Raw genomic sequence first — 144,179 nt, forward strand, 5'->3', positions numbered from 1 at the left:
ATCATCCATTCATTCAGCTATGCCTTCACAAGAGACACATAGGACACCCAACATAAGAGGTGGCAGAAGAGGGGCAAACATGATGCTGTACAGGTACCCAATACCCTTCATATCAACCGGTGACATCATTGGTTGTTAAGATGACAGTGGCTGACCTATAAAGTGTCCAAGGTTGTAGGATTTTACCATAAAAACCTGTGGATTGGTGTAACAAAAAGCAGTCTTAATCCACCCACTGGCTTGATGAAAATGTTTGGGCAATTTTTAGGCATTTTGCCAAAGCACCTCTGAAGAATTTAGGATGTACCCAAGAGTGCCACGGCACCCTGGTTGAAAAAGGCTGTTCTAGACAATAACGTGAATTTTTCTTGGCAATCTAGTATTTCTTGTATCCTTTCAACCAACTTAATATGCAGCAAGTTTAATCTGTCCCTGTAACGTGTTTGAATCACTTATAATAATGTTACCTAAAAGAAATCGAAGAATGAGAGATAATAGTATCATCTATTACCCTTCACAAACAGAAGGTACTGCATTTTTGTTTTAATGAATGGCCTAGTTCTCAGGGGGATATAGTGAAAGATTTAAAATTTCATCTTACCTGGTTATCAACTACTCATAAGCACTTTTACCAGCCAACAAACTGAACAATTTGTGGGAAATATTAAGAGCATTTGGTAATATCTTTTCCATGTTTTCCATGCATTTGATAATTTTTCTTACATCTCGCTAAACCCTACAATATAACACAAAGTACTGCCTACTACTTATAATTGTTCTTTGAAATTAGGTGCCCAAAAAGGATTTCTGTATGTTTCAGAAATGCTATTGGCAAATGAAAACTGTTGTACGCACCATCACTTAATAGTGGCTTCCATATTGATAAATATGATGCCTTTGAAGAGTGTTGTATAGCATACTAACATTAAAAAGGTAAATCAGCAACAAACTTAACATAATTATTACATGTATAGACAAAATGGTTTTATGGATATAAGCAATAAGCAATCTTTCTTGCTTCTAGGTAACATTGACATTCTTGTATTTAGTTTTGTTTGGATGATAACATTTAATAACTTACGACTGTGTGTGATATACAAAATGTCTAAATGTTTATTGATATGCCTTAAAACCTCGATAAAAATCTTATTGAAAAAAAGCAGCAACAGGATAACAGTTAGTTCACATATGTTGTAGTTGTGACCAGCCACAGCTACATTCTTACAGGTCTATTCCACAGCATGTTGTATGGTGACTATTTAATCAACATTCCTGTCTTGTGTAGTCTGGCCTGCTCAGATCTGAAATACATGATCACTCATTCATTAAACTTTAATTCCTATAAATATTTTTTTCCATTTTCCCATTACAAAATTTGGCAAATTGCTATGTTTCCTAAACCCAAAAATAGCGAAGAAAACATTTTCTCATGTGGATTCATTTGTTTACTGGCTCTCATCCTAAAATAGATTATTATCAAAGATGTTTCAACAACCACCACAGCAAAGCTTTCAAAATGGGAACAAACTGTGAGTAATCCCAATGATTTTATAAGTGGGTTTCTGTTCATAAATGGATTAATTTAGAATTAGTGGCTTTGGGTCTATGGATTTGAATTTTAGATTCATAGCATACTGGTTTGCCAATACTGCCTAACTAGACAATATTTTAGCTGGACTTGTAGTACTGTGTCATCAGTGTCATGCTATTGATACATGTATCTCGTGAGGGTACATAACAATCTCATTGGACGGCAAAGTAAAAACTGATCATGGGGGAGACAGGAAACAAGATAAACAAGGAGTAGGAGGGGGAAGAGGAGGCAGACTGGAGGAGAATGCAGATAAGTATGGGGACTTCTTAGCACTGATCATTGATGATTAGTAGGAGAGGAAGGGTGGGAAAAAACTGTGAGCCATGGGGAGAAAAGAAATGGAAGCAGAATGGTAGCTTATTTTGGACTGTAGGAACGAAAAAGGTGATGGACATACAGTACAGCGAGTATGGAAGGAGTTGGTCATGGACTGGAATGGGGTGAGCAGTAAAAAAGCAAAAGGAGGTGATAATTAAAATGTCCCTAATGAGGTCTCAGACATAAGTATAACCCGGGAGGGTTTTAAGCCTTGCCCAATCTATCCAGAGTTACAAAATATATTTTGGCTGGAGTCATACATGTTCTGTAAGACTGTTTGCCCAAGTGCATGTAATTCTCCAAGTGTTTGCACTTCTCCATAGTCCATTATTTCAATCACTGCCAATGCTCCACTTTCCAAATACAAGGAAGTCAAAAGTAGAGCACTACTCTACAGAGTGAACTGAGACTCACATGTGCTGTGAGCAGCTAGCCACGTCTGATTTCTAAAGTGAAGATTGTGCTAAGCACTAGGACTTCAAAGGAAATATGTTTCAACTTCATATGCCGTTAGAGTCCTCCACTGAAAACAGACATTTTCACACTTAATAATACATTGGAAGTATCATGTGTATACATACTGTCAACAGATAATTGTAGAATTATAAAGTACATATAGTATTACTCCACTAGAGATATCCCAACAGATGGCTGCAACATCACAAAAAGTATAACATAACAATAATTAAAAGTAGAGACTGAATAAAAAAGAAAATATTAAAAAGACAAATAATCCTTGCTTGTTCACCAATCATTTTGGTCTGCTAACATCATTACAGAAGGGCAATCACTCCTCACAGATAGCAGGATTAATTCAAATTTGCATAACACATACAGTAAAGAAAACTGCTATCATCTTACCTTTAGAGTACACAACTTCTTGTGAACTGTATACTCAGATGTGGCCTATTCTTTTGCAAAAAAAGGGACAGGAAATGGAGGACTGCATTTAGCCAAATTAGTTTAAAATAGTCCCAAAGGCATAAGGTTTTTTTACCCTAATGCATTTCTGTATTAGGGTAAAAAACCTTCCATTATCACCCCCCCCCCCTTAAATACTTACATAACTCAATCCAGCGATGTGCCCGTCTGAAGCAGCACTGCTATCTCTTCCTGTATTCACAGGACACAGAGGCAGTCAATCAAATCCTGTGAGGAGGGAGTGGGGTGTGGGGCCAAGCCTTGTTGTTTGTGTGTGTATGGATTCACACAGCTCAGGTCGGGACCATGCCCACACAAGTGCCCCCATAGCAAGTAGCTTGCTATGAAGACGCTCAGAGTAAATAAGGAGTATACAGCGCTGGCAGGGGACTCCAGAACAGGAGGTAAGGAGTTGATCTGTGCAATACCATTGCACAGAGCAGGTATAACAAGTTTATTATTTTAATTAAAAAAAAATGTACCTTTACAACCACTTTATTTAAAAGAAACATGGAGGTTGCCAAAGGTTGAATGTTGTTCCTGTATGTCGTGTTGACTTCAATAATTTGTATATCGCCCTGAACAAATATGTAGGATTCAAGGATTTCTGATTTTTTTTTCTGACTTTCTGATCTGCAAAATAACAGCAAAGTTTTTTTCCAAACTTTGCTATAGAACAACTTGCACATTTTTAGAACCCAATATTAATATAAAATTTGTAGTACATACCTTTCTGGCAATGCCACACAAAAAAGCATTGTAGTCTATTTATTTCCTATGCTCAGGAACAAGGTTGTTGGATCATCTGCTAGTTCTAGAGGGAGATCACTTTTCCTGTCTAAAAAAGCAGAGGATCTTGGGACCTGTAGTCCTGCAACCAGGGCCGGTGCTAGACTAATGTGCACCCTAGGCAAGACCAGTTACTTCGCCCCCCCCCAAAAAAAAAAAATACAACTTTTAGAAAAAAAAGTAGATAATAATAAATCAGCAAAACATGAAACTGCTAAATTTTTTAATTTGCAAAAATAAGTGCCATAAAATGCCACCAGCACCAATATTAAAGACAAAATCAGTGTCATGGACTGTATCTGTGGCTGGCAGTGGCAGTGTGACAGTTGCTGTGAGTGGAGGATGATGGATCCTCACTCTGACAGATCCCCGGCTGGAATTCCCCAGGCAATGGGGGGGGGGAATGCTGTGACAGCAGGCAGCTGAACTGAGAAATCCCACACAGTGACAGATCCGACACAACACACCACCACCAACACTGACACAGATCAGCAGGCACTAGAAGGGCAGGCTGTGGGATTGTGATTATTTTTTAATTTATTTCAGGTACTTATATAGCACCATGAATTTTACGCAGCGCTTTTACATATATATTATACCTTCACATCAGTCCCTAACCCTCAAGGGGCGTACAATCTAAGGTCCCTAACTCACATTCATACATACACATACTAGGGCCAATTTAGACAGGAGCCAATTAACATACCAGCATGTCTTTGGAGTCTGGGAGGAAACCGGATTACCAGGAGGAAACCCACACAGGCACAGAGAGAACATGCAAACTCCAGGCAGGTGGTGCCGTGGTTGGGATTTGAACCAACGGCCCTAGTACTGCGTGATGGAAGTGCTAACCATTTAGCCACTGTGCTGCCACTCATTGACGCATGGCACATGTGATGGATGGCCAGCCGGCTAGCTGGGTCACACTCACAAAGACACAAGACATTACTTTCCTCCACAGGCACAGCTCTGCCTCTGCTGATGAATGGGAAGAGAAGGGCTGAAACTCCACAGTGATCAGCAGCCACCAGCTGGCTTGCAGTAAGGGACTGCGTCTGAGAGGAACACTGGAAGGAGCGGCAGCTCAGCTGCTACACTGGCCCCAGACACCCGCATCTTCCTCTATCCTTTCTTCCTTCTTCCTCCTCTCAGCTGAAGGATCATTCATGATGTGGCAGCATCCCACACAGAAAAAGTGCCGGCCTGTGCTGCGCCCAGGTGCCCCTAGGTGGCAGTATGCCTAGTGGAAGCACTGGCCCTGCCTGCAACTAACATTTATTGAATCCTGAAGCCAATTTGGAACTACAAATCTCAGTGAGAAGTACCAACAAGGGATTCTGAGATAGTCTAAAAATTCCTGGTGGGCTCATTCTCTTGGCTGGGGGACAGCAAAGATGTTGGTCAGGCGTTGTCATGATGCTCATGGCTGCATGAAGATCCAGCAATCCAGCCTCACCTACACTCTTAGGAAGCATCACGGTAACCTATATTTCTTCACCCAGTGGTTCATTTTAATCTGTTATTTTCCTTAATTATTCATTAATATCTATGTTAAATCTACTTCTTAACATCATCTGACTGTCGATTGTTTTCTATACTTGTCTTGAGTTACTTTGAAATATCAATACAACAGTGATTACTAAACTCCATGCTCATTGCCTGTACTTTGTGCTGAATATTGTTAGAGACCAGCTTACTGAACACTGTTTGCCTAATCCATGTTTGAACCTAGAGTGTCAGAAGAGTCGAGGTGCTTTCAAGGTCAGAGCAGTTCCAGGGGACAAGCATCGCTCAACAGTCCTTCTACTGGTAGCACTACAATAATAACAGATAATAAATTGGCACAACACCGCGAAAATGATAAGAGGACTAAGTGTCTCTACACCTGAGCCCTGAAACTAGGAAGGTCTTAAGTAAAGGGTTGGCACTGGAAGCTAAAGGTCTTTCTGTCTTTTGAAATTCCTCCCACTGGCTCATGTAGTATAACGGTTGGGGCCTAAAGTTCCTGTGTTCAAGAGCTCAGGTATGAACAGTTCCCACAGTACAGGGTGTAACTACCCAAATTAAATTTAACTAAGTTACAGTGACATTGTCCCTTTAAAAAGTGGGCAAAAAAGTTTTGTTCCCTAGTGTCCCGGACTGGTGTCAGTGGAGACTCAAGACATACAATGATGATCTCTCTCAGAACTGGTGATGTCAGTTGAGATTCAGGACTTGACAATGAAGATTTTTCACCGAACTGGCAATGTCAGCGGCGATTCAGGACCCAGCAATGATAATCTCTCACAGAACCAGTGATATCAGGGGTGATTCAGGACCAGGGGCGGACTGACAACTCATGGGGCCCCCGGGCAATAAGGGATCATGGGGCCCCTGTGTCCTTGCCCAAACTCAAAAAAGCCTATGAAAAAGGTACCAGGGGGATCTTATGGGGCCCCCTACTGACCCGAGTTTCCAAATAGTCAGTCCGCCACTGTTCAGGACCTAACAATGATGATCTCTTACAAAATTGGTGACATTCTCTAACAGGTGTGACCTATTTTTAGATGTAACAGTCCAATCTCTTTCACTCTCCGACACCACAGTGAACACTACAGCAGGCAGCTCTCCAACACAGCAGCCCACTGATGGTCACCTCTCACTTTCCCATGTGAGACTGCCTTGAGCCCTGGCTTCTTTTTCATTTTCCTCCTCTCTCTAGTGCTTAGCTTCTTGGCCTTGTAGTCCTACACAGGTTTACAATACTGAGCCCAGTTTCTCAGGGGACTACCTCCACAAGTCTTTGCTCCTCCCCACAGTCCTCAGGCATATGGGGAGTTGCTGTTCCTCCCCAGGATGCACCACAGCCAATCACAGTGTCGTCTGTATCCTGGATGATGGGCGGGCTCTTTTCCAGTAGCTGTGGCTACAAATGCAGGCCTGCCAAAGCATCCTGGGTACTCTTTGTTCCCCTCTCTGTCCATTAAGAAGCACCATGGGAACCCGTTCTATGCAGCTGCAGCCCAGGCAGTGCTGCAGCCCAGGGCTACAAACTGAATTAAATTTGGTAGCTGCATTGCATGTTATTTCTTTCCTCTATATATGTACTGTATATGTATAGGTATATTAGTATATTAATAATATGAAGTATGCAATACAGTACATCATGTGTGCTTACTTGATTGAAGTAATTCTTGCTTGAATTTTACCTAACAAATGCAATTGTAGCACCATCCTAGAAAGGTGTTAGAATAAGTAGATTATAGTTGGTTTTCTGCTTAACAGGAGTACTGTTAGGAAAATCTAATTAGGCTTTCTGCTTAACAGATAGCTGCAATTGTTAGTAGTGCTTGCTCAGCATGTTCTAGCGCTGATAGTTCTGCCCCTGACTTCCTCTATATCCAAGTAATCTAGAAAAGTTCTGGATGTATAGGTGGAACTCATGCGAACACAGCATGAATATTAATGCCACTCCAGCCAATCCCTGGGAGTGCAGCTCTGAGGAATGCTGGGAGAAGGCATTTATTCTTTGGGCATACTGAGCCCTGGGTCTTTTCTGGAGAGGATTACACCAGCCTAGGGGGGAAGGCACTCTGCCTCCCCAGGCACCTGCTGCCATGTGGCCTCAGATGGGCTACTTGAGGGCCTGAAGTGAGAAATTGACCCTGTTTTTTCATTAATCTGAATGAGTGGAGCTGTCTGCCAAAGATCTGTCTGGTATTACTTGGAAGATTGGAAGGAGGCTACCATTCTGTCCTTGGGCCTTTTGAGTACAGACACTGAGGGATCTTGGGCACCTGTGTGCTTTAATACCCCTCTGGTGCTCTATAGTTAGTGTGGGTCTGGAACAAGGGAATGCTGGCTAGTATCCTGAAGAACACTGTCCATTTAACCCCTTCCTAACAATGGGACTTTGCTCAAGGCTTCTACTTAACCACTTGCTAGCCGCCCTATAGCAGAAATATTGCTACAAAGCAGCATCATATACATGATTTGCATTTCTGGGTAGGGGACGGATGTCAATCACTGGGTTCCGTGCAACGATTCCACTCAGCGATCGTCGGGGAAAGCTGACAGGGGAGAGACCTGTGTGTCTCTCCTGTCAGCATGGACATGCTGTTTTGTATCTCTGCACAGCAGAGAGATACAAAACAGCATGTCTCCCTAGTAAAATGCAGCACACAGTAAAACAGACACAGCACACAGTTAGCCCTTTAATCGCCCCAGATGTTAACCCCTTCCTGCCCAGTGTAATTAGTAAAGTGTCAGTGCTTTTTATTAGCACTGATCACTGTATTATTGTCACTGGGGATGTCAGTGGCAGTTAGTCAGTTCCCACCCAGTGTCAAAACGCCCGCCTTAGTCCTACAATCCCACTATAAGTCGCTGATCGCCGCCTTTACTAGTATAAAAAATAAATACATAAAAATTCCAGAATATATACCGCTATTTGTAGACTATAACTTTCATGTAAACCATTTTGCAAAGCACTGTGCAAACTGTTGGCGCTATATAAATCCTGTATAATAATAATAATAATAATAAACCAATTAATTTACACGTATTGGGATATTTTTTTTAGCAATGACATGTAGCAGAATACATTTTGGCATACATTTATGAAGAAATTCGATTTTTTTATTTTTTTTCTTGGATATGTTTTATAGCAAAAAGTTAAAAATATTGGATTTTTTTCAAAACTGTTGGTCTTTTTTTGGTTATAAGAAAAATTAATAATAGCGCCTATGGTCAAAATTATATAACTTACTAATAGTGTACCAGCTGCAAAAAAATCACCATATATAAAGTGTACCAATAAATAAATAATTTGCGCTAGTAAATGTGTATAAATGTATATAAAGAAATCATCAAATCATAAGTCCAGAAAAAAATATATATATGCCAATACCACAAAAAAATATAAAAAAACTTTTAAGTGCAAAAAACTTTTGTGCAAAAAAAGTGTCTAAATATGAAAAATTTCACCAAAAAACCTTGATAATATAATGGCAGATCATCCATAAATATATCTTCAGAGACGGAAACTCTGCAACACACCGATCCTCATCGATCGAAATAACAGGATGAAAAACTTTGTAGTTAATCGAAAATCCACTTCTCCAATAGATAAAGGACCACCTTCAAACGTATCCATGGGGGGAAATGCCAAGCACTCGAGAGAAACAGAAAGACTTCATGGTGCAATATTATAAAAACCAATTCCTTTATTAGGTACTCATTGCACTTACTCAAGAGGTGTCCCAGCCGACACCAGCATCAACAGCATAACAGCAATCACATAAACGAGCCTGGCTACTCAGCACATGCGCAGTAGCTGGCAGCCAAAAACGTAATGACGTCACATCAATCAAGCTCCGCCCTACGCGTTTCGTCATCAACGTCCTCACGGAGCGGATAGATGTGAGACGTCTCAACCTCCTTAAATATTCACTCACAGGAAACGAACAGCTGACATCAATGGGGAATCAAGCAAAGCAAGCCGCCCCACAGATGACAGGAGTCCACAAAGGATATACAATGTATCCAATATATTTGCCATCACAAGCAAAAAAACTTTAAAACAAGAGAACAAAAATAGAATAAAAAGAAATTTAAATAAAACACTAATGATAAATAAATTAAATAAATAACTACATTAACGGGCCTGTACCCTCTAAGACTGTGTTTCAAAAAGGGAACTTAAAGGGCCAGTAACACTTTAAACACAAATAAAGGGGAACTCTAGTAATAATACAAAAATAATGCAAAAATTGTACAAAAAACATACAATCTCCCATATATCATCTTTAAACAGTTGCCTATATAAAAATATACTTAAAATAACATAAAAATTAAAACTTTGTGAGAAAACAATTCAAATCTATATCGACATTTAACCCAAATGGTTGCAAGGAATTTAGTTCATAAATCCAAAACGTCTCTTTTTTGGAAATCTCATTAACCAAATCCGAGCCCCTCCAATGGGGTTTTACCATCTCGATCCCATAAAAGGTAAGTAAGCTCGGATCACAATTATGTACCAATTTGAAATGTTTGGATACACTATGTTTATCAAATCCTTTTACTATGTTTCTAATATGTTCGCCTATTCTTGTTTTTAAACATCTCCCAGTTCTCCCAATATATCTCAAATGACATGGACATTCTAAAACATAAATCACATGTGTAGAATTGCATGTAATCAGGGATTTAATATCATATTCTTTTTTGGAAAATGAAGAGCAGAATGACTTTCTTTTTTTATTATTACCAACTTTTACAGTCCTACAAACTTTACACTTCCTACAAGGAAAAAAAACATTTAAATTAAGTAAGTTTTGGTACAAAAGGTTTTTTTTTTGCAAATTAATTTTTTGGATCTGGTCCTATATAAAGATAATGGCCAAATTTGTACCAAAACTTACTTCAAGGAAGTGGACAAAAACAGCTATATACCTATTTCTAGTGGACATCATCCAAATTGGTTATATAGCACTCCAAAAAGTCAGTTTACCAGATTAAAAAGAAATTGTAGCGCTAACAAAGATTTTTTCGATCAATCTGAGGTGTTAATTGAAAGATTTATAGAGAAAGGGTATGATAAGACCTTTTTGATTAAAGAGAGAAATTCGATTAGTATTAAAGATAGGGAGACGTTTCTTGGAAATAGAAAGGCTCATTTGGGATTTGAAAATAATGTACCCTTTATTACTAACTATAATATGCAATACAAAAATATTGAACGAATTTTTAAAAAATATTGGCCCATTTTGTTAAAAGATGATATACTAAATAAATTCTTATCTAAAACTCCTAAATTCATTTATAAGAAAAATAAGTCTCTTAGGATGAAACTGGCTCGCAATGTCATCGAACCCCCAAAAAAGTTCGATCTGTTTCCAAATTTAAATGTTTTTTTTCCTTGTAGGAAGTGTAAAGTTTGTAGGACTGTAAAAGTTGGTAATAATAAAAAAAGAAAGTCATTCTGCTCTTCATTTTCCAAAAAAGAATATGATATTAAATCCCTGATTACATGCAATTCTACACATGTGATTTATGTTTTAGAATGTCCATGTCATTTGAGATATATTGGGAGAACTGGGAGATGTTTAAAAACAAGAATAGGCGAACATATTAGAAACATAGTAAAAGGATTTGATAAACATAGTGTATCCAAACATTTCAAATTGGTACATAATTGTGATCCGAGCTTACTTACCTTTTATGGGATCGAGATGGTAAAACCCCATTGGAGGGGCTCGGATTTGGTTAATGAGATTTCCAAAAAAGAGACGTTTTGGATTTATGAACTAAATTCCTTGCAACCATTTGGGTTAAATGTCGATATAGATTTGAATTGTTTTCTCACAAATTTTTAATTTTTATGTTATTTTAAGTATATTTTTATATAGGCAACTGTTTAAAGATGATATATGGGAGATTGTATGTTTTTTGTACAATTTTTGCATTATTTTTGTATTATTACTAGAGTTCCCCTTTATTTGTGTTTAAAGTGTTACTGGCCCTTTAAGTTCCCTTTTTGAAACACAGTCTTAGAGGGTACAGGCCCGTTAATGTATTTATTTATTTAATTTATTTATCATTAGTGTTTTATTTAAATTTCTTTTTATTCTATTTTTGTTCTCTTGTTTTAAAGTTTTTTTGCTTGTGATGGCAAATATATTGGATACATTGTATATCCTTTGTGGACTCCTGTCATCTGTGGGGCGGCTTGCTTTGCTTGATTCCCCATTGATGTCAGCTGTTCGTTTCCTGTGAGTGAATATTTATGGAGGTTGAGACGTCTCACATCTATCCGCTCCGTGAGGACGTCGATGATGAAACGCGTAGGGCGGAGCTTGATTGATGTAACGTCATTACGTTTTTGGCTGCCAGCTACTGCGCATGTGCTGAGTAGCCAGGCTCATTTATGTGATTGCTGTTATGCTGTTGATGCTGGTGTCGGCTGGGACACCTCTTGAGTAAGTGCAATGAGTACCTAATAAAGGAATTGGTTTTTATAATATTGCACCATGAAGTCTTTCTGTTTCTCTCGAGTGCTTGGCATTTCCCCCCATGGATACGTTTGAAGGTGGTCCTTTATCTATTGGAGAAGTGGATTTTCGATTAACTACAAAGTTTTTCATCCTGTTATTTCGATCGATGAGGATCGGTGTGTTGCAGAGTTTCCGTCTCTGAAGATATATTTATGGATGATCTGCCATTATATTATCAAGGTTTTTTGGTGAAATGTTTCATATTTAGACACTTTTTTTGCACAAAAGTTTTTTGCACTTAAAAGTTTTTTTATATTTTTTTGTGGTATTGGCATATATATATTTTTTTCTGGACTTATGATTTGATGATGATTATATACATTTATACACATTTACTAGCGCAAATTATTTATTTATTGGTACACTTTTTTTGGTTATATAAGTGATCAAATACCACTGAAAGAAACCTCTATTTGTGGGAAAAAAAGGACAAGTTTGCATGACCGCACAACTGTCTGTCAAAGTAAAGCAGAGCAGTATTGCAAAAAATGGCCTGGTCAGGAGGGGGGGGGGGGTGTAAATCCTCTGGAGGGCAAGTGGTTAAGAAATTTCTGTCCTCAACTATAATTAGTTCTACTCCTGGAGGATTCTACTAAATTCCCCATCCCTATCCAAGTTCTCCAATAATAAAACATAAAAAAAAAACAACCCCTAGACTCATTATTGGAGAAAGCAAGCGAATGTGTGTGTGTACCTGGTTGTGAAAGTACCTTGTGCCTGGGTGGAATTGGGGATGACCTGGGCATTATTACAGTGGCTCCTTCAGGGGTAGTGCTACACAAGTTTAAAAATTATTCTGACATTTTACACACAAAAGGTTAGCTGACATTTGTCATAAAACACAGCATAGTTCAGCTTTCACTCAACATGTTATATTAATGGTAGAATTTTCAGTGTTGCGTGATAGGTCTGCTTAGCTACTCTGTTACAAAATCCAAATCCAGAATCCACTTTCTAAAAGCCATTCACAAGAAAACCTTTACACAATTATTATACATATAGAGGTCATGGTTTCTGTTGTGACATTGAAATTGTGCAAGGTCTGTGAGGAAACATTTCCTTTACTGGCCATTTTTGTTGAGTATATGTATAATGTATGACCTGACTAACTGTGCTGGTAGAAAACAATGCAATGTAGAAATGCAGATTTCAGGAACTTCCTGTTTCATTGTGCAGGAGATTTAAACTAATCTTAATCCATCTTGTAAGAGTTCGTATAACCAACTTGAAAGTTTTCCCATTTGCTTTTAAACCTTCAAGTGTTCTGAGCAGACAAAGGTGAATATTCTACTAGTAAGGAATTTTACTGCTGTTTATATCAGATGAATTGATAACATGTTAATGTCAGACAACCTTATCCTTATTTGCTCTGGCCTGGCACCAATATTCCAGTATTTTCATGAAGACAGTTTGAAATACCTTAGTATAGGTTTTGCAGAGACTCTGGAACATGTAGATTCTGGTTAACCAGGACTATGGGAAACAATGGATGTGCTGCAGATAAAACATTTTCCTAACACAAACAGGTTCTATGTGTAGTTAAACAAAATAATTGTCAGACATGCTTGGAGTCCAAATGTGTTTTATTAAATTTACAATTGACGACAGGAGAAGACAAACCACAGTGAACATGTTTAGGGGGTCACAAAAATCCCCTTTTATCAGGGTTCCAGCACTTGTCAGAAAGCGTTTAGGACTCAGAGCAAAGTTCCTGGATTTATCAATCTAGACCAAGAGGGTGATCAGTATGTGAAAATCTGTGTCAGTGGCAGAGCTGCTTTTGGACTTCAAGAGTACCTGTTTGGTGCACAGACACTACTCAATTTGGGACACCCCTGTTTCTGGGAGATCAACTGAAATCAAGTCATCTGGCTTTATTGAAGATTTTATATCCTATTAGTTGCTGACACATAGTCAGTGCCCCACTTTCCTAAGATTTCTATATAAAAAAGTTTTGACAGATTTTCAGCCCAAAGAAAGCAGCATCGCAATCCAGGTCTTGAGGAATCTCTTAATGATGTAATTTCTGGCCAGGCTTGGTGGAGGCAATATCACATACGCAAAATAGCTCTCCACCTCTAGCAGGTTCTAGCATATTTCATAACAAATGTGGCAGTACAATATAATGCCCAGGGTGACATGGTCTCACTATCCACAAATTCCAAAGGTCTTTATATTGTGAGCAGTGTTTGGTCATAGGAGACATGTCATGCGTTATCAATGGCACCCAGAGCCTTTGAAAACGTATGTATAGAATTATGTAGTATTGTAGAAAGTTACTTGTTTATTAAGTACCAAGACATCTTTAGCTTTACTCACAGGATTGTTGGGGTAGCCAGTCTTCATGCTTTAGCTAAGGTTTGTTTAGCAGTTTTAAAACGTTTTAGGTTTAGTTATGCTTCCCATTTAATCTTTCAGCTACTGTTCCCCAATATTGTGTATGTAAATTGGTACACACCTAGGGTAGTTCCACCAAACATGGAGGAATGTGCTAGTGTCAGCACATCCCCTAAAACAGTGAGTAGAAGCCACAGGAACAAGTTTTGGCAATCTTTAGTACACCATATACCAGTGCATTAACACTTTATAATTGGCTTTAACAGCCAATGAATCAAGTAGGCTATAGTGATCTGGCTCCACTATTGAGAATCAAAGTGTTTGTTAGGATCTACAGTATTTCCCAGTGTTGCATATAAAATAGGAAACTTGGGCACTGACCCTCCAAACTGGTATATAGCAGAGAGAACGCTTTTCCCTTGAGGGTCATGTAGACAATAATATTTGAGGAGGGTGAGCCATTGAGGGGTAAAGAAGTTCTGGGTTGTAGAAGTAACATAGCCTTTAATTTGAATTTTAATCAGTATTTAAACGTTTTTGACTATGCATTGTTGGTAGTGGTTTTATAATCAATATACATCATAGAGCAAAATGAGTATTACAATAACAGACTTGAATGCCATCACCAGCCACTAATAGTAGTGTGTGGCTGGTGATGGCATTCAAGTCTATTAATGTTGAGGTAGAATCTCATGCATATAGTAACTCTATATTTATTATGTTCTTAGGAATTTATCTCAAAAACATGAGGTATTTTAATTAATACAATAAATAATATTAGTTTTTTTTTCTGGCTATTAAAAACCTTTAAAACCTGCACTCTGGGGTAGATTTACTTATATGGGTGCACTCAGAATCTGGTGCAGTTGTGCATGGTAGCTAATAAGCTTTTAACTTCAGTTTGTTCAATAAAGCTTTGGCAATAAAAGTTGGAAGCTGATTGGATTCTATGCAGATTTGCACCAGATTATCCTGAATACGGAATACACAGAAACACATACTATAAATAGATGCACGGTCTGCATTTAAACCCTTTGACTGCAGGCATATATTATTATTATTATTCATATTATTATTATTATACAGGATTTATATAGCGCCAACAGTTTGCTCAGCACTTTACAATATAGTGGGAGACAATACAGCCACAATACAGTTCAATACAAGAGGGTTAGGAGGGCCCTGCTCTTTGGAGCTTACAATCTAAAATATATATTAGCTGAATTATGTATTATGTGATTGGTTCAATACCATTGTTGTATAGCTTATCAAAATATGTAAGATGGAGTAGTGAAAAATAATAATAGCCTATAGATATTGTTAGGTATATCAAATTCTTATTTGTCAGAGCAAAGATGTAAATAGTACTCTTGACACTACTACAAAATATGACAGAACTACAGTAACTAGTTACATTCCATTAGTTTATTTATAACTCTGTGTTCCTTTGGGGAGATTTTCCTTCACTTCCTTTCCCAGACACGCAACAGGAATTTAAAATATTCTTTACAGAGTAAGGTGAAAATCCCTGCCAGACAGTTGCCAGAAAGACATTGGTAAATACTGCTTTATTTTTCCCTAGATAATTATATTGCAGTTGTGGGAAATGCATCCATAGGTAAGTAGTTTAAGGTTTTGAAACAAATATGTAACCAGGTTGATTTATTGACCTTCCAATGCCCCCAATCTTTCTTTCCACAACTTGCGCTTGCACCACCAAAGTTAAAGGAGAAGCGTGGGAATATGAAAAAATAAACAATCATTCTTATCTAGATGGATGCAGCACTGATCCCAGCTGCCTGTGTCACCTGCCATCTCTAGGACTGAGAACTGAGTGATTAAACACCACCTTCAGCCAGTCTTTAGCCTGCAGAGAACCAGTGATTGTCAATTACTGGCTCTCTACTCTGCCGCTGGGCTGTGGAGGGGGCACTAGCGGCTGGCTTAGGCTTTCAGCGAATCGCTGAGAGGTGAGCCAACTGCCAGTCCAAGCTTCTGGGTGGATCCTGACCATATGATCTTTTTAGAGCCTGCATAGGCTCTGTGATGTCAGCAGATCTCGGGCTGTAATCGGCTGAAAATGGGTCACAGGAGTGCAGAAAGAATGCACTCCTTTGATTCATAGGAGTAGTATAGCAGAAAAAGCTTTGACTATACTTCTCCTTTAAAGTGGAACTATACCTACCTTCAATCCAGTGATGCACTGCTCTGGAACTCCCCGCCGGCTCCTGACTGGTTTCCGGGTCTCAATTGTTGGCCACTGTCATTGGCTAGGGCGAGATGACTCTATTCTCGTGCATTCACATGAGTTCAGTTATTTTTCGCATTGATGAATTTGTGCAGTGAGCTTCATATGTGCTGTCATTGGCTGGGGCAAGATGACATTCCTACCTCACCAGGGGCGGACTGACAACTCATGGGGCCCCCGGGCAATAGGGGATCATGGGGCCCCTGTGCCCTTGCCCAAACTCAAAAAAGCCTATGAAAAAGGTACCAGGGGCATCTCATGGGGCCCCCTACTGACCCGGGGCCCTTGGCCAGCGCCCGAGTTTCCAAATGGTCAGTCCTCCCCTGTACCTCACATGTGAACATATACTAGGGCCATTTTAGACATATCATGAGTATTGGCGGAAGCCCACACAGGCACAGGGAGAACATGAAAACTCTATGCAGGTAGTTGTAGCACTACCCCCATAGGAGTTGCTAAAGATTTGGGTCCCCCTATAGTCCTGCACAGCCAGGCAGCACACATTTTCTACAGACTTGCATTCAGAGTCAGTAAACAGTCCTTAAGCTTGATCTTATGTTTTATTAAGGGGTGATAAACTTAAATGGTATAAGGGGTGTATTGGATGCCCACTGGAACTGCAAACCGAGGCCAAACGTCTTAGCAATGTAAACATCTTTACACAGTAGAAACTCTTCTTGGAGAGCTCTGTGTCCTCTCCTGGTGTACCACCCCAGACCCCAGATAATCCTCGTCTTAACTAGCTGCCTGAGGGAATCCCTGGGCAAGGAAATCCAGTGTTTGCCACTAGAGATGAGCGAATCGAACCAGGCGAACCGGAATTCGATACGAATTTCAGGAAAAATTCGATTCGCGGCGAATCCGAATATTTGCCTACTTCGGGTGCGCGAATCGGATTTTTCCCGATCAGCCGGCAAAAGTGTCCCTGCAGAGAGCTCCGCTATTTCTGACAGTTCTCTGACAGAATGAACACATGTACAGTGGTTGAAACATTGTATCTATTAGTTTCCATTTAGGATACAGATGTTTCAACCGCTGTACATGTGAAGAAGCTGTCAGAGAACTGTCAGAAATAGAGGAACTCTGCACATACACTTTTTGCCGGTTTGGAATTCTTATTTTCATCCTACTTCTTCTTCTTCTTCTTCATCCTCATCCTCAGAAGAAGAAGAGGATGAGGATGAAGAAGAAGAAGAAGAAGAAGAAGTAGGATGAAAATAAGAATAATTCCAAGCGGGCAAAAAGTGTATGTGCAGAGTTCCTCTATTCTGCAGATACACTTAGAGGAGCTCTGCAGATACACTTAGAGGAGCTCTGCAGATACACTTTTTGCCGGCTTGGAATTAATCTTATTTTCATCCTACTTCTTCTTCTTCATCCTCATCCTCATCCTCAGAAGAAGAAGAAGAGGATGAGGATGAAGAAGAAGAAGAAGAAGAAGAAGAAGTAGGATGAAAATAAGAATAATTCCAAGCCGGCAAAAAGTGTATGTGCAGAGTTCCTCTATTCTGCAGATACACTTAGAGGAGCTCTGCTGATACACTTAGAGGAGCTCTGCAGATACACTTTTTGCCGGCTTGGAATTAATCTTATTTTCATCCTACTTCTTCTTCTTCTTCTTCATCCTCATCCTCATCCTCAGAAGAAGAAGAAGAGGATGAGGATGAAGATGAAGAAGAAGAAGAAGAAGTAGGATGAAAATAAGAATAATTCCAAGCCGGCAAAAAGTGTATGTGCAGAGTTCCTCTATTCTGCAGATACACTTAGAGGAGCTCTGCTGATACACTTAGAGGAGCTCTGCAGATACACTTTTTGCCGGCTTGGAATTAATCTTATTTTCATCCTACTTCTTCTTCTTCTTCTTCATCCTCATCCTCAGAAGAAGAAGAAGAGGATGAGAATGAAGAAGAAGAAGAAGTAGGATGAAAATAAGAATAATTCCAAGCCAGCAAAAAGTGTATGTGCAGAGTTCCTCTATTCTGCAGATACACTTAGAGGAGCTCTGCTGATACACTTAGAGGAGCTCTGCAGATACACTTTTTGCCGGCTTGGAATTAATCTTATTTTCATCCTACTTCTTCTTCTTCTTCTTCTTCATCCTCATCCTCAGAAGAAGAAGAATAGGATGAGGATGAGGATGAAGAAGAAGAAGAAGAAGTAGGATGAAAATAAGATTAATTCCAAGCCGGCAAAAAGTGTATCTGCAGAGCTCCTCTAAGTGTATCTGCAGAATAGAGGAACTCTGCACATACACTTTTTGCCGGCTTGGAATTATTCTTATCTTCATCCTACTTCTTCTTCTTCTTCTTCATCCTCATCCTCTTCTTCTTCTTCTGAGGATGAGGATGAGGATGAAGAAGAAGTAGCATGAAAATAAGATTAATTCCAAGCCGGCAAAAAGTGTATCTGCAGAGCTCCTCTAAGTGTATCTGCAGAGCTCCTCTAAGTGTATCTGCAGAATAGAGGAACTCTGCACATACACTTTTTGCCGGCTTGGAATTATTCTTATTTTCATCCTACTTCTTCTTCTTCTTCTTCATCTTCATCCTCTTCTTCTTCTTCTGAGGATGAGGATGAGGATGAAGAAGAAGTAGGATGAAAATAAGATTAATTCCAAGCCGGCAAAAAGTGTATCTGCAGAGCTCCTCTAAGTGTATCAGCAGAGCTCCTCTAAGTGTATCTGCAGAATAGAGGAACTCTGCACATACACTTTTTGCCGGCTTGGAATTATTCTTATTTTCATCCTACTTCTTCTTCTTCATCCTCATCCTCATCCTCTTCTTCTTCTTCTTCTGAGGATGAGGATGAAGAAGAAGAAGAAGAAGAAGTAGGATGAAAATAAGATTAATTCCAAGCCGGCAAAAAGTGTATCTGCAGAGCTCCTCTAAGTGTATCAGCAGAGCTCCTCTAAGTGTATCTGCAGAATAGAGGAACTCTGCACATACACTTTTTGCCGGCTTGGAATTATTCTTATTTTCATCCTCTTCTTCTTCTTCTGAGGATGAGGATGAAGAAGAAGAAGAAGTAGGTTGAAACCGCTGTATGGAGGGAATGTCCCAGAACTGTCATAAATAGTCTATTTCTGACAGTTCTGGGACATTCACTCCATACAGCGGTTGAAACATTGTATCTATTTGTTTCCATAAATGGATCCATTTATGAAAACAAATAGATACAATGTTTCAACCGCTGTATGGAGGGAATGTCCCAGAACTGTCAGAAATAGACTATTTATGACAGTTCTGGGACATTCCCTCCATACAGCGGTTGAAACATTGTATCTATTTGTTTCCATAAATGGATCCATTTATGGAAACAAATAGATACAATGTTTCAACCGCTGTATGGAGTGAATGTCCCAGAACTGTCAGAAATAGACTATTTCTGACAGTTCTGGGACATTCCCTCCATACAGCGGTTGAAACCGCTGTATGGAGTGAATGTCACAGAACTGTCAGAAATAGACAGAAACTGTCACAGAACTGTCCTTCTTCTCATCCTTCTCCTTCTTCTCATCCTTCTTCTCATCCTTCTCCTTCTTCTCATCCTTCTCCTTCTTCTCATCCTTCTCCTTCTTCTCATCCTTCTTCTCATCCTTCTCCTTCTTCTCATCCTTCTTCTCATTCTTCTCCTTCTTCTCATCCTTCTTCTCATCCTTCTCCTTCTTCTCATCCTTCTTCTCATCCTTCTCCTTCTTCTCATCCTTCTCCTTCTCCTTCTTCTCATCCTTCTCCTTCTTCTCATCCTTCTCCTTCTCCTTCTTCTCATCCTTCTCCTTCTCCTTCTTCTCATCCTTCTCCTTCTATTTCTTCTCCTCCTTCTCCTTCTCCTCCTTCTCCTTCTCCTCCTTCTCCTTCTCCTTCTTCTCATCCTTCTCCTTCTTCTCATCCTTCTCCTTCTCCTTCTTCTCATCCTTCTCCTTCTTCTCATCCTTCTCCTTCTCCTTCTTCTCATCCTTCTCCTTCTCCTTCTCCTTCCTCATCTCCAAGGGCATTTAAATTAAAGGTACAGTGTTCTGCACTAATTTAAAGGCTCTCTGAAGCCTAGAAACCCTTTTTATAAGTTAACTTCGTAGCGAATTAATTCGCATCGAATCAAATTTCTTCCTGGAATTCGCCGAATCAGCCGAATCGAATTTTTGAAAAATTCGCTCATCTCTACTTGCCACTTTAAACGAAACAGTCCCGGGTAAGGAGCTAAGCAGGTTTCCCACCAGACTGCCCTTTTTCCTTTATCTGGCCCGGGGGGGGGGGGAGTAGGACTACTCATTCAGTCTCAGTCCTGCGCGTAGTATTGGGTAGGTGGCTGCCTTCAGGCCTTCTGCTGGGCTGGCTCCTTTTCTGGCACTACAATTGGTTCTCGTTCTGGGGGCCAGTGAGGCTGAGCGGTCCTCCTTTCCAGTGCCCTGCCTGTAGGTCAGCCCATTCCCACTGGGCCTCATCCCAGGCTTCTGCATCTCAACTTACTCACATCTTCCACCTGAACCCTCCTTCTGCTGAGCAGGCTTAACCACTCTTAAGGGCTGTCCTGGACCCATGCCAAGCCTCTTGCTTGGGGATTGGCCAGGATCCCCTGAGAGTGCAGACCAGCCCCCATTCAACCCCGCCCACTGTTTCCAGAATCTTCTCCAAGATTCTAGATCAGGGGGAGGTATCAAGGAACTGATCTGCAGAGCCTCTTAGCCCTGAACCAAATTTGACCCAGGTAACTGTTGTTCAAGCAGCTACTCAGCCTTCCAACTAAAAAAATAATCAGCTAGCTCTCCCTAGATAACTAGAAGGGTGCTACATAGTATACTGTGTGGGATTCAAACCAAGGGGCCTAGTGATGCAAGGCAGGAGTGCTAACCACTTGCTTTTCATAGTAATTCTGAGGTTATATTATTCTTTTGAGGTGCATATAAAGCAGCACAGACTGCCTAGGAAGTATACCTGCTGTAAAAGGTTACTACAGATCTATCTGTAGGTGCAGTCTCTTTTTCCTTTTCAGTCGTCTCACTTTTTAGTCTGATGTGTGAGCCGCCATAAAAAATTACTATCTAACTACCAAAAGTATTGTACAATACTAACCCTTTAATTAATCCTTTATATTATTGCATTTGTTATTTTAGAAAGCCTCTCTTCATCTCAGAAAAATGTGAGAATTGTAATACTTGGAGGCCATTACAGACATGAGCTATACAATACCCTGCTTGTAGAGAGCATGAAGGCAGGGCAGATCTAAATTATCTCGTCGTTCTTTTTCTGTTTGGCTGTTGTAAAGTACAGATCAGTAGAATAAGATACAAAAAAATTTATTTTTGCAGAATACAGTTTTGGATTTTCTATGAAGGATAGTATGTATTGCCTATACAAACCAATCAGACTTACAACGTTAGGAAAAATCAAAAATAATTCTCTCCCTTGAATATTCACTTTTACATTTTGATGGCCTTTCTGCAGCCTTAGACTTTCAGAAGCATTTGTTTCTAGTGTACACTTTACACATACAAACAATAGTTAATGCTTTTAAATAGAGCTCATTATAATCACAATGCCCCAAATTAAGGTGTAGGAACTGTCTGCATGTTAGAACACTTGTAAAACAACCCTTCTCTTATTCCCTCAATGAAACATAAGTGCAGGTATCTGGACAAGCAGGAAATGAAAATTTCAGTAATTTAAGTCCTGTCTTGGTGGTAAGCCAAAATGCATTCCTGGAAATTAAATTGTAAAGCGTACAGATTTAAATATAGGTCAAATATGTCCATAAATAAATGCCAATTACATATACAGGACAAGGGCAAAACCATAGGGAGTGGACAAAGTGTTACCATTTAACAGTTAATGTACTTTATCAATTGAATATATTCAAATAAAAATGCAATTCACAGATTTACCTTTCATTAAAACAGATATGCTTATTATATGTGGTTAGTGAGCTACATGTATTTAATGGGTTTTAACCACCTCAACACTGGACACTTTCATCCCTTTCCTGCCCAGGCGAATTTTATCAGTTTTTTCACAAAATTTTTTTTTTTGTGATATTTATTCACCACTGTTTTTTTTATTTTTTTTTGCTAATGTAGCACCCTTCTAGTTTAGCTAGGGGGAGCTAGTGTTTTTATTGTCAGTGAGGAAGGCTGAGTTTGCAGCTGGGTGTAAAAGCCAGGTCAAATTGTGGTCAGGAGCTGAGAGGTTCTTCAGGCCGGCCCTTCTGTAATTTCCCCCTGCTCTAGGGCTTTGGAAGAAGGCCCTAGAGGCAGTGGGGGGATCTGAGGGTTGCACTCTTGAGGGGTCCTAGTCAATCCCCAACAGAAGGCCTAGCAAGGGGCTGAACACCCTTAAAAGTGTTGGAGCCTTCTTAGTTGGAGCATCCTGTACATCCCTAACCCTATCCCGCCCTCTACAACTACCACATGGAGAGACAGCGTGGAAGAAGTAAGATGGAGGGCTCATTACTGCTGTACCCAAAAGTTCTCATTCCAGAGATCACCCTGATAGACACAGGCGTTCACCTGGGACACCGTGGATGCTTCAGCCTAGGGCTGGTCAGAGGGACAGAGAGACTTTGCCAAAACTGTCCTAAATTGCAGGAAGCCAATATCCCTGATCAAAGCCTGAGTCAGTTGTGGGCACTGTAGAGATCCACTTAACCAGCTGCTGCCCAGCAATCTGGCTAACCCCACATACAGTGTGGACCAGCTAACGGGACTGTGTACCGAGAGAACGGAGGGCCAGAATCATAAAGCCGGAGGAAGTTTGATGCCTGAATTGCAGAGCAGGGTCGAGTCCCAGGACCGCGACTCCCTTGCTCTTAAGGCGGACCCTTGCAGAGGAGGAAGGTCGCCTACTGCCATCCACCCTTTGCCCGAAGAAGGTGCCGGAGGACCAGTGCCCACAAGTGCTGCCCTGTTGGTAGCAGCAGATGCCCCAGGACAGCAGGCTTCACCCATCAGCCCTGACTGGTCCAGTTTTATGTAGTCTAGCTGCAAGGACACGCAATCCTCAGGTGAGCCAGCGGAGAGTGTCAGCGGTGGGGGGATAGATTGGGAGTCACCCAGGATGTTGGCAGAGTTTTGGCCTTTAGAGCTTGAGCAAGATGGGTGGTCTTATAAGGAAACAGAGGAAGAATGGGACTTAGGGGGGCACCGCAAAAGAGCTGGATTTGGTGATGGGACAGAATCCTCTTACACACCAGATCCTTCTGGATGTTCCTGAAGGTAAGATCCTGTAGGGACACCTACCCAAGCCCCGCCACCCAAATTCTTCTCCTCACCCTTGCCTAAGGCCAAAGCCAAGACTACTGATCTGCAGAGGTGAGTCATCCGTTCTCCTCAGTTCTGTTTGTGGCCAGGATAGGGTGACAAAAAGTTTCTTCCTCACTTCTCCCATTTGCAGAGGGAGATACAGAAGAGGGTGGTTTTGTAGTGGAGACTAGATTACCCATATGTCCCTCAAGAAGTATGGACACAGTTGAGGAGTCCAGGGCTCAATGGGAGGAGGACTTAATCTGGGACCACATGCATGTCACCAGACTGTTGAGAGGACCTCATTTAGAGGAAGCTTGTGTCCACTTTTAAAATATCAAAAAAGAGTTGAGCAAAGGCAAGGCTATTTACAGGGACCAGATAGCAGTCGTTAAGGCAGGCCGGCCTAACTGAAGTTATTCTGTGGCTGCACGGAAACCTGATGGTAAAACTGCCAAGCCCTTTTTTCAATCCTAGTCTAGTAGGCCTTTGTATCCCTTTTATTACAGACTTTGCCAGATTCTATGTTAACACCCAGATGTGCTGGTCTGGGACTATTTACAAGGAGACCTCTCAGTCCCACTGCTTTTCTAGGAGGGGCTAAATCAATTAAGGACTTAAAGAAACACTCATATAAATGCAATGCTGAAGTAACTTATCACCTAGTTAGCCAGTGTTTAGGCTCAGTTTTGTGATTATTGTGCTGTTCCTCTTTCCCCACTGTTTGCAGGTCCCCAAGATGGCTGTCTTTCCTGCTGGGGATGCAGAAGACTTCTGTTAAGTTTCTGGAGGGTTTCCCTTGAGGGGGAAGCACTTCATGGTTTGCAAGTAGTGAGTGTACAGCTTGTATAACAGTGTAAATTTGCTGTCCCCTCAAAATAACTCAACACACAACCATTAATGTCTAAACCGCTGTCAACAAAAGTAAGTACACCCCTAAGTGAAAATGACTAAATTGGGCTCAATTAGCCATTTTCCCTCCCCGGTGTCATGTGACTCTTTAGTATTACAAGGTCTCAGGTGTGAATGGGGAGCAAGTGTGTTAAATTTGGTGTTATTGCTCTCACTCTCTCATACTGGTCACTGGAAGTTCAACATGGTACCTCATGGCAAAGAACTCTCCGAGGATCTGAAAAAAAGAATTGTTGCTCTACATATAGATGGCCTAGGCTATAAGAAGATTGACAAGACCCTGAAACTGAGCTGCAGCACGGTGGCCAAGACCATACAGCGGTTTAACAGGACAGTTTCCACTCAGTAGAAAAGTAGCATTTCTTCAGTGTTGTCACATGAAAAGATATAATAAAGTATTTTAAAAAATGTGAGGGGTGGACTCACTTCTGTGAAATACTGTTTTTTATCCCAACTTCCCATTTTTTGTACCCTTTTCCCCTCCTTTTTTCTGTATAAGATGCCCTGCTCCTGGGCTAAGGAGCTATTTCTTTGTTCTCTTGCCCCCCAGCCAATGAAGACATGGCTGTTTTTCAGTGGGGAGTGAATATAGCACCCTCCTAGTTTAGCTAGGGGGGGCTAGTGTTTTAATTGTCAGTGAGGAAGACTGAGTTCACAGCCTGGGTGTGCCAGAATAACCAGAAGGTCAAATGTTGGTCAGGAGCTGAGAGGCTCTGCAGGCCAGCCCTTCTGTAATTTCCCCCTGCTCTAAGTCTTTGGAGGAAGGCCCTAGAGGCATTGGATGGATCTGAAAAGTAGCTAGCTTGCACTCTTGAGGGGTCCTAGCCAATCCTCAACAGAAGGCTTGGCAGAACTATAGGGAGACCCAAATCTTCTAGCGACTTCTAAGGGGGTAGCAGCACACTAAATATAGGGGGAAAAAAGAAAACTTTTTTCTTTATTTCTGTAATAAAATTCAAAATTTTCCTTTATAAATGTAGGCCAAAATATAGTCTGCTACATTTCTTTGATAAAAATAATCAAAATCAGTGCATGTTATGTGAAAGTTATAGGGTCTACAATCTATGGTATATACAGTATATATTTGAAAATTGATCAGTCCTGATGTACTGACGCCCCTAAAATGCCAGGGCAGTACAAATATCCCCCAAATGACCCCTTATTGGAAAGTAGACAGTCCAAGTTGTTTAGTAGTAGGCATGTACCATGTGATGTGGTGTAGGCAAATGCACTGCGTTTACGATCTGTGTTTGGTGTGTTGTTAAAATTATATTGACAGCCGAAGCAGATTGCACATCCAGTGCTTTTTAATCCTGATGTGGGAAACACACATGGAATGTAGGTTTACTGCACTGCGTTTCAGTGTGAACAAGCCCTTATGTCACTTGCAGATAGTCATTGAACTGTTGTAAGATTTTTTGTATTATTAGAAAAACAAAGAATAATTGTTATTGTTTACAGTTTACTTTAGCACCATAGACCAAATATGACTCAATATTGTTTGTTTAATAAAGCCTCAATCAAGAAACCAAGATGAACATATAGTGATATCTTATCAAATAATGCATCATAACTGAAAACTTGGGTGGAGTTGTGCGCTTAGCATAATATATCTGCCCTTGAATGGCAAAATTATTTAAAGGATAAGTTCACCTTTTGTAACATGTACACCCATATTCAGGATGTAACATGTTACGATCAGACCGGCCTCCGCTCCCCTCCCCCCTCGCCTGCTGTCAAATAAAAAAAAACCATGGCCATGCATTGCTCTGCCCACACGGCCATGGCATTCATTTACAGTCATCTGTGAATCCTTGGCAGTTAGCCTGAGATATGGGACCGATGGGAAACAGTTGAACCTGAGAAGACTCCAGGCTGTCACCAAGATAAAGGAGACTGTGCCATGAGACCTTTTTTTGCTGATGATTGTGCCCTGAATGCTGGATCAGAGCATCAAATACAAGCCAGTGTGGATAAATTTGCAGCAGCATGCGACAACTTCAGCCTCCTCATCAACACAAAGAAGATCGCAGTGATGTATCAGCCAGCTTCGAAAGACAAACACCAAGAGCCCACCATCACAGTGAAGGGACAAAAGCTGCAAGCAGTGGACCAATTTACATACCTTGGCAGCACCCTCTTCTGCGCAGTGACAATTGACATCAAGGTCAACTGCAGAATCGCCAAGGCAAGTCCTGCATTTGGCAGAATACTGACCAACGTGTGGGACCACCGTGGAATAAGCCTTGCCACAAAGCTCAAAGTAGTGCTAACTACCCTGATGTATGCCAGTGAGACTTGGACTTTATACAGGAGGCATGCTAGGCAATTGAACCACTTCCACATGACCTGCCTCCGCAGACTTCTGAGGATCTGTTGGCAGGACAAGGTGCCAGACACAGAAGTCTTCTCCAGAGCAGGCCTGCCATCAGTTTACACCCTGCCGATGAAAGCCCAGAAACGCTGGGCAGGCCATGTTGCAAGGATGCCAGACCACCATATAGCTAAACAGCTCCTCTATGCTGAGCTGTCTCAAGGAAAGCAATCACATGGGGGACAGAGGAAGCAATATAAAGACACATTGAAAGTCTCCTTCAAGTCCCTGGATATTGACACCACCTCCTGGAAGCCCTGGCACAAGATTGATCGGCATGGCGCACATTGATCCACCAAGGCTGCCAGACATTTGAGGAGAGTAGAACAACCATAGCAGAAGAGAAGCGAGCACTCCACAAAGCCAGAGCTGCAAATGCTGCCACAGTGGTGCCCACATATGTCTGCCAAACATGTGGCAGAACATTTCGTGCCTTATCAGCCACCTAGGGACACACCATGGACAGCCCACTACCTGTTAGATGTCAAGGTCCTCTTCGAACACGATGGACGAACACAGGGGTGGACTGACAACTCATGGGGCCCCCGGGCAATAGGGGATCATGGGGCCCCTGTGTCCTTGCCCAAACTCAAAAAAGCCTATGAAAAAGGTACCAGGGGCATCTCATGGGGCCCCCTACTGACCCCATGCCCTCGGCAGTGCCCGGGTTTCCAAATGGTCAGTCCGCCCCTGGACGAACATACAGTTGTGACCAAAATTATTCAACCCCCAATGCTGTAAAGGGGTTTAGGGACTATAGTGTACATTTGGAATTGTATTCAGAATCAAATCCTACAAGGACGTTGTAACTACCCAAATGCAACTAAAATGACATCAATTGTTTATGTAATACAGTAGTAAATGGTTCTTATGTGGTTTCTTCATTGCCACAATTATTCAACCCCTTAAAGACTACCACTCTGAAGAACAGAGGTTCATACAGGTGCTTTCCATCAGGTATTGAAAACACCTGTGGATGTCACCGAGCAGCAATCAAGCATAATAAGCACCAATTAGGCAGCTTTAAAATGACTGTGATACTCAGCTCCTTCTAGACATTTACTGGTGTGGTTACAAACATGGTGAAGGCAAGAGAATGGTCCAGGAAGACAAGAGAAGAGGTGATTTCTCTTCACAGGAAGGGCAGTGGCTATAAGAAGATTGCAAAGATGTTAAACATACCAAGAGACACCTTAGGAAGCATCATTCGCAAATTCAAGGCAAAGGGCACTGTTGAAACGCTACCTGGTCGTGGCAGAAAGAAGATGCTGACTTCGACTGCTGTGCGCTACCTGAAGCGTAGAGTGGAGAGAAGTCCCCGTGTGACTGCTGAGGAACTGAGAAAAGATTTGTCAGATGTGGGTACAGAAGTTTCAGCCCAGACAATAAGACGCACACTGCGTAATGAAGGCCTCCGTGCCAGAACTCCCAGGCGTACCCCCTTGCTGTCTCCAAAGAATAAGAAGAGTCGACTGCAGTATGCCAAAAGCCATGTGGACAAACCACAAAAGTTGTGGGATAGTGTTCTGTGGACTGATGAAACAAAATTAGAACTGTTTGGGCCCATGGATCAACGCTATGTTTGGAGGAGGAAGAACAAGGCCTATGATGAAAAGAACACCTTGCCTACTGTGAAGCATGGTGGAGGGTCAATCATGCTTTGGGGCTGTTTTGCTTCTGCAGGTACAGGGAAGCTTCAGCGTGTGCAAGGTACCATGAATTCTCTTCAGTACCAGGAGATATTGGATGGAAACGTGATGCAGTCCGTCACACACCTGAGGCTTGGGAGACGTTGGACCTTTCAACAGGACAATGATCCCAAGCATACCTCCAAGTCCACTAGAGCATGGTTGCAGAGGAAAGGCTGGAACATTTTGGAGTGGCCATCGCAGTCACCAGACTTAAATCCGATTGAGAACCTCTGGTGGGACTTAAAGAAAGCAGTTGCAGTGCGCAAGCCTAAGAATGTGACTGAACTGGAGGCCTTTGCCCATGAAGAATGGGCGAAGATACCCGTAGATCGCTGCAAGACACTTGTGTCAAGCTATGCTTCACGTTTAAAAGCTGTTATAACTGTAAAAGGATGCTGTACTAAGTACTAAGATTGAATGTCACTTGGGGGTTGAATAAAACTGATAATGCTGTGAGCACAGAAAAGACATTTGTGGTTATTTCATTATAACTGTTATGTTATATTTGTCTGACCTACAAGTGCCTCTTTAATGTAAATGTAAGCAAGATGACTGAATGATCAAAAGCAATGTCAAACTGGCCAAAACACTCAATTTCAGTGGGGGTTGAATAATTTTGGTCACAACTGTAATCATCATCATCATCTGTGAATGAGAGTGTACAAGTCCCGACAGCCTTAGCAGCTGTCAGCTTGTAGTCCTCAATGAACTACCATGGTGCTGTGAAGTGCTGTGGTAGTTCATTCATTCTCCCTGTCAGTATATCTACTTTTTCGTACATCCCGTATGAGCAAGCAGATATACTGACAGATCTGCAGGAGACCTGCATGGCACCAGTGATCTGCTGACCGCTGGTGCAATGGTTTACAGGCTCCTGCAAACAAAAATTTTACCAAAACAGATTTCTCTTCTGAAGCTAGCTCCAATGATCGGCGAGTTCTAGCCATAAATCACTGGCTGGGACCCACTGATTGGCATATCAGGGAGCCAATGTCAGCATGGGTAGGTGGGCACGCGCGTGGGCCCCACTACCCAGAAAGGCAAAATCACGTATATATACATGATTTTGCACATCCAGTCCGCACTATAGCAGTAAATCTACAGTACGCATCTGGTATAGGGATAGTCATTGAACTGTTTTCAAAAGCTTTGTTTTTTATTAGAAAAATATCCACAATGCTGAACATACTTAAATAAAGAGGAACTCCATACAAATATATTTAAAAAATGTTTAGTAAGAAATGTATTTAAAAAAAAATTGATTGATTTTAAGTAGTAAGAAGGTGCTCTGAATTGAACAGAATATTCTGCACCTTTTAGGACTTTCTTTAACTGTTAATGTCATAGACCAAATTTAACTGAACATTTCTTGTTTGAAAAAGCTCCAATCAATAAATGGAGATGAACTTATACTATTGGATAAAATATTTGGGGATTTACAGAGAAGTAATATCTGCACCATAGCTGAAAACCTGGATGGATTTGTTCATTAGTTTGTGCTCTCAGTTTACTTGTTAGTTCTTTAACTCAAAACTTAAAGTGGTTGTAAACCTTAGACATGACATATGAACAAACCATATCACTCTATAGTGTTTAAGTGTCTTAATTAAGAGCACTAAGTGTCTTTGTTCCTCTGCTATCAGCATGAGTCACTTCTGACAAGTTTTCCTGACACCAAGAGAAAAATGGTGACAGGGGAGGGACCTCCAGCAGATTTACAGCCACAACTCTCTTTCTTTTGTGCTGTTTGGAGGGGGGAGGGCATATCTCTTCTCTCCAATCAGCTCCCAGAGCTCTCCTCACTGAGCTCTGCAGAGCGTAACTTCATCTCTCTGCCCCCTTTTTTCTGAACACTCAGACAAGCTTTAAAATGTAGTACTTTACCTGGATGTAGAGAAGGGAAGACTGCTGATAGGCAGGTACAATTTTTATAGAAGGATTTGTTTCATCTATGTGTATCACCCGAGGCCAGTCACTTCACTGGGTATATGTGAGGGTTTAAACCACTTTAAAGATAGAATATGGTTGATATATTTCCCAGAAAGGCCTTATGAAATACCAGATAAATAGCAGATGCTTCCCTATACTGTATAGGACAAAGATTTCTTATCACTGGTAAGTTAACCAACCCCTCCAGTCTTTTCTCTTGATTTAAATATGTTGATAATATTTTAAGCTAGTGCATTTATTTTTACATGAACATATTTGGAATGTTTATTCACAGTCTGCACCAATGACGAGGGGGAAACAAATGCCTGAACACAGTTTTAAAACTTTTTTTTAATCCTATTTAAAATAAACTGACAAAAAATAAAAATTCCCAGCTCTAACTTCTCAGCCAGCCTGCAAACAAACCAAATTAACCTGTCTAACAGTATGCATTAAAAAACAGGGGTTTAGTTAGCACACATTTGCAAATACATGCATAGGCAACAGAGCCTTGTCATGGCACCCCAGTATTCTGAAGTTCCTAACTATCCAATTGTAAGAGCTCCATAGTAGAGGCACATGTATTTAATGGATAGACCAAGGGCAGGTGGACCTGAGGGAGCCTACCCCTCCTTAAAGGTACAGGAGCACACTGGACACCCAGCATGTAGCACAATGGCAGCTAAGGTGTCCAGTGCACCCACTCACCAACAATTCAACAGTACAAAAAATGGTCACTGCCCCAGTCTATAACTGGCCTTCACAGCAAGGAGCACATGGAAGGGCGAAAGTTGTCAAACAACAAAAAAGAAAGATTTGTTTCATCTATTTGTTTCAACAAAAAAGAAGAATTCACAGCTCTAACTTGCCAGCCAGCCTGCAAACAAACCAAATTAACCTACAATTTTAAGAGCCCCCATAGTAGCATTGTGCTACATGCTGGGTGTCCAGTGCGCTCCTGTACCTTTAAGGACGGGTGGGCTCCCTCAGGTCCACCTGCCCTTGGTCTATCCATTAAATACATGTGCCTCTACTATGGGGGCTCTTAAAATTGTAGAGTTAGGAAGTACAGAATACTGGAGTTCCATGACGAGGCTCTGTAGCTTACACATGTATTTGCAAATGTGTGCTAACTAAACCGCTGTTTTTAATGCATACTCTTAGACAGGTTAATTCGGTTTGTTTTCAGGCTGACTGCACACTATGCAGTCAAACACATTGGAGTCAAACAATTGTGCCACGAATTACAAGGAGTTATTGTGTTCTTTTGAAGAAGCGTTGCTTTTAAGTTGGAGTGCTGTCTTAACACCAGGCTTGCAATAAATGGCGGCCTCAGCCTGCCTTTGGGGGCACTACAAGCACTCTCTCTGGATCCCCCACATGGGCACAGTAAGCACTGCCCACACACTCATCTACTGTATATCCTATGCAGTATAAGTAACTGTAATGTAACCAGAACAGAATCTTGAGGTTTTGACTATGTTATTAATTTCAAGTCTACTCTTTCAATCACTTTGCACTGAGTACTTGAAATTTCATTTTGTTTTGTGATTGGTTGTGTATTAGATATCTGTAGTTTTAAAGTTTTACAGTAAATGTCAGGCTTCATAAAGGATTCATGGGCAATATGAAATGATGTTTTTTCTTCCAGAGTGATTATATGTTCCCATGTATCACAGCCAGTTTTTATTCTGTGTAATGGAACAAACAATAACTTTTATCAGCAAACAAGAAGCCCTTGGTGCTGACCATTGATACTTTGTAGAAACAGCACTGAGCATATCACTGCTGTGCAGTAATTTCTTGTAAATTTGAAGTGTATACCACGTCATAAACATTTTTTTAATAGAGTTGGTAAAAATTAGAACCCTTGTTTTTTAATGCTACCTAGTTCCAGAAAAACAAAAAAATCATCTGGAGTCTGTATAAAGTCTCCAAATCTATGTTTCATGGGGCACTTTGACTGGCAATAAAAATTCTGCAGGGACGTACTGGTAATGGGCATTAAATCAGTAAAGAAACAGATGCAAACAAACGAGTGTGTTGCATTTCTAGGATGTGTTCATAGATTTAGATACTAGAACTATCATAGAACTATCACTTGCAAGACGTCACAAAGTCATGTTTGAACTGAAGCCCAATTCCAGGAATTAAATAAAGTCTACCCTTGCTGTGGGGCCCCCAATCCTCGTTATGTATAGGCTGTACAGTAATAGGCATTAATACTTACCTTATACCCCTGCCTCAGCTGGCTCCAGCACTCTCCTCTTCTCCCTGAAGCTCCAGTATGTGTGTGGTCCATCAGAGTCGTCACATACAATTCAGAGCTATTAATGTTGAAATGTACAGGTGAGTGACCGTGAGCTGCTTACAAGGGAGGCTGCAGGGGACAGGTCACACCCTTGGAGAGACCTTACTAGACTGCAGAATTAGGTAAGTATTTCTCTATATTCCAGCACTCCTAGACATACTGAGAATTTACGAGGGGCACTGTAAGGGTAGCTTTATACTTAGACTAGATATAAATAACACATCATTTTCATTGGATCACTAAGTCATTTGTTTGACCTGCAGGAAGCTGGTAATCATTTAGATGATTTTCAGACTTTATTTTCATGCAACCATACTTGTAAAGGACCCTTGACTTTCTTTCATTTCAGTTTGTATTGAAGAGATTATATTTGCATGTAAAGTAGATTTCTTAGTAAAGGTTCGAATCCCAACCATGGCACTACCTGCCTGGGGTTTGCATATTCTCCCTGTACCTGCCTGGGTTTCCTCTGGGTACACCCACAGTCCAAAGACATGCTGGTAGGTTAATTGACTCCTGTCTAAATTGGCCTTAGGGTGTGAATGTGACCTTAGATTGTAGGCCCCTTGAGGGCAGGACTGTGAATATACAATATATATGTAAAGCACTGAGTAAATTGACAATGCGATATAAGTACCCAAAATAAATAAATAAATAAATCGATAAATAAGATAAAGGAAACACAATTAAAGGTAACAATTAAATATCTAGCTGGCTGGTGGCCTGTCTGTGTTGGAGCTCTATGTTTGCTACTGTAGGTTCGAAAAGGTGAAGGTTTCATCTGTAAAGAAGACAAGATAATAAATCTGGGATTAGACATAGAAACTACTGTATAGTTAGTTCATGTTCATCTACTGAGCAGACTACAGACAAAAATAATTATTGTGCTCCCACACCAACTACAGGGTAGTCAGTCTGAGCAGTCAGGATCATGTCTGATGTCTTCTGCTTCTCTGCTCTGACGTTCCCCAAGATTCCACTGAGATGTGAGTCATAACTGAGAAAAAAGGCTGCTTCACATGAATAAAAAAAGTCCTCAACGTAAACCTATCTAAAAATATTTGCTGTCTCACCTGTCATTTTGCTGAGACCAAATACCAACTTCACCTCTTGACATTTGTGCCCCTGCTGTTAAAATATGTACTGCCAATCAAATACAAGAAGACATTTGTTTAACTTCCAATGGTAATGAAATGATTCCTCTTCATCCACATCCAACTCCTCACCCTTAGGGTATGTATATCACACAATGTCAACAATGTGAATGAGCTTGTTGGAGCTTGACAATGGCATGTCTTTCTGCACACACTACAATCGCAACTAGTGGCTACCTGCACAGTACACCCCTCTGAAGAATGTCTGCATTTAAGGTTTTCAAACGCCTGCAAGCTCTCTAATTAAACACTGGAAAATATTTACCAAGCCCAATCGTGCATCAAATTCATAGGGAAGGGTTAAAAAATAAAGAAGCCAGGACATAAATTTCTTTTAAGGTGGGACAATATTTCATGTACCAATGGAAAGAAAGATTAATGTTTCGTTTGCACAGTAAAAACTAACCTATTGTCAGCTTTCAACCAAGCAGAGAAACATGCGACTCTTTATTAACATTGCTAAAGATTAATGGCCTGTCTTATGAAAGCTGTTAAAATTTTAAGAGTTGTAAAAAGTGTAAGGCTGTAAAAAAATGGAGACAATTTTACAAAAATTGAATTGTCCCCATTATATTTCTTCTTTTATTCTTTATAAAAATAAATTAAGGTTTCTGACTGCTCAGTATTGGCAGCAGCTCTACATTTTTTGCATTATCCCTTATATATTTACATTTCCTTTACCCAATACCTTTTAACTAATTACAAATTGTCATCTGCAGGAATGAAAAAACCATGCTATAGCTCAGGGCTTACAATTTTGAGTCTAGACCTACTAGCCAGGCACAAACCTTACTCTCCACCAGTTGCCCCACCCAACCTTGCCCGGGTCTGCCTCCAACCCCACCCCCGGCCCATCCCCGCCCCAGCCCTGCCCCCCCAACTACGCCCTCTTAAAGTTTATGAAATTATATTTTTCTTTAGAATAAAGAGTCCAAAATGTAAAGTGTATACAGTAATGTATAACCCAGCTTCCCTGTTTTCCATTATAGTGATATGACATGTATACAGTAATGATTACTGTATACATGTCGTATCACTATAATGGAGTACAGGGGAACTGGGGTATACATTACTGTATACATGTCATATCACTATAATGGAGTACAGGGGAGCTGGGATATACATTACTGTATACATGTCATATCACTATAATGGAGTACAGGGGAGGGGGGATATACATTACTGTCTACATGTCATATCACTATAATGGAGTACAGGGGAGGGGGGATATACATTACTGTATACATGTCATATCACTATAATGGAGTACAGGGGAGCAGGGATATACATTACTGTATACATGTCATATCACTATAATGGAGTACAGGGGAGCTGGGATATACATTACTGTATACATGTCATATCACTATAATGGAGTACAGGGGAGCTAGGATATACATTACTATGATTACTGTATACATGTCATATCACTATAATGGAGTTCAGGGGAGCTGGGATATACATTACTGTATACATGTCATATCGCTATAATGGAGTACAGGGGAGCTAGGATATACATTACTATGATTACTGTATACATGTCATATCACTATAATGGAGTTCAGGGGAGCTGGGATATACATTACTGTATACATGTCATATCACTATAATGGAGTACAGGGGAGCTGGGACATACATACTGTATACATGTCACATCACTATAATGGAGTACAGGGGAGCTGGGATATACATTACTGTATACATGTCATATCACTATAATGGAGTACAGGGGAGCTGGGATATACATACTGTATACATGTCATATCACTATAATGGAGTACAGGGGAGCTGGGATATACATTACTGTATACATGTCATATCACTATAATGGAGTACAGGGGAGCTAGGATATACATTACTATGATTACTGTATACATGTCATATCACTATAATGGAGTACAGGGGAGGGGGGATATACATTACTGTATACATGTCATACCACTATAATGAAGTACAGGGGAGCTGGGATATACATACTGTATACATGTCATATCACTATAATGGAGTACAGGGGAGCTGGGATATACATTACTGTATACATGTCATATCACTATAATGAAGTACAGGGGAGCTGGGATATACATTACTGTATACATGTCATACCACTATAATGGAGTACAGGGGAGCTGGGATATACATACTGTCTACATGTCATATCACTATAATGGAGTACTCCTTGAGCCCCCCACAGCGGTGGAGAGGGTGTCTCCTCTCAGCGGAGAGCGTACCTCTCCTGCACCTGTCCCCTCAGCGGTGGTGCCGAAGAATTCGGAACTCAGAAACCGGAACTCGGCTTCACAATGAGGCTTGGAGCGCAGCCGCTCCATCATCTGTGCTCGCCGCTCACGGCTAGAGAATTTCTCATCGCATTTGGCGAGCGGCTTTTTCAAGCCCTGCTCTAGCTAGCCATACAAATGAGTTAAAGCCCAATGCTTGCATTCTTTATATAGTCTGATAGCACTGCAGAAAGTTTGAAGAAATAATTCTACCTCTGGGACTTTCCTTTCACTATTTCAATGAGAATGGGACTTGTTGAGATGTGTTTGGAGAATTGTAAGCATGCAGAGGAAAAGCTCATATTTCACATAAGGATGGGGAATGGCAAAAGTGCTGGAAGAATTTTGCCAACAAAAATGACCACATTCGAGGAAGAGGTAAAGTAGTAGTCATTACAGCTGTAAGCATAGATAAGAAAAAGGCTTTCCGATGAATGGTGAGTATTCACTTGACAGAGAACTACCACTATTTAAAAAACCAAAGTGGCCGAAAATTTGCAGAACTGTTCTGTTGCTACTGACTAAAATAAATCACAGATGGTTCTTACATCTATTAGAACTGTAGGCTAATTGTAGAGATTGATGTAGGATTTGTCAATTCTAATGCAATGAAAAATATTTTCTGGTTGAGGCTACTTTGGACTTGCTAAGAATTAAGATTAAACTTTGGACCCTTATATAATTTCCAGAAGATTGTTAGGGTGAGCCAATGTCAGATAGATCACAAATAACTAAACATATACCTGACAAGATGAGCTCTCGTTTGAGTTTTGTATCCTGAGGACTGAAAGCAAGAGCCACATTCCTCTTACTTCTGAAGACCCAGGTAAGATATGCACATTCAAATATCTCAGATTCAGATTCAAAATATCTGTTAAAGAATATCATTGTGTCTGAAATTAACACTTGCCCTCCTGAGGATTTACCCCCCTTCATGACCAGGCCATTTTTTGCATTATTTTAACTGACAATTGCACGGTCACGCAACGCTGCACCCAAATTAAATTTATGTCCTTTTTTCCCACAAATTGAGCTTTCTTTTGGTGGTATTTGATCGCCTGTGTGTTTTTTTATTTTTTGCGCTATAAGCAAAGAAAGACCAACAATTTTGAGAAAAAAACAATATTTTGGAGATTTTGCTAGTAACCTCCTTGGCGGTATGATTCTTTCCGATTTTTGGTGCTGAAAGCGGTACCATTTTTTTGCATGGAAATATGTAGTTTTTTTATTGTAGGCCTGTAATTCTTAGGAATAACTCACTGAAATCTGTCCGAACAAGAGTCTAGTAAACATCCCGGGTAGGATAAAATTTGAAACACGTAATCATAAATTATAATTTAATAAATAATCATAAAAAATAATAATTCTATAATAATACATTTAATTCAATAATATAATCAAACCAAAAACACTGAAATGTGAAATAGAGCGCCAAGTTAGCACATTGCTGAGCAAAGTCGCAAAATCGTTTTCAGTGTCTGATTTCCCCACAAATCATTATCACTCAATTCTGCAAGTGGTTCTGATTTACTATCGCTGTTCTCTAGCTGATCTAAACCGCTTTTGACCTAAAGGGACACTTTTTGGACGCCATGGACATTTCTCAGTTTCCAGGCAGAAAGAACAGACAAAATGCAGGCAGTGCGCAGGACAAAGCACTCGGGACAATATGTATGTGAAATTGGTTGAGACAGCAATGTTTTACTATGTAAAATGTAAAAAAAAAAAAAGAAATTTTTTAAAATTTTTAAATTTCCCGCTGCCAGCGGCGCCCGTACATCCCGACGTCACAGGGACAGGACACAGAAGCCGGATGCCAGCATCGGCCGGAGGAGATGGCCATGGACGCTGCAGGGGACACATCGTGGGAGCGCAGGGTAAGGTAAGTGAAGAACAAATGCCGGAGCAGTGCCGCATGGTATTCCCGAGAGTAGCTCGGGGTTACCGTTTGTGGTACTGAAATGTTACCCCGAGCCACACTCGGGAATACCGCCAAGGAGGTTAAACATGTCCAGTAAAAAAAATAAAAAAAATCAAATTTCATCAAATATTTAGGCAAAATGTATTCTGATACATGTCTTTGCTAAAAAAAATCCCAATACGTGTAAATTAATTGGTTTACATGAAAGTTATAGAATTTACAAATGGCAGTATAGATAATAGGATTTGTTTTTCTACTAGTAATGGCGGCGACCAGCAACTTTTAGCGGGACTGCGGCAGAAATTCTGACACTGGGGGGAGCTAACTTGGTGTCACTGACACCCCAGTGACACCAATACAGTGATCAGTGCTAAAGAAATGCACTGACACTGTACTAATGGCACTGGGCAGGAAGGAGTTAATGTGAGGGGCGATCAAAGGGTTACTGTGTCCCGGGTGTGTTCTTCACTGTAAGCACACTGATCGGGATGGCTGTACTGTGCACAGCCATCCCGAGCAGTGTGCTCGAGCTGACAGTGAGGAAGACAGTTTGTAAACAAAACAATCTTCCTCCTCGTCGGAGATGCTCGGTAATCACCGGGCGCCGGCGGGTAATTACAGGCTGGGACCCGATGATTGACATCCGTGGCCGTGAATGGTGGTGTGGGTAGGGCGCACATGTGGCTCGCAGGCGCCTCCTACCTGGGAATGCTAAATCACATATATATCTGCTATAGGGCGGTCCTTAAGAGGTTAAACTACAACTCAAAAATTGTATGGATAATACTTTTGTTGGTCACCAAGTCACTCAGGGCACAGATGCTGGAAGATTAAGGACTTTGTTAACCGAAGGGTTATAACAATATAGGTGTTTGGTCCAGAACATGACAGCCTCAAGATTTTTAATTTCTCCACCAAGCAATAGTCCTAAAAATTGGGCAGTAAATGCTGAAGAAAGAAAGCAAGTGCATTAGGACTAACAAGGTAGTGTAACAGCTAGGGGGATTAAACAAATGAACTGACAAAGGGTAGCTTGAAAATTAACTGTACTAAAGAGATGCAGAGTAGGATTTAGTACAAACAAGGTTGGAAAGCAAGGATAGGCTGGGTCTGGTAGCCTAGCCAAGCAGCTGGAGGGATCCAAAGATCGGTTCCATGGACAAGTGACTGCAGGAGTCTCTGAGCTGGAAACACAGACAAACAGCTGTAGGCATAGGACCACCCCATATTAGGAACAGCACTCTGGAAACAATTGTTGCAGTGCTCTCTGCAGTGCCTGTGTCTTCCTTGAAAGCTGCATGCTGATCTCAGACACCAAATTGATGTGGCGAGGTCCGCCTTAAACCTAAGCTTGACTACCAAATTGGAAAAACACACCCGCTGGTGTAAGCATTGTTATTACACAATGGGAGATTAACCCTTATACTCTTTTGGCATGGAAACAAGCTCCTCGCCCATATAATCCTGTCCTACCTAAACTGTGAATGAGCACTGGTCAACTGTCACAAATTCCACAATTGATTATGTAAGAATTTTCCAATTTTCACACTAAGCTTTATGGCCTCTAACCCTCCCTTTTGGCTCAGTTGTCTGTACTCAATATAAATGAATATTCTACCAAGATTATATATTTTTTGGACCCTTCCGATTTCGCTTAATGTTTCTGACCGGAAAAAAACAAAAATTGTTACGATATGTTTGGCGGGACAGGAAACCCAGGGTGAATAGACACACACTGTATACACCTAAATTGAGGGGCGGCCTGGGGATGCCAGACCTACTTAAATATTATCATGCTGCACAATTGGCCCAGTTATTACGTTCTCACTCTAAATGCAAACATATGCTATAGATGAAGATGGAGGAATCTTCTGTGGCTACGTCCAAAAGATAGACCACTTATTTTATGCCCTACAGTTTCATTTTCTTAATCTATGGGATAGATTGACAGCGAGATATGGGGTTAAGTCCCCACATACTCCCTTGGCTCCATTGTTAAGAAATAGAGAATTTACCCTGGGTCTCCACCCACATAATTTCTCATGGCGGATGAATAAAGGCGTGCTCTGTATTGCAGATTTATGTGATCATAGAGGGGTTATGTTGCAAACTTGCTTATAAGAAAGATATTAACTCCTGGATACAGAATTGTCTAGATATGCTCAGTTGACACACTTTTTGCACACCCTAAAGCTAATCCTTCACTTCAATGCAATATGTTTGTAAGACCTTTGACAAACTGGTCACATATCTAGGCATTATAGTATGTTAACAAATATTCCCACAAAACTCTTCTATATGGAAAAATGAGAACAAGATTTGAATGAACAGTTGGAGATGGAGGACTGGTGAAAGCTTGCTCAAAGCACTTCCAAATCTTTTATTACCACCTCTCCTATAGATGCTAATTATAAAGAACTTGTGAGATGGTATATGGTACAAGTGCGAGTGGCAAAGTTCTTCCCGGGAGCATCCTCTCAGTGCTTTAGAGGTTACGGACAAGAGAGAACTGCCTTTCACACCTGGTGGTCATGTTGGAAAGTACAGAGGTTTTGGATTAGAGTATATAACTTTATCAATTCACTTACACAAGTGAACCTGTAAAATCTCCTTAGCAGGCCCTATTGGGACATGCACTGGACAGACTGCCAAGACACACTACAAGATTGATCGCTTTTATTTTTGTGGCTGCCAGGATATCTATTGCCAGATCATGGTGATCTCCTACGATCCCTGTAGAGTCCATATCATGGATTATGGTCAATGAACGGCTCTCAGCACTGCTAAACGATAGGTTGACTTTTTTTGACAAAACCTGGGACCCATGGATCACATATCTGTCGACTTCTTTTTGAGAATGGATTGATAGTTATCCTATTGGCAGGATAGAGTGCACTACCTTCCCTTTTTCTTTTTCTCACTCTTTGCAACTTCATGCTTTTCTTTCTTCCTTTTGATCTTGGTTGTATGGCCATAAGGCAGGTTATATTGACCCATTGTGTGACTGGCGGGGGTTTTGGTCTCAGATGATACTTGAGTTTCACTCACCAACTGGTTACACAACACAGTATTGAAACTGATGATGGATAACTGTATGTAATTGAATACACTTATACACTATTGTCATATTCTATGTAGTGCATTTGTTTAGGCTCTACATGATTTATTTGCCTTGTGTTTTGTAACAACTGTGCATTTTTGTACTATTGTACTACTCTTTTGAAAATAATAAAAATCAATGGAAAAGAAAGCTGCATGCGATTGTGCTCCAGCTTGGCTGCCCACATGCCAGGATTACTAGAGGAGGACCAAACACCTGGTGGCAGTTCACATGCCCAGTCATCTCTGCATCATCAGGTGTGTTCTCTCTGTGCACTCAAGGGCAGAAAGCAGGGATGCTTATATCCCGGGGGCTGGTCCAGGAACTTGAGGAATCCAAGAGGATTGTGGGAAAAGGAGTTAAAATCAAATGTGCCTGCTTCTAAGCATGGTAGGTTAAGAGGCATTTTGCTACAGTAGTCACTATTTTCTGTGTGTAAATACAATTGGTAAACAGAGACCCAATCTTATCTGGCCATATACTGTTTTTTTTTCCGTTCAGCCAGTGGGCTGAATGAAAAAAAAATAAACAGATTCCACCATCGACACAAATAAGGATAAAGGAATCCCCATGCTAGGACACTGTATTGCAATCAGAATATACTGTTCAGCGTCTGCAAAAGATTGGCTGCAATCACCGAGAGACAGAAAATATTCCAACATGTTCCTTCTATAGATGTTGATTAAATAGCCCACACAATGGGAGCCCACACATTGGTCCCTGCTAGACTGCTTGATTTCCATAAGTGTATGGCCAGCTTAAGTTTCACTTAGATCACTCATCAGTATAAAATACTTCAGGATGAAATCACTATGGAACATCATAAGTAACTGATTGTGGAACATAGGCTTGAAAATACATTGAAAATAGCACATTTTTGTTTACCTCTGTTTTTCTGGTACTATATTCTGGGCAAGCAGTTAAACACAGGTCCTTGTCATTTGACATTACACGTTCCTACCAAAAAATTACAAAGTTCTTTATAGTCTCTATGGCAGCCCTATGAAGGCCCCTACCCGGATGATATTTTAGGGTCAACCCAAAACAGGTATACACTGCAGCTTCACATAGAATATGTAATACAGCAGGTTCAAAGACCTAGACAGATTGTAAACTAGGGAAGTTCATTCCACTTAATGCCAGCAATTCGTGCTGGATAATCCCACCTGCGGATTTGCTCATCACAAGTACAGCATAAAACTTTAATGCGACAAACAGTGGGGAATGTAGTTCTGATTCGAGAAAGACCTGACCTTAGCTAAATTGAAGTTGCATATAGCATTTCTGTATGGTAATAGATGAGCTCAACATCATTTTGGTGAGTGTTTAAAACTAGTAGACTAATAACTTAAACTCACTAAGCTCATCAACCTCTTATGCTGTGAAATAAATGTGAAGCTTTATATATATATATATATATAATTTTTTTTGCAATTGGTGTTGGATTCATAAGAGTATAAATTATGGCTAGCAGGGGACTCAACTGGACATGTCCTGAAATGATGAAGATGTTTGCAACTTCTCCAAGCTACTTCTTCAGCAGGGGCGGACTGTTCTGCAATAAAGCAAACTTACTTTCCTCTTCTTATGGTACTTTGGAAAGTACACAGCAGGGGCGGACTGACCATTTGGAAACTTGGGCACTGCCTGAGGGCCAGGGTCAGTAGGGGGCCCCATGAGATGCCCCTGGTACCTTTTTCATAGGCTTTTTTGAGTTTGGGCAAGGAAACAGGGGCCCCATGATCCCCTATTGCCCAGGGGCCCCATGAGTTGTCAGTCCGCCCCTGTTCTTCAGTTCATGTTTTAGAAAAACTACAAAACACCTTTACCACTACAGAACAGATCCAACTGAATGTGGCTAACTACTGCTAGCTACACCATGACCTGTATAAATGAGAACCTTCACGGATGTATAAAGTATGCTTCACTACCAGTCATAAGCCAACAAGACTGAGTAAATGCTATGTATTGATCTTAGCCTGACATCTAGTCTGAGAACATTTTTAAAATATCTCCCTTATCATTTTCACGTATAAACAGTAAAACATCATGGTCTATGTGGTTGCTTATGATATGCGTAGTGGCTTGTAAGTCTGCCTTGTAACCCTAATGGCTTTTATTTGATTCCCACTGGGGCCCTATCTGCTATTTTCTTGTGTGTAGCAAAAATCTGCTATGAGCTGTAAAACATATGCTGTACTACTACTGTAGGAAAAGAGGGGGGACTTGAGTTTATATCCAACGGCTCTCAGGCTGTGGGAAGCACCCAGATTTAAAGCAGAGCAAAATCAAATGAATATGCCAATAAAATTTTAAAACAAAACATATTTTGCTGCATTATTTATCTTGGAGATTTCTCCAGCAGTAATCATTTCTGCCTCTAGATGTTCTCAGTCTAATGATCAGCAACATTCATCCAACTTTCTATGAGTCCAGGTCATTTTGGACTTGCCCAGTCCTTTGACCGAACAGTAAAGGAGAAGCAACACGGTGAGTAGATTGTCTCTCTGTCACTCTGCTTTCTCCTCCTATCAGCATGCTTCTTTACACCGTGTTCCAAATTATTATGCAAATTCTATTTAAGTGTCACAAAGATTAAATATTTTGTTTTTCAGTTTAACTCATGGATGGCATTGTGTGTCAGGGCTCTTTTGATCACTGAAAACAATCTCGGACACCTGTGATAATTAGATTGGCCGGTGAGCCCAATTTAAGGAAAAACTACTAAAGAAGGGTGTTCCACATTATTAAGCAGAGCACCATTTTCAAGCAATATGGTGAAGAAAAGGGATCTCTCTGCTGCCGAAAAGAGTGAAATAGTTTAATGCCTTGGACGAGGTATGAAAACATTAGATATTTCACGAAAACTTAAGCGTGATCATCGCATTATTAAGAGATTTGTGGCTGATTCAGAGCACAGACAGGTTCGTGCAGATAAAGGCACATTGAGGAAGATTTCTGCCAGATCCATGCATCGGATCAAGAGAGCAGCTGCTACAATACCATTACATAGCAGCAAACAGATATTTGAAGCTGCTGGTGCCTCTGGAGTCCCACGGACATCAAGGTGTAGAGTCCTCCAGAGTCTTGCAACTGTGCATAAACCTTCTATTCAGCCACCAATAACCAATGCTCACAAGCAGAAACGGCTGCATAGGGCAGAAAAATCCATGAAGACTAACTTTCAAACAGTCCTGTTCACTGATGAGTGCCGTTGAACCCTGGATGGTCTAGATGGAAGAGTAGTGGATGGTTGGTGGATGGCCACCCTGTTCCAACAAGGCTGCGACGTCAGCAAGGCAGTGGTGGAGTCATGTTTTGGGCCGGAATCATGGGAACAGAGTTGGTTGGCCCCTTTAGGGGCCCCGAAGGTATAAAGATGACCTCTGCAAAGTATGTGGAGTTTATGACTGACCACTTTCTTCCCTGGTACAGAAGGAAGAACTATGCTTTCCGTAATAAAATCATCTTCATGCATGACAATGCACCATCTCATGCTGCAAAGAATACCTCTGCATCAATGGCTGTTATGGGGATAAAAGGAGAGAAAGTCATGGTGTGGCCTCCATCCTCCCCTGACCTCAATCCTATTGAGAACCTTTGGAGCATCCTCAAGCAAAAGATCTATGAGGGTGGGAGGAAGTTTACATCCAAACAGCAGCTCTGGGAGGCTATTCTGAAATCTTGCAAACAAATTCAAGCAGAAACTGTCCAGAAACTCAAAAGTTCAATGGATGCAAGACTTGTGAAGCTGCTATCAAATAAGGGGTCCTATGTTAAAATGTAACGTGACCTGTTAAAATGTTTAAAAACTTAAAATGTTGTTAAAAGTTTGAAATAGCTTTTGATTTCAGTAAATATGCTGCAAACACAACAAATGACAATTTTCAGTTCTTTACAACCTATAAAGTGTTTTGAAACTTACTGTGCGTAATAATTTGGAACAGTGCATTGGAAGTGTTTTATGTTTAACAAAAATGCTGTTATCATTAGGAGGTTTGTTCAATAAAATTCGAATTGTACTCTTAATAGCTGATAACATGAGAATTATGCTGACTGTTATTTACATCAATTATTTAGGTAAATGAGAAAAATATCATTTGCATAATAATTTGGAACACGGTGTATAGCACATGAACTGATTGGCTTATTGTACTGTTTCTTTTTTTACATTTCAGTCCTGCTGTACAGTACATGGAGTGCAAAAGGCTGATATCATGTCAAATTCAGGTACTTACCCTTACATTTAATGATACATTAATGCATACAGAGCTGCATTAATGTATGCCTTTTATGTCTGCTAAGAGTTAAGCTTTAAAGTTAACTAAATATACTGTATGTGCAAGCAGCTTTAGATGCCCATTATAATGTATTATGGTCAGTTTGTTTTCTATATTTTTTTAGAGCAGAACTAAAGTCTGCAAATACCCACCTCCATTCCAGAGTTGCATTGTCTGCAAGCTCCCTTGCTGGCACTGACATCTCCCCAGGTTGCTCTGGATGCCAGGTCTTAAAGTGATATTAAAGCTTCCAGTTTTTTTTTTATTCAAATTACAAACATGTTATGCTTACCTGCTACAATATATGGAAATATGTATAAAAAACCATTGCACAGAGCAGCCCAAATCCTCCTCTTCTGGGTTCCCCCGCTGGTGCTCTAGGCTCCTCCTAGAGAGAGCCTCCGGGAGAGTCATTGCTCTCATGCACATCGCTGGATTGAGTTTAGGCTCTGGTAAGTATGAAGGTTGCATTAAGGTAAAAAAAAAAACCTTAAGGCTTTGGAACTACTTTAAGCCATCTTGATTGTCTGGTGGGGAATCATAAGAATCCAGTTCATTCATTCCGCAACCATGGTGTGCTGAGAATGTATGCTGTGTACTAGGGGTGGACTGACAACTCATGGGGCCCCCGGGCAATAGGGGATCATGGGGCCCCTGTGTCCTTGCACAAACTCAAATAAGCCTATGAAAAAGGTACCAGGGGCATCTCATGGGGCCCCCTACTGACCCTGGCCCTCGGGCAGTGCCCAAGTTTCCAAATGCTCAGTCCGCCCCTGCTGTGTACTTTCCAAAGTACCATAAGAAGAGGAAAGTAAGTTTGCTTTATTGCAGAACAGACCTAGCCTGTCTTTTCTACAATAAAGAGCCAGCCTGCTCACAATTTTTTATTTTTTTTTTACTTTAGTTCCACTTTAAAAGGTTAGCTTTAAGTCCAACTATTTACTATTTTAAATGAGACCTGTTTTTTTTTTATAAGCAGGTCATAAGCTACTAAACCTAAATCAAGGTTCCTATGTTCATTAAATGATACACAAATTGCATATAATTCACCATTATTCGCTGAGAATGGAAATTAAGTTCAGTTTTATAACTCTCAGAAGTGGGAGGCTAAAGAATGCGTTACTAATTGTTGAAGGAACACTAAATACTAGTTTTAGGACAGAAAGCAGCAGAACTGAGATATAAATAGTGTTTGCTAAAGTGCTGATTTTGTTTCCGTCCACAGTGGTAGACAGAAGGAAGGTGTAATTATAGGAAATGTCTCAATTTTAACAGTTGCTGCTTGCACTATATGTTCTTGCAAATGCAACAGACAAGTTACTACACATAAATAGATTGCTAGATTTAAACCTCTTTTATAATACAATGGATCAGTAATCATTCTGCTTTGACCTCTAATTATTAGGCACTGAAAGGTGTACAGAATACCATTTGAACTGTCATTCAACCACAATGCAACAAATTGTCAGTCCCTTTAATACACACCAGCCCATATATAAAGTGATGTGATCAGCAGGAAGTGTGGTTAGGGTGAGTGTGCCTAAAGGGGCATCTGACTGTGCATATTTCAATGAAAATTATTTTATTACAGGTACTTATATAGCACCGTTAATTTATGCAGAGCTTTACATATATAATGTACATTCACATCAGTCCCTAACCCTAAAGAAGTGTACAATCTAAGGCCCCTAACTTAAATTCATACATACACTAAATAGGGCCAATTTAGACAGGAGCCAATTAACGTACCAGCATGAAAATCTGAACAGACAACTATGCAAAAAAATGTTCAGGGTTGAAGGTATTTCTCAAAGTTTATATCCAAAATGTGAACATCAATGCATATAACTTTTAAGGTGTATTAAAGCCATTTGTTTTTAAATTTTGGAAAGAGTGATGATAGATTAAAATCTGTTTTTATTACTGTTTGTCTCTCTGTTAGGGAGATTTATCCTCTCAGTTTGAGCTGGTGACCAATGTCACTGAGAGTTAAGAAAAATCCAAAATTTTGAGTTGCCACCAGAACAAGAATTAAGTAGAAATCTTCTGTTTATTAACCCCTTCCCACCGAGCACACGAAAATATGTGGCCCCGCTGGACTGGGCTTTTTTCTATGGGGCCACATATTTGCATATCTGTCTTTGAGCTGAGAATGCTCAGCACGGCGCACTACCAGCACAGAGACTGGGATATCACTGAGAGTTCCGTACTAATGATTGGGACCCGGAACTCCCGATTCCGGGACACCTGATCGTTGTGATAGCCTCTAATTGGCTATCACAGGGATCAGTCACTGAAGGCTACCCTCCTGTTTAGTCTCTCTGAATGGAGGAGAGAGATACATTGTATCTATCTCTCTCCTTTCAGAGTGAGAGAGAGAAAAAAATAATAAAATTAAATTAAAAATAGAAAAGTACCTAGATTAAGGTTTGATCTAGGTCAGTGCCAGGGTTAGTATTTGGGTCAAGGTCAGGGTCAAAGGTCAAAGTCAGCATCAGTTTTTTTGGGGAGGCAGGATTTAATTTATTTTTTCTAAATTAGTATCAGTGTCAGTGTGTTTTAGGTAGGATTAAAAAAAAAGCAAAATGCGTACTATTGTTTCTGGGCTGCACTACGGGTGCAAACAACAACTAACATACACATATGTGGTATCGCAATTGTCAGGAGCAGGAGAATTTTCTTTGGGTTGTTCTTTAGTGGTAGGTTACAGAAGTTGCAAGAAATTTAGAGCTAAATTTTAAAAAATGATTTGTTTTTTTACTATTTTGGGCCAGTTTTCCTTTGATATTTACCACCATTTACCAACAAATGAAAGCCCAATTTGTCTCAAAAAACAAGGTATAATCCACCTGGCTGCACAAAGTTGTGATAATATGTACAGTTTTCCTAACACATGTCGAAGTTGCAAAATTGTGCTTAGGCATTAATATTTGTTTTACCCTTAGGCGCAAAGTGGTTAAGGTGCCAGCTAAGAGGGAAAAACTTCACTTTGGAAAAGTTTCTTCTCATTTGTTGTGTTTATGGGACAGGAATTGAAGGAAAATCTCCCCAAATGACCACAGCAGTTTGTTTCTAGTTGTATGAAGTCAAAGTGGATGAGTTGTAAGTACATAGTACACTATTCTACCAGTAGACAATGAGGACCAGGTAGCACTAACAGGTATGATGGCATACCTGCACCTTTCATTATATGCAGGAAGATGTTACCAACAGCCAGCAACCTGATGTGTGGGCACTGCCTGGCTGCTCTGCATCCCTAAGTCACAGCCTATGTTAGCTATGCAAAAATCTGGTCCTGAGCAATGATCCTGGCAAATATATTTTCTTCTATTTCCCAATGGCTGACTGAATATACACGATTTTCATCATAATGCATTGTATCAGAGAAAGCATTCCAACATTCCATTAAAGTGTCTGTCCAGCCAAAATTTGGTATCTGTTTAGATGTTTATGTTCCTTGCTCTTTTCTGCAAGACAGCTGTGAACTAGTCTTGAGAGCAAGAACATTTTAAGCTAATCTCCAGGCTGGGGAAAAAGTTACCCTTACAGTGAAGCCCCCTTCGCACTGCAATTTTTCTAGAGGATGATGAATTAAGTGAATGTCTTCCCTCCCCCGGAAGCCTGATATCCTCTCTGCTCTCCAATGGTCACAGCATGGGGCAGGCCCTTGGCATCCTCAGTACAATACAGGACCAATGGCCCTGTATTGTATACGATGGCGGAGAGCAGCGGTCTCTCAGACAGTCAAGAAGAGCAGCTTTTGGGGATCCGACCGTATGAAGTGGAGGAATTTGTGGGTGCAAGGAGGACATTTCACCTTCTTCCAAACCCCCTAGACAAAATTAGCTTTTACCCCTTCCAGTGCATAGGGGGTTCCACTGTAAGAGTTACTTTTTCTCTAGGCCAGAGTTCAGCAAAGTGCATGTCCTTCTAAAAATGTGTTTTTAGGTAGGGTGTAGGGAGGCTAGAACTCCTAACTTAAAAGGGGAAAAACAATTTCCCCAGGAAGAAAGTAAAGGAATATATGCAACAGGTACACAGCCAGGACTAAAAAGCTAGCAGGGGTTCTAACCTTTCTGTGTCTGTGTTTCAGATTGTCCCTTATTTCCTGTTTGGTGAAACTGTTGTCACCATTACACCAGTTACTATGAGCATTTAAAACTAATTATGTACATAACATATGATAATAGTCAGTAATTTTAATTTATTATGGAGGATGTACTTTTGATTGTTGGATGGCTTCTTAAAATAGCTGTATTCATGCACCCTATACCTATCACAACCCCGATAAAGGAGTCCTGCATGACTTCAGAACATTGCACTATTTGTACATTAGTGTGATATTTCTAATAAAACCTGGATTTCATATTAAAGATCCAAGATGTGCTGATGACGAATCCTCTCACTTCCTGTCTGGTCACTGAGACAGTATGTAGCAAAGTTGGGGGTGTGAGATAGCAGGAATATAAACCAACAGAGGTTATAACCCTTCCCTATTACATCGAAAACTCATAAAATGAGCTTTAAATATTCTTGCTCTCTAGGCTAGTTCACAATTTGCTTGCAGAAAGGAGCATTACCATCTAAAGAGATACCAAGGATGCATTTTTTTATCCATCCTTATGAAGTTATTATGAATGGAAAACATAGTTCACTTCTTTTTCCTCTTTCCCTGACGCATTCAGAAAATGATCTCTGCAGGTCTCCTGATACCCACACGTCTGAGGATGATATGCACACTACTATTTGTTTACCAGTGAGTGAAATACATTTATTTATTATGCCTTTTCCCAATACAATCTGCATTTAGGTGGAGGCACCCTCTCCTGTTTGCTTTCTTTGTTTATTGTAAAGCTTACTGGTAATTAAAGTGACTGTAAAAGTTCTTTTTTTTTTTTTTAAATAACAAACATGTTGTACTTACCTTCTCTGTGCAATGGTTTTGCACAGAGCAACCCCGATCCTCCTCTATTTGGCCCCCCTACTGGAGCTTCTGATTCCTCCGCTTCTTGGTATGCCACCATAGGAAACCGCTTCTTATCATGGCACACCTGTGTGCTTGATCCCGTGCCACCTCTGTGTGTCCCCGTGGCTCAGCCCCACCTCCCACTACCACCTCATTGGCTGTGACTGACAACAGCCAATGACTCCCGCTGCTGTGTCTGAGCCAACGAGGGGGGAGAGAGCCGAGAGAGCATCTGCTCTCATGCACATTGCTGGATCGAGATTGGGTTCAGGTAAGTATAATGGAGGGCTGGGGGGAAGGAGCTGCATGAAGGTTTTTTACCTTCATCCATAGAATGCATCAAGGAAACTTCAGTGCTCCTTAAAGAGACAGTGTTATTTCTGCTGATCCACATAAGTTATACAGTGTATAGTTGCTAAGAAGTTTGTCCTCAAATTTGCAGTTCCTTGCGCATCCCATATACTCCTAGACTATATTCAAGTTGTTAACCCCTCAAGAACAAAAAAAAACAGCTCAAGGACTGTTTACTGACTCTGTGTTTGAAGTTGTGGAAAATGTGTGTTGCCTGGTCATGCAGAGCTTGGGGGGGCCCTATCAATGTACACTAGAGGATGTTACACAGTATTGGTGGTCAGTGAAAAAAAAAAACATACCCAATTAGTGGACAGTGGGAGGAAGAGTATACCATCCTTGATATCAGTGGGAGGAAAAAGGTCCAATCAGTGATGTCATTAGTCACTTACCTAAGGAGATGCTTGGTGCCCAGGTAAGATTAGTGCTAAAGCTATGCAGGCAGTGTTGGGCAGCAGAACACTTCATTTGGGACAGCCTGCATTGGACCTCTGGTGCTGGAACTTTTTGCATTTCTGATTTTCAGCTAGCAGGTAAACCTCTAGGCTTCACAACTTTTTGTAGTTAACCAATATGATGAAAAAAGCCTGTTTACAGACATCAGTAGGTAAAGGTAAAATTACTTTTTACATTTTACCATCATCCATTATCATATGGCTTAGTTTAAGGCTTCAAGGAGAACCAGCCTGTCTGAAAAACAAATGATTTCTTCTGTGCTGTCTCTTTAGCTATCCCTTAGTTCTCTAAGACTCCCCTGTCATGAATTACAGATTTTTTGTAATATTTTTTAAAATTATAAAGCAAGATGGGAAAATACAAAACCATAGCTTCTAGTGTACTTGTGCATGGGTTATTTGATTCAAGTTTAAAAGAGAAGTTTCTGCAATTCATCTCAAATATATGTCTAATACATCACTGTATATATTTCAAACCTCATGAGCACACACATTTTGTACATCTTTTTTTATATGTTTTCTTTGAAACAATATTAAAATCAGAAAAGATCTAGGAACTGAGTCTGCCTTCACGGGATTATCCTAATGTAAGATCTGAAGAAACTTCATAGTTAGGACACAAACAGGAAGTCTTATAAGCCATTAGTAAATGGGTGTTTCCTTCCGAGGGACCACACTTTTTTGTACCTTCTTATCCTGCAGTCACAGTTTTTACAAATAACAGTGCAGCTGTTGCTTTTTTTAAAAGGATTTAAAGAGATACACCACCTGCTGCCTTTTCTTCAATTATGTGTGTTGCACAAATACAGACAGAAGGTCTCTTAAAATCAATGGCAGTATTCCCCTAGGGAAAGCCATAAAAATGTGGTCACTGAGATGTCATATCGAACTAATGAGCTCCAGTATATGCATCAGCCTTGTAAGTGACTCAATCAGGCAATTACTTTGTAGTATGAGCACATGGTCAGCTGCCCAGTTCACGGAATAGGCTACATTTATTCATTAAAAGATTACGTACCATTTCTCAGTTAGAAGTGCTGGAATAGGTGTTGGAGAAATCAGTCCTTTCTTTAAACTGTATCTAAGCCCATGAACAAAAATTAAATGTGTTACAGCTAACAGTACCTTAGATGTTTTGCTTGATTTTTTTTTCTTCTTCTTAATTTTCCTGTCAGGAGCAGCACACTTCCGATCTAGAGCAACAACTGTACTGTATCTAGGAGAAGCAGCATTGCCATCCTTGGAAGGAAGTGTGCTAGGACTATATAACACTTTCCCCCCCTATATAACATAGGGGGAGGTATTTATTTATTTATTTCAGGTACTTATATAGCACCATCAATTTACGCAGCACTTTACATATATATTGTACATTTGCATCAGTCCCTGCCCTCAAGAATCTAAGGTCCCTAACTCACATTCATATACTAGGGCCAATTTAGACTGGAACCAATTAACCTTACGAGCATGTCTTTGGAGTGTGGTAGGAAACCAAAGTACCCAGAGGAAACCCAAACAGGCACAGGGAGAACTCCAGACAGGTAGTGCCGTGGCTGGGATTCAAATCAACAATGCTAGTGCTACTTGGGGGAAGTGCTAACCACTTAGCCACTGTTATCAAAGGTGATAGCTGGGAACTATCCTAACTGATAAGTGTCTGCAGATGCAGAGTACAGGAAATAATCAGCTCATAAGATTTCTGGCTGGATGAACAGCTGTTTTTTTTTTATAAAATATAAAAATTAGTATCATTAACAGACTATAAGGAAGCAAATAAGATAAATGTATTGTTAGAGTTTGAATACATTTTAAGTCATGATTTAAATGTATGTTTACAACAATATTTTAAAGGGGCACTCCATTCTACAGAATGTGAAACCATTGTCATTCAGATGTTCTTTTTTTTTTAACATTCTTTATTGACAGTTGTGCTCAAAAGTTTACATACCCTGGCAGAAATTGTGAAATTTTGGCATTGATATTGAAAATATGACTGATCATGCCAAAAAATGCTCTTTTATTGAAGGATGATGATCATATAAAGCCATTTATTATCAAATAGTTGTTTGGCTCCTTTTTAAATCATAATAACAGAAATCACCCAAATGGCCATGATCAAAAGTTTCCATCCCCTGGAATGTTTGGCCTTGGTAGAGACACACAAGGTGACACACACGGGTTAAAATGCCAGTTAGAGGTTAATGTCTCACATCTGTGGCTTTTTAAATTGCATTTAGTGTCAGTATATAAATAGTCAATGAGTTTGTTAGCTCTTACGTGGAAGCACTGACTAGGCTAGACACTGAGCCATGGGGATCAGAAAAGAACTGTCAAAACTGCGTAACAAGGTAATGGAGCGTTATAAAGATGGAAAAGGACATGAAAAGATGTTCAAAGCCTTTAATATGCCAATCAGTACTGTTAAATCGCCTATTAAGAAGTGGAAAGTTCAGGGACCTCTTGATACCAAGCCAAGGTCAGGTAGACCAAGAAAGATTGCAGCCACAACTGCCAGATTTGTTCAGGATACAATGGGAAACCTATAGGTAACTACAAGAAAAACCCACAGACAACCTCAAAAGAAAAACAGGCTGCTCTGCAAAAAGACAATGTGGTTGTTTTGAAGGAGCACAATATGATGACATTGAACAAAAATGAGCTGCATGGTCGAGGCGCCAGAAAGAAGCCCTTACTGCATCAATGGCACAAAAAAGGCCTGGTTAGGCATGTGAGGCATATTGTAACTGGGCTTTTTTGTGGCATTGGTGCAGTAAAAGCTTCTTTCTGGCACCTCGACCAAACAGCTCATTTTTGTTCAAGTACCACCGTATTGTACTCTTTTTCCAGAGCAGCCTGTATTTCTTTTGAGGTGACCTGTGGGTTTTTCTTTGAATCCCGGATGATTCTTCTGTCAGTTATGGCTGCAATCTTTCTTGGTCTACCTGACCTTAGTTTGGTATCAAAAAATCCCTGAACTTTCCACTTCTTAATAGGTGATTTAACAGTACTGATTGGCATATTCAAGGCTTTGGGCATTTTTATATGTACTTTTCCATCTTATAAAGTTCCATTACCTTGTTACGCAGGACTTTTGACAGTTCATTTCTGATCCCCATGGCTCAGTATCTAGTCTAGTCAGTGCTTCCACGTAAGAGCCAACAAACTCATTGACTATTTATATACTGACACTAATCATGATCAGTGCCCTGATGATCGGTGCCCAGCAGTTCCACCTACCAGTCCTGCCCACAAATGCCCAGGAGTGCCACCCACTTGTGCTCAGCAGTGCCCACCTGTGCCCAGCAGTACCACCCACCTGTGCCCATTAGTTCCACCCACCTGTGCCACCAGTCAGTGCAGCCCAGCAGTTCCGCCAGTCAGCGCCACCCAGCAGTGCCGCCAGTCAGTGCCACCCAGACGTGCCGCCAGTCAGGGCCCAGCAGTGCCACCAGTCAGTGCTGCCTATCAGTGCCGACTGTCAGTACCCATCATCAGTGCCAGCTCATCAGTGCCATCTATTAGTGCTGCCTATCCGTGCCACCTCATTAGTGCTGTCTATCAGTGCCGCCTATCAGTGCCCATCAGTGCTGCCTATCAGTGCAGCCTCATCAATGCACATCAGTGAAGCAGAAAAATTACCTGTTTGCAAAATTTTATAATAGAAACAAAGAAACTTTTTTTTTCAAAATGTTTGCTTTTTTTTTGTTTATAGCGCAAAATGTAAAACACCCAGCGGAAATTAAATACCACCAAAAAAATCTCTATTTGTGAGAAAAAATTGATAAAAATTTCAAATGGGTATGACGTTGCATGACCGCGCAATTGTCATTCAAAGAGCAACAGCGCTGAAAGCTGAAAATTGGCCTGGTAAGGAAGGGGGTATAAGTGCCCGGTAGGCAAGTGTTTAATGTATCTGTGACATGCAGTCGTGCTCACAAGTTGGCATACCCTTGGAAAATTTATACAGTATGTACAATTTTTAAAGAAAACGTGTGAGCAGTCAAAACACATTTCTTTTATTTCTTTTGGGATTCATATTCAACTGTACTACCGAACAACTCAACTTAATATGGTGTATTTAGCATCAACGACAGTGTGCAGTCTTTTGTAATAGTTGTCTATGAGGCCCTGAATTCTTGCAGGTGGTATAGCCGCCCATTTATCTTGGCAAAATGCCTCCTCCAGGTCATGCAAAGTCTTTGGTTGTCTTGCATGAACCATATGTTTGAGATTTCCCCAGAGCGGTTTTGATGATATTAGAGCGATCTTAAAGGTTTCTTATTTTTTTGTAAAATAACAAAGATGTCTATACTGACCTACTGTGTGCAGTGGTTTTGCACAGAGTAGCCTGGACCTTCCTGTCAAGTGCCCCCACAGCAAGCAGCTTGTTATGGGGGCACCTGCTGCTCCGTGTGTCCATTCACACACGGAGCCGTGGCTTGGCCCCTAGTATGTGTATATATGTATGTAAGTTAGATTGTACACCCCTTGAGGGCTAGGGACTAATATGAATGTACAATATATATGTTATATTACAGTGTGTCAGAAGTTGTGTGGCGTGTCAAGGTGTTGTCAGCCATATTCTAACAGGGCTTTTTTGTGACATTGGCACAGTAAAGGCTTCTTTCTGGCAACTTGACCGTGCAGCTAATTTTTGTTCAAGTATCGTCGTATTGTGCTCCTTGAAACAACCACACCATCTTTTTAAGGAGCAGCCAATATATCTCTTAAGGCTACCTGTGAGTTTTTCTTTGTATCCTGAACAATTTTTCTGGCAGTTGTGGCTGCAGTCTTTCTTGGTCTACTTGACCTTGGCTTGGTATCAAGCGATCCCAGAATTTCCCACTTCTTAACAAAGTGATTGAACAGTACTGACTGACATACTCAAGGTTTTGGATATCTGTTTATATCCTTTTCCAACTTTACAAACTTCCATTGTCTTGTTATGCACGTCTTTTGACAGTTCTTTTCTGCTTCCCATGGCTCAGTATCTAGCCTGCTCAGTGCATCCATGTGAGAGCTGACAATCTCATTGACTATGCACAGACACTAATTGCAATTTAAATAGCCACAGATGTAGGAAATAATCTCTAATTGCCATTTTAACCTGTGTTTGTACCAAGGCCAAACATTCCAGGGCTTTAACCACTTGCCCTCCAGAGGATTTACCCCCTTTCCTCACCAGGCCATTTTGTGCGTTACTTTAACTGACAATTATGTAGTCATGCAACGCTGCACCAAAATTAAATTTATGTCCTTTTTTTCCCACAGGAGCTTTCTTTCGGTGGTATTTGACTGTCTTTGCGGTTTTTATTTTTTGCGCTATAAACAAAAAAAGACAATTTTGGGAAAAAAAACAATATTTTTGACTGTTTACTATAAAACATGTCCAGTAAAAAAAAATTTAAAAATCAAGTTTCGTCATAAATTTAGGCCAAAATGTATTCTGCTACATGTCTTTGCTAAAAAAGATCCCAATACATGTAAATTAATTGCTTTACATGAAAGTTATAGTGTCTACAAATGGTGGTATATATACTGGAATTAAAAAAAAATGTTTATACTAGTAATTACAGCGATCAGCGACTTATATCTCCTAGATTGTAAGCTCGAAAGAGCAGGGCCCTTGATCCCCTCATGTTTTGCATTGTATTGGTATTGTTCTGTCACATGTTCTGTCTCCCTTTTGTAATGTACAGCGCTGAGCGAACTATTGGCGCTTTATAAATACTGTATAATAATAATAATAATAATATAGCGGGACTGTGGCAAGCATTCTGACACTGCGGGGGAACCAACTAACTACAACTGACATTCCAATTACACTAATACAGTGATCAGTGCTAATAAAAAGCACTGACACTGTACTAATGACACTGGGCAGGAAGGGGTTAACATCTGGGGCAATCAAAGGGTTAACTGTGTGCTGTGTTGTATATTACATTAAGTGCTGTGTGTGTTTTAATAGGGAGACAAGCTGCTTTGTATTGCTGTGCTGTGCAGAGCAATAGAAAGCAGCCTGTCTGTGCTGAGAGGGGAGAGACCTATGTTGTTTACACACAGACCTCTCCTTTTCACTGTTCCTTGGTGATCGCCGGGTGCCAGTGGGGAATCTCCGGCTGGGACCCAGTGATCGACAGCTGTAGCCACCAATGGCTGCTATAGGGCGGCGGGGAAGAAGTTTAACCAGTAACATAAACTGGCAAATACACAAATGTGTGTTAATTTAGCAAATGCCACTGAGTCCTTAACAATATTTGAAATGACTTATTAATAACCTATTTTAACATTTTTGTCTTTCATTTTGCAAAAAATGTTTCACGTAACATTTGATGCAGCTGTGCAAGTATTCCAAAAGATGTTTTTAATTATCATGACTGTTCTGTTTTGCCAAATTCTAGTGGTGATTTCGTAATATTAACCCATATTCTCATTGAATGGTATGTAAATAGCTAGGCTGCAGTATTGCATTAAAGTAAAACTGTACAGAAGGAATGGCTGTCATTGCTTACCGTCTTCGGATATTGTTCATTGTCTGGCTGTTTCTAGCTTCAATATTCTCTAAAGCACTGACCTGAAACTAGCATAAAGCCAGTGAGGTCAAAGTGAAGTCCTAAATATTTATCTGAAAATTTATTTCAGATCAGTGACAGAGAAGCTATTGAAGCCACTAAATCAGCAGGACAGTCTGGCAACCTGCATTTTCAGAAGGGGAGATCAGTAATTGAGGCCTCCATATACACTAGCTCTCCTCAAAATACATAATAAAGCTTTTTGGAGATTGAAAACAAACCTGATGCGGTCAGGAGGGGACAGCGTATCATATCAGGTGGACGTGTCCGAAGGTCTCCAGATTTTGGATGCGCACTTATAAATATTATTCCATTACAGGGTCTAATTTAATTAATTCCCCTCAACGGGCTCTACTAGGATGTCCTGCGGAATGGGCCCCAAGACCATCTCAATGCCTCATAACATTCATTTTTATAGCGGCTATGATCACGATTGCGAGATCTTGGATATCTCCCATGATCTCTTTTGATCTTGTAAAGACTAAATTGTCCTGGATAATGTTGAAGGAGTGCCTCTATTCTGCAGGACAAGATTTATAAATTTAAAAGAATTTGGGAACCCTGGATTACCTACCTTACAGGGCCTACCTAGCCAGGTTCATAGATAACCATTCTGGGTCACAGAGGAGGCTTGCTGTCTTTTCCTTTCTCTTCTTTCCGACCCCCTATTACTATTACTTACCTTTCCCTTTCTCATCTGTTTTTGGCCTTTAGGCCATCTTGAAAGGGAATTCAGGACCATGGGTCAATAGGCAGGTCCCCTCCTCCCTGTCGGGCACTGAAGCCGACAGGTTCGGACCTTCAGGTCCACGGGTGCTGAGAACTTTCCCCCTGCCTTGGATGAAGGGGCCCCATATGTGGGGATCCTGTTGGGGGCTTATTGAAATTATTTCAGAAACATGCAATTTCAGTCTCTTTGGCTATAAGTTGGAAATTTTGTGTACAAGGATGTAGAACAATGTACTTATCGTGTGTTGATACTCTCTTTTCATTTATACAGTTTTGCAATTTTCAATAAAAATTATTGGAAGACAAAAAAATAACTGATTATTTAGAAGGACTGGGCTGTTATATGAAGCAGTCTAGGAGGGAGACATTAATATTTCTAAACATATTGGCCATGAGTCATGGATTCAAAACTAGGCTAATCTGTCATGGGTTCACAATTAGAGTGGTACGTACAGTATACCCTAGGAAGCACTTCTTATGGGTGTATAAGGTCCTATTGTTTGTTAACAATATAGTCCTGATAACATTTCCAAAACTTCTTCTGTCATCATGTATATACATATAGGTAGTATTGGGTACCAAATGTATACAATGCAAGGGATATGTAAGATAAAGAGGTCTACATAAAGGGGTACTTAGTACCAGCTTGTATATAAAACAACAAAAAACACTTGGCATGTCAGTAGAGAGGTCCCTTTAGCAATGTTTCTTTATTAAAATACATTCCACTGAAAAAACAGTTGTTACTAAAGCCTAGTACACACAATCAGAAAATCACACGAAAAATACCACTTTTGAAGCAATCGTACGAAAATCTAATCGTTAGTGCACAGCTTTTGTCTGAAAATATTTGAAGGGGCAAGCACGAAAATTTCTTCTACCATACCAGATTATATGATTTTCATTTAATCGTCTTTGTCTAAAAATACAATACAAATACAGTACATTACTTCCAAATTTTTATTCTGTCGTTCAAGAATTTTTGTAACTTTATTAACCTCTTAATTTTTGATGTGGAGACTAGCATGCAAAAAAAAACCCCCAAAAAATGGATGATCATTCATCCGATATTCTCATCGTGTGTACGGGGCTTAATTATCTCTTGACGTAGTCCCTTTATCTTACCTGTCCTTTGACTTGTTTACATAAATACCATTAATAAAGGGGAACATATATATAAAGCTGAGAAGCACTGCTATAAATCATCTCTTTACTGACATCTCAAGTGCTTTATGGGTGAATTCAGGAAGTAAAAATAATTTTTTTTGTTTCCTGTTGAATGTGATCAAACTAAAAATAAACTAAAATCACATGTTTAGGTGAAAAGTGTTGACAGTGGAATCTACTTCCTAGATGAGTTAAAAACTACAGCTAAAATATTGAACAAAGTAATTGGAACATAGCGAACGGAACTTGTAACATGTTCGGCAAGCTGTACGTAAAACAGTTGCTGACAGTTAAAGATCATTTCTAGGGAGGGTCCCTGATGATGAAGCTGTGTTCCCAAGATAGTTACTCTCTGTATTGTCTCAGAGGACAGCAATCTACTACAAACCTATTCAATGTCTGAACACAGCAGGCATTTCTGTGAGAGTAAATTAATAATTGATTGGGTTTTAGGCTTTGTGAATCAAAAACTGGGTTTTATGTTTGATCTATTTTCTTTTCAAATGATGCTATTATCCAGTATTTGACAAGAGAGCAATGTAGTCATCTAGAAATACACAGCATCTGAAGTTCATCAAAGATATTATCTTAAAGAAGTTATGCAACACACAAAGATGTGTTTTGTAGTAATGCTCTACAAAAACAGGCCTATCTCTACTGTGAATCTTTCATTTAGGTGTATTATTGTAAAAACAGCCTTTCCGTAGCATTCTCTGAGAAGTTGAAAACAGGTAGTCCAATAAAAGGGATATTTTTCTAACTTAAGGAAATATATCAAAATCCTTAAACATCTTTTGTGAAATATCTTGATCTGGTTAAGTCATTTCCTTTTCAATGTTAGAAAAAGAAACACAAAAAACTTTGGCTGTGTTATGTGAGAAACAATAAAGACAGGAAAACAGCAACACTCAGCATTCATCTTAGATATACACAATAAGGTCAATTCACAAAGCTTTAATACCAGCCCAAGGCACTCTATTTTCAGCCATGTGACTGTAATTTTCACATTTCATTGGACTCGAAAATAACTATCGCCTTTAGGAAAATAGGGATAACTTTTAGCTTTGTCAATTGAGAATAATGTATTGTTTTTTGTTTATACCAGGAGTTCCAATGAGTTCAACCAACATGAAAAATGGAGTGATACAGATTGTCTTCTACCTTTTATGTACCTCCATCCTATCAGGTTAATATGTTATAGCATTTTTTTTACAGTGGAATTGTAGTTAAAACTGTTTTCTGCAGTTTTGGGTAGAATAGGGCAGAGTTAGAACCTCTGTTAAATTTTAATAGCTGTTGGTGTCTCCATTGGGAAGAATTACTACACTTTCGGTCCAGGAAACATGGCAGGAAGTGAAAAGAAATATTCCCAAAGTAAAGCTGGTTATACACTGTAAAATTTTCTATTGGTTTCACCATCAATGCTAAACAGCATGGATGTAGGCATCTCCCTGCCAGCTATTGTATTCCAAAAACAATTCAGATTTTATAAGAATTACTGAAATTTTTACTAGACACACTGCCAGTTCCACAGTACTCCACAACATGGGGACATCCTTTAGAAACTGGAAAAGAACCAAGAGTTGGGAATTCACATACATACAGTCCAATGAGAGTGCCTAACAGTGATCCAACAGTTCAAGGTTTTTAATGATAAAATTCTTTTTCTGCTATGAATCAACTTTATCATTAAAAATTTTGACTCTTGGACATTTGTTTGATGCTCTTATTGGACTGTTTGAGCTATTGTATTCTGACAGCCATTACTGAGAGCTTTCAGAATGCCTGATCAGTGGCTGCATCTGACTGGACAATTTTCTACCCCACTCCTGTGATTCTCAGATCGATGAATGTCAGGCGGGAGGATGCCTACAAGGCCAGCTGCCTCAATTATCAATTGGATTAGCAGGAACCAACCGAAATGCACTAATTTTAAGTTCCATCTTAGTTATCACAGGAAAAGGTGTTTCCATTGGGAGATTTCCTCTCTCCATTTTCAGTGACAACTGTAACATTTTATATTTCCTATTACTTTCTTTACAGACAGCAAAAAGCCAATCCATTATATTCAAAACTAGAAAAAATGAATGGCGGAAGTTCCACTTGTTTCAAAGAAGGTTACAAGAACTTTTTGCGCCCCAAAGAGTAACACACAAGACATAAACCTTAAAATTGACAGGGAGGATTAATCCCCTATTACATGCTATTAATACCATGAGTTACGAACTAAACTAAGTCCAGCTAAAAGACATTCAGAACAATTTTTTTTTGGTATAATGCGGCAGAAACCATCAAATGGCACATTATTTATAGTTATACATCAGATCAATGAAGAATATGAAGGAGCAATGACTCTTATTGGGATATAAAGTTCATTTCAGGGATGACTATAGTTCCTCAACATGTTTTGCAGGAACATGTGCCTGCTTCTTAAGTAGGATAGTAGCTGCTACTAAAGAAAAAACATATAAGTATGTATACAGTATACAAAACAATTTGACAAACAAAAATACAATATTATGCTATGTGATAGAACCTGGTACATACAATTGTATGCTGATGGACACGCTCCAAAATGCTCCTGTGTCACAAAAGCCAAATCAAACAAAGAGGGGGGGACCTAGTAGATCACCTAAGATGGCCTGCTGCAGGTATCCCCCCCTGTGCGAATGCAGGGGACTTAAAGGACCCCAATACACAGTATTTGTACCAAACCTATGAAAATGAACAAAAGATTATTAAATAGTAATATTAACGTATGCCCAGAACAAGACTATAAGTATTCTCCAATAATCAAGTACACATACCTGTACGTGCTTAACAAAATGCCCACACAATAAAAGGAGAGGACTACATGAGCTATTAAGTACACAGCCAAACAAGGCCAGTAAATCCAAAAACCAGAAGGAACTCAATGGATATATGTCTCCATAAATTTACTGGGGCCCTGCTAGAAATAGGTTTCCACAAGCAATCAAAGCCACTGTATCTAAAAATAACATATATAAAACATACAGTATATACATATACTATAAGCCAGTCTGTTGTAAAAAAAAGAAAATGAAAAGTGTACCACAAAAAGGACCCCCAAATAAGCTAAAAAATATGAAGTTGCAATTAACCTGAAGAAGCATTGCTTACAATAATGTAAAAACACAATACCCCAGGTGAAAGATTAAAAAAAAAAGTATGCATATAAAACTTCATACTTTGATCACCTGAGTATGGGTGTTAATTTTTCTGAGATAATTTTGGGTAAAAGCAATAGAAATTGAACCTAAACATCCCACTTGCAGATTTTGCGGTCTCCAAGAACAATCAATTGAATGTGATTTATGTTGTAAAGCACTGCGTAAACTGTTGGCGCTATATAAATCCTGTATAATAATAATTATATGGCAGCTATCTTTTTTGTATATAGACTGTAAATTCTTTGGTAATTTGACCCTTTCCGTATGCTGCTTTTGTTGGTTATTAAATCATTAAAAGCTTGCTAGCTCTCTATAATTTAAGGTTCAAATTAAGGATAATATTATATACAGTATGTACTAGAGATGAGCGAATTTCTCAAAAATTCGATTCGGCTGATTCGGCAAATTCCAGTATGAAATTCGATTCGATGCGAATTAATTCGCTACGAATTTAACTTATTAAAAGGGTTTCTAGGCTTCAGAGAGCCTTTAAATGAGTGCAGAACACTGTACCTTTAATTTAAATGCCCTTGGAGATGAAAACAAATGGAAACAAATAGATACAATGTTTCAACCGCTGTATGGAGTGAGTGTCCCAGAACTGTCATAAATAGTCTATTTCTGACAGTTCTATGACATTCCCTCCATACAGCTTTTTCAACCGCTGTATGGAGTGAATGTCCCAGAACTGTCATAAATAGTCTATTTCTGACAGTTATGGGACATTCACTCCATACAGCGGTTGAAACATTGTATCTATTTTTTTCCATAAATGACATTCTGCAGATACACTTAGAGGAGCGCTGCAGATACACTTTTTGCCGGCTTGGAATTATTCTTATTTTCTTCTTCTTCTTCTTCTTCATCCTCATCCTCTTCTTCTTCTTATGAGGATGAGGATGAAGAAGAAGAAGAAGAAGTAGGATGAAAAAAGGATTAATTCCAAGCTGGCAAAAAGTGTATCTGCAGCGCTCCTCTAAGTGTATCTGCAGAATGTCATTTATGGAAACAAATAGATACAATGTTTCAACCGCTGTATGGAGTGAGTGTCCCAGAACTGTCATAAATAGTCTATTTCTGACAGTTCTATGACATTCCCTCCATACAGCGGTTTCAACCGCTGTATGGAGTGAATGTCCCAGAACTGTCATAAATAGTCTATTTCTGACAGTTATGGAACATTCACTCCATACAGCGGTTGAAACATTGTATCTATTTTTTTCCATAAATGACATTCTGCAGATACACTTAGAGGAGCGCAGCAGATACACTTTTTGCCGGCTTGGAATTATTCTTATTTTCATCCTACTTCTTCTTCTTCTTCTTCTTCTTCATCCTCATCCTCTTCTTCTTCTTATGAGGATGAGGATGAAGAAGAAGAAGTAGGATGAAAATAAGATTAATTCCAAGCTGGCAAAAAGTGTATCTGCAGCGCTCCTCTAAGTGTATCTGCAGAATGTCATTTATGGAAACAAATAGATACAATGTTTCAACCGCTGTATGGAGTGAGTGTCCCAGAACTGTCATAAATAGTCTATTTCTGACAGTTATGGGACATTCACTCCATACAGCGGTTTCAACCGCTGTATGGAGGGAATGTCATAGAACTGTCAGAAATAGACTATTTCTAACAGTTCTGGGACATTCCTTCCATACAGCAGTTGAAACATTGTATCTATTTGTTTCCATAAATGGATCCATTTATGGAAACAAATAGATACAATGTTTCAACCGCTGTATGGAAGGAATGTCCCAGAACTGTCAGAAATAGTCTATTTCTGACAGTTCTGGGACATTCACTCCATACAGCGGTTTCAACCGCTGTATGGAGGGAATGTCCCAGAACTGTCATAAATAGTCTATTTCTGACAGTTCTGGGACATTCCCTCCATACAGCGGTTTCCGGCAAAAAGTGTATGTGCAGAGTTCCTCTATTCTGCAGATACACTTAGAGGAGCTCTGCACATACACTTTTTGCCGGCTTGGAATTATTCTTATTTTCATCCTACTTCTTCTTCTTCTTCTTCTTCTTCTTCTTCATCCTCATCCTCATCCTCTTCTTCTTCTTCTGAGGATGAGGAAGAAGAAGAAGGAGAAGTAGGATGAAAATAAGATTAATTCCAAGCCGGCAAAAAGTGTATGTGCAGAGCTCCTCTAAGTGTATGTGCAGAGCTCCTCTAAGTGTATCTGCAGAATAGAGGAACTCTGCACATACACTTTTTGCCGGCTTGGAATTATTCTTATTTTCATCCTACTTCTTCTTCTTCATCCTCATCCTCTTCTTCTTCTTCTGAGGATGAGGATGAAGAAGAAGAAGAAGAAGAAGAAGAAGTAGGATGAAAATAAGATTAATTCCAAGCCGGCAAAAATGTATGTGCAGAGCTCCTCTAAGTGTATGTGCAGAGCTCCTCTAAGTGTATCTGCAGAATAGAGGAACTCTGCACATACACTTTTTGCCGGCTTGGAATTATTCTTATTTTCATCCTACTTCTTCTTCTTCTTCTTCATCCTCATCCTCTTCTTCTTCTTCTGAGGATGAGGATGAAGAAGAAGAAGAAGAAGTAGGATGAAAATAAGATTAATTCCAAGCCGGCAAAAATGTATGTGCAGAGCTCCTCTAAGTGTATGTGCAGAGCTCCTCTAAGTGTATCTGCAGAATAGAGGAACTCTGCACATACACCTTTTGCCGGCTTGGAATTATTCTTATTTTCATCCTACTTCTTCTTCTTCTTCTTCTTCATCCTCATCCTCTTCTTCTTCTTCTGAGGATGAGGATGAGGATGAAGAAGAAGAAGAAGAAGTAGGATGAAAATAAGATTAATTCCAAGCCGGCAAAAAGTGTATGTGCAGAGCTCCTCTAAGTGTATGTGCAGAGCTCCTCTAAGTGTATCTGCAGAATAGAGGAACTCTGCACATACACTTTTCGCCGGCTTGGAATTATTCTTATTTTCATCCTACTTCTTCTTCTTCTTCATCCTCATCCTCTTCTTCTTCTTCTGAGGATGAGGATGAAGAAGAAGAAGAAGAAGAAGTAGGATGAAAATAAGATTAATTCCAAGCCGGCAAAAAGTGTATGTGCAGAGCTCCTCTAAGTGTATGTGCAGAGCTCCTCTAAGTGTATCTGCAGAATAGAGGAACTCTGCACATACACTTTTTGCCGGCTTGGAATTATTCTTATTTTCATCCTACTTCTTCTTCTTCTTCTTCATCCTCATCCTCAGAAGAAGAGGATGAGGATGAGGATGAAGAAGAAGAAGAAGTAGGATGAAAATAAGAATAATTCCAAGCCGGCAAAAAGTGTATGTGCAGAGTTCCTCTATTTCTGACAGTTCTCTGACAGCTTCTTCACATGTACAGCGGTTGAAACATCTGTATCCTAAATGGAAACTAATAGATACAAATTGTATCTATTAGTTTCCATTTAGGATACAGATGTTTCAACCGCTGTACATGTGAAGAAGCTGTCAGAGAACTGTCAGAAATAGAGGAACTCTGCACATACACTTTTTGCCGGCTTGGAATTATTCTTATTTTCATCCTACTTCTTCTTCTTCTTCTTCATCCTCATCCTCTTCTTCTGAGGATGAGGATGAGGATGAAGAAGAAGAAGTAGGATGGAAATAAGAATAATTCCAAGCCGGCAAAAAGTGTATGTGCAGAGTTCCTCTATTTCTGACAGTTCTCTGACAGCTTCTTCACATGTACAGTGGTTGAAACATCTGTATCCTAAATGGAAACTAATAGATACAATGTTTCAACCGCTAAACATGTGTTCCTTCTGTCAGAGAACTGTCAGAAATAGCGGAGCTCACTGCAGGGACACTTTTGCCGGCTGATCGGGAAATATTCGATTTGCGCACCCGAAGTAGGCAAAATTTCGGATTCGACGCGAATCGAATATTTCCTGAAATTCGACTCGAATTCCGGTTCGCCTGGTTCGATTCGCTCATCTCTAGTATGTACTATTTTAGCAATAATTTTCTCAGATGGGTCATGAATTAGCTTTGTAATAAGTTAATATTATATCCTGCATGTTGAACATGTTTACACAAAGGTCTATGAAATATCCTTGATGGAACATATAATTATTGGAGCGTGTTGTGGATATGTGGAAATAGATGATGTAACTCCCTGGTCAGGAGAACACTGGAAACTGGTAGGCCAATAATCTTGCCCAGGGCAAGTCTAGTTTTTGGCATGGTTGATACTCACTCACAATAGGAAGTGACGTGTCTCCCAGGACTGCAAAAAAATTTACTTTGTAGGGTCGGTCACATGTTTTCTGCTGTTGTTAATCCCTCATTCTTCCATACTAACCTGTGTATACATGTAGTTTGGGTATTAAAGACAGCAGCTCTGGGCATGTTTCTTCAAACTGGCCTAAGTCTTTCTCATTCAAAGCCAGAGGAACAAGAGTCTGCAGGAAAGTCACTCACCTGGGTGTGTTGTCTGGTAGAAGGGCCTGGCTTACAGGATCTTTGCACTCATTTTGAAATCAGGTTTAACGGTATGGACTCTATAAAACTGATACAAATTAAAATGATTGCACTTTAAACTTCATCATTGCAGCTGGCTCCTTATTAAACAGCCCTAGTTATGACTTTGACTCATAACGAAATGCTTTAAAATGAACCTGTACTTGGCCCAGGCAGAGCGAAGCAACAAGGTCACTTCAATGCCAAACACTGTAAATGCTTTTAGCTACCTTTCCATCACTTCACCACAACTAAGTATGCTTGGGGAAGCAAAGTGACATATCCAGTACTTCTGTGTATGGGAAGCATGTGACTTAATCTCATGTGGCAGCGCTGCTGTTTGATGCCTGACCACTCGGGCACACAGCAGTGTCAAATAGGGATGAGAAGAGAATCATTGGCCCTGTTTAAGCTTTAAATTGTGTTTTTGAGCTTTTGCTGCAATTTTTCTTCTCTATCCCTTGGTGAATAGGACACCAGGGGAGCAACGGCAGATAAAACCTACTATGGGAATTGGCAAACAAGTGAACATGTTTCTTTGCCCTGCGTGTGCAAAGCCCAAATTCACTGTGAATAAGCAATGTCACCAGAGTGAAATTGCTCCATTAGACCCTACTGTCAGTAAATATGTACATACTTTCATACAACTTAGTTAATATATATATCTTGAGAAATCCTGGTGTATATAAATGCAGCACACTCCTAGTAAGCTAGGGGGAGCTAGCTTATTATTTTTCAGTCAGTGGGTCAAATTCAGGTCAGGGCTGAGAGGCTCTGCAGAACAGTTCCCTGACACCTCCCCCTGATCTGGAGACTTGGAGGAGTCCCTGGAGCTCAGTGGGCTGGGATGAGGAGGAGCTGGTCCTGACCAATCCTCAAGCAAGAGGCTTGGCATGGGGTCTGGACAGCCCTTAAAAGTGGCTGCACCTTGTCAGCAGCAGGAGAGTTTGTGAAGAAGCTGAGATGCAGGAGTCTGAGAGAGGGCCCAGTGGGAAAGGGCCTACCTACAGGCAGGGTGTTGGAAAGGAGGATTGTTCAGCCTCATTGGCCCCCAAAACGAGGACCACCTGTAAAGGCAGGAAAGGAGCCAGCCCAGCAGAAAGCCTGAAGGCACCTCCCTAAATCTGCTCGCAGGACTGAAACTTGATTACCTCCTTACCCAGGATTGTTTCATGTACGGAAGCAGGCACTGGTTTTCCTTGCCCAAGGATTGTCTCAGGCAGCTGGATAAAAAGAGGATTATCTGGGGTCTGGCATGGTACACCAGGAGAGGCCACAGAGCTCTCCAAGACGTTCTATTCTGAAAGGACTTGTACATAGTTGCTAAGGAGTTTGTTGCAGTTCCTTTGGGCATCTCATACACCCCTTACCCTATCCAAGTTCAACACCCCTTAATAAAACATAAAAACAAAGGTCAAGGACTGCTTACTGACTCTGGATGCAAGTCTGTGTGAAAAATGCGTGCTGCCTGGCTGTGCAGGACTACAGGGGGACCCAAATCTCTAGCGACTACTAAGGGGGTAATGCTACCTTTAACAATGACAGCAAAGTATTATCTATATTAAAACAAAACCTTGCAATGAGTGCTGAAAATATAACAGGCTTCTGGTACAGTCAGATCATTAAGCTGGCCATAAACAGAGAGAATTTTTCTTGGTCCCTGATGACTGTGCTGAAATTCAAGCTCTGAACTACCCTATTGGCACCATCCTTCCCAGCATCCTTCTAATGATAAATGAAAAGAGCCAAGTAGAAAGTTGTCAGCTGAACATTGGCTACATTCAATCAGATGCAGCCACTGTTTGCGTATTCTGACCACTCTTATCAATAGCCACAGCATGAATGGAGGAATCTGTCAGATAGATTTTGTTCAGCCTGCCTACAAATCTTTGTGTGTGGTGCCAGCCTTGGTCATAGATGGATCAAATCCCGGCCAGTTCAGCAGGGACTGGCTGAGATTTAATCCATTCATGGACAGGCTGGTTGTACTGAAATTGATCCATCGATTGACTTCAGTACAATCAGCCTGTTGGACATTTTGCATGTGATCATTGCCAGCGGCTATAGCCACCAGCAGTGATCATTGTCTTCTGATGGCGGGCAAGGGAGAGCACAATAGCTCTGCAAGAGGAATTCCTCCATCAACACTTACTGTGGGATGGTTGAATCAAACAATTTTCTTTCCTGCAACCATCATCTATAGCTTGATTTAGTTTTGAAGGTCCCTCCAGTCACTTCTCACTGCTGGGACATCACCCTGTTCCAAACGCAGCTCCCTGACAGCCTCTCTAGACTCATTTGATATCTGAGGTGTGGGAGCTGGTGCTTTGTTTCTCTTGGATCATTTGCAGGTAGGACAGCAGCTCAACCTGCTCACAAGTTCAGTCAGGAGAACTGTTAAGCAATAAAGAAAAATAAGACCTCATTCACATGGGCATACTAAAGCGTACACCCATGTGAGGGCTACGTTTGCGCACAAAGGAATGCACAGGTGTTCCATGCATCTGTGTGCAGGCATTCCCATTCATGGACTCACCAACAACTCCCAAATTGACATCCGTATTGGTGTAAGTGCATGTCCTTGAATGCAGACAGTGCATCTGCACGCACCTAAACCCGCACAGATGTCAGATTGGGAGCAGCGGCTGTGTTTGTGAAGCCGCAGCATCCCAATTAACATGAATGTGACTCTCTCCACGTAAATTTATAGAACCCCTGTGCTGCCAAACATGGCATTTGTACGGGTGTACTAGGGTTGCCACCTCATCCCTTTAAAACTGAACACATATTAATTACACAGGTTCTGAGGCTCATTTAATGCAGATACGGCACTAGGTGAGTTTAATTAGCTCCTTAGTCAGCCACAGAACCTGTGTCATTAATATATGTTTGGTTTTAAAGGGATGAGGTGGCAACCCTAGGGTGTACACTCAAGAACACCTATATGGCCTAAGGCCCGCCATACATGGGTTGATTTTTTAATGATTTTTCATTCGAAAATCGGACCTAAGAATAATCGGATGTTTTTCGCTCTGTTAGTGGGGCAATGGCACCGGCTGATCTTTGTGGTTCCTCCCCATTTTGTTTATCGAGCATGCTGGAAAATTCGTGAAAAATGACCGATTTTCGAAAATCATTGGTGGCACTATCGGATTACAGAACGAACAATGTTTTTGATTTTTGATTGAAAAATCGTTCGGAATTCGACCTATGTATGGCCTGCTTAAGGCAGGAGATCTTTGCACAGCTTCTCTTAACTTATTCAGCAGCTGAGGCAGCATGCAGGATCCACTGCTTTACTCCCCTTCACTCAGTCACAGGTCTCATGACTGAACAGAAGAATACAAATTATTAGGAGCAGCCTGTCATAGCTGTTGATGTTAGAGGAAGGCAAAATGTACACAATGCCTCCCACTGAATTCCAATTATCTTAAAGAAGAGTGGGAGCAGACAACAAATTAATTTGCTTATTCACAGCCCTTTTGGCTTCAGAAAATTACACAAAAAATGTAAAAGATTTATTTAGAGATCTAAATAGCTTTGCCATTAGACACTACACAGAGCTTTTGGTTTATATGAGTAGAACTAGAGTTCCTATTGCTTGCGATAATAAGATGGGCAGCACAGTGGCTAAATGGTTAGCACTTCTGTCTGGCAGCACTAGGGTCATTGGTTCAAATCCCAACCATGACACCACCTGCCTGGAGTTTGCATGTTCTCCCTGTGCCTGCGTGGGTTTCCTCCAGGTACTCCGGTTTCCTTCCACACTCCAAAGATATGCTGGTAGGTTAATTGGCTCCTGTCTAAATTGGCCCTAGTATGTAGGTTAGGGACCTTAGATTGTACACCCTTGAGGGTTAGGGACGGGGGCGGACTGACAACTTATGGGGCCCCCCAAGCAATAGGGGATCATGGGGCCCCTGTGTCCTTGCCCAAGCTCAAAAAAGCCTATGAAAAAGGTACCAGGGGGAATCTCATGGGGCCCCCTACTAACCCCAGGCCCTCAGGCAGTGCCTGAGTTTCCAAATAGTCAGTCCACCCCTGGTTAGGGACTGATGTGAATGTACAATATTTACGCAAAGCACTGCATAAATTGATGGCACTATATAAGTACCTGAAATAAATAAATAAGATAGTGTGCGGTTTAATGAAGAGCTATCAAATGGCTGCTTTGAAAATCAGTAACATTGGTTAGCTCTTTCACAAAGAGATGAAAGCATTAGTAAGATTTAAAAAAAAATGTTTGTGTCAGACAGAAGCTGAAATTGTGGCAGCTACAGGAGTTAAACAATCACATAATCTGCTAAAGAGCAAATATTTTCTCACCAGGCTCTCTGCTGTGTAGAGATACAAAGCAGCATGTCCATGCTGACAGGAGAGAGATCTGTGTTGTTTACACAGATCTCTCCCCTCTCAGCTCTGCTGATGATCAGCGAGTCCAGGCCAGGAATCGATGTCCGGGACCCGGTGATTGACATCCACAGCAGCCAATAGGGGCGCAGGTAGGGCGCTCGTGCACCCCTTACCCAGAAATGCAAATTTATTTATTTATTTATTACAGGTACTTATATAGCGATGTCAATTTACGCAGCGCTTTACATATATATTGTACATTCACATCAGTCCCTAACCCTCAAGGGGTGTACAATCTAAGGTCTCTAACTTACATTCATACATACACATACTAGGGACAATTTAGACAGGATCCAATTCACCTACCAGCATGTCTTTGGATTGTGGGAAGAAACCGGAGTACCCGAAGGAAACCCACGCAGGCACAGGGAGAACATGCAAACTCCAGGCAGGTGGTGCCGTGGCTGGGATTCGAACCAACAACCCTAATACTGCCAGGCAGAAGTGATAACCATTTAGCCACTGTGCTGCCCCAAATCACGTATATATAACATTTTTTGCGCAGCCGTGCCGCCCTGTAGAAGAACATCTGTTATAGGGCAAAGGGCAACTGGTCGCCCTTAGACATAACAGAAAAAGTGCTTGAGTTTTTTTAATTTATAAAAAAAAGTTCAACTGTTGTATGGGAAAACATGCATATTTTACCTGCAGGTTCTACCTCTTTGTGTACTCCTTGTACAGTTTTAGCGTTACACATACTTTTAAACTTTTACACATACAATCAGTTTTAAACTCTATTCGAGTTGTTGTCCACCAAAAATAATGTCTCCTTTCTGAATCCTAAGAGGAGAGAATGCAGGCCTAGAGAAGTGCCTAGAGCAGGCCATACATTAAGCAATTTTCTTTTCTGCAACCAGGGGCGTATTTACCGTGGTGCAAACAGGGCATTTGCTTTGGGCGGCATTTTTCGGGGGGGGGGGTTGTCACCCACTGATTAGCAGTGATCGAATGAGAAAAAAAAAAACCCTGACAGGCTGGGAGTACTGAAGTTGATTGATGGATTAATTTCAGTACAACCAGCCTGCCCATACATGAATCAAAACTCATCTGGTCCCTGCTAAATCGGCCAAATCTTGATCCACTCATGACTAGCTTAAGTGGAAAAGGACTCTTTTACAAAAATGCTTGTCCTGCTTGGATGTTACACATGTGATAAGACCAGTTCTTTTCAGTACAGCCATTACTGCTAAATGACATAGGGTCCAATCCATAAAAAAATGCAGGTATCGTGTCAATAGGTTAGGCACAGCATAACTAACATTTTACAGCCCATTTATAAAATGCAGGTCATCGTGTGGATCCGGTTGTGGTCCAGTTTAGCTCTGACAGGTCATATAACTGCTCCCTACTCCTGGCATTTTTTTTACGCTCAGAGTACTAAGTACGGCTGCCACCTCATCCCTTTAAAACCAAACACATTAATTACACAGGTTCTGAGGCTAATTCAATGCTGATAAGGCACTAGGTGATTTTAATTACCATGAATTAATGTGTTCAGTTTTAAAGGGATGAGGTGGCAACCCTAGTACTAAGCTAATTTTTAAAGCAGATCACTGTGCTTTCTAAGGCCTCATACACTCTAGACATTTTTAACACTGCTCTTAGGGGCTTCTGTGTTTTTCTTTTTTTTTTTCTGCCTCTAAATGCCCCTGCTTGTTAGCCTATGTGTCCATGCCCACATAGGCATTTAGAGTTAGCGGCATTTAGAAGCAACAAAAAAAAAAAATTCCAGCTCGTGAGGAGCAGCAGCCTTTTGGCAGACAAAATGCTTAATGTGTGTATATGCGTGTAAACGCATTTAAACGTGTTTTAATTCTAGGTGCATCAAGCGCAAAAGCGATAATTCATTCAATGGCAAGAATAATATTTATATAAGATGAATTAAATCCCAAGTGCTTGATGCACCTAAACATGTTACACGTGTATACAACCATTAGGTTCTAGGACAGATGGCATCTAGGACAGATGGCCAAAGTGTTCGGTGCATGAGACAAAAATGTACTTTTTTCTAACGGTGTTATGACCAGGCCTTTTTTCCAGCCGGAAAATGGTGGAACTCCATTCCACCACCTCTGGTTAGCCCTGTCCTCTCCAACCTGTTACTAAATTCAGAAGATGGTACAGGAAGTTTTTCAGTAATCACTTCCTCTACTGGCTTCTGTGTGCTCCTACCAGGCACCTAGGGCATGTGCAGGGCAAGGCACATTTTGGTAGGGGAACCAGTCCTGACACCACAAACTTTTTTTTTCCATTTGTGTGGTGCTCTGGGACACCGCTGCTGTCCCTGTCCGATCTGTGTAGCACAGAGCTGAGTGAAGTGTTAAGAAACTCCTCCCTACTTGGCTCTGTGCTTTCCTCTATGTGCTACAGTTCTGATGTTTTGGGGGAAAAAAGCCCCAGCACATCTATGAGAGCATTGCTGGCTGCACCACTGTGAGGATTTTTTGAACAGGTGAGAGAACTGTGGAAGGAAAGGAGGCGGTGGTTGTGCAGAGAGGCAGCTGTGCGGGAAGGTTTGAGGTATAGTGACAGGTGACAGCTGGGGGTGCGGAGATTAGTGAAGAGATGAAATCTGAGGGGGGGATTTGTGAAGAGATGAGAGATGTGAAGAGTGTGGAGGGAATTTGTGTAGAGTGGGGGGGGGGGGGTGAATTTGTGAAAAGCTGTGAGAAGGGGCAGATTTGTGAAGAGTATGTGTATGGGGGGGGGATTTGTGAAGAGGTGGAAGGAATTTGTAAAGAGTGTTTGTATTGGGGGGGGGGATTTGTGAAGAGGTGAGAGCTGTGAAGATTTGAGGGGGGTGGTTGTGAAAAGGTGAGCTATAAAAAAGGGGGGGGGGGGTGAATTTGAGAAGAGATGATAGCTACTGAGAAGGTGGGGGGGGAGGATGGGGGGATTTATGCAGAGGTGAGAACTGTGAGAAGGGGGGGATTTGTGAAGATTGTGGGGGGGATTTGTGAAGAGGTGAGAGCTGTGAAGAGTGGGGTGGGGAAATTTGTGAAGAGTGGAAGGAATTAGTGAAGAGGTGAGAGCTGGGAAGAGTAGGGGGGAGGGAATTTGTGTATGGTGGAATTTGTGAAGAGTGGTGGGGGATTTGTGAAGAGGTGAGAGCTGTGAAGAGTGGGGTGGGGAAATTTGTAATGAGTGGAAGGAATTAGTGAAGAGGTGAGAGCTGGGAAGAGTAGGGGGGGAGGGAATTTGTGCATGGTGGAATTTGTGAAGAGTGGTGGGGGATTTGTGAAGAGGTGGGAGCTGTAAAGAGTGTGTGTGTGTGTGTGTGTGTGGGGGGGGGGGGATTTGTGCAAAGTGGAGAGGGATTTGTGAAGAGGTGAGTGCTGGGAAGAGTGTGTGTGTGTCTGTGTGCTTGTGAAGAGTGTGTTTGGAGGGGGAATATGTGAAAACTGGAGGGGGAATTTGTGAAGAGGTGAAAGTTTTGAAGAGTGGGGGGGATTTGTGATGAGTAGAGGGGGAATTTGTGGAGATGTGAGAGCTATGAAGAGTGGGGGAGATTTGTGAAGAGTGGGGGAATTTGTGAAAAGTGGTGGGGGAATTTGTGAAGAGTGGAGGGGGGATTTGTGAAAAGTGGTGGGGGAATTTGTGAAGAGTGGAGGGGGAATTTGTGAAGAGTGCGGGGGACATTGTGAAGAGTGGTGGGGGAAACTGTGAAGAGTGGAGGGAGAATTTTTGAAGAGTGTGGGGGTTGATTTGTGAAGAGTGGAGGGGGATTTGTGAAGTGTGGTGAAGAAAATTGTGAAGAGTGGAGGGGAATTTGTGAAGAGTGGAGGGGAATTTGTAAAGAGTGGGGGAATTTGTGAAGAGTGGAGGGGGAATTTTTGAAGAGTGGAGGGAATTTGTGAAGAGTGGAGAAGAAATTGTGAAGAGGTGAGACCTGTGAACAGTGGTGGTGATGGTGAGGTAGGAGGTTTATGTAAAGAGATGAGAGCTGTGTAGGGAGGAGGGCTGATTGTATAGAGGCGAACGCTGGGTATGGGTAGGGGTGGGGGAGATTTTTGCAGAGGTGAAATGTTTGGAGAGAAATGGGGAAGGGGGTGGTTGTGCAAAGAAACAGCTGTGGGGAGGACTGGGGTGTTGTGCAGAGGTAACAGCTGTGTACATGTGTACAGGGGATGCAGAGTTGAGTTGTTAACAGGGCTTACAAAGGTTAGTTTTGAAGAAGGGAGTGCTAAGGTGAACTATGGACAGGAGTACAGAGGTGAACTGTGAATGGGAGGTGCAGTGGTAAGGAAAGAGGTGTGCAGAGGTAAGCAATAGTTTTTTTACGTTGGGAGGGGATATGTAAGTACTGTCCCTTTTGCTGATTTTGTTCTGTGCCTTCTGTGATACGCACACTTCAGCACTGCACAGTATATATTCCCGAGCCCTGTGTGTTTTGTACTCCTGAGTGCCATACTCTGTGCAAAGCACCAATTATTTGATGTGGCTTTAATTCTCTCCTTGAGGAATGGCAGGGTTGGGGACAGGGAGTTGTCCGGGGAGGGGAAAGTTCCTGCACCTATCCTCTGAAAAAAAATCCCTGGTTATGACCTTACTGCTGCTTTATAAATGTATCCTGTAGTGTAGGATGTTTTGTAGAGGTGTAAGAGCTGTGTCGCTCCACAATTTTGTACCCTTGTTTAAGGAGACATTCAGCACCAACAGTACATGGAGAATATTGTACCATTATTTTCGATAGCGCAGTTCTCACAGTTAATACTTTCAAATATCTTTATTTCTTCATCCTTGGTACAGTTTCCAGAAAAACTTCAATAGGGATCAAAATATAAAATGCAGCATAATAAGCTTTACATGCATGTTAATGAGTTGAAAAATGCATAAAATAAATGTATGTAAAATGCAAAATAATACTTTAACATGCATGAACTTAAAAATGCATGTTTAACAGCAGATGTTGCAATGTCAATAAGCCCTAATGTTCAAGAAATGGCTTTTGCTGGGAGGGGGTGGGATTTCTAAGGGGGGGAGGGTAGAGCCAATGGCAAGGGTAATGGAAGGTGTATGACTATATATCATAGCATCTGTGTCAATACTGACAGCACAATAGTGAAAGTCAGCCAGGGCTCTAAGAAAGATCAAGCTTCAGGGCAGCGCTAATTGAATCCCTTTCTGTCCTAAAGCCCCTATGCCACTATTCCGCAGTGAGTGCATAGACAGCTAACCTGATATATGAGGGTATCTGTTCATCTAGGCTATTCCCCATCTAAGCAAACACTGCCACAAATACATCTTCACAGATACACAATTATTGCTGTTAGTGCTGAGCCTTAGGGGAATTCCTCTCAATTTAGGTGGTGGTATTAGCAGATGCAGAACTGATTCTGGAACAGCTTAAAATGAATCTGGCAAGTCACTATCATGTCCGACAGTATATAAACTGGCATTACTGATGAAGAGTAGGTACAAATTTCAAATGAGTTTTTTTGTCCTTTAAGAGGACCCTAAATCCTAAGGTTATCTACAGGATTTTGACTTTTCTCAAAGTTTAGATCAAGCCCCACTCCCCTACAGCACTAACTCCCAACACCTCCCCATATTTTAAGAGAATATTGGCCAACAGAGGATATGGCATTTGGCAGCTAATTGACAGGAGTGGGGCTAAGCACTAGGCTGGCGTGTATCTAAGGTTCTCCCCAGGCACAAGTTAACTGATCTGAAGACAAATGTAGATGCTGTGCCTGAACTTTACCAATCATTTTAGTTCATATTTCTAGGCTGAAATGACAGATTAAAGAAGAATTACAGGTGTTGATATTTTTTCATAGTTCCATTGATTTAGCTTGCACCAATGGTAACTATCCATATACCATGCCTATGGGATCTCTCTAGAAGCTGGAAATCAATGTAGTAGACCCTGCTACTTCCACTAGCTTCCACTCAGCATGGGCTCCATTCAGCAATTGTTTTGCATTTTCTCAATTAATGGAAATTATTTCCTGATTGGACAAGGTGGAGAGGTAGGATGCTGATGCCATGCTCTCTACTTCATCCAGTTAGAAAATGCTTTGTAATTAATAAAAAAAATCTCTGAATGGCTGCCATGCTAAGTGGTGGCACAGAACCTGGAATCTTCTAGAGGGATCCCACACTTATGGTATATGCATAGTTACATTGGTTTTAGTTGGACCAATATAACTATATAAAATATCCTTGCCTGGAATTCTTCTATGTGCTGGAGTTTTGCATAATTATGGAGCAATTGTTTTTCTGCAGTTTGCATTGGACACTTTACTGAGCAAGTACATGAAAATCAAGGAGACTTCAGAACCCAGGGATTGGTTGGTATAAGAGTATAGTGTAAAGTTAGCTGGCACCTTCATATCAGAAACATTAAGAACTCAAGACACCCAGAAACATAATCATGTTAAAATCTATTTCATAACAGATGTAATGATAATATGTTGTAAGGTTGCTCTCAGCCCATCCAGACACCCCTAGGCCAACTGATCTTAGGCTTAGCCAAGATGGTGTAACTGTCCACAATTGTATATGTGATTCTAAAAATGTTTGGATTGTTATCCGAAGCAACATACTTCAGCAAAATCAAATACTGTATATTTTGAACATAATTTCGCATTTAACAATACTCTTTTATTTTCTGCCAACACATTTTACTTCTGAACAATGTAATGCAAGTACATCATGTATATATTAAATGTACAATACCTGTGCTGCATCTGACAGTGAACACACAATGGAAAAACAAACATTATCATACAGAATAGAACAGCTGTTCAGGATGCCTCTGGGCATAAAATAAAGACATGGCAACAGATATACAACTTAGAAGCAAAAACATTACAGTAAATGCTCAATATTACTTCAACTTTAAAAAGCACCTATTTAGATTAGGAAAAGGTGGTGCAAGGTAAAAAAACAAATAAATTGTAACACTGTCACATGGTCAGTTTTCTGGAAAGTGACAAGTAATAGTCATTGGAAGATACAGGACAAAAAGGTTATAAAAGGACAATGACAATCATGACTGGATCTAGGGGGGTGCTGGGGTGGGTTGTGCCCATGGGCGGACTGACAACTCATTGGGTCCCTGGGCAATAGGGGATCATGGGGCCCCTGTGTTCTTGCCCAAACTCAAAAAGCCTATGAAAAAGGTACCAGGCTCATCTCATGGGGCCCCCTACTGACCCCGGGCCCTCGGGCAGTGCCCAAGTTTCCAAATGGTCAGTCCGCCTCTGGTTTTGGCCCCCCAAGCTGGGTGCCTCTATGTACATTATACCCATGACCGCTGAACTTCCCCCTCATCCCCGCACTCAGAGACAGACGCAGTGAGCTACAGTGAACAGTCCGGACAGGAGAAGTAACAGCGGCAGAATGAGAGAGTGGGGAGGAGGTGTGGGCTCCTCTGTGATCTCCTTCCTCCTGTCATAGCAGCAATCCTCCATACAGAAGGATATACAGGATTGCTCTTAGATATGACGGTACACGACTTGATTAACCGCCCCCATCTCCTCCAAAGACTGCTCAACTCGTGGAAATTTGGGTAAGGGTGGGTAAGCAAGTTGTTCACCATCAGATCTAAGAACGATCCTGTGTAACCTTCAGTATGGAGGATCGCTGTTAAGACAGGAGGAGAGATAACAGAGAACCTGCATTTTCTCACTATTCCTGTAGTTCCCACATGTAAGATTGGGGGAGGGGGAGCTTGTGAAGGAGGGGTGGTGGGGGGGGGCTGTTTGTGCTGGGAAGGGTAATTGGGGGGGGAATGTGTTAGTAGGCAGGATTGCGGAGGATTTGTGTTAGGAGGGAGGTATTGTGGGGGGGGGGGGGATAGTGCTAGGAGGGGGGAATTGGGGAGTATTAGTGTTGAGAGGGGGAAATTGGGGGGGATTTGTGCTAGGAGGGAGATTTGGGTGGGGCTGGGATTTGTGCCGGGAAGGATAATATGCAGGTGGTTGGGTGGGGATTTGGTGGGGAAATTGTACTAGGAGGGGGGATGGGGGGGGGTTTGTACTGGTAGGGAGATTTGGGGAGGGGGTATGTACTAGGAGGGGGGATTAAGGGGGAAGATTTGTACTAAGAGGGGGGATGTGGGGATTTGTACCAAGAGGGGGGACTGGGGAGGAAGATTTGTACTAAGAGGTGGAATTTGGGGGGAGGATTTGTTCTATGATGGGAGATTTGAAGAGAGGAATTACATTAGGAGTGGGGATTTAGAGGGATTTGTACTGGGGGGAGAATTTGTACTTGGAGGGGGAATCAAGGGAGAGGATTTGTACTAAGAGGCTGGATTGGGGAGGAGGATTTGTACTAAGAGGTGGGATTTGGGGGGGGAGCATTTGTGCTAGGAGGGGGGTTTAGGGGGGAGGATTTGTACTAAGAGGTGGGATTTGGGGGGGAGGATTTGTGCTAGGAGGGGGGTTTAGGGGGGGGAGGATTTGTACTACGAGGGGAGATTTGAGGAGGGGATTTCCACCAGGAGTGGTAATTTGTACTGGGGGGACTGGGAGAGAATTTGTACTAGGAGGGGGAATTTGGGGGGAAAGTTTGATTTTTTTGGCCATGGAAGATTTGTGGGAAATTGGGGGGGATTTGAGCTGGAAGGTGGGATTGGGGGGCAAAGTTTTTTGCTGGGAGGAGGACTTGGACTGTGAGGATGGGGAATTTTTGCATTTTTGGTTGGGTAGAATTTGAGCTTGCTTAGGGGGTGAACATACTGCTTAGTGCTTAGAGGTGGGGGAGCAGTTTGCTAGATAATCTTGTGCTGGCATTGCAGGTTTACACACGACACTTAACAGATCTTCTCCTCCCCAAATAACATGTAGCTGAGATCAGAATCCCTAACACAATGTGTAGCTGGCTGCTATGGTGCCGTTCTGACCTGTGAAATTACTTGACTGGATTAGCAGCTGCAGTAGCTACACACTGTGTGGAGGGACACCTTTCTCAGCTATGTGCTGTGTGGGGAGGAGAAAATCTCTTATGTGCCCTGTCCTCAACTCTGCTGACCCCTGTCTTCCGCCATGCTGACCCCTATACCCTGCCCTGCTAACTCCTGTTCTCTGTCCTGTTGACCCCTGTCCTCTGACATGCTAACTACTGCACACTGACTAGATAACCCACTGTACACTGCCATACAAACTAATGGCCAATGTACACTACAAACTGCTGACCCTATCCTCTGCCCTGCTGACCTCTTATACACTGCCCTGCCGACCACGCATCCTCTGCCCCACTGACATTTTTCACTGCACCCCCAAATCAGACAGGCTATATCCGGTCCTGATGACAATGCCTTTTTGTAAAATAGTTAATCAGAATGTTCATACTGCAAAAATGGGAAGAGTCAATATTTATGGGTGAACAAAGTTACCTTGTGAAGGGAGAAGTACCGGTAAGTGCAAGTTGGAGAGCAGTGATTTGTGTCACTGAACTGATGAGCTGAATATTCTGCCCAGTGTTGGTCATATACATCAAAGATATCAGAGGGTAGAAGGGTTAGGATTGGGGGCTTACTCTGACCACGAAAAATACTTTACAAATACATTTTACTTTATAAACATATATGAACAAGGATGCATTTCTATTACTATGTAGGTGGGAAAAGATATAGCAAAATATACCCCTATTATTGGCTTTATTTTCAGAGAAAACATAATGATCATCTAAAAATATTCAAGACCACTTGCTTCTTTTCCCAAGAATAGTCATTTGTTAAAACCCAATAAAAGGCAAGGAAAAACAGTTTCCAATAAATCCTTTACTGCGCCAATGCCAATGGTAACTCGACCATTTTTGTTCAAGTATCATCGTATTGTGCTCCTTCAAATAACCATTCTGTCTTTTTTCCAGAACAGCCTGTAGTTCTCCTGAGGTTAGCTCAGGGGTTTTCTTTGTATCCTGAACAATTCTTTTGTCAGTTGTGGCTGCAATCTTTCTTGGTCTACTTGACCTTGGCTTGGTATCAAGAGATCCCTGAATTTTCCACTTCTTAATAAGCAATTGAACAGTACTGACTGGCATATTGAAGAGTTTTGAAATCTTTTTAAATCCTTTTCCATCTTTATAAAGTTCCATTACCTTGTTACACAGGTTTTTGATCTGATTTGAAGTACTTGGCATATGAAATCTAAAATAACATACATCAAAAGTGGATTATACTGGGAACTGTTTGGGCCCTGATTATGCACATTTCCCCATGCATTATCAAGTACAGAAAAATTCCTGCTGACCTGCTAGAAAAGCAATGGGCTCCTGACTTCCTATAATGGGCTGACAACACTGCCTCTGCTGCACGAAGTCCTAAGTAGTGTTGTCAGCCCTGTCCAGTTCTTCCTTCTGCACTACAGACCACCTCTTGTTCTCCCCATCTCTATAACATACGGGAGGAGTTCTATAGTCAAGAAGAGAGAACTCAGACAGTACTAATAACGCTGTTTGGGATTTCAATGCAGAGTTGTCAGCTGCAATAGAGAAATAAGAAGCGTACTTGGCAGGATCAATAGGTTTTTTTTGTACTTTAAATATTTCAAAAAGAAATGAGAGAAATGTGAATGTATTACAGAGATTTACTGAAGATGTTTGACCATGACATACACTTTGAAAAGTCCATATGTGGTGCCAATATTTAACAAGGGGTCAAAATCTTTACCAAGTAATTATAGACCTGTTAGTTTAACTTCTATAGTTGGGAAGACACTGGAGACCACATAGATGAGTTCTTGCTGGAAAAAAATATTTTAAGCAACAGACAGCATGGATTCATGAAAGACAGAAGTTGTCAAACAAATCTGATTTCTTTTTATGAAGAGGTGAGCAAAACCTTGGACAGAGGGGTGGTGGTGGACGTGGTATACTTGGATTTTGCAAAAGCGTTTGACACAGTTCCCCATACACGGCTAATGTGTAAGGTAAAGTCTATGGGCTTGGAAAAATCAGTATGTAAATGGATAGAAAACTGGCTAAAAAAATCATATTCAAAGAGCAGTGGTTAATGATTCATACTCTGAATGGTCTGGGGTCATCAGTGGTGTACCCCAGGGTTCAGTGTTGGGACCCTTACTTTTTAATACATTTATAAATGATACAGGGTCTGAGATTAAAAATCCCATTTCAGTCTTTGCAGATGACACCAAGCTGTGTAGTGGAATAACGTCCTTACACAATGTCTCCAATTTACGAGCCAACCTCAATGGACTGTTTAATTGGGCAACTATGTGGCAAATAAGGAATAATGTTGATAAATGTTAGGTTATGCACTTGGGGGCTAAGAATATGCATGCATCATACATACTAGGGGGGGTACAACTGGGGGAATAAAAGGTGGAGAAGGATCTGATAGTTCTGGTAGATCACAAACTTAATAATGGCATGCAATGCCAAGCTGCGGTTTCTAAAGCGAGCAAAATCCTCTCTTGTATTAAAAGAGGTATAGACTCTAGAGAGAGATATCATATTACCCCTCTACAAATCATTAGTAAGACCTCATCTGGAATATGCAGCTCAGTTTTGGGCACCAATTCACAAAAAGAACATTGGAGAACTTGAGAAAGTACAGAGAAGGGCAACTAAACTGATAAGAGGCATGGAGGAGCTCAGCTATGAGGAAAGATTAGAGGGTCTAAATGTATTCTCTCATGAGAAGAGGAGATTAAGGGGGGAAATGGTCAACATGTATAAATACATCAGTGGTTCATATAGTGAGCTCGGTGTAGAGCTATTCACCCTGAGGTCATCACAGAGGACAATGGGGCACTGTTTACGTCTGGAGGAAAAGAAATTTAATCTCCAAACACGGAAAGATTTCTTCACAGTGAGAGCAGTGAAAATGTGGAATAGACTCCCTCAAGAGTTGGTTCTGGCCAGCTCAGTTGACTGCTTCAAAAAAGGCCTGGATTGTTTCTTAGATACACAGAATATAACTGGATACTAACATTTATAGGTAAAGTTGATCCAGGGAATATCCAATTGCCTCTCGGGGATCAGGAAGGAATTTGTTTCTCGGCAGAAACAAATTGGATCGTGCTTTGCTGGGTTTTTTTGCCTTCCTCTGGATCAACTGTGGATATAGGATTATAACTTTTTTTTTTTCTATGGTTGAACTGGATGGACTTTTGTCTTTTTTCAGCCAGACTAACTATGTAACTATATACAGTTTAACTATATTTTGTTACGAAAAAGTACATTCAACTCCACTGGGTGAAATTGCTGAGCAGTAAAGTCAGTATTAAAGGTCAAATACTTTCATAATTATTGTACTGAAAGGAATGTAAACAATTAAGTATACTTCACTGTTTAAACACGTTCCTCTAGTTTACCTTGTTTTTTACTAACATTCTCCATAAATCTGTGCTCTTTCTCAAGACTGAAATCTAAAGATGTTATTGTGTTCTTCCTAAAATTTCAAGACTATACATTACCTTAAAAAAGTTTAATATTTTCTGTAAAGTGCTGCAGAAAAGGTATTGGTGCTTTATAGAAATGCTTTATAGAATTAACCTAGCTATTAGCCACATTCAGTTAGGTGAAGAGCAATGTGTTCTAATCATTAGCAGCCAGTTCACACTCAAGAAATGCATTATTCTGTTATAGTTTATTGTACATCACCCTTGAGTTTGGATGAACTTATTTATTTTGTTATAGAAAGAAGTTTGTGCTATCTTCAGCTGCTGGCAATATATACTTATCTTTCTGGTGGGCAGAACTTCATGCTCTACTGCTATCTGACATTTATGGGTGTGTTAGATAGTAAGTTCCCCATGGGTGCCATGGTTTCTTACACTGACCCCTATATTACTACTGTGTATAGTAATGACATACGTGTTGGTGGGTAGAACCAGTGGGTAAACATGTACGTGTATGAACAAATATGTCTGTCATGCTGGTTCAATGGCTTCAACGCCTTCTTTAAAGATGTGCTGGTCTCGAACAAGTTGTCAAGGTCATACCTTTCCTCAGGGCTTGTGCTGCTCCATGTGCTGGCATCCATCTTAGGTGTCTGCAAAGCATTGTGGGATCTTTATGCTTTCAGCCTTCTGCGGCTCCTCCCCCAGGAGGTGGCGGCTTATCACATATAAGTCTGCTGTTTGTAGCTGTCCATTGCATTCGTGTCCTGTCTGTTGCAGAGCAGCAAGCTCCTGTTTAGTTTCTCATTGCTCTCCTGGATACCGACTTGGCTTTGGCAAGACTCCTTCCTGGCTTCTGACCCCGGCTCTGGCGACCATCCTTCCTGGCTTCTGACCCCGGCTCTGGCGACCATCCTTCCTGGCTTCTGACCCCGGCTCTGGCGACCATCCTTCCTGGCTTCTGACCCCGGCTCTGGCGACCATCCTTCCTGGCTTCTGACCCCGGCTCTGGCAACCATCCTTCCTGGTTTCTGACCCCGGTTCTGGCAACCATCCTTCCTGGCTTCTGACTCCGGGTCTGGTGACCATCCTTCCTGGCTTCTGACCCCGGCTCTGGCGACCATCCTTCCTGGCTACTGTTCTACCAAGTCATCTGCTGTTGCTGTTGGACTTGCATAGACTCTGTCTTGTTTTGTATAATAAACTTACCTTTAATTGCACCTCCTTGTGTGTCTGGCTCCTCGCTCCCTGACACTACATGAATGCCATGAATCCGGACGGTGCAGGTACGCCCTCGCTCCCTATGTTGGTTGCCAGACTTGATCAGCAGGATCTCTTGTTGGATCAGTTTGCTCAGGCGTTGCAGACGCTGCTTGCACGCACAGCACACCTTACTCATGGTGCTATTAGGCCGGTTGTCACTTCTGTGGTCGCTCCCGCTGTTGCTCCGGTTGTTGAGCGTACCTCCGCATCTGCTGCCACACCTGCCCCCCTTCCACAGCACTTTGGGGGTGAGCCGAGTCAGTGTCGGGGTTTCCTTAACCAAGTGGGCATATGTTTAGAATTGATACCCCACGCTTTTCCTACGGAGAGGTCAAAGGTGGGCTTCCTAATCTCGCTGCTCTCGGACAAGGCCTTGGCTTGGGCAAATCCCTTGTGGGAGAACAATAACCCTGTGATTCACGAGTTTGCCGGTTTTGTTGCCTCCTTCCGTATGGTATTTGATGTGCCTGCTCGCTCCGCCTCTGCTGCTAAGCTGCTCATGTCCATGCATCAGGGTTCACGAACTGTTGCCGAGTACGCCATAGAATTTTGTACCCTGGCGGCAGAGGTGGGTTGGAACAATGAGGCTCTGGTGGCTGCTTTCTCTCATGGTCTCTCAGATGCGTTGAAGGACGAGATTACACCCAAAGAACTGCCTGTGGAGCTCGAAGCACTCATTTCCTTCCTAATCCTGATTGACACCGGGCTCAGGGAGAGGCCTTCACTTAAGGAGTGTCTGCGGAGGCCTCCTAACCGATTGGCGCCTACATTTTCTGTCCCACCCATTCCTTCCTCTCCTCCCACGCCTCCTGGGGATGGCTTGTCTGGCGGTGAGCCGATGCAGCTGGGGTCTGCTCGCCTTTCCGAGGGGGAGCGGGCCTCTCGGCGTCGGGAGGGTCGCTGCCTGTACTGTGGTCTTAATGGGCATTATCGGCAGTCCTGTCTGTCCGTCCGGGAAACGCTCGCACCTGAGATCCTGTCAGGGCAGATCTTGGGTGGAGTTTCCTCATCCCCGGTTTCCCACAAAGATAAACCGCTAATCACCGTTGTCCTCTCTTGGGCGGAAGGCTCGGTGACGACCCAGGCGTTGGTAGACTCTGGTGCTGGTGGGTTGTTTATGGACAGTTCGTTTGCTGCCCAGTACTCCATTCCTCTGCAGGCTCGAGTTACTCCATTGGTCCTCGAGGCGATAGATGGCAGGCCCCTGCAACCGCCGCAGGTTACCCACGAGACCCTGCCGGTTGAAGTAGCTATTGGGGCTGTTCACAGGGAGTTGGCCTGTTTCCAGGTAATTTCTTCCCCACACTACTCCGTGGTTTTGGGATATCCCTGGCTTCAGAAGCACAATCCGACCTTTGATTGGCGGTCGGCTGAGATTCTCTCATGGTCTTCACAGTGTGGGGCCGGTTGCATCCGTGGACCTGTTAAGGTGTTGTGTGCCTCCTCGGACTCTGTGTTGCCTACTGACTATGGGGAGTACCTGGACGTGTTTGACAAGGTGCGCGCCGGTGCTCTGCCTCCTCATCGTCCATATGATTGTGCCATAACCTTACAACCCGATGCCACTCCTCCGCGTGGCAGGGTGTATCCTCTTTCGGTTGCGGAGAATCAGGCCATGGAGGAGTACGTTGCGGATGCGCTTTCCCGGGGGCACATTCGCAAGTCTACTTCTCCAGCAGGAGCTGGCTTTTTCTTCGTGAAAAAGAAGGGCGGTGAATTGAGGCCTTGCATTGATTTTAGGGGTCTCAATTGAATCAGGATTAAGAATGTTTACCCAATTCCGTTGATTACCGAGTTGTTCGACCACCTCAAGGGAGCAACGGTCTTTAGTAAACTCGACCTTAGGGCTGCGTACAACCTCATATGGATCAAGGAGGGTGATGAGTGGAAGACCGTGTTCAACACCAGAACCGGCCACTATGAATCCCTGGTTATGCCCTTCGGGTTGTGTAACGCGCCCGCGGTCTTTCAGGAGTTCATTAATGATGTCTTTTGTGACTTGTTGCAGCAGTGCGTGGTGGTTTACTTGGACGACATCCTGGTTTACTCTGCGTCTATGGAGTCTCATATCCAGGATGTCAAGCGGGTGCTGCAACAGTTACGTGAGAACGAGCTTTTCTGTAAGCTCGAGAAGTGTGAATTTCACCGATCCCAGGTTGCCTTTTTTGGGCTACATAATTTCTGCTGTGGGATTTTCCATGGGCCCTCAGAAGGTTTTGGCGGTTCTGCAGTGGCCTCGTCCCAGTGGTCTTTGGTCAATTCAGCGCTTTTTGGGATTCACCAACTTTTATCGGAAATTTATCAGGAACTTCTCCACGCTGGCCAAGCCTCTCTCAGATCTGACCAAGAAGGGCAGTAATCCTCACGAGTGATCATCCGAGGCCATCTTAGCTTTCAAAGCTCTGAAATCCGCCTTCGTTTTGGCTCCGATACTGTCTCATCCCAATCCTGGGTTGCCTTTTGTCCTCGAGGTTGATGCATCTGAGACAGGAGTAGGCGCCCTCCTGTCTCAGCGTTGGTCGCCCGATGGACCCCTACTTCCCTGTGGGTTCTACTCCAGGAAGCTTTCCTCCGCAGAATGCAACTACCAGATTGGAGACAGGGAGTTGTTGGCCATTATTCAGGCTTTCAAGGAATGGAGGCACCTGCTCGAGGGTTCTGCGGTTCCGGTCCTCATTCTCACTGACCACAAGAACCTGACGTATCTCTTGGAAGCTAAGAGGTTGACGCCCCATCAGGCCAGATCGGCTCTGTTCTTGTCACGTTTTAACTATGTGGCTCCAAGAATGTCAGGGCTGATGCCTTGTTGCGGCAATACTCTGAGCTGTCTAGGGAGGACTCTGAGCCGACCTCAGTCATACCTCCGGATCAGATCCTGGCTGCCATTCGTACCAGCCTGACTTCTCCCCTTGGGGAGCAGATTTTGGCGGCTCAAACTGATGCTCCCTCTGAGAGACCAGCTGGTAGATGTTTCTTACCTGAGGGATTGGGCACCCGCTTGCTGCGTACCTACCATAATTCCAAGACTGCTGGTCATCCAGGGAGGAACCAGTTGTCCTAGGTTGTTTCTCGTTTATTCTGGTGGCCATCTCTCTGTTCCGACATCGCCTCATATGTAGCAGCATGTTCTGTCTGTGCCCAGAATAAATCTCCTCGGCATCTTCCATTGGGCCTTCTGCAACCCATTACCAATGGGGAGCGTCCCTGGTCACACCTGGGCATGGATTTTATTGTAGACCTCCCTGCGTCTCGAGGCCATACGGTCATTCTTATGGTCATTGATCGTTTCTCCAAGATGTGCCATTGTGTTCCATTCAAGAAATTGCTGACTGCGCAAGAACTGGCTACGGTTTTTGCCAGGGAGATCTTTCGCTTGCATGGGTTACCTAAGGTGATTGTCTCGGACCGTGGGAGCCAGTTTGTGTCCAGGTTCTGGCACGCCTTCTGCTCCCAGTTGGGTTTCAAGCTCTCCTTCTCTTCGGCCTACCACCCGCAGTCCAATGGGGCTGTGGAGCATTCCAACCAGGCCCTGGAACAATTCCTTCGCTGCTATATCTCAGACCATCAAGACAATTGGGTCGATCTCCTGCCATGGGCAGAGTTTGCAAGGAACTCGGCTGTCAACTCCTCCTCCGGGATGTCTCCCTTCATGGCCAACTATGGGTTCCAACCCGCTGTATTGCCTGAGTTGTTCTCGCCACAGGACATTCTGGCTGTGGATAACCATCTTGCTGCCCTGCGTTCCTCGTGGGGGAAGATCCAGAGGGTCCTTGAAGGACTCAGCTCAGCGCCAGAAGCTCCAGGCTGATCGTAGACGGTTGCCCGCTCCTTCATACCAGGTCGGAGATCGGGTGTGGTTGTCCACTCGTAACCTCAATCTTCGGGTGCCCGCACCGAAACTGGCTCCCTTTTTTGTTGGTCCTTTCCGCATTCTCCACAGGGTGAACCCGGTTGCCTATGCCCTTGCTCTTCCTCCTGGGATGCATATCTCCAATGTCTTCCACGTATCCCTGTTGAAGCCTCTGGTCTGTAATCGCTTTACTGCCTCTCCACCTCGGCCTCGTCCTATCCGGGTTGACGGTCATGAGGAGTATGAGGTGAGCCACATCCTGGACTCTCGGTTGGTCCGCGGTCGGGTGCAGTTCCTGGTCCATTGGCATGGTTATGGTCCCAAGGAGCGTTCCTGGGTTCCTTCCGTGGATGTTCATGCTCCTGCCCTCCTCCACGCTTTTCACGCCTGCTTTCCCCAGAAGCCTTATGTTGAGCCGCAGAGGGGGAGGGGCCCTTGAGGAGGAGGTACTGTCAAGGTCCTACCTTTCCTCAGGGCTTGTGCTGCTCAATTTGCTGGCATCCATCTTAGGTGTCTGCAAAGCATTGTGGGATCCTTTATGCTTTCAGCCCTCTGTGGCTCCTCCCCCAGGAGGTGGCGGCTTATCACATATAAGTCTGCTGTTTGTAGCTGTCCATTGCATTCGTGTCCTGTCTGTTGCACAGCAGCAAGCTCCTGTTTAGTTTCTCATTGCTCTCCTGGATACCGACTCGGCTTTGACAAGACTCCTTCCTGGCTTCTGACCCCGGCTCTGGCGACCATCCTTCTTGGCTACTGTTCTACCAAGTCATCTGCTGTTGATGTTGGACTTGCATAGACTCTGTCTTGTTTTGTATAATAAACCTACCTTTAATTGCACCTCCTTGTGTGTTTGGCTCCTCGCTCCCTGACACAAGTATGCTGTTGAGAAGCTCTGATTTTAATGCAGAACTTCACTCTCTCAATCAACATCCCTATGCTGCTAGTATTAGTAAATAGATAGGAAAGTATATCATATTTGCTTGTTTTAAACTTTTTTTTTTACATTTCTTCAATTACTTCCTGGTTTCCATGCCTAGGCAAATGATGTCATACATCCCAGCAGTCTTCAGGAGGGGAGAGAGGGTTCTCAGCTCAGCCAGTGCCTGAGCTAGAGCCATATGGATTCCAGGAAGTAAATGCTACATGAATTATCTGCCCTTATTCAAGATGGCCACTTCCAGAAATGCCAGGGGGCGTTCTTAGCTAAATAAAGCATGGAGCCATGAATGGATGGGTGAGTTTGCTTTGAATATTAACAATGAATTAAACATCATTTTTGGTTTGTGGTGCTAAGATACAGTGCAGTTCCACTTTAATTTTCTTTTCAGTTTTAACACTTAAAGCTGAACTCCTGGCACAAAAACCTTCATTTAAATATATTCCTCATTAGCGACAAACAATATAAACGTACTTTGTGTGCACCAAATACCTTTATAAACCTAGTTATTGCCTAGCAAATGTTGCAGTGACATCAACACTGTGTTGTACAGAGCCTGCACATAGAGCAGAGCTGTGAAAGGTCCACACCAGGGGTGGACTGACCATTTGGAAACTCGGGCACTGCCCGAGGGCCCGGGGTCAGTAGGGGGCCCCATGAGATGCCCCTGATACCTTTTCTATAGGCTTTTTTGAGTTTGGGCAAGGACACAGGGGCCCCATGATCCCCTATTGCCCGGGGGCCCCATGAGTTGTCAGTCCACCCCTGGTCCACACACTACAGGTTACCTGCAGAAAACTACAGGAGTGGGTGGATACAAGACCAATCATCCTGCACAAGTAGAATGAGCAGCATGGACTGGTCATGATTACAAGAAGCTCCTTCACAAAGGAAAGATTTCTCGCTGGATTATGGACCAGATCAGGAAAAAAAACACACAAAACATATCAAGATTCTAGTATAAATACATATACTTTTGCATTTAGACAACAGTTGCATTCATTCTGCAGCCATCCCCTCTGCCCCAAAACCCTCAACAAGCCCATACAACCAGTCTGCTTCCACTGAATTTAACACTTACCTTCTTTGTGAATGTAACCTGGAATGCACAAAGTATGCAAGTAAGTATCCATACCTTTAATCCTAGCCAGCTATGGACCAGCAAGAGTGCAAAGAGGAATAGTTGAATGATGGTAGCAAAATGGTGATAGACCAGAAGGTAAGCTGAACCCAAATTATTATTATTATTATTATTATTATTATAAGAAAAATTAATAATAGCGCCTATGGTCAAAATTATATAACTTACTAATAGTGTACCAGCTGCAAAAAATCACCATATATAAAGTGTACCAATAAATAAATAATTTGCGCTAGTAAATGTGTATAAATATATAAATATATATAAAGAAATCATCAAATCATAAGTCCAGAAAAAAATATATATATGCCAATACCACAAAAAAAAAAAAAAATATAAAAAAACTTTTAAGTGCAAAAAAAGTGTCTAAATATGAAAAAATTTCACCAAAAAACCTTGATAATATAATGGCAGATCATCCATAAATATATCTTCAGAAACGGAAACTCTGCAACACACCGATCCTCATCGATCGAAATAACAGGATGAAAAACTTTGTAGTTAATCGAAAATCCACTTCTCCAATAGATAAAGGACCACCTTCAAACGTATCCATGGGGGGAAATGCCAAGCACTCGAGAGAAACAGAAAGACTTCATGGTGCAATATTATAAAAACCAATTCCTTTATTAGGTACTCATTGCACTTACTCAAGAGGTGTCCCAGCCGACACCAGCATCAACAGCATAACAGCAATCACATAAACGAGCCTGGCTACTCAGCACATGCGCAGTAGCTGGCAGCCAAAAACGTAATGACGTCACATCAATCAACCTCCGCGGAGCTTGATTGATGTGACGTCATTACGTTTTTGGCTGCCAGCTACTGCGCATGTGCTGAGTAGCCAGGCTCGTTTATATGATTGCTGTTATGCTGTTGATGCTGGTGTCGGCTGGGACACCTCTTGAGTAAGTGCAATGAGTACCTAATAAAGGAATTGGTTTTTATAATATTGCACCATGAAGTCTTTCTGTTTCTCTCGAGTGCTTGGCATTTCCCCCCATGGATACGTTTGAAGGTGGTCCTTTATCTATTGGAGAAGTGGATTTTCGATTAACTACAAAGTTTTTCATCCTGTTATTTCGATCGATGAGGATCGGTGTGTTGCAGAGTTTCCGTTTCTAAAGATATATTTATGGATGATCTGCCATTATATTATCAAGGTTTTTTGGTGAAATTTTTCATATTTAGACACTTTTTTTGCACAAAAGTTTTTTGCACTTAAAAGTTTTTTTATATATTTTTTTTTTTTTTTTTTTGTGGTATTGGCATATATATATTTTTTTCTGGACTTATGATTTGATGATTTCTTTATATATATTTATACACATTTACTAGCGCAAATTATTTATTTATTGGTACATATTATTATTATTATACAGGATTTATATAGCACCAACAGTTTGCTCAGCGCTTTACAATATAATGGGAATCAATACAACAACAATACAGTTCAATACAAGAGGGTTACAAGGACCCTACTACTTGGAGCTTACAATCTAAGAATGAAACATACCCTCATAAATAATAGCCTCTTGGCAGCTCACTAAAGCAACACACCTGTATACAGATACTCTGGACACAGTACATGTATATAGCCACTTCAATGGCTGTTGACAACTAATGTTAGTCCAATAAATGTAATTGTACTAATTAACACTGACTAATGCACTATACTATACTATTAATACTAATTAATGCACAATAGAAGGTAAGTCATTGCTAAAATGTGGATCCATTTAATTTTCCATGAATTTTTACTGGTCCCCTTGATGGCAGTTATAGTTCAGTGGCAGCTTGGAACAATATATAATAATAGCAGAAATGTTTTCTAATCTATATGTACAGTCTAACCAGAGGAAAACAAAAGCCAACAAAAAGCCAGATAATTCAGCAACTTTGCTAGTATATTTTGTAGAGATAGACAAATCAATTCCTGTAGCACCCAGTCATTGGTTAAACCATATATAAATGGATATAACAAGAGCATAGGAGATAACATTTTATTTCCTGCTCGGCGGGAGCTCGTCAGAACAACTTAGGAGCTCTATCACAAGGGAGCAGTTAGTTACTTCCTTAGTACAATTTGGCAGTGCTCGGTGCTAAACAATTATTTTACTCTAGGATCTAAAAGCTTGCTTAATAACTCTTTTTTCTCTTTCACTCTCTAAAAGAAAGCTGCAAATACATTAAATGTGTGTGTGTGTCTAATGATTTTTATTATTTATACGGTGGGCTAGACTGACAGCGCTGAAAGTGGATTACATCAATTACATGCATAAGTACATGATGTACGCTAGCAGCAGAAGCTGTGAATCTGCCCACATACTGCCTTTCTAATAAGTGCTCTGTGCTATGTACAGCACAGTAACACACGTCAAAAAATCATTGTGTTAGCAGCTCCCACCTTTCACAGCCTTTTATTCAATGCACAGGTTTAATCAAATCTACAATATAAACAAAGGGTGGGGTATTTATATTTATATGCTTGAAGCGATAAAATTATACTGTGGGTTCTGATGTTTGCACTGCATTTATTCTCTTATTCCTTCTATTTTGCTTGGGTGGAACTTTCACTTTGCCACTGGTGCATGAATTATAGCAAAGCTTATCCAACATTCATCCTCCTGTTCAATAAGAACGCCCTTGCTGGCGATTGAGGTACACTCATCGGGGAGTGGAATAATCATAGGCAAGGCTTATCAATGCAGCTTAGGAAAGCCAAGGCCTTATAGAAACAATAACCTAAATCAGCGTGTAACAGTAAAATCCTAATAAAAGACTTGGCAGTGTGGTGTCTGCCCCTAGAAAGGCCATTTACATTTTAAGTTCAAAAATGAGTTTAGCTATATATGCACATATAGCCAACCATACTAATGTATTGCTGAAGACAGAGAAGCAAAGCTGTCAGATGCACTGCATAACCATTTATACCCTATGTTCCAGCCAATTGCATTCCCTGTCTTTGGCACTGCCTGATTAATGGATCCTATAAGTCACATCAGACAGCACAAGATCCACTTACATGCAATGAAGCCTGGAGCATGAAGGGCTTGGAATAACACACACTTAGGCTGCTCACAATAATTGTATTGTTTTATTTTCAACAATTTTTCTGAATTTTAACATACCTGTAAATAATATTTTCTTTTAACACTTTACCTCTGTGCCTTACAGAATCGATTTTCAGTTTGGTGACCACTTAGTGTGTGATATACAGAGAGCCTTTTTTGGAGGATCTATCAAACAAATATTGAATCCCTGATCAGATTAAAGTGTGGCTGACTGGTGAACACTCAGATACAAAAAAAATAGATTTGTTGGGGACTTACCTGCAGTACACTCCTCCAGATGGGTGGCCATCTGTATAATGTTTGGTTTTCTAGGATACAGTAGGGTGTGGAGCAGTCGAATGTAAAACAGTCTATACTTTCTAATCCTTCTGACTGTTGTTTCCCAGAGTCATCAGCACCAGAAATGATTGAGAAAGAATGGGCCCTTAGCAAGGTAGCAGCTTTATCCCCTCCCCCCATTTTCCCTTTCCTTCTGTTGACATTAATAACAACTGCAATAGACACAAAAAAGCTACTCCATTTGCATTGTCTGTACTGGCATGGCCCACCCAATCAGACACCGACTGTCTACAAGTGCATCATCCCTTGTAAAGTTATAGGGAGGTGCACAGCTTTAATCAATTGTAATATCTTCCTAGTTTACTGCAGGAGCATGAAGGTTGAAGCTTGGCTTTCGTTGACATTTCCTGGGCCCTAGGCTTTTGCCTGTGCTGCCTTCTGGATGATCAATCTCTGCTCAGAATTAGTTTACTCTGGTGTACTTCCCAGTTCTCTTGGCCTTGTTACTCTTTGGCTAGCCTGTTGAGTCCTTCTGCACTGTGGATTAGCCTCCTGAGTTTATATGTGTGCACCAGCATTTACTTATGCTCTCAGGTGTGCTGTCAAAAAGGACGAGCATTGGCAAGCATGTCTGCACATCAGTGGACATTGGTAATTGGTGATTGCTTGGGGTCCCTTCTAATGAGCAATTTGTGTGTTTGTTAGTTTGTGTGTGTTATTCCTTGCTGTTTCTCAGATCTCCTTTATTGCTATCCTTGCATGTCTCATTGTGATTCCTACCTCTGTTTCTTTATGGCTCTGGTTTTCACACTTGCTTTGGTAACCCTATTTATGACCTCTAGCTATGTTCCTTTTTCATTCTTTGGCACCACTTACACCCATCTGGTTTTGCCCCTTGGCTCTAGATACCTGACAATCTATCATATGCTTCATAGGTTATTGGAGGACCGGAATAAAAGAACACGCATATGAAATATCCTGAAAACATAAAAAGTGTAGAGTGGTGCAGCAGTAGTGGCAGAATTTGAGGTAGTGCCTATACCTTACAGTTATCAATAATTATTTATGAGCATTGTATTTTATTCCAATGACTTTTCAGATAGCATTAACTTGACTGATTGGCTGTGCTATTATATTTCTTTTTTCCTACAAGTCAGATAAGCAATGCATCATTTTTAGAGATGAGCGAAGTATTCAAAAATTCGATTCGACTGATTCGGCGAATTCGTAGAAAAATTTCGATTCGAGTCGAATATATTCGCTGTGAATTTAACTTAAAAAAGGGTGTTTCTAGGCTTCAGAGAGACTTAATATTAGTGCTGAACACTGTACCTTTAATTTAAATGCCCTTGGAGTCTGCTGGGGAAGAGAAATAATACTGTCAGGCAGTATGACATGCAGATGAGTGCCGTCGATCTTAGAATCACCGCACACTTCACTCATTTGGCCAGTCACGGGGCCAAAACCAGAGTGTGGAGCCACAGTGTGGCGGTGGAGGCAGCAGCAATGGGAGGCCATGCAGCACCCTATGACAAAAATGGAAACCACCAGCAGTGTGAGGAGACCTGAAAGTGGCACATGGCAGAGTGTGGCGATAGAGACAGCAGCAATGGGAGGCCGTACAGGGACCCATGACACACTCTGGACCTGGCAGCAGCATGAGGAGGCGGTACAGGGGCCCATGGCAGATTACGGGCCTGGCAGCAGCATGAGGAGTCGGTAGGGGGGCCCATGGCAGATTACAGGCCTGGCAGCAGCAATGGGAGGCCGTACAGGGACCCATGACACAATCTGGACCTGGCAGCAGCATGGGGAGGCGGTACAGGGGCCCATGACAGATTACGGGCCTGGCAGCAGCATTTGGAGTCGGTACGGGGGCCCATGACACACTCTGGACCTGGCAGCAGCATGAGGAGGCGGTACAGGGGCGCATGACAGATTACGAGCCTGGCAGCAGCAACTTGGACAGGAGGACGTTCAGTTTCTGCACCGTCTGGTGCGTGCTCGCAAACTGTTGTCTCTTGGAAACGGATTCCAAGAAAGACTGCTGACGGAATCCGTGAAGAGGAGTAGCAGGAGAAGGAGCATCTGAACGAGCGGAATATGCCAACAAGCGACAACAGGGGCCCATGACAGATTACGGGCCTGGCAGCAGCATGAGGAGTCGGTACGGGGGCCCATGGCAGATTAGGGGCCTGGCAGCAGCTATGGGAGGCCCGTAATCTGCCAGCACCCTATGACAAAAAATGGAACCCACCAGCAGTGTGAGGAGACCTGAAAGTGGCACATGGCAGAGTGTGGCGATGGAGACAGCAGCAATGGGAGGCCGTACAGGGACCCATGAGAGACTCTGGACCTGGCAGCAGCATGAGGAGGCGGTATAGGGGCCCATGGCAGATTAGGGGCCTGGCAGCAGCTATGGGAGGCCCGTAATCTGCCAGCACCCTATGACAAAAAATGGAATACACCAGCAGTGTGAGGAGACCTGAAAGTGGCACATGGCAGAGTGTGGCGATGGAGACAGCAGCAATGGGAGGCCGTACAGGGACCCATGAGAGACTCTGGACTTGGCAGCAGCATGAGGAGGCGGTATAGGGGCCCATGGCAGATTAGGGGCCTGGCAGCAGCTATGGGAGGCCCGTAATCTGCCAGCACCCTATGACAAAAAATGGAACACACCAGCAGTGTGAGGAGACCTGAAAGTGGCACATGTTTGGGGCATGATTCATGGCAGATTTAGTCAGTTGTGTCAGGAACTGGTGGTTTGAAATCCAGACTAATCCACGCCTGATTCATTTTCACAAACGTCAGTCTCTCCACACTTTTGGTGGACAGTCGTGTCCTCCGCGGAGTTGCAATACCTCCTGCCGCACTAAACACGCGCTCCGATGCCACGCTACTGGCCGGGCATGACAGCCTTTCAAGGGCAAATTCAGCTAGTTGGGGCCAAAGGTCAAGTTTCGTTGCCCAGTAGTCAAGGGGATTGTCTACCTCGGTTGGCAGGGTGCTGTCCAAGTAGGCCTAAGCCTGTTTGAGGTCCTGCTCCAGGTCCACCTGATGCTGCTGCTGCTGCTGCGGCTGGTTAGTAGTTTCCTCACTGCGCTGGTGAAGAAAGCTACTCATCATCGACTGCAGACTGAGGCAGCCGCTGCTGGTGGAGCTGCCACTGCTCCTACCACCCCACCCCTCCCCTGCTGCCATGGCAGCGGAACGCGAGCGCACAGGGCCCACAGTGTCTGAGGATGGACGTTGGCGCAGACAGGCAGAGACCAGCTGACTACATAGGTGGTTTTTATAGTACGTTATTTTGGCCTCCCTCTCAGCAGGTGTGAAAAAGGCCACCATTTTGGAACGGTAGCGAGGGTCCAACAAGGTGGACAGCCAAAAGTCATCCCTCTGTCTGATGGTTATTATTCGGCTGTCGCTACGCAAGCAACCGAGCATGCTATGGGCCATTTGTGCCAAGGAATGCGAGGGACTCCCTGCCTCCATCTCCACAGCATACTGCCACGGTGCGTCTGGGTCCTCTGTCTCCTCCTCCTCCTCCTCTACCAGATGCTCCTGCTCCTCCACTCCTGTCCGCTGAGTGGAAAAACCACCCATTTCACTCAATAATTCCTGAGCACCAATGTCCTCCTCTACCTCCTCCTCTTCTTCCTGTCCTGCCCCCACAGGGGTCATGTGGCGTTGAGATCTGTGCGCCACGTCTACCGCACCCTGACCAGCCATTGTTAACAGCATTTGTTCCAGGACGTGCAACAGAGGAATGACGTCGTTCATCCCATAGTCCTGCCGACTCACGAATAGCGTGGCCTCCTCAAAGGGCCTGAGCAAGCGCAGGTGTCACGCATGAGCTGCCAATGGCTGACATCTAAGTTACACAGGGAATACCTTTATCCGCTTTTAACATCAGGAAATCTGTGATGGCCTTTTGCTGTTCGTAAAGGCGGTCTAACATATGTAGGGTTGAATTCCACCTTGTTGCAACGTCACAGCATGAGGAGTCGGTATAGGGGCCCATGGCAGATTAGGGGCCTGGCAGCAGCTATGGGAGGCCCATAATCTGCCAGCACCCTATGTCAAAAAATTCTACACATCAGCAGTGTGTGAGGAGACCTGAAAGTGGCACATGGCAGAGTGTGGCGATGGAGACAGCAGCAATGGGAGGCCGTACAGGGACCCATGACAGACTCTGGACCTGGCAGCAGCATGAGGAGGCGGTATATAGGGGCCTATGGCAGATTAGGGGCCTGGCAGCAGCTATAGGAGGCCCATAATCTGCCAGCACCCTATGTCAAAAAAATTCTACACACCAGCAGTGTGAGGAGACCTGAAAGTGGCACATGGCATGAGAGACTCTGGACCTGGCAGCAGCATGAGGAAGCGGTATATAGGGGCCTATGGCAGATTAGGGGCTTGGCAGCAGCTATAGGAGGCCCATAATCTGCCAGCACCCTATGTCAAAAAATTCAACACACCAGCAGTGTGAGGAGACCTGAAAGTGGCACATGGCAGAGTGTGGCGATGGAGACAGCAGCAATGGGAGGCCGTACAGGGACCCATGACAGACTCTGGACCTGGCAGCAGCATGAGGAGGCGGTATATAGGGGCCTATGGCAGATTAGGGGCCTGGCAGCAGCTATGGGAGGCCCTTAATCTGCCAGCACCCTATGTCAAAAAATTCTACACACCAGCAGTGTGAGGAGACCTGAAAGTGGCACATGGCATGAGAGACTCTGGACCTGGCAGCAGCATGAGGAAGCGGTATATAGGGGCCTATGGCAGATTAGGGGCCTGGCAGCAGCAATGGGAGGCCCATAATCTGCCAGCACCCTATGTCAAAAAATTCTACACACCAGCAGTGTGTGAGGAGACCTGAAAGTGGCACATGGCAGAGTGTGGCGATGGAGACAGCAGCAATGGGAGGCCGTACAGGGACCCATGACAGACTCTGGACCTGGCAGCAGCATGAGGAGGCGGTATATAGGGGCCCATGGCAGATTAGGGGCCTGGCAGCAGCTATGGGAGGCCCTTAATCTGCCAGCACCCTATGTCAAAAAAATTCTACACACCAGCAGTGTGAGGAGACCTGAAAGTGGCACATGGCATGAGAGACTCTGGACCTGGCAGCAGCATGAGGAAGCGGTATATAGGGGCCTATGGCAGATTAGGGGCCTGGCAGCAGCTATAGGAGGCCCATAATCTGCCAGCACCCTATGTCAAAAAATTCAACACACCAGCAGTGTGAGGAGACCTGAAAGTGGCACATGGCATGAGAGACTCTGGACCTGGCAGCAGCATGAGGAAGCGGTATATAGGGGCCTATGGCAGATTAGGGGCCTGGCAGCAGCTATAGGAGGCCCATAATCTGCCAGCACCCTATGTCAAAAAATTCTACACACCAGCAGTGTGTGAGGAGACCTGAAAGTGGCACATGGCAGAGTGTGGCGATGGAGACAGCAGCAATGGGAGGCCGTACAGGGACCCATGACAGACTCTGGACCTGGCAGCAGCATGAGGAGGCGGTATATAGGGGCCCATGGCAGATTAGGGGCCTGGCAGCAGCTATGGGAGGCCCTTAATCTGCCAGCACCCTATGTCAAAAAAATTCTACACACCAGCAGTGTGAGGAGACCTGAAAGTGGCACATGGCATGAGAGACTCTGGACCTGGCAGCAGCATGAGGAAGCGGTATATAGGGGCCTATGGCAGATTAGGGGCCTGGCAGCAGCTATAGGAGGCCCATAATCTGCCAGCACCCTATGTCAAAAAATTCAACACACCAGCAGTGTGAGGAGACCTGAAAGTGGCACATGGCAGAGTGTGGCGATGGAGACAGCAGCAATGGGAGGCCGTACAGGGACCCATGACAGACTCTGGACCTGGCAGCAGCATGAGGAGGCGGTTTATAGGGGCCTATGGCAGATTAGGGGCCTGGCAGCAGCTATGGGAGGCCCGTAATCTGCCAGCACCCTATGTCAAAAAATTCTACACACCAGCAGTGTGTGAGGAGACCTGAAAGTGGCACATGGCAGAGTGTGGCGATGGAGACAGCAGCAATGGGAGGCCGTACAGGGACCCATGACAGACTCTGGACCTGGCAGCAGCATGAGGAGGCGGTATATAGGGGCCCATGGCAGATTAAGGGCCTCCCATAGCTGCTGCCAGGCCCCTAATCTGCCAGCACCCTATGTCAAAAAAATTCTACACACCAGCAGTGTGAGGAGACCTGAAAGTGGCACATGGCATGAGAGACTCTGGACCTGGCAGCAGCATGAGGAAGCGGTATATAGGGGCCTATGGCAGATTAGGGGTCTGGCAGCAGCTATAGGAGGCCCATAATCTGCCAGCACCCTATGTCAAAAAATTCTACACACCAGCAGTGTGTGAGGAGACCTGAAAGTGGCACATGGCAGAGTGTGGCGATGGAGACAGCAGCAATGGGAGGCCGTACAGGGACCCATGACAGACTCTGGACCTGGCAGCAGCATGAGGAGGCGGTATATAGGGGCCTATGGCAGATTAGGGGCCTGGCAGCAGCTATGGGAGGCCCTTAATCTGCCAGCACCCTATGTCAAAAAATTCTACACACCAGCAGTGTGTGAGGAGACCTGAAAGTGGCACATGGCAGAGTGTGGCGATGGAGACAGCAGCAATGGGAGGCCGTACAGGGACCCATGACAGACTCTGGACCTGGCAGCAGCATGAGGAGGCGGTATATAGGGGCCCATGGCAGATTAGGGGCCTGGCAGCAGCTATGGGAGGCCCTTAATCTGCCAGCACCCTATGTCAAAAAATTCTACACACCAGCAGTGTGTGAGGAGACCTGAAAGTGGCACATGGCAGAGTGTGGCGATGGAGACAGCAGCAATGGGAGGCCGTACAGGGACCCATGACAGACTCTGGACCTGGCAGCAGCATGAGGAGGCGGTATATAGGGGCCCATGGCAGATTAGGGGCCTGGCAGCAGCTATGGGAGGCCCATAATCTGCCAGCACCCTATGTCAAAAAAATTCTACACACCAGCAGTGTGAGGAGACCTGAAAGTGGCACATGGCATGAGAGACTCTGGACCTGGCAGCAGCATGAGGAAGCGGTATATAGGGGCCTATGGCAGATTAGGGGCCTGGCAGCAGCAATGGGAGGCCCATAATCTGCCAGCACCCTATGTCAAAAAATTCTACACACCAGCAGTGTGTGAGGAGACCTGAAAGTGGCACATGGCAGAGTGTGGCGATGGAGACAGCAGCAATGGGAGGCCGTACAGGGACCCATGACAGACTCTGGACCTGGCAGCAGCATGAGGAAGCGGTATATAGGGGCCTATGGCAGATTAGGGGCCTGGCAGCAGCTATAGGAGGCCCATAATCTGCCAGCACCCTATGTAAAAAAATTCAACACACCAGCAGTGTGAGGAGACCTGAAAGTGGCACATGGCATGAGACACTGTGGACCTGGCAGCAGCATGAGGAGGCGGTATATAGGGGCCCATGGCAGATTAGGGGCCTGGCAGCAGCTATGGGAGGCCCATAATCTGCCAGCACCCTATGTCAAAAAATTCAACACACCAGCAGTGTGAGGAGACCTGAAAGTGGCACATGGCATGAGAGACTCTGGACCTGGCAGCAGCATGAGGAAGCGGTATATAGGGGCCTATGGCAGATTAGGGGCCTGGCAGCAGCTATAGGAGGCCCATAATCTGCCAGCACCCTATGTCAAAAAATTCTACACACCAGCAGTGTGTGAGGAGACCTCAAAGTGGCACATGTTTGAGGCATGATTCATGGCGGATTTAGTCAGTTGTGTCAGGAACTGGTGGTTTGAAATCCAGACTAATCCACGCCTGATTCATTTTCACAAACGTGAGTCTCTCCACACTTTGGGTGGACAGTCGTGTCCTCCGCGGAGTTACAATACCTCCTGCCGCACTAAACACGCGCTCCGATGCCACGCTACTGGCTGGGCATGACAGCCTTTCAAGGGCAAATTCAGCTAGTTGGGGCCAAAGGTCAAGTTTCGTTGCCCAGTAGTCAAGGGGATTGTCTACCTCGGTTGGCAGGGTGCTGTCCAAGTAGGCCCAAGCCTGTTGTTTGAGGTCCTGCTCCAGGTCCACCTGATGCTGCTGCTGCTGCTGCGGCTGGTTAGTAGTTTCCTCACTGCGCTGGTGAAGAAAGCTACTCATCATCGACTGCAGACTGAGGCAGCTGCTGCTGGTGGAGCTGCCACTGCTCCTACCACCCCACCCCTCCCCTGCTGCCATGGCAGCGGAACGCGAGCGCACAGGGCCCACAGTGTCTGAGGATGGACGTTGGCGCACAAAGGCAGAGACCAACTGACTACATAGGTGGTTTTTATAGTACGTTATTTTGGCCTCCCTCTCAGCAGGTGTGAAAAAGGCCACCATTTTGGAACGGTAGCGAGGGTCCAACAAGGTGGACAGCCAAAAGTCATCCCTCTGTCTGATGGTTATTATTCGGCTGTCGCTACGCAAGCAACCGAGCATGCTATGGGCCATTTGTGCCAAGGAATGCGAGGGACTCCCTGCCTCCATCTCCACAGCATACTGCCACGGTGCGTCTGGGTCCTCTGTCTCCTCCTCCTCCTCCTCTACCAGATGCTCCTGCTCCTCCACTCCTGTCCGCTGAGTGGAAAAACCACCCATTTCACTCAATAATTCCTGAGCACAAATGTCCTCCTCTACCTCCTCCTCTTCTTCCTGTCCTGCCCCCACAGGGGTCATGTGGCGTTGAGATCTGTGCGCCACGTCTACCGCACCCTGACCAGCCATTGTTAACAGCATTTGTTCAAGGACGTGCAACAGAGGAATGACGTCGTTCATCCCATAGTCCTGCCGACTCACGAATAGCGTGGCCTCCTCAAAGGGCCTGAGCAAGCGGCAGGTGTCACGCATGAGCTGCCAATGGCTGACATCGAAGTTACACAGGGGAGTACCTTTATCCGCTTGTAACATCAGGAAATCGGTGATGGCCTTTCGCTGTTCGTAAAGGCGGTCTAACATGTGTAGGGTTGAATTCCACCTTGTTGCAACGTCGCAGATCAGGCGATGCTGTGGAATTCCGTTCTGCCGCTGCAGCTCAAGGAGGGTGTGCTTTGCGGTGTAGGAATGGCTGAAATGCATGCAAAGTTTACGTGACATTTTAAGGATGTCTTGCAGTGGGATGGTGGATTTTAAGAACCGCTTGACAACCAGATTGAACACGTGAGCCATGCATGGCGCATGGCACAACCTTCCTTGACGCAGAGCAGACACCTTGTTCTTTCCGTTGTCGGTCAACATGGTTCCGATTTTCAGTTTGCGCGGAGACAGCCATCTGTCGATTTCTCTGTTCATTACACTCAGAAGTTCCTCCCCTGTGTGACTACGTTCGCCAAGGCATACCAGGTGCAGAACAGCGTGACACCGTTGCGCCCTGCACATGTGATATGCCGGTCGGGTAATGGGACTTGGCACGGGGGTGGCGGCTGAGGACACGGCGGAAGAAGAGGTGGTAGAGGCGGACATCTTTGCCGGACCAAGGACGTGCAAACGTGGAGGCAAAAGCGGCGTGACCTGTCCAAGTTGCTGGTGCGGCTGTGACGGCACCACGTTCACCCAGTGGGCCGTAAATGACATGTACTGTCCCTGACCGTAGTTACAGCTCCACACGTCGGCGCTGCCGTGCACTTTGGCAGAGACCGACATGCTCAAAGACTGGCCCACCATGTCTTCTACATGTGAATGCAGGGCTGGCACTGCCTTTTTGGCGAAGAAATGACGGCTTGGCACTCTCCACCGCGGCGCGGCACAAGCCATCATTTCTCTGAAAGGTGCTGAGTCCACCACTTGGAAAGGGAGGGACTGCAGCACCAGCAACTTGGACAGGAGGACGTTCAGCTTTTGCACCGTCGGGTGCGTGCTCGCAAACTGTTGTCTCTTGGAAACGGATTCCAAGAAAGACTGCTGACGGAATCCGTGAAGAGGAGTAGCAGGAGAAGGAGCATCTGAACGAGCGGAAGATGCCAACGAGCGACAACTCCCCTCAGCAGAGGTGTTGGAGCCTTGACTGGCTGATGGAGGGCGATTGACGTCGGGTGACGGAGCAAGTAACGGAGCGGGTGATGGAGCGGGGGCTGGGGCGGGCAGAACCGCCGTATCTTTATCACGGTTTTCCCAGGCCACCAAATGGCGACGCTGCATATGCTGCCGCAACGCTGTAGTCCCAACATGGGCCCCCTGGCCACGCTTGACTTTCTGGCCACATAGTCGACATACGGCTACGTTTACTTCCTCGGGCGGCTTGACGAAAAATTGCCACACCGCCGAGTAGGAAACTTTGCCCCCGATACTCCTCACTGGCTGACTGCTGCTTCCTCCGTGCACACCGGCACCACTACTGGCCGTGGTGGTAGGCTGCAGTGGAGCTGGTGCTCTACTCCGTGGACGTTTGGCTCCACTGACACTGCTGCGACCCTGCTGCTGTCTCCTGGGCAACCCACCGACTGTTTTGCTCGCTGCCAAGCTGCCACCCTCTTCTCCTGATGATGCGGAAGAAATTGCCTGATGACGACAAGGCTGCCAAGTGCGATCAACCTCCTCATCATCAAGTAGGGTCTCCGCCTCACTACTAGCCCCCTCGGCTGCGTCTGGGTCAGGAGACAGACCTGTCTCTAGACCGGCTACCGAGCCACTCTCCTCGCCACTACTTCTTCGCCTGGCTGCTGAAAAGGCGGATGTCTCCCCCCGTTCCTGACCGCCCTCTGTTAGCTCTTCCTCACTGTACAGTGGGGCTGAGCCCACAGCATGCGATACTTCGCTTGGTGAGGGAACACCAAAGGACAGGGGCAGGTAGAGGACACGTGATTTCAGTGGGCTTGGTCCCGGGCCATGCCAACTAACGGTTGTGTCTGACGTACCCACCGACCGTTGGCTGTAGGTGTCAGAGGTGACCTGGGAAGAGGAAGACGACCGAGCCAACCAATCGACGACGGCAGGGTTGTCGGTGGAGACACGACCGCTGGATGACAGCGGGAGCACTGGCCTCTGGCTGCGAATAGTGCTGCCTCGACCCCTTCCTCTGCTGCCACGTCTGCTCGCTCCTAAAACATTGCCTCCTCTGCCACTCCTCTGCATGTTGTCTGACATACTCTTTAATTAAACGATTATGTGTCCCTGAGTAACAATTCTGTGTCCCTGAGTAACAATTCTGTGTCTGTGCGAGTAACAATTCTGTGGCCCTAAGTAACAGTTCTGTGGCCCTCAGTAACAATTCTGTGTCCCTGATTAACGTTTCTGTGGCCCCAAGTAACAGTTCTGTGGCCCCAAGTAACAGTTCTGTGGCCCCAAGTAACAGTTCTGTGTCTGTGCGAGTAACAATTCTGTGTCTGTGCGAGTAACAATTCTGTGGCCCTAAGTAAAGTTTCTGTGGCCCTAAGTAACAATTCTCTGGCACTCAGTAACAATTCTGTCTGTCCCTGAGTAACAATTCTCTGGCACTCAGTAACAATTCTGTCTGTCCCTGAGTAAAAATTCTGTGGCCCTAAGTAAAGTTTCTGGGGCCCTGAGTAACAATTATCTGGCACTCCGTAACAATTCTGTCTGTCCCTGAGTAACAATTCTCTGGCACTCAGTAACAATTCTGTCTGTCCCTGAGTAAAAATTCTCTGGCCCTAAGTAAAGTTTCTGTGGCCCTGAGTAACAATTCTCTGGCACTCCGTAACAATTCTGTCTGTCCCTGAGTAACAATTCTCTGGCACTCAGTAACAATTCTGTCTGTCCCTGAGTAAAAATTCTGTGGCCCTAATTAAAGTTTCTGTGGCCCTAAGTAACAATTCTCTGGCACTCAGTAACAATTCTGTCTGTCCCTGAGTAACAATTCTCTGGCACTCGGTAACAATTCTGTCTGTCCCTGAGTAACAATTCTCTGGCACTCAGTAACAATTCTGTCTGTCCCTGAGTAAAAATTCTGTGGCCCTAATTAAAGTTTCTGTGGCCCTAAGTAACAATTCTCTGGCACTCAGTAACAATTCTGTCTGTCCCTGAGTAACAATTCTCTGGCACTCCGTAACAATTCTGTCTGTCCCTGAGTAACAATTCTCTGGCACTCAGTAACAATTCTGTCTGTCCCTGAGTAAAAATTCTGTGGCCCTAAGTAAAGTTTCTGTGGCCCTGAGTAACAATTCTCTGGCACTCCGTAACAATTCTGTCTGTCCCTGAGTAACAATTCTCTGGCACTCAGTAACAATTCTGTCTGTCCCTGAGTAAAAATTCTGTGGCCCTAATTAAAGTTTCTGTGGCCCTAAGTAACAATTCTCTGGCACTCAGTAACAATTCTGTCTGTCCCTGAGTAACAATTCTCTGGCACTCGGTAACAATTCTGTCTGTCCCTGAGTAACAATTCTCTGGCACTCGGTAACAATTCTGTCTGTCCCTGAGTAACAATTCTCTGGCACTCAGTAACAATTCTGTCTGTCCCTGAGTAAAAATTCTGTGGCCCTAAGTAAAGTTTCTGGGGCCCTGAGTAACAATTATCTGGCACTCAGTAACAATTCTGTCTGTCCCTGAGTAACAATTCTCTGGCACTCAGTAACAATTCTGTCTGTCCCTGAGTAAAAATTCTGTGGCCCTAAGTAAAGTTTCTGGGGCCCTGAGTAACAATTATCTGGCACTCAGTAACAATTCTGTCTGTCCCTGAGTAACAATTCTCTGGCACTCAGTAACAATTCTGTCTGTCCCTGAGTAAAAATTCTGTGGCCCTAATTAAAGTTTCTGTGGCCCTAAGTAACAATTCTCTGGCACTCAGTAACAATTCTGTCTGTCCCTGAGTAACAATTCTCTGGCACTCAGTAACAATTCTGTCTGTCCCTGAGTAAAAATTCTGTGGCCCTAATTAAAGTTTCTGTGGCCCTAAGTAACAATTCTCTGGCACTCAGTAACAATTCTGTCTGTCCCTGAGTAACAATTCTCTGGCACTCGGTAACAATTCTGTCTGTCCCTGAGTAACAATTCTCTGGCACTCAGTAACAATTCTGTCTGTCCCTGAGTAAAAATTCTGTGGCCCTAATTAAAGTTTCTGTGGCCCTAAGTAACAATTCTCTGGCACTCAGTAACAATTCTGTCTGTCCCTGAGTAACAATTCTCTGGCACTCGGTAACAATTCTGTCTGTCCCTGAGTAACAATTCTCTGGCACTCAGTAACAATTCTGTCTGTCCCTGAGTAAAAATTCTGTGGCCCTAATTAAAGTTTCTGTGGCCCTAAGTAACAATTCTCTGGCACTCAGTAACAATTCTGTCTGTCCCTGAGTAACAATTCTCTGGCACTCCGTAACAATTCTGTCTGTCCCTGAGTAACAATTCTCTGGCACTCCGTAACAATTCTGTCTGTCCCTGAGTATGAATTCTGTGGCCCTAACTAGCGTTTCTTTGTCCCTAAGTAACAGTTCTGTGGCCCTCAGTAACAGTTCTGTGTCTGTGCGAGTAACAATTCTGTGTCTGTGCGAGTAACAATTCTGTGGCCCTAAGTAACAGTTCTGTGGCCTTCAGTAACAATTCTGTGTCTGTGCGAGTAACAATTCTGTGTCTGTGCGAGTAACAATTCTGTGGCCCTAAGTAAAGTTTCTGTGGCCCTAAGTAACAATTCTCTGGCACTCAGTAACAATTCTGTCTGTCCCTGAGTAACAATTCTCTGGCACTCAGTAACAATTCTGTCTGTCCCTGAGTAAAAATTCTGTGGCCCTAAGTAAAGTTTCTGTGGCCCTGAGTAACAATTCTCTGGCACTCAGTAACAATTCTGTCTGTCCCTGAGTAACAATTCTCTGGCACTCAGTAACAATTCTGTCTGTCCCTGAGTAAAAATTCTGTGGCCCTAATTAAAGTTTCTGTGGCCCTAAGTAACAATTCTCTGGCACTCAGTAACAATTCTGTCTGTCCCTGAGTAACAATTCTCTGGCACTCAGTAACAATTCTGTCTGTCCCTGAGTAACAATTCTGTGGCCCTAATAACGTTTCTGTGGCCCTAAGTAACAATTCTCTGGCACTGAGTAACAATTCTGTCTGTCCCTGATTATGAATTCTGTGGCCCTAACTAGCGTTTCTTTGTCCCTAAATAACGATTCTGTGGCCCTCATTAACAAGTCTGTGTCCCTGAGTAATGGTTCTCTGTCCCTAAGTAACTTTTCTCTGTCCCCAATTATCGTTTCTGTGGCCCTAACTCTGTCCCTGTCCCTAGTACAGAGCGGTCTGCCTCTGTTCAATAACTGCAGGCAAATGAAGAATTCCAAAATGGCCGCTATTTATAGCTCGACCATTACACAGTGCTGGCTGGCTGGCTGCTGATAGGCTGATGCGATCACATGTAGTTGAGGAATGCATTATGGGTCAGCGCGCCTTGTCTGCGCGCCTTCCCAGACATCCCCGCTCCGTCGCCGCACATGTCAGCCGCCATTTTCTGAAAAATTTCGATTCGCGCGTCCGAATTAGGCTATTTTTCGGATTCGGCACGAATCGAAATTTTTCCGATATTCGACTCGAATTCCACTTCGGATACTTCGATTCGCTCATCTCTAATCATTTTATCTATTAAAATAATATCTTATAAGACAGAATCAGAGATGAATTATCACATTACCGGAGAAGAAAGAATATAAACCAACATATGTGATGTTCTGATAAAAAGCTTGCAAACTTTCCCTTTTCTCTGGAATTACACATGAATGGCTCATAACATGTGATCTGATCTTCCAAAAGTTATAGCTACAAAATAAATAAACAAAATAACTTATGTAACTAAAAACACAAGCAACATTTTATATTACTAGATAAAAATCTTGAATTAGCAAATTCAATAATTGAAGTTTGTAAGACTAAAAATGTTTTTTTTTAAGACTTGAGCTGCTTTTGATATTTCCCTAGGAGCGAGCTTCCTACAAAGAACTCCGGGGTAACAGCTAAATATTAAAGGGATGTTTTTCAGATTCATTTTTCATATCTACCCCATAGGAAAACACGTTGGACTATGTCACAAACATAATACTGAGGTAATCGGGTTTGCTGCGTTAGAATGTATTACGGAAATTCTAGAGGAGGTGATTTTGACAAATTTATCCTGCAATGAGAAGCACGGTGGATATACCATCTCAAAGCTACCTCTTCCCCTGGTTTAAACGAGGCACTAAGCTACAAGTTCTTTTTATAGTTTTTTATAGCCTATGTGGTTGGTTTATGTGTCATCATGGTTGTTTTCTTGAATGTATTGGATCACTTTACTGTTACATGTATCCGCCAATTTCGTTATATCATCTTCTGAGATTGTATTTTATACTGTGATATATGGTTACTATATATTCTGCCGATGTAGGCTTATTGGCTCGCTCTTGGTCCTTTGGTGGAGTGGTGGCGGTGGCGTTTTTGTCTGGGGGCAGGCATATACACTTGCTCGCCGTCCCCCCTGGGATGGTGATTGTGGAGTGGCTGGTTTGTGTCCCCAGTTTCCAGGGATCCACTACCGCTCCTTGTCGGTGCACCTGCATCATCAACCTTTGGCACATGCGTGCCACTGACGCCATCTGCGCCAGCTTGGATTTGGGCCATGTTCTCTTGTGGTCTCCCATGTGCGGTGCAGTGGGGGTTATCCAGTGTGGTGTGGTGTGTCTTCTGTGCTCCCGGCAGGAACTTTCTCGGATTATTGTCTCCAGTTCCCTTTATGTAGGATGTGTCAGTTATATTTATATACTTTTTTTATAGTTCTTGTCTTTTCTATAGGGGACACCTAGGATGAATTTGATGCAGGCCTGTTATGTCTTCATATATGAATTCCATACAAAGGTGGAGTACCTTAATATAGATTGGTTTTGCCCTCCTTTCTCCTCCATCTTTCTGAGGCCAGTTATTTAGTGCCTATCATTGTTTGGTATTATAGGTAATACACCTTGATTGACTACTATTACATCATTCGCCAGTTTTACTCAGACATTTCAGAATTAAAAAAAAATGTTATATCTACAGTACCTGCTCTGTGCAATGGCTCACACAGCAGCGGGAGCCATTGTCTCCTGCTGCTGTCAAACACAGCCAGTGAGCCAATTGGCTCACTGGCTGTGATTGACAGCAGCAGGAGACAATGGCTCCCGCTGCTGTGTGAGCCAATAGGGAGAGAGAAACCTGGGAGAGTCGTGGCTCTCATGCACATCACTGGAACGAGATGGGACCCAGGTAAGTATAAGGAGAGGCTGAGGGGGGAGCTGCACCCAGAAGGTTTTTTTACCTTAATGCATAGAATGCATTAAGGTTAAAAACCTTGAGCCTTTAGAATCACTTCAATTCAAGGACACTGGAGCTTTTCCCTAACCTTCTCCGATTTTTTATTTGCTTTGCCATTGTAACAAAATTATCTCAAGGGATATTTAGCCAATGAGGGTGGGTGAAGTAAAGAAACAGAAGTTTTAAAAACTGTCTATTTCCATTCTCCTTTGTAGAAAAACTATTAATTGACACCAGTTACAACCCTCATGGGAAAGATTTAAAGGCTAAAAAGTCTAGATTGCCTGATAGCTCTCAATAACACTACCTTTTAACTATGCTTATCTAGTGTTGGCTTAAAGCTAATTGTAGGGAACCAAATTCAATTATTATTTCTATAGATGATAACTGTATAATGGGGAGAACAATGTATGTACTTATGTAAGGTGCAGTCAAGAGAAATAAAATAATTTGAACTGACATGATAATGATGCTGGCACTCAGGGAGTGTGCTGATTAAAAAATTACACATTTCTTAGAATAATATCTGGATGATCACTTACGTCAAAAGCTCTCCATGGAACGTTAAAAAGAGAAAATGTAACAAGAAATGTTAACAAATCTAACATGTGCTGTCTTGAAAGAAATGTTAGTCTGACAAGGGAAATTTCCTTTAACTAATAAGATCACCAAAAATCAAGTTTAGGCTAGATACAACCTGCACAGATAATCTGAGAGAAGAGATTGTGTAATATACATTTTACTACATTGGAGAATGTTATTTCTTTAAAACTAAATGCTTGAATCCTAGTCTAATGAGCCAGGAAAATCCTTTCCAGTGTGAGAGGAAATATAGAAAAGGGAGACAAATATTCCATTTTGACATTGATTCTATTTCTTAAATTATATCATCATAATTGTGTTCTTTTTTCAGGGGTCCAGTGACTCGGAGAACATACAGATTGTCAAGGAAAGGATGTGCTTAAGATGTTTGAAAACACCCCCAATGTACCATGTCTGGGGAACTGTACGCTTTGCATACACAATGCATAGTTGTTTTTGCATGACTGGACTATACTTGGCCATCGATGTACAATGCACATAATGTCCCTCTGGAGAGCATACAAAGCACTGACTCTGGATGCTCTTTTGTATCCAGCCCCCCTTTACACTATCCATTTTGTTTTAAAAGTAGTTGGAAAAAATCCAAAAATTTTATGTACTTTTAAATTTTACATAATCAATCAAACAAGTCTAGGCACCCTATCACTGGTAGTTTTTGTCAGAATTGTAAATGGGAAAATGGTAATAACTCTAGTCCATTAAGTCAATTTTTAAATCAAAAGCTGGCAAAAATGGTTAACATTGCTAGGAAAATGGAAGTGTATGACTAGCATCTGTCATATGCATACAGTAGATGCACATCAATAACTACTGTAGACTTGCCACACATTTTGCAATCTGATCAAGCAGTCAGGGTTGGAGCCTCCCTATAAAATCCATACAATTTTATCCAGTTAGGTTGGCTCATTGGCATTGACTCACAGCAACTGTTCAAATCTTACTGAAGTAAAATCAGTTTAACCTCCTCCCATCTGCCCATTTCACATAGATGGTGGACAGGAAGCTTTGCCAATGCAGGCTAATGTACCTGTAAGTCAGCCCACATCAATGGCTCCTGCGCAGCTCACAGAGCATGCACTCCCACAGCCTGGCAATCAGTGTACCACCCGGACACAGAGGATCACAGTACCGCTGAGTCCAGGCGTTCACATGGTGTTTTACCATGTGACTGCTGTGACCAATAACAGCACTCACATAGTAAACAATGGAAAGTGACAGTAAAGATTGCTTCTCTCTGCTCTCAGTGTGAGAGCAGAGAGAAGCGATCCTTTAGTCTGTGAGTGTACAGCAGCCTGTCAGGATGCTTGTACACTCACAGACTGCTCTTCCAGCCACTCCGGTGTCCCTGTTCAGTGCCCCTGTGTCCTTTGTCACTGTCCCAGTATAAACATAATAAATCATGCAGCCAACCCCTGTCATCTGTCCGAGTGTGCACAAAAACACCCCCATACACCATACCAATGTTCTGATTACCGCCATACCAGTGTTCCGATCACCTCCATACCCCAAACCAATACCCCGATCACTGCCATACCCTGTATTTGCATCCTGATCACTGCCATACCAGCATTTAGATCACCCCATATGCCAAACCAGCATCTGATCACCGACGTACTCCATGGCAGCGTCCTGATCACCTCCATACCAGCGTCCTGATCACCACCAGACCCCATACCAGTGTTCTGATCAGTGCCATACCCCATGCCAGCGTCTGACGTGTTAGGGTCTCGACTGATCAATTTTCAAATATATATCCCATAGTTTGTAGACTCTAAAGCTTTCACACAAACTAAATAATATACACTGATTTGCAACATTTTATAACAAATACTAAGCAAAAATTATTTTTGTTCAAAGTTTTCTGTATTTTTTTCATTTATATAGCAACAAATAAAAAACCCAGTGGTGATCAAAAACCACCAAAAGAATTATCTATCTGTCTCAAAAAAAGGATAAAATTTCACATAGGTATATTTTTGCATGACTGGATAATTGTCACTCAAAGTATGATAGTGCTGAAAGCTGAAAATTTGAGTGGATTGGAATGGGGTAAAATTGTCTGGACTTGAAGTGGTTAAAGGATAAGCTCACCTTTGGGAACATGTTACATGTTCCACCTGCTTTTAGAGTGGAACATGTAACATGTTCCCAATGCTGCAGCTCGCTGCCCTGAATCTTCCTGTCGGTATATATGCTTGCCCGTACATCCCGTATGGACAAGCAGATATACTGACAAGTCTGCAGGAGACCTGCATGGCACCAGTGATCCTGCAACCGAAAATAGTAAATGCACATTTTTTTACCTGCAAAAAAATGTACATTCATTATTTTTGGTCAAAAGGTGTACTTATCCTTTAAGGATACATATAGCCAAAACATTTTATTTTAGATAGAGCATGGAAGGGTTAAAAACTCAAGCTGAGGTTTCCCTTCACTTGCAGATGCAACAGGTACTGAAAAGAAATCTCCCCAAGGTAAAGGGAATTCCCATCTTAGACAGTTGTTGCCAGAACATTTGTCCTCTTTAGGAGATCTTTGTTCACCTCTTTCACTCATGACAACATTAAAATGTACTATGTTCTGTCATGGTGACAAAGGTCACTCTCCATGACTAATAGAGGAGTGAACACAGACCGCAATACAAATCTTGCAGAGGGTCCAAATCTTCCCCACTCTATCCAAAACTAGAAACAAAAGTTTTGCCTTTACATGCACTTAAGGAGATGAGTTCTGGTTGGTAGTGATGGGTTACTGTACATCGAGCAGTGCTAACACACTCCCTTATTGAGGGAGTCATTAAACACAAAATAATGCAGTTGCCTCAGACATGTGTGCACTTATCATGGGGGCTGTGTGATAATGTTGTTTTCCAGGTTCCTTGGCAGCCAGGGAAACTCAGATCACACCTGCTGCCTCCCACTCAGAAGTGCAGTGGGCACCACCTTCACAGAGATAGCCCATAGACACCAGATGTTATAACATAGATGTTTACTGCTGAAGCATACCTTCTTTATGGGTTCTCTAACAAATGCTGAGCACTGTGCAAGCAGATATAAATACAGTTCATTGGAAATGTACAATCCATTTACACTTGATGATAGGCTAAGCTGCTTAAAAACAAAAAGTGATTGTAAAATTTGTTATTTTTATTTAAAAATAACAAACATGTTGTACTTGCCTTTTCTGTGCAATGGTTTTGCACAGAGCAGCCCCAATTTTCATCTTCTGGGGTCCCCCATCGGCGCTCTGGGCTCCTCCTGTTCTCTGTGTGCCATTATAGGAAGCCGCTTCCTATGGTGGCACATGTTCAGACTTGATCCCCAGGTTTGCTCTGTGTTTCCATTGATACACACAGTGAGGCTTGGCCTTGTCCCCAGCTTCCTCGTCACTCGATTTGGTTGACAGCACCAGTAGCCAATGGGCTGAGTCCAGTGAGGACAGAGAGAGAGCAGTTTAGCTGCTCTCGGGCACAACTCTGAATCAAGATCGGGCTCAGGTAAGTATTTCAGGGGGCTGGGAGGGAGTTGACAATGGAAGTTTTTTGGGTTTTTTTTACCTTCATGCAGAAAATGCATTAAGGCAGACAACCTTCAGCCTTTAAAACCACTTGAAGTTTAGACATTAAAAGAAAGCATTCTGAATAGCTTTAGTGAGCTAGTCTACCTGTGTTGAAGGATGTCTCACCTTGTGCAGGCAGCACTATCCTATATAAATCTTCACTGCAAGGATGCCTGTCCTCTTCCTGTCTCTGAACGTTCAGCTTTCAGTCTTCTGTGAAGCTGCTGTAAAAAAGTTTCTAATGGGGAACTGCCTCTTCCTCCCTCCTCCTCCATTGAGAAATATTTTTTCATTGCTTTCACTGCCTGTAACATAATCTGTGAATGGGGGATAGTTTAATGAGCCACAGAATTACCCCCCCCCCCCCCCCATTTTACAGATAATGTTACAGGCAGTGAAAGCAATGAAAGAACACCACTGCATGGATACAACAACTATACAGGTCATAAGTTATTTCTTTCTACTGACTTCACTAATTGCATGTTTGTTCAGCAACACAGAGAGTTAGGAAATTAGTAATTTCAGATGGAGGTCAGGAGGGGATGTTTCTCAGTAAAGGTTTCTTTTGAAATGAAGCATTTGTCTATTATAACAGAAGACACTATCTCTTCAAACAGTAACAAATAAATATTAATAGTTCATTTTCCTCTATTAACGTTGCCATAAAAATGACAGCAGGAATCAAATTGTTTCCTAAATAAAATTTTTAGAAGTCACACTTTGGAATACTGTCTTATCTACACACAACAAAGCTGGTGCTTGTAACAAATTCATGTCTTTGCCAGGAACAGGTGAATGAACTTGCTGTTGGTGGCATGGTGGGGGTGGCACTGAGGTTGGCATGTTCACACTGTACATTGGGAATGACCCCCCACCCACCTCGGGTGACCTCGATGGTGGCACTAGGGGAGAAGATGTGAGGATGGTCCTTGTAATTTATGAAGAATTTGAGCAGAGCAGGGATCTCCCTGTAGGGGAAAACAGAAGGATAGGAAAGACATCAAGGTCGGAAACACTTTAGGAGGATAAAATCTAGCCTTTACATACACTCTAAAATTTTTACTTAAAGGCTTATGCCTCTGGGTTCAGAACCACTATGTTTCTGCAATTAAATAAAAAAAAGAAATTTGAGCTGAAATTTTGTCCAGGAAATCACCTTAGAAAATTCCCAAAGTAGGCAGGAAATAACTGCTGTGTGTATTCAGTGAGCTATAGTCATTTGGATAATGACCAAGTACCTGACCTTGCTTACTGGGCATATTTCTATTTTTGCACATGATGTAATATACAAATGTAGCGCTATCCTCGCAGGAATCGCTTGGTAGATTGGGTTCTCTGTTCTTTACCTCAACTGGGTGAACAACCTCAGCCTCTTCTGTATTGTAACAGATTAGAAGTAGATTATTATTATTATACAGGATTTATATAGCACCAACAGTTTGCGCAGCACTTTACAATATAAGGGAGACAGTACAATTACAATACATTTCAGTACAGAAGGAATATGAGGGCCCTGCTCATGGAGCTTATAATCTAAAGGAAGGGGGGGGGTGATACAAAAGGTGATAGCTGCGGGGGATGATCTGGCGGAGGTGATTCAAGTACAGTTCTTAGGTGGAGGTGGAGGTGGGGTAGGCTTCCCTGAAGAAGTGAGTTTTCAAAGATCGCCTAAAGGCAGACAGGGTGGGGGCTGACCAGACATGCTGTGGTAGGGAGTTCCAGAGGATGGGAGAGACTCTGGAGAAGTCCTGGAGGCGAGCGTGGGAGGAGGTGATAAGGGAGCTAGACAGGAGGATATTATATGAGGAGTGGAGTGGGCGATTTGGGCGGTATCTGTGGATGAGTTTGGTGATGTAGCTAGGGGCAGTGTTGTGGATGGCTTTGTAAGCTGTGGTTAGTATTTTGAATTTTATATGTTTTATGTACGTTTTATATATATATATATATATATATATATATATATATATATATATATATGCTTGGTTTTATATATATATGTTTGGTCCTGAAGGGAAATCAGCATCTGTGTCAAGAAAGTGAGTGGAAAAGAGATTCAAAAGCTGTGTGGCGAGTGTGAGCTCTCAGACAAGATGAGACATGGGTTGCTAACCCCCCTCATGTGGCCTGCCTGGCATCTTAACTATGGAGGATCCTAACCCCTCTATGGGACAGAAGATTTGTGGTGGCCCTGTGGTTTAGCTTTGTGATACCAGGTTTATTGACTTCAGCTGAAGTAAGCTATCTGTTATGTTTATCCATGATTCAAATAAATTAACTGTTTTACTTTTACCAAACTGGCTGGCAGTCATTCCAGAGCTACCCCAGATCACAGAACATATAGGATGTATAGGAAGTATAGTATAAATCAAACACAATTCTCTAGACAAAGGAGTTACTATATTGTAGCAGTCTGTGATAGGGATCTATATGGTTAGATTCATCTATACCTGGGAATCTGAGATTAATCTATACCTGGGAATCTGAAAATCAGCTATAAACAATGTCTCAAATAACTATACTGGCAATGGTAATCAGTGCTATAATAACTTTTCTGTGACCAGTATACTATACAGCTTAGAGTGTACTCTATATGAATGACTAGATATGCAAAGACCCAGACCTTCCTGCAGATGTACTGTTTTTTTGGGCAGCAAGTGAAGTCCTTGTTTAGCTGCTATCTGAGGAGACAGTCTTTTGCCCTAGTTCTTCAGTCAGCTAGCTTTGGGGCCCAGTCTCTATGGTGGTTCACATTCGTACAGTCCCAGTAAAGTTTGCATGTCGTGGTAAAGGCTGCTAGTCAGATGTCCAGATGTGCTCAGTCTCTACCAGCAGCAACAAGTCAATGGCAATAATTCCCTCTCACCAGTCCTAGTGATATAGCCACTTTAGTTCCACTGTTCAGAGATTGGTCTGCTTCTGTATCCACCCAGGTTCTCCCTTCCACTCTCTATCTCAGGCCACAGGCTTGTGTCAGGTGGGCGCACACCCAGATGGATGGCTGTGCTCACCCAAGTGTTGCTTGCAGTAAGAGGAAATTGCCCAATGGCAGATCAGGAAAATTCTAGATCTCTTTCCTCCTTATAACTGTTTCTCCCTGGGAACTGTAGTCCAATGGTCAATAGACTTCCACAGTATGATTCCTCTTCTTAACTACAACTCCCACAGTCCAATGCAGCCAGCATTCAAATCTTTTGAGCTTTTTCAGTTTGTCAGCTCTTCCTGGTGGATGGAGGCAAGGCAGTACCAATCTATTCAGCCTAATGTCTGGTGGGGACACAAAAAGCGCTGCAGCAGTGTCCTAAATAGGTCTCTGTAACTATCTATGCACCAGGCCACACAAATGTAGCACAACAAATATGGAACACATATTAGGATGTTGTTTACCTTCCAAAGAAATTTCATCTCTGCTCATCAAGTCCAGACACACAACTCTGACACAGCACAGCCCTATCTAGCGGAGGAGGAGACCTGATTTTTCTATGCTGCTGTTAAGTTATACTTACAGGTTATATTCCTTATCAATCCTGTGACTCAACAATGAAAGCAAAAGGATCACACTGATATGTTAAAATGTAACTAAATTAATTTTTTTTTCATTTTGCGTAAGGGAGGTTTAGAACCCCTGTCAGGCTTTTCTTTTTACATCTGTGTCCCATTGGGGAGATTTCCTTTCACTTCCTGTCCCATAGCCAAACAGGAAGTGAGAGAAAATCCCTTCAAAGTGAGATAATTTCGGGGTGTCACCAGGGTCACCGAAACTTCTGTCCCTATTATATGTTTTCACCTATATTATTGTTCTGATGTCAACCCAAAATTTGGAGTTTTGTCAGAAAGGGTATGCCAATAGATGAGTTGGCTCCTCTGGAGGACCTTCTGTGCATACGCTAATACATGTTCCCTTTAGTGTTCGCAGAAATTGGGCACACATTCTCATGCGTATACCTGTGCAATCGCACATTCGCGTGCGCGCTGGTACTCATGTGCACTTGTGACAGATGTTGGCACCAAACAGGCTATTTAAACTGGGCTAGTGCTTAGGATCAGTGCTGCTTTGTCTTCAGCCTCCAGTGTATCCTGTGTTCCTGTGTTCCTGTATCCTGATTACAGTTGCTGACCTGGATTGTCCTGACTACCCCGTGAACTCTGCCTGCACCGACCTTGGCTTGTCCTCTGACCTCCGCTTCTGTCTGTTTCTTTGATTTCTGCTTCCCTGCTTGGCTTCCAGACCTGACTTGTACCTAGACCACCCTTTCCCACCTGCGTGTGCCCTTTACCTGATTCATCTTACCTGTGTATGACCCAGCCTGCTGCCACCAGTATCTGCCTACCACTCTGCTATTCCTGCCAATATGCTGTCTGCTACCAGCTGCTGTCTCATCTGCCTGCTGTTGCCAGTACCTGTCTTCTTCAGTCCGCTGCCAACCTGCCTGCCAGTCTGCCTGCCTTACTGAAGACCCCTGACGACTTCACCTGCCCAGTGTGGACACCTTCTCTGCTGCTAGCAAGACTTACCGGCACCTGTGCCACTCTGGACTCCTGTTTACATTGCCAGGGACCCAGAGTCAGAGGTGTAAGACAAATAATATATGTGAACCTCCTGCACTACTAAGCCTATACTAAGAAGATCTAATAAAGCTGCCAACATCCAATAATATACCTGATGATAGATCAAATAATGAAAAAAGAAAGTGAAATGATGTGGCGCTACTACCTATACCTGAACTATACCCTAAACGTGCAAAAAAAATATAAATACATAAACGCATGTAAATATCCAAAATGTGACATTAAATAAATACAAAAACCAAGTGATAATATGGTGCATGTGATAAATGCCAAATAAACTTGAGTGAACAAATGAACATGCATAAACTGATAAATAAAAGCAATGCCTAAACACAGTGTATGTGCATAAACAGCACCAAACTAAACAACACTCCCACCAATCTGGACTGATTGTCCAATTTACACGTGATCGCGAGTTGTCCAATGACCCCATTAGGACTACTATAGGTGCTATAAATCAAGCAGGATAGAGTACCCCACATAAAGTGTCATAATACATAAACATATATCACATATACAAAATTATGAATGAACCAGCAAACTAAACCAATATGTGAAAAAAACACAACACATTCCGTGCAAATACACAATATGATGATGAAAAACACAAATATCAAACAAATATATCTGCATGCATAAAGTGCAATGAATATATCTCATGCCGTGCAGAAAAATATATATATATAACACACCCAGATATAACATAAAAATGTCCAAAATGGGTGCAATACACATAAAATATGAGATCTTGTGGACTTGAGTGATATGTGCAGAGGGTGACAAGAGGGCATCCCCTAATGGAGAAAATGCACGCTCACCTCCCCGCGTTGACCCGCATAGGGTCCCAACGCTTTTAGGATCTCTAGAAATGGATCCTTCATGTATAGAGCTCCTCCATAACTGCGTCACTTTCTCCTGGATGACATCCCTCTTTCAGACTGGTATATGTAATGGCAGACCTCTTTCCCGTAGTACCGTAAGTATGGCCAGTAACTGGCCAGATCAATATCCCAGGAGCTTCATTGCCTTGATGCTAGACTCGGATTACAACATCTGCCTTTCATTTTTTTTAGCAATATAGCTAGGTTTAGGGCAGATAGGAAGGAACCAGAGCAACACAGACAGGAGGCAAAACCTGGGGCCAGATAGATGGGCCGGATTGGTCTTCCTTAAATTTCTTTGAGCAGTGTACTATCCTCTGCTGCCACTTCCACCAATGTAAGAGAGGCCTTTCTCATCATATCAGGCTCTGCTACCAGGTACATGATAGTTTTTTTTTTTACTACTACTTTCAGTGATGGCAGTAAACAGGACAAACAGAGAGGGTGAATCTCCTTAATGGGGGCTTACACAGCAATAGAAACCTGAGCGGTGTTCTAATCCTTCACCACTCTATCCAAAACCCCCCAAAAACGTTTTGACTTTAAATGAAAGCAGAACTACACTGCATCTGAGCACCACAAACAAAAACACTGTTTATTTTTTATATTCAAAGCAAACTGCCCCATCTATCCATGCTTTATTTTGCTGAGAAATCACTTTGAAAAACACCCCCCTAACATTTCTAGCTGTGCCCATTTTGAGTAAGGGCAGATGATTCATGTAAAATTTACTTCCTGGAATCCGTTTACACTTAGCTCAGGCATGCAGACAAGAGGGTGTGCTTAGCTGAGAAAACCCCTCCTCCCCTCCTGAAGACTCCTGGGATGTATGACATAATTTTCCTAGGCCTGGAAACTAGAAAGTAGAGTAATTGAAAAAAATAAAGTTTAACCACTTGCCTGCTGCCCTATAGTAGAAATACTGCTACAGAGGGACAGGAGAGGGGGAAATATTAGTGCTGGCTCTGGGTTGTTTGAGAGGGACACTCAGCTCAGAGTCCTGCAGCCAGTAACCTAACTGGGGAGCCACAGTTTGGGCTCTTGGAGCCACTCAAGGTGGAGGGAGGCCCTCGGCACGTTTGCAAGTATGACCTTTGTGACCTTGGTAGTTTTGCAGCTGGTACCAATTATCCTTTATAACCACATTCTAACATTTAATTTGATGGGCTTTTGGCAGTTAATAAGTGGCTAGTGGTGGCCTCATTCAGTGGTTTATGAATGTATTCCTTAGATCAGGGGTGCTCAAACTCTGATGTGGCCCTCAACCTCACACCAGGCAAGCACATGCCCAGGGTATGCAACTATTATATCCTGCAGGTTTGGTGCATTTCATGAAGGTGCACCAAAAATCCTGCATTCAGGAATTTTGGTGCGCTTTCAGAAAGTACACCACACCCACAAGATATAGTAAAAGCCTATGGCAAAGTGCAGCTAACCTGCAGGAAAGCCGCGATGCATTAGTGTGAAAGCAGCTTTGTAGGGGGCTCAGGACAGTAAGGGCTTATTTTACATTTATGGTTTGGGGGCAGTAAAACCCCATAGTTAAGACATGTTTTTGCCACCCCGCCCCCTCCAAAAACTGGTGTAATGTCAGGGATCCCGTGGCGACCGCGCTCCATGCTTCAGGGGGCCTGTGTGGCCTCCCTGTCACCTTCTGTTTTACACTTGGACAGAAGGGGCAGCAGGGGTGGCATATACAGGAATTGATCCTCTCCATTTTCTTCCTGCAACCGCTGAAAGATGGCTTTTCCTCCTCTCCCTCCAGCCAGCATTCAGCAGCTACAGGAGAAAAATGTTCATTATGTTATTCAAAATAAAAAAATGTAAATTCTGAACCATTTCATTTCATTGTGGCTCTCAATCGGTTACCAAATCTCTTAAGTGGCCCTTGCTCTTCAAAAGGTTGAGCACCCCTGCATTAGCTATAACAATGAAAAGGCCAGGGTCTAGTCTAATTCAAATTTTAGAAATATTTACAGTTATTGGAATTATTCTCTTCTTGCCAGAAATACTTGTTTTGCTCATAATTATTTTTCTCTTTCAACTTGTATGCCTATTTTTAAAATGACTTTCCTTCCCTAATCAGTTTTACATGTTTATTTCCTGTTTAACACTTTTCTGTTCCTGTTCTCTCACATTAATTAAATGTTAAGTGGTAGGTTTTAAAACTGAAACAATTTCTGTAATATTTATGAAAAGACTGTAGAAACAAAAAGTGCAATTTTATGCCTATATTCCCATTTACAAAATGCCAAAATATATAAAAGGCCAGGGAGTTCATATTAGAGGCATGAAAGGAAAGGTTGAAATTGTTGCAACATATAAATTCCCTGCAGGTGTTAATTTTAGAGATCCTAGACCCATAAGGAGGCTATGGGCTTGGGGCTGTTGGTAAAGCAGCTTAAAGAATAAGTAAACCCAATATTTAAAATTCCTGATATATGCCTGCTATACCATGTACTTGTATGAAAAGGTACCATGTTCTATTTGTATTGGTTCCTTGGTGTGAAATACCTGGAGTGTTCTGACAGTCCCTCTGCTTTTCTATCAAAAACTGACCACACTAGGCATTAGTGCATAGTGTGCTCAGTTCTCTAGCTATGCTGGAACTCAGCCTGCTCTCCCCCAATCATCAAACTTCTGCTAGCACTTCCCAGCCTTTCACTGGGAAGACATATGTGCTGCTGTTTCTCCTCCCCACCTCTCAAAGTTGCTGGAATGTGATCACTCACAAAAAAGGGGAAAAAGGTATTTATAATGTTTTTTATATCTATACAGAAATGTGTGGGTAGATGCAGCATGGTGTGGCAACAGAGTCCAATGGTAAGTAACAAGACTTGTATTGAAGAAATGGCACAAAAATACAAACAACCCAGCGGGAAGGCCCCAAGCTGGGAAACACTCACAATTCTGCTCAACTTGTCGACTAGAGCAGGTTCTAATGCACCAACAGCGTCTTTCTCTGACTCAGGAGTGTGGCCTGGCCAGTCTGAGCCCAAAGGGGAGGATTCCAATGAAGAATAGTGTGTCCCTAACCTGAATATGCATAAAAGTGGCCACCCGCCCAAGTCTATAACTGGCTTATGAAGCAAGGACACATAAACAGGCATCACATAGTGAAAAAAAGGGGGAGAGAACAATGTTCTTGGACAACTTGCCAGCCAGCTTGCTAACAACCGAATTAACCTGTCTAACAGTATGCGTTTATAACAGGGGTTTAGTTAGCACACATTTGCAAATACATACGTAAGCCACAGAGCCACGACACGGCACCCTGATCATCTGTGGTCCTAACTCTAAAATTTATGAGTCCCCATAGTAGAGGCACATGCATTTAATGGATAGATCAAGGGCAGGTGGACCTGAGGGAGCCACCCCTCTTAAAGGCAAAGGAGTGCACTGGACCCCAGCATGTAGCACAATGGCAACCAGGGCCCTAGTGCACCCACGTACCAAAAACTCAAACATGCATAAAAGTGGCCACCCGCCCAAGTCTATAACTGGCTTATGAAGCAAGGACACATAAACAGGCATCACATAGTGAAAAAAAGGGGGAGAGAACAATGTTCTTGGACAACTTGCCAGCCAGCTTGCTAACAACCGAATTAACCTGTCTAACAGTATGCGTTTATACCAGGGGTTTAGTTAGCACACATTTGCAAATACATACGTAAGCCACAGAGCCACGACACGGCACCCTGATCATCTGTGGTCCTAACTCTAAAATTTATGAGTCCCCATAGTAGAGGCACATGCATTTAATGGATAGATCAAGGGCAGGTGGACCTGAGGGAGCCACCCCTCTTAAAGGCAAAGGAGTGCACTGGACCCCTAACCTGACCCTACCCATCAGAATCCTTTTGCTACTGCTGCTCACTTTCTCTGGCAGGCAGATGCCCTGTCCCTACACTGTCCACTCAGAGAAAGTTGTGCCAGATCCTACAGCAGGCACCTAAAAAGGCTCTGTTGACCCAAGTTTGCCCCCAGGGTCACAACCAGAACACTCAAGGGACCAAGGAAACCATAAAGAAAATACTAAAGAATAAAACCACAGTATAAGGTGGGGTACCCTTATAGGTTAACTCTCTAACTCACCTTAGAATAGGTTTAAAAGTGTGGGTGCCAACCTTTAAAGATGAAACCAAAAAAGTAACACAGCTGTAAAGAACAGACTGCCAAAAGGAAGGTAATAAATCACCCACGTAGCTATTGAAAAATTGTACAGAAGTTTATTAATAATAATCCATAAGACAGTATAAAAAAATAATGAAAAAGCATGCTTTAAACCAGGCACCTTCCATAAATGAACACACACATATATTAGCCAAATAAAACAATTAAAAAGCAATCCGGATTGTTACGCCCTACTTGGTGTCTTTGCCATGTAATAAAAAGGCATTAGTGGTCATGAAAGCTATATAGGTACATAGATATGCATAAAGCCAGCTACTGGATATAGGTGAGCTTTTAGCGTAAATTGCAAATAAATGATCATTAGTCCTCTAGCTATAAGGTTAGCATGAAGAGGGGATTCAAATATACACTGCTCCAAAAAATTAAAGGAACACTTTGAAAACTCATCAGATCTCAATGGGGAAAAACATCATGCTGGATATCTATACTGATATAGACTGGGTAAAGTGTTAGGAATGTAAGGATGCCCTATCGTTTGATGGAAATAAAAATTGTCAACCTACAGAGGACTGAATTTAAAGACACCCCGAAAATCAAACAGAAAAAATTATGTAGCAGGCTAGTCCATTTTGCTGAAATTTCATTGCAGCAACTCAAAATGGTACTCAGTAGTTTGTATGGCCCCATGTGCTTGTACGTATGCATACCTGACAATGTCGGGGCATGCTCCTTATGAGACAACAGATGGTGTCCTGGGGTATTTCCTCCCATATCTGGACCAGGGCATCACTAAGCTCCTGGACAGTCTGAGGTGCAACCTGGCGGTGTCAGATGGACCAAAACATACAGTTGTGTCCAAAATTATTCAACCCCCACTGAAATTGAGTGTTTTGGCCAGTTTGACATTGCTTTTGATCATTCAGTCATCTTGCTTACATTTACATTAAAGAGGCACTTGTAGGTCAGACAAATATAACATAACAGTTATAATGAAATAACCACAAATGTCTTTTCTGTGCTCACAGCATTATCAGTTTTATTCAACCCCCAAGTGACATTCAATCTTAGTACTTAGTACAGCATCCTTTTACAGTTATAACAGCTTTTAAACGTGAAGCATAGCTTGACACAAGTGTCTTGCAGCGATCTACGGGTATCTTCGCCCATTCTTCATGGGCAAAGGCCTCCAGTTCAGTCACATTCTTAGGCTTGCGCACTGCAACTGCTTTCTTTAAGTCCCACCAGAGGTTCTCAATCGGATTTAAGTCTGGTGACTGCGATGGCCACTCCAAAATGTTCCAGCCTTTCCTCTGCAACCATGCTCTAGTGGACTTGGAGGTATGCTTGGGATCATTGTCCTGTTGAAAGGTCCAACGTCTCCCAAGCCTCAGGTGTGTGACGGACTGCATCACGTTTCCATCCAATATCTCCTGGTACTGAAGAGAATTCATGGTACCTTGCACACGCTGAAGCTTCCCTGTACCTGCAGAAGCAAAACAGCCCCAAAGCATGATTGACCCTCCACCATGCTTCACAGTAGGCAAGGTGTTCTTTTCATCATAGGCCTTGTTCTTCCTCCTCCAAACATAGCGTTGATCCATGGGCCCAAACAGTTCTAATTTTGTTTCATCAGTCCACAGAACACTATCCCACAACTTTTGTGGTTTGTCCACATGGCTTTTGGCATACTGCAGTCGACTCTTCTTATTCTTTGGAGACAGCAAGGGGGTACGCCTGGGAGTTCTGGCACGGAGGCCTTCATTACGCAGTGTGCGTCTTATTGTCTGGGCTGAAACTTCTGTACCCACATCTGACAAATCTTTTCTCAGTTCCTCAGCAGTCACACGGGGACTTCTCTCCACTCTACGCTTCAGGTAGCGCACAGCAGTCGAAGTCAGCATCTTCTTTCTGCCACGACCAGGTAGCGTTTCAACAGTGCCCTTTGCCTTGAATTTGCGAATGATGCTTCCTAAGGTGTCTCTTGGTATGTTTAACATCTTTGCAATCTTCTTATAGCCATTGCCCTTCCTGTGAAGAGAAATCACCTCTTCTCTTGTCTTCCTGGACCATTCTCTTGCCTTCACCATGTTTGTAACCACACCAGTAAATGTCTAGAAGGAGCTGAGTATCACAGTCATTTTAAAGCTGCCTAATTGGTGCTTATTATGCTTGATTGCTGCTCGGTGACATCCACAGGTGTTTTCAATACCTGATGGAAAGCACCTGTATGAACCTCTGTTCTTCAGAGTGGTAGTCTTTAAGGGGTTGAATAATTGTGGCAATGAAGAAACCACATAAGAACCATTTACTACTGTATTACATAAACAATTGATGTCATTTTAGTTGCATTTGGGTAGTTACAACGTCCTTGTAGGATTTGATTCTGAATACAATTCCAAATGTACACTATAGTCCCTAAACCCCTTTACAGCATTGGGGGTTGAATAATTTTGGACACAACTGTAATATCCCAGAGGTGTTCTGGAATTAGGTCAGGCGAGCATAAGGGCCATTCAATGGTATCAATTCCTTTATCCTCCAGGAATTGCCTGCATACTCTCGCCACATGAGGCTGGGCAATTCTGGTGTTCAATGACAAATGCCAATTGAGCTCTATGGTGCTGGGTAGTGAGCACAGGGCCCACTAAAGGATGTCAGCCCATCAGGCCACCCTCAGGAAGTCTGTTTCTGATTGTTTGGTTAGAGACATTCACACCAGTGGCCTGCTGGAGGTCATTTTGTAGAGCACTGGCAGTGCTCAACCTGTTCCTCCTTGCACAAAGGATAGCAGTCCTACTGATGGGTTAAGGACCTTCTATGGCCCTGTCCACCTCTTCTCTCGTAGAGTAACTGCATGTCTCCTGGAATCTCCTCCATGCTCTTGAGTCTGTGCTAGGAGACACAGCAAACCTTCTGGCATTGGCATCTATTGATGTGCCATCCTGAAGGAGTTGGACTGCCTGTGCAACTTCTGTAGTATCCAGGTATCGCCTCATGCTACCAATAGTGACACTGACCCTAGCCAAAAACAAAACTATTGAAAAACTGTCATAAAAGATGAGTAGGGAAAAGATGTCAGTGGCCCCCATCTGTAAAACCATTCCTGTTTTGGAGGTCATCTCATTGTTGCCCATTTAGTGCAACTGTTGTTAACTTAATTAATACCAAAGCAGCTGAAACTGATTAACAACCCCCTCATGCTATACTCTGATTAATAAGTATTCCTTTAATTTTTTTGAGTAGTGTATGTTGCCCCTCATAAGTCCATTTTGTAGATAACCCAGACAGTGAGAATGTATGCAGATCGTTTGGCAAATAAAATCTTCAGTTTATACAGAAAAGCTTTCATGGATGCCAGAAGCAATGTTGTCTGTCCACGATGTTTGTTAATAAGCATAGGATAAAAAGTTCACTGCATATGCAAACAGTCAGAGGCCAAAGCATGCGGATGGAACTTATTCCCTGCTGTAGTCAGCCATGTGGTTCTGTTATAGGTGTACTGTATTAATGGACAAGTTCATCTGTATAATATTGTACAAGGAATGTTAGTACAAAGGCAAGGGAACCATTGCAGGAGATGAAGAGAGGAACTAAGTTGGCAGTAGTTATACAAAGATAGCATGCAGGTCCTGCATGGGCATTTCAAGCACGTATGGCTGCCGTCTTCGAGCTTCAACATGTGTGCAATCTCTCATAAGTATATCCTTATTGGCTTTCCAGTAGATCCGTCAATGTGACATCACATGCATAGTAGTAGTCCCTTGTAGCATATACCTCCGTTGATTGTAATGGCACATTCCGGGAATCACCAGGTATCAAAGCAGCTCTCACGGCACTTCACTGCCATCTCAAATCAAGCATGGGGTCACTGCCGGATGTTATTTCTGGACGTGATGACGTCATTACATTTACGCGTATCATCTGCCAATCATTGCAGACTTCTTCAGAACGAGGAGGGGGTCAATACTTACTTACATCATGCTTAGATAAAACCATGGCTTGTAAAAATGTCTCCTATTATTTTCTCATAGTTATCACGAGCATGACAAAGTGGAGAAGATATTGATATATCCATAAAAAGTTGATTACCTGGGAATATTGTAAATTTACATAGTAAGTGTGCAAATTTACTAGAAAGAGTCATAGACTTTTAAAGAATCCTGACATTAATTATTTAGTTGAGGAAGACTTTGAAATTAAGTTCAGTATTTAAACTTTTAGAAATTAGAATCTCCAAAGTGTAAATCCAGTATTTTTCCTTTTGAAGTAGAATCTTATCAAAATCTCCCCTTCTAGATGATAGGTTTAAGGCAATGATGCCTTTGACTTTAAGGCCCACCTTCTGGCCCTCATGAATTTCCCTGAAATTATGTGCTAGGGGGTTTTCCTTTTTTTTTTTACAATTCATTTTTGCTTTGTTTTTTGCTGGTAGAACGGTTTATAAATCTTTCAATTTCATAGACTTTTGTTTGATCTGCATTGGTGAACATCTGGGTCTTCTCAACTAGTGGGGATATTTGGCAGTGACCACATGGGTAAGTACCAATCATCCCAAGAAAAGTTGTTAGCCAATTTCTTGTTTCCCTTCCTTTTGGCGGTCTGTCCTTTACACCTAGGTTACTATTTTGGTTTAAACCATAGAAAAACCACGTTTCTCTCAACTACAGTGGAGAACTGAGACTGCACCTACCTACAAATGTTTTACCTTTCATTTCTATTTTAAACTGAATCATATTCTAGTATTATCATCTCAGAATGATAGTTTTAAACACTTGTCAGTAAGGATTACCACAGATGGAATAGAGAGGAAGTCTTCTTTTGGGGACACTTATTGTGGTGACAGCTGTCAAAGAGAGAATTACCCTCCTACTTCACACTTCTTGTTGTGTCTACTAGATAGGAAGCGAAGTGAACCCTCCCAATTGGAACAAAGTAAATGAAAGGGGGATAACCTTTCCCTGCTCTTTACAAAACTAAAAATTCAGGGCGCTCCCAGCTTCCAGTTTTTTTTATTTTATTGTTACAATTCAGCAAAATATAAAAATATTTAAAATTCATCGGTCAATGGATGTTTCATTTGGCCAGTCCCATGCTTTATCAGGGCATAGATTGTACATCCTGAATATTTCTTGGTGGAAAATATAGTTGGTTGGATTGAAAGGCGAGTACAGAAATGGCTGCTGTGTAAGTGATCAATATGGTGGTCTCGTTTGGCTCCTCTCTTTTGAAAGTGACTTGATGTGTCTGCCCTTCCCTATGGGGTACTAACTATGAATGCCATGAACCTTTTGCTATTTAAAAAAAGTTGCCTGTTGATAGATTTAATAACCAGTTGGAAACCTCTGTGTTTGATACCAAACACTCCTGACACTTGGAAGAGCCCATTACAGCTCTCTAACTGAACTCTTTGCTGCCCAGTCAATTGAAATGATTTGGAATATTTTGATTTTATTTGGTCATTAAAGTGGAGTTCCACCTGTAAAAAAACGAAAAAACGTCAGCAGCTACAAAAACTGTAGCTGCTGACTTTTAAAATACAGACACTTACCTGTCCCTCGGTCCAGTGGTGTCCTCACAACCGCTGGTTTCACTAGCCATCTTCTCTCCCTGGCGCCGGCATCTTCAGTGTGGGCACCTGGCTTTGAAAGTTTGCGGCTTCACAGCCGGGTGCCCACTGCCCATGCACGAGAAGCGCTGCGCTTTGTGCATGGCGCCATAGTCTTCTGGGACCTGTCACATGTCCCAGAAGACTACGAGGAGGGAGGGTAGGAGGACAACGACCGCTTCCAATCACCTAGGCAATCGCAGTGGAAGTGGGAGCGGGTCAAATTCGGGTACTCTACCCCCTGCTCTCCAAAGGAGCCAATCCTTAATGGGGAGCGGGAGACAAATGCTAAAAGCAGAACTTCCCCTTTTGGGTGCTCCTTTCACACTGGTGCACTTTTGCTGTATCTTTGGTGCAGTTTTTCAAAAGTGCACCAAAAAGGCACCTTCCATTGTAAATCAATGGCAATGCATCAAAAATGCATCAGTGTGAAAGGGCCCTAAAGATGCAAAAAACCACATCAGTGTGAAAGGGCTCTTATGAACACTACAAGAAGCTAAGGTGAACTGAACACTGAACTTTGGTCTTTGGTAATTGGACTTGGGAGGAAAACAGAGTTTTATTTCCATGATAGCTTTGGTTGAAAAGTCTCTTAGCTATTTTGAAAAGTACCGGAGATTACTTAAAATCTGGGCAATTCAGGTATACTTATTGAAGGACATACAATAAGCCAATAAGGGTGGTTGGTATTTAAAGAAAATGGATAGAAAGATAAAAGATAAGAAAAGTTTCTATTCTACCCCAAAAAATATAATGAAGTCAAACTGGAAAATGCACAGAAGTTGATGAATTGGTACACCAAACTACATTTGTAAAATTATTGTAATACTATGCTTTTAAATAACAAGCCTGAAGTTCAAATACTGGAAGGTATGTAAAAAATATGTTTATACATGTTTTCCTAGCTCTTTCATATAGGGTGTGCTTTAATTTCTGCACGTAAAACGTAAGATAAAGGTGTCCTACTGAGACATGTAAGGGTCACAGCTATACAGTGCAGTTTCAACCTGAAAAGCAAGACTAACAGATATATGACACGAATTAGATAGCAAATATGCAACCTGATCTCAAGATCCCTACATTTTTTACTCTGCTACTGGTAACAAATAGACCTTTAATCCATGCTAGCAGATGTGTACAGCTCTGAGATGGTGTTCACATCACAGTACTTCTAGTTTATTAATAAAACAAAAAAAACTTGCTCACCTACTTAAAAATCTTAGTAACAACAAGAAGCAGCAAGATTATAGACCAGCATGCAGTATTCATAAGTTGATATTCTATGCACAGTTTACAGAAAGTGAAATAGGTCTCTTGCAGTGTTGCTAGGGAAGTCCTGGTTGTTAGGGAAATGGTGGGTTTTCAAATGTTCCACCATTACTTAAATTAGTTGCTGCTGAAAAGTACGTTGTGGGTTTAAAACATGCAATTTACAAGCCTGAGTTGTGCATAATTCATGATTACACGGATGTATGTATGAGAACACTATGATATATATTTGCATGTAAGGTAATGTTTTAGACCTTGGAGAAACAGCAGGATATTTGACACAGTACATTATTTGTGTTTGGTTAGTTTACATTACATTACTTTAGATTTGAATTACATCATTTTGGAAGGTGTATCTCAAGACACAGATGTAGGCATAAAACCCAGCCTTCACATACTGTAGGTCGTAGTAGGAAAAGGTTCCCAACCCCTGCCTACCAAAAGGCCTTACTTACCAAAAAGCAATATATATTACTTAGTGATGTTGTTTATGACTGTATAATGTGCTACCTTTTCAATCACTCACTCATCAATCACACCTCCCTGTCTTAAGAGCACTATGATGTATCTATCTATATATATATATATATATATATATATATATATATATAGCCCAGCAAAGTCACCGGTAATCAATGGTAGATTGTGGTGCTCAACATTGCCTTTGTTAATCCATCAATCCAAAGCTAAACTATGATGTGATGCGATTTCTCCTGCGCTCTAGGACCCAGGACGGTGGCGAGTAAACCAAAACCAGAAAATGGCGACCACCAGTGTATTAAAGGTTGTGCAGCTCCAAACAAGGCTGGGGAAGCCCAAACAATACTGCAAAGTGAAACAAAAACGAGAAGAGCACCAACCTTACGCATTACCTCAGTAACCAAATTTATTAATTAAAGAATGGTACTCACAAACAGCGAATAAAATCGGGCATGTAGTCCTCAAAGGGACTTCAGAGATAAGGAGCCAGCGCAAATCCCATCATGGGGGTAGACACTCAGTACAGCTGACACGTTTCAAAGGCCATGCCTTCTTCCTCAGAGCTAACCTCTGGCCTTCGAAACGCATCAGATGTACTGAGTGTCTACCCCCATGATGGGATTCGTGCTGGCTCCTTATCTCCGAAGTCCCTTTGAGGACTACATGCCTGATTTTATTTGCTGTTTGTGAGTACCATTCTTTAATTAATAAATTTGGTTACTGAGGTAATGCCCAAGGTTGGTGCACTTCTCGTTTTTGTTTCACTTTGCTAAATTATGATGTCCCATGGTGTTTGTGGATGCTCATTTTTGGGTTATTAAATGCAGCAATGTTCCTGTTGATCCAACAGAGAACTATTGTGGCTAGCTATGTCCACTGTGATCCAGTGGTAAGCCATAGTGGTCTGCAATGCCTTGATTCTGGTGGTCATACTTTGCCTTCCCCTGTTCCTGCACTGCTTAATCCTGCCATTCACTCCCTTTGGACTGGGAACTACATAATTACACCTTGTCACAGAAATGATAAAAGCATGTACCTTACCTTGGATGCATTCTGTTATCACTGGGGTCAAATTAGCTGATTGAGGAAAGCTTGGAATACTAGTTAGTACCAGTGGGCAAAAGTGTATATGCTTTGAAGGAATAAATCAACTCTAAAATTAGGTGTCCTGCGTGTGTGGATGCTGCTGTGATGTGTAAAACATGGATGGCATAAATGGAGTGCCTTACATGAATGTAGTGCCTCAAGATTGTGCAGAATTTTAAAAGGCATCTTGAATTTAAAAAAAAAGATGAGAAGCACCGCTATAAGGATCTGTCACTGTTATGGAAATGTGCCCTCACTATGCAGTATGTATGGTTATCTCAACAGAGAGTGAAGAGAAACCCTCTCAATAAGTTGTCAGAAACCGTCGCGATGCAAGGGTCTACACAAGACGTAGGTGTCTGTCAAGACATGCAGGCAGCACGGCACTAGGACCCAGGCGTACCCGTCGTCTATGACAGTACTGGGCAGGCACTAGGACCTGTCAGGTGAAGGGCGGGCTACTTAAACCAGCCCTGCACAGACACTTGTTGCTGAATAGTCTTTCTGCGATTCCTGTTATCTGATACCTGTGTTGTGAGTACTATTGATCCGGATTGTCTGACCTTGCTGCCTTCTCCTATCCTGACCCCTTGGCTTGTCTGACTTTGCTCCTGGATGTTCCCCTTTAGATCTGATCTCCTGTTACTGACCTGGCGTGTGACCCCACCATTCTTTGCCTACTGTTTTGTACCGCACCGACCTCCCGGCTACCGACTCGGCTTGTTTGACTTAGCTCTCGCTCCTCCATCCATCCATCCCTCTAGGACCCCCTGGTCCCCTCAAATCAGACTCTCACCCTGCGGGAGCCTCTGGCAGACTCCTCTACCACTGGTAGGGATATCCAGTAGCTGCGACCTGGTCTCGGAGCGCTCAAAGTCCATCCCCACCATCAGAGGCCCTGGTGAACAAGTGCTCCGGAACTTAGACTCCGCGCTCTGGGGATGCCCTATCAGTGGATTGCTAGAGGTGCTGCCAGGTGGTCCCTTACAGTACCATTCGGCCATGACTGAGTCTGGAGGGAGGCCTTCTCCCCTGGAGGATATTTGCAGGCACTTATCGGCCCTGACCCATGCTGTCACCGCACTACAGGATAAGTGTACTCATTTAGAGAACCGCTTTGACACCATGACTGTGTCTGATGCCTCTTCCCAGGGCCCGGCTCTGGCCACCGGCTCAGGGGAGACCCCTAGGCCTACCACGGGGGCTGCTGTCGCACCCCCTCCGGCAGAACCCCGTGTTCCCCTGCCAGAACATTTTCGGGGAGACCGTGCGCGCTTTAGGGCGTTTCGGAACTCTTGCCTTCTTTATTTTGACCTACAGCCCCGCACGTTCACGACTGAGTCGGTTAAAGTGGGGTTCGTAATCTCCCTACTCCAAGACGAACCCCAGGACTGGGCCCATAGATTAATGGAAAACCATGATTCCCAGTTGGAATCAGTGAACGATTTTTTCGAAGCCATGGCCATCCTTTATGACGACCCACAGCGGGCAGCCTCCGCTGAATCTGCCCTATATTCACTCCGACAGGGTCGCCGGGCGGCAGAGGAATACGCCTCTGAGTTCAAGCGATGGATGGGTGACACGCGCTGGAATGACGCTGCCCTGCGTCACCAATTCCGGGTCGGACTCTCAGAGGCCCTAAAAGATGAACTGGCCCGAGTGGGCCTCCCAGGGTCTCTAGAGGATCTAATCTCCTTGGCGATCCAAATTGATCGCAGCTTACGGGAACGCCAGTCTGAGAGGTCTGGCCAGGGTCAAGGAGTTACATGGGCACCAACCAGAGGTGCAGGTCAGTTAACTTCTACAGACAATCTATCATCCGTTCCAGTGGACCCCCCGGAGCCCATGCAGTTGGGGCTGGCTCGGCATACCCTGTCCCCTGAGGAGCGCCAACGAAGACATTCCAGGAATCTTTGCTTCTACTGTGGAGAAGCCGGGCATATAGTGCGGTCCTGCCCAGTGAAAGCACGTAAGTCGAGATCTTCAGTTTCTCCCTGTTCTATTGGGAATATGAGCCAGTTTATTTACTTAGCGGTACCCCTCTTCTTTCAGCTCCCAGGAAGAAATGTGGAAACGACGGCTATCATTGACTCAGGGGCATGCAGTTGTTTTGTGGATCTTGATTTTGCACGTCAGCAAGAGATTCCTCTACAGGCCAGAAAATGGGGTCTCAATTTGTTTTCAGCTGACGGCTCCCGGATTAGATCGGGGTTGGTAGATCAGAAAAACCCCCCTATGCTTACCACCGTAATGGGACACCACCGGGAGCTTTTACGTTTTGACGCCATCGCGTCACCCCTTTTCCCAGTGATTTTGGGGCTTCCATGGCTACAGGCCCATAACCCCCAGATCAACTGGGAAACCGGATCATTCAGTTTCCTTTCAGCATATTGTCAGGAACACTGTCACGCCTCAGGGCCCGGGGCTCCCCAGATTCTCCTATGTTCAGAGGAGGACCCCAGTTTAAAACAGGTCGTTCCAGCAGCTTACCATAGTTATCTTGATGTCTTTAGCAAGCGCGGGGCCGACACTCTGCCTCCTCATCGCCCATATGACTGCCCAATCGACCTGTTGCCGGGATCCAAGATCCCTTTTGGCCGAATCTTCCCTCTGTCCGAGGTAGTTCTCAAAGAATATATAGATGAGAACCTCCAAAAAGGATTTATCCGCCCCTCCACCTCACCGGCAGGGGCAGGAATTTTCTTTATTGAGAAAAAGGATAAATCCCTGAGGCCCTGTGTGGATTGTCGGGAACTGAATAGGATCACAATCAAAAACCGTTATCCCTTGCCTCAAAGCTTAAGGTCCGCAGCTTGTTTCACCAAATTGGACCTCAGGGGGGCATATAATTTGGTTCGTATCCGGGAGGGGGACGAGTGGAAGACGGCTTTTCGCACTCGGTTTGGCCACTTTGAATACCTAGTTATGCCCTTTGGACTCTGCAATGCCCCGGCCACTTTCCAACATTTTGTCAATGATGTCTTCAGGGACTACCTTGACATTTTTGTCATTGTGCATCTTGATGACATCTTGATATTTTCACCCTCACTGGAGACCCATAGGGTTCATGTGACAAGGGTCCTGGAGCGCGTGTGCCTACACAGCCTATACGCCAAAGCTGACAAATGTAGCTTTGAACAGCAGAGTATTTCCTTTTTGGGTCTGATCATCTCCACCGCGGGGGTTGCGATGGACCCCCAGAAGGTCGTGGCAATTCTTGAGTGGCCAATCCCTACTGACAAGAAAGGTGTCCAACGATTCATTGGATTTGCCAATTTCTACAGGAAATTCATCAAGAATTTTTCAGGTCTGGTCTCCCCTATCACACAGCTAACCAAGCTAGGAACCCACTTCAAATGGACACCAGAGGCCCAGGCGGCGTTCGAATCTCTAAAGAATCTATTTACCACAGCACCCATCCTGGGCCACCCGGACGCAGCACTACCATACGTACTGGAAGTAGATGCATTCGAAAATGCAGTAGGATCAATTCTGTCCCAGAGGAAGGGCCCAAAAGGAGCTTCTACACCCGGTGGCATTCTTCTCCAGAAAACTTACCCCGGCTGAGCGGAACTATGACATCGGTGACCGAGAATTATTGGCCATCAAAACCGCCTTGGAGGAATGGAGATATTTGCTAGAAGGAGCTGCCCACCCGATTTTGATTTTTACAGATCACAAAAATCTTGAGTATTTGAGGACCGCGAAACGTCTACGGCCACGTCAAGCAAGATGGGCACTCTTCTTTTCCCGATTCTCATTCCACATTACCTACAGGCCAGGATCCAAAAACACTAAACCTGATGCTCTCTCGCGCATGTTCGAGGACCCCAAAGAAGAACCCAGGCCAGATACCATCCTTTCATCCGGAAACTTTCTGGCTCTCCAGATGGAACTGCGCTCAAAACTGCAAGATGTGTCAGGGACTATGCCTATCCTACCAGGGGTACCACTCTCAAACGAAGGGGGACTGATACATAGGAAGTCCAGACGCAGGTCTTGGGGCATTGTCACGACCACCCAATGGCAGGGCACTTTGGATTGGCAAAAACCCTGGAGTTGCTTAGACGCACCTTTTGGTGGCCTAACATGGCTGGAGACTGTGAACGATACGTCAGATCGTGTACCATCTGTCAAAGAAACAAGCCACCTAGAAGCAAGGCCTGGGGGCTATTACGTCCATTACCCATACCTGTTCGTTCCTGGCAGATGATCGCTATGGATTTTATAGTTGAGCTTCCCCCGTCCCAGGGCCATACCGCAATTTTTGGCATTATTGACTGCCTGTCAAAGATGGCCCATTTTTTGCCTCTGAAAAGCAACCCATCGGCATTAGAGACCGCTCAGATTTTTATCCGAGAAGTGGTCAGACTACATGGGGTTCCGGAAGACGTCGTGTCAGATCGAGGAGTTCAATTTACTTCCAAGTTTTAGAAGGCTTTATGTAAAGCACTTGGCATCAAACTGGCTCTCTCTTCTGCATTTCACCCCCAGACTAACGGGCAGACAGAAAGGACCAATCAGACCCTGGAACAATATTTAAGGTGCTATACGTCCTTTTTACAAGACGATTGGCTGACACTCCTGCCCTTGGCGGAATTCGCATATAATAATGCAAGTCACTCAGCCACGGGACAATCCCCATTTTTTGCAAACTATGGGTTTCATCCCACCTTCTTGCCTGATTTGATAGCCGAGAGCGCAGTTCCAGCCACCCAAAGTATGATCAATTTTTTTTCTGACAATAATAAGTTACTGCAAGAAGCCATGGCTAAGGCCCAGGAAGACAATAAGAAGGCCTTTGACAAGAAGCGAAGGGGGGAACTGGTGCTGCAACCTGGGGATAAAGTATGGTTGGCAACAACAAATCTGAAGATGTTATGTCCCTCAAAGAAACTAGGACCCAAATTTTTGGGGCCATTTCGCGTCAAACGCATGATTAATAAGGTGGCATACGAGCTCATTCTTCCGGAAACCTTTAAGAGTCACCCGGTGTTTCACGTCTCCCTGCTAAAACCAGTTGTCCCAGATCCATTTCCAGACCGAGAATCCAGACCCCCTGAAGCCATCACCATTGAGGAACAAGAGGAATTCAAAGTGGAAGCAATCTTAAATTGCCGAAGGAGGGGAGTCCAGACCCAATTCTTAGTCAAATGGAAAGGCTATGGTCCAGAGGAGAACTCTTGGGAACCAGCCCAAAATGTCCATGCCCCTAGACTCATCCGGGAGTTCCATCGTAGCCACCCACGAAGGAGAGATCAGTAGGGCACCTGGAGGATGCCCATGGGGGGGGCAGTGTCAGGAACCGTCGCGACGCAGGGGTCTACACATGCGTAGGTGTCTGTCAAGACATGCAGGCAGCACGGCACTAGGACCCAGGCGTACCCGTCGTCTATGACAGTACTGGGCAGGCACTAGAACCTAGGCTGCGCCTGTCAGGTGCAGGGCGGGCTACTTAAACCAGCCCTGCACAGACACTTGTTGCCGAATGGTCTTTCTGTGATTCCTGTTATCTGATACCTGTGTTGTGAGTACTATTGATCCGGATTGTCTGACCTTGCTGCCTTCTCCTATCCTGACCCCTTGGCTTGTCTGACTTTGCTCCTGGATGTTCCCCTTTAGATCTGATCTCCTGTTACTGACCTGACGTGTGACCCGACCATTCTTTGCCTACTGTTTTGTACCGCACCGACCCCCCGGCTACCGACTCGGCTTGATTGACTTAGCTCTCACTCCTCCATTCATCCCTCTAGGACCCCCTGGTCCCCTCACATCAGACTCTCACCCTGCGGGAGCCTCTGGCAGACTCCTCTACCACCGGTAGGGATATCGAGTAGCTGCGACCTGGTCTCGGAGCGCTCCAAGTCCATCCCCACCATCAGGGGCCCTGGTGAACAAGTGCTCCGGAACTTAGACTCCGTGCTCTAAGGAGGCCCTATCAGTGGATTGCTAGAGGTGCTGCCAGGTGGTCCCTTACATAAGTACACAAACATAAGTCCTATCTTTTCCTCATTTTATCCAAAGATAAAAAAGTTTGGTCTTAGATGAGCTTTAGTTTTCCCAATCCTTTCTACATATGCCATCAAAATAACAAACCATTGCAAGGCAGATTTTTGTATTATCGCTGAAGTGGTAATTAACACAACTCTTTAATCTGAAGAAAACTCTGAAAATATGACTTTTTGTAGCTCCTCAAGCATAATGTTAAACAGCAACAATACAAAGAGGTATAAGCAAGAAAATGAATATACTTTTAGAAGCTGTTGAAGATACAAAATAGTGCACAGTGCACCATATAGGACATCCCAGTACCAGTCACGCCTTCTAACTATATAATAGTATCATGGGTATAGTAGGCAGATACCACATAAAAAGTGATGCACTGTTTGCAACATAACTACAATTGTAAAAAATTGTAATACTATAGAATATTTGGTTATAAAAGGGTATCTCCACCTTTGTAACTAAAAAAAACCCTCCTTCCTAACAGCTTCCCAACCAAACTTATCTGTATTTGTTTTCAATCATCCGCCACTATGGTTGCCAGTGTACTGATTTGTACACTTGAAAATTCCATACACAGACCCAAAAGCTGTGTAGAATCAAATTCTGTGCAATGCCTCCTAGTCTTTGAGAGCCTCTTCTTCCACAACAAAAGAAAAGATCCTCATTGGGCAGTGCTGTCATATGACCACACTGACCAATGAGCGGGAGTCATTGCACAGATTATGTTTCAACACAGCATTTGCACCTGTGTACAAAGTTTTCAAGTATACAGATGTGTACACTGGCAACCATGGGTGGTGGATGATTGAAAAAGAATACAGATAAGTGCAGTGGGGTAAAAAGGTGCAAGCAAGCTGTTAAGAAGGAATTATCTTTCTTTTTTTGAGGTACAAAAGGTAGAGATACCCTGTAAATATTTCTGAGTCACAGATTTGGAACAAGAAAAGCAACAAATCATAACTAGAGAAGAGCCAGAATTCATGTCAGCGAATTAAAAAGTATTAAATCAAGTAGATCAGAATGACAGCCAGGCAGCTAAAATAGAACTAAAGCAAAAATCCCAGTTAGACTTTCCAGTACTGGTGTTTCTGAAAACCTGAGAGATTATTGGTTTCTTACAAGAAACACAATCAAAGCAAGCTGTTAAAAGCCCCTCACCCACCCCCTCAGCCCTTAGTTGGAATTAAAGTAGACAACCTTCACAAGTGCATGAAGGGAACCATATATCCCAACACACCAATAAATCCAAGGTGGGAAGTAGACCTGCTGTCCTGGAAGATTCCCTGAAACACCAGTATGAGTAAGTCTAACTGGGAGTTTCTCCAATCATCTTTCAGCAAACCTGGGGGGAAAATCAAGTAATCCAGGCCTAGCTTAGGGTGGACCACTGCTTGTAAGACCTTTCAAAGGAAAGGCAGATCCTGCTGTAAGATTACCTCCATTCTAAAATATAGGGTGAAAGTATCTTGGTTGGACCATGAGGCTGCTTTGCAGATATGTTCTACTGAAGCTCCTGCGCTCTCTGCCCACGATGTAGTGGGAGGAGCCTTTAGAGCTAGGGAAATGGCCTGCCTAATCCACCTTGCAATAGTTCCCTTGAAGCTTGCAATCCCTTTTCAGAGTACAAACAAGAACTAACAGATGGCTAGACCTTCTAAAATGTTTAGCTTTTTCTAGGCAACTCAGGAGACACCTTCTGACATCTAAGCAGTGAAATTTATCCTCCTTTGGATCTTGGGGGTCATTACAAAAGGAAGGAGCACTATTTCTTGGGACTTGTGAAACAGTGATGGCATTTTTGATAAGTACAAAAGATCTGGTTTCAATATGACCATGGTGATCAGGAAAGGCTCTTTAAAAGACAGGATCTGTAAATTGCCTATCCTCCTAGCAGTAGTGGTAGGCAATAAGAAGGTTGTTTTGAGTGTCAAAAATGTTAAATAAATTTGTTTGATAGGTTCAAATAGTTGCCTGGTCAAGGCATTAAGTACTTTTGATAAATCCCATGGGGGAAATTTATTCACCTTAAGAGGGGTGGATCCTCTCCCTCGCTAACCAAAACCTCTTCACCAGGTGGTCCTGTGACAATTGTAATCTGAAAATACAGACAAAGCCACTACTTACACTCATAAGGTCCTGAGCACTGCAGCTTTCTCTATCTTGCAGGAACTCAAGTACCATAGGAGCTGACGGAATGGTAACTTCCCTTTCCCTACACCAGCTGGAAAACACTTCCCAAATTTTTGCATACATTTTTTTCAGGTAACATTTGTACTTCACAGGAGAGTATCAATGACTCTATCTGAACAACCTCTTTCTTTTAAGATCTGTGGGTCAAGAACAAGGCCGCCAACCAAAAGAATTCTGGTCTTGGGTGAAGGGTTGGACCATAGAGCAACAAATTTGGTCTGTTTGGAAGCTGATGCGGTGGCAGAACAGAACTATGTTCTCTTTGGCTACCTTGGAGCCATCAGGATCAGTTTGCATACAGATTGACTTAACTTTTATAGTACATGTGGAATAAGGGCCAGAGGAGGAAAGGTGTAATCCGGACCAAAATCCCAGTTCTGTGCCAGGGCATCAATACCTCAGAACACCGACTCTTGAATTAGAGACAAGAACTGAAGAAAAAAAATTAAGTTCTCTTGAATGTAACTGGGCCCAAAGAATTGCTGAGAAGGTTGAGGTCATGAGACCCAGCACTATTGTTTCTCATTGAACTTTCGAGAGCCTTCGCTAGAAGAGCGGTGGTCATGACCAACTTCTGAATTTTTTTCTGAGAAAGAAAAATTTGATGAATGCTTGAGTCAGATAACCCAACAAGATTTTGGACTGGACAGGCAACAGAGATTACAATCTCTTCAACTTAAAAATTGATTTCTGGAGGTCTTCCACTATCTTCACTTGTGTAGAAGCATATATCAGGAGGTCATCTAGATAAGGGGCTACCAAGATTACCTGTAGGTGATGGAAAGAAAACACATCCACCAGTACTTTTATAAAAATCTTTGAACTAGCTACTAGGCCAAATGGCAGGGCTTGAAATTGCCAGTGACAACTTCTTTGCTTTGTCAAGACAGCAAACTACAGAAACCTCTGATGCTCTTGACAAATGCGAATACAGAGGTAAGATTCCTGCAGATTCAGCGTTACCATGAAAATGTCTTTCAGAAGATTCTTCTGCATGCTGTAAATGTTTTCCATATAGAACCTCTTGTATCCCAGAAATATGTTAAAATTTTTCAAGCTTATGATCAGCCTGTGTTTTACCTATGGCTTGCATACCACAAATACATGAGACTAGAATCCCTGACTGCTGATCTGCTGAAATGGGTATGACCACCTTTTAAGGTGTCACAAAGGTAGGGTCAATACTTTTTCAGGGTCCTTGGGTATCCAAGTGAGAAAAAGGTTTTAAGAAAGAAGGGCTAAAAATTTCAATTTCTAGCCTTCCCTCAGAAGTTGTAGGATATAAGGACTGTCAGAGATTTCGTTCCACAGAGGCAGGAAAAAGGGCAGTCTTCCCCCACTCTGACTGCGGCATAGTTTGGGGTCTTTATTATTAAACCTTGAGGAGTAAAAAGTAATCCCCCTTTTGACTTGGCTTTCTTTGTTGTTGGACCACTTCTTTTTAGGATCTTGTTTACTCTTCTGTTGACCCAGGTTAAGGGCGCCATGAAAAAGATGTTTATTACATTCCTATTTTCTGTTAACTGGGAGCTTTTTCCCCTTCTGGACAAAACCACATCCAGCTGTAGCCCAAAATACTCTCATTAATTGTAAACAGTTACACACATTTTTACATTTGCATAATTTGTCTTTTAAACCCTCTACAATTAATTTGTATCCATCATGAATTTTTAAATGCCAACTCCAGTATCAAAGTAATCTCAATTTACTTCCTGGACTGGTCCCTCTTTAAGGTATCCACATCACTGCCTGCATGACACAGAATTCCAAATGGCTGACCAGTGATGTTGTCCTTCTTTCCTGAGAGAGAGATGAATGTTGCCATTAATGCTTCGTATTCTGCAAATGCTAATTTACTGGTTGCCATGTTTACCCTCTTTATTCAATAATTTGAGTCCCTTACCTAGAACAAGTATGAAAATAAAAATGTCTGACTTCATTCTGACTTTTCAAATAAGCATGCTTGTTTCCAGGTCAGTGACCAAACCCAGTTGGTCAGGGAACTAGCCAGACAACTAATGTCTTTAGAAGGGAAATGGCAATGTGTCTTACCCAGCTGTGCCCTGTTCCAGGACCAGGTTTTACCCATGTGAAGCTGCTGCCTTTTAGCCAATCAGAAGCTTCTGTTGCTGCAGCCAATCAGACCCTGAGTGCTTTCTCAAAGGGCCAGGCAGTACGCTGCTTGGAGTTCAAGCAAAATACCAGTATGCTAGATTCCAAGCCCCCCCCCCCCCCAGGTGTCTCCAGAGATCATCTTGTGCACCCCTGCATCTCCCACAGTGAACCCCTGTGTTTTCCTAAGAGCTCCTGCCAGGGGCGAACTGACCATTTGGAAATTCGGGCACTGCCTGAGGGCCCAGGGTCAGTAGGGGGCCCCATAAGATGCCCCTGGTACCTTTTTCATAGGCTTTTTTGAGTTTGGGCAAGGACACAGAGGCCCCATGATCCCCAATTGCCCGGGGGCCCCATGAGTTGTCAGTCCGCCCCTGGCTCCTGCATTCCGGCACTCAGTACCTTCCTAGGACTCCTGTGTACTCCAAGAAAGTTTCCAGCATTCCCGTCCTGGAGTGCCCTAGTAATCTCTTAGCATTTCTGCACTCTGCATCCTGAGACTCCTGTACTCCTATGTTCCAGTGCTTCCAGAAACTCTCACTCCTATGTTCATGTAATTCTATAACCCCAGTGCTTCTGAGACTTTCACTCCACTTGACATGTGGGCACTTTGGGTCGAATCCCCAGGGTATCCCGTCTTCTCAGTATTTGGTGTTGCTTCAGGTCACATCAGCTCTTCTTGTCTCTCCACAAGTCCCCCATATCTCAGGAACTATGAATTGAGGATGGGTAGATGATTGGGTCTCCCCCTATATATATTATTATTATTATACAGGATTTATATAGCGCCAACAGTTTGCTCAGCGCTTTACAATATAATGGGAGACAATAC

At 42.9% G+C, this 144,179-nt stretch overlaps 1 long non-coding RNA gene across 1 annotated transcript; it reads left to right on the forward strand.

The window, feature by feature from the left end:
• The first annotated feature begins 50,101 nt into the window (after positions 1 to 50,101).
• Positions 50,102 to 113,388, forward strand: LOC149446135 (uncharacterized). Its single transcript, XR_016306262.1, has 2 exons — positions 50,102 to 50,178; positions 111,771 to 113,388. It is a non-coding gene; the product is annotated as an uncharacterized LOC149446135 (long non-coding RNA).
• Positions 113,389 to 144,179: the final 30,791 nt, after the last annotated feature.

Source organism: Staurois parvus, unplaced genomic scaffold (genome assembly GCF_062004578.1).
Source record: "Staurois parvus isolate SC_StPar_1 unplaced genomic scaffold, SC_StPar_1.0 ptg000696l, whole genome shotgun sequence".
NCBI classification, from domain to species: domain Eukaryota; kingdom Metazoa; phylum Chordata; class Amphibia; order Anura; family Ranidae; genus Staurois; species Staurois parvus.